General features: G+C 35.5%; 1 protein-coding gene across 4 annotated transcripts; it reads right to left on the reverse strand.

Moving 5' to 3' along the window:
- Positions 1–29,129: 29,129 nt before the first annotated feature.
- Positions 29,130–110,767, reverse strand: GLRA3 (glycine receptor alpha 3). Of its 4 annotated transcripts, none has more exons than XM_039700282.1 (10): positions 110,597–110,767; positions 89,719–89,846; positions 84,381–84,448; positions 69,499–69,722; positions 66,516–66,598; positions 55,932–56,069; positions 44,487–44,701; positions 42,784–42,930; positions 38,194–38,313; positions 29,130–34,444 (listed from the first exon to the last, which is right to left on the reverse strand). In XM_039700282.1, exons 1-10 carry the CDS (start codon positions 110,713–110,715, stop codon positions 34,172–34,174), a joined length of 1,515 nt encoding a protein of 504 aa, XP_039556216.1. In that variant the 5' UTR covers positions 110,716–110,767; the 3' UTR covers positions 29,130–34,171. The 4 variants fall into 4 exon arrangements, with proteins under 4 accessions (XP_039556216.1, XP_039556219.1, XP_039556218.1 ...); XM_039700283.1 differs by having other exon boundaries at positions 34,172–34,441; XM_039700285.1 differs by lacking the exon at positions 38,194–38,313 and having other exon boundaries at positions 29,130–34,441.
- Between the last annotated feature and the right edge of the window lie 33,412 nt (positions 110,768–144,179).

Raw genomic sequence — 144,179 nt, forward strand, 5'->3', positions numbered from 1 at the left:
TGTCAGATTAGTACACAAGATATATAAAATACTTTTTGGTTTCTCAGTAATCTTAGTATGAGTAATTTTTCAGTTTAGAGTAGGGTAGGTTAGATCAGTGGTGATATTTAGACAAAAAAAGCAAACCCAGAAGCCTAAGAGGTCACCATCAGGTAGATTACCTGCTGCTAGAACTTCTCTGAGACTGTGTGAAATGGCTCCCACATCGCCAGCCCGACCATGGGATGTTGTGAGAACAATGAGGAATGGGACTAACACTAACAGGAAAAAAAAAAAAAAAAAAAAAAAAAAGAAGAAAAGGAATTGCATTCAAGGCAGGAGGCACTTTTTGTAATTTACTTGTTGCTTCTATATGCTTTTGGAGAGTATCCAACCCTGTTGATGCGGCTTGCCTGGTGAAGGGCTGTGTTTGTATATTATCTGCCAGGGGCCTTCACCCCTTTACAGCGCCTCTGACACTGGGGCTAAATGTGAGGAAGGCTCTCCAGCTCATCATGATTCCCCTCTTTGGGAGTATTTCGCCCCTGCCTGTGTGTCCAGAATGTGTCAATGTCTGTGGATCCCACAGGCCCCTGTCCCACCAGGTGACGTGGGGAGAGGTGGCTTCAAGTGGCCCACGGCAGGGCCTCGGGAGCCACCTTGGGCCAGTGCATGTCACAGGCCCAGCCTGAACAATTGTCACAGCCACTGTGAACATTTGTGGGTTTGGGATTTGAGCTGCCTCCCTGACACCAGGCCCTTCCCAATGCCCGGCTGACTGTTCCAGTTCTGATGGATGCTGGGGGAGATCCTAAGGCTCTCACTTGACATGCAGAAATTTAGTCTGAAGGAGGAAAGGCTATGTGATCTTCATGTGCACAAGAAGAGAATGTTATTTTACTGAGTAAATATTTGCACATCCATGCCTCTAAAGTTCTGATCTCTGAAAAGAAGTGCTCAGATAACCCACACATTCAGGTAACTTCTGCAAGGTGAAAGGAGAGGTAGGTACTGACAGCAGTGTGTCTGTGGTCACAGGGAGAGCAAGCCATGGAAAGGAGGGAGGTTGAAGTGGAAGGGGAAAATGAGATGAAAACATGGGCCAGTGGATTCCAGGCAGGAAAAGCAGCAGGCTGTTGCGGGCCAAAGGCAACAGGAAAAATGCTCTGCTCTAACATTTTATGTATTATATTAAGACTTATGTTTAATCCACATAGCTGCTGAACTGCACCGAATTTTAGTGGGTAATCTGGAAGTTATAGATGGACAAATACGATAACAGTGTGTAATCTACTTGTCCTTGTGCCCAATAACAGGAACCTGGAAAAACCTTTGTTGTTGTGAAAACTGTGTCCCTCCCTCAGATGCCTTAGGCACTTTCAAACTTAGTGTAAGGGTTTTCCTATTTCTCCAATATTTCCTGTTAGACTATTTGTTGTCTTTGCTCCTATGTTCTGGTACCAAAAGTTCGTAGAGAGCCCTACTCAGGTGGCATACCCAGCTAATACCCATACTAATTTGCTGGGAACACACCCATTCACTGATAAAATTACCCATGTTTGCCCCATCTTCACCTCCCCCCCCAGAAACAAATATTGTCAAGGTAAGGAATATTTCTTTCTTTTGTAGCCACACCCAGCATACTGTAACTATGACTCAGTCTTGTGTTCATCCCATGTGGCAAAACTATCAGCCTCCTTTTGCAAGGATTGGAATAAATAATCATATTTTTCCAGCTGAAAGCATAACAACTATACATATTTCCTTCCACAGTAAAACTATATAAAAATAATTTGGTGAATATCCTACTCTTAAAAATTTCTGACTGTGGCTAAAATGTGAAGCCAAACTCTACTCTTACTCACACCATTTAAATCTGGAACATATACATTGACTTCACATGTCCATTGACTTCAATAAAAAGATTACAGATTTTTGTTTCTTTAGGCAGAACTTGGTTTGAGTCCTTATGGATGAAAATTTTTCACAGGATTACAACTTTTAAAATTGATGTGATTCCATTGACTTCAATAAAAAGATTACAGATTTTTGTTTCTTTAGGCAGAACTTGGTTTGAGTCCTTATGGATGAAAATTTTTCACAGGATTACAACTTTTAAAATTGATGTGATTCCATTGACTTCAATAAAAAGATTACAGATTTTTGTTTCTTTAGGCAGAACTTGGTTTGAGTCCTTATGGATGAAAATTTTTCACAGGATTACAACTTTTAAAATTGATGTGATATCATAAATCCTGAAGCAAAATTTTTGCTTTTATTTTAAACTTTCCTACAATAACTATTACATATGCCAAAAGTACTATGAGACTATCGGGGCATATAGAGCTTCATTGCCTCTTTTATCTCCAAATCTCAAATAACTTTGAAATAATTCTCATTTATAAATTAGAAAACTATGACAGGTCACGGCTTCTTGTGTCTCAGGAACAAAACCAAGGGATCTTCTTAATATACAGTTAGTATACAAACAATTCCTCTTCTAAAGAAATCTTCTAAATATCAGATCTTGTAAACATTTAGACGTGTGCTTAAACATGTCTAGGTAAGCGGCTTCAATTCAATGGAACTTAGTCATATGAGTACTTGTAAATTGAAGTTCTTTGAGAATATATATATATATATAGATATACAAAGTCATTATTTGCATTAATTTTATCTGAAACCCCTTGTCATGAGGGTATGCTGATCTGTAACTAATTTAGCCTTATGCATAATAATGATGATAATGAAGAAAATACAGGAGCATGCTCTAAACATCTACAGAATATGCAACGAGGCATAAACTGGTATGAGGTTAAAACATGGAGATGAACATGCAGGGAAATGTTTTGATATATGATATGAGGACAGAAAAGGTGTCAAAAAGAGAATAAAAAGCTATGAATGGTAATACAATTGCCTAGGTTAATTGATATAAATAACTTTTCTTGGAATTTGCAGTTATTCATTGTTAGATAAGATTGAATTTCCTGTACTCTTGATACATCAGAATTTACTAGATGGTGGAGTGGTCATGATTCTCCCAAGAAAGGTGACAGAAGCACCATTGAAGAAGATATCCCTTGATCCTGGTTTATAATTTCTTTTTAATACAGGTTATGGAATTGACACCGACTAAATACAAACCAAATGAACACACATCACTACTTTTCCTGGATATATTTTTTGAAACCTCAGTAAAGCCAATGTGGTTTGAGAGTTTTACTTCAAAGTAGAGACCTTCAATTCACTTCAGTTGTTAAAAAAATATATATATTTATGTCTCGTGTTGTGATTTATTGAATTTGGGTCAATGAAGAAGAACTTTAGATGCACAAATAGTATGCCCTTATTCCTTATGAATAATATGTGGAAATGGAAAGGAAATAAAACAATATGTAGGACAATAAAATAATGGGGATATTAATTATTTTAAATAGTTAACCTCAAATATATATGCATGTTTAAATAAATATATAGCCAAACTATTCTTCTAACTTGTTTTTTATTTAGATAGTGTGTGTATTTGTCTTTCAGTATGTTTATTTAACATTGGTATCTCCCATTAGTCTGTTAAACACAAATATTCTAGGATCTCTGTTAATTCTTTAAAGTAACGGTAGAGTCTCTTGCTTTAAAATAGAACTGGTTTTTTTCGTCTAAGACAGCTGTGGCAGCACGAAAAAATGAAAATACAGCATAAATATTAGCATTCCATTTTGTCTCTTAACTTACTGACAGAAAATCATATGAATGTTTATGTTAGGAACACTATCACATCCCATTTAAGATCCATATTTTTTCTGTAGAGAATATATTTTAATGAAAATTCTAGCTAGTGTTACAATTTTGTCTGAGATGGAAAAATTAAACCTATTTCAGATCAGTGGGCTCAAGTAAAATATAATACTGCATTAAGCACACAAATCACATTTTTTCTTTCAATGTTAGATAAAAAGGTGTTCTTTTGGCATGCAAAATTTCCAGATTTCAATAAGACCAAGGAAGCAGCTTGTTTCCTGAAATGGAAAACAGTGCTTATACCTCTTCTTTTCTGCCCTTTTCTTAAAGAAAGAAAAAATGTTAAAGAAATAAATCACAACTATCTTCTTTCTCCCTATTATGAGATCAATTACAAAGCAGCTATGTCACATTTGTGTGTGCAGAAAATAAACCCCAAACCATTGCAAACTAGAATATACAGCAAAGAGATCATATAGGACCATTATGCTTATCTTATTTACACCACTGTCAGAAGCAATTGTGAAGGGAGGACACAACTAATTTATCAATTTTCTGATCCTAAGTGGCGGTTCATGCATAGGAACTATTCTTCACTGTAATGTCACTTTACATATTAGCCTTAGATGAGCATTGCTGTGGATTGCTTTTGATTTACACCTCCTGCCGTTCCAGCTGTCATGACTTCCTCCTTAGTCTGTCCTCTGGATTTTGTAATTCACCTTCACGGGATTCATCATCACATTAGTTTCTATATTTCACATTGGTTTCTATACTTTCTGATATCTCTTTCTAACTGTCGCAGCACCAGACATGCAGTGTGACCAAGACCACAACTTTTCAGACTCTGTGACATAATGAGATTTTGGTTGACAGTGGCTTGTGTTGATATGTCAGTCTCACAGATTTGGAGCCTCACATAAGAGACTCTTGCTAATAAAATTTTCGGATAATTATTTGTGACTAATTTGAAAAGATAGTATCACAATACACTCCCTCTGCCATTACCCATTAAAAATACCTCAGACAAGTAATGTCCTCATCATTAGGCCTGAGGCAAACTTTTGATAATCTGCTGATAATACCAGTGTAGGTTAGAGATTGCTAACACTTAACGCATCTGAGCTCAGTCTTTATCACCAGCTCAGTCTGGCTGTGAATACCTGCCTAAGATTGTCATGCAGGTCTTTGTATTGTGTGGTCTAAGCCATTTGACTGCTTCTTTTAGCACAGTACCTTCTTGGTACCTTTGAATGTTCTGCTGCAAATTTACTGAGATCTTGCGAATCACAGCAGTGTATGTTACATAGGAAAAGTCATTCTTCATATCCTACTTGCGAATAGATTTTCAGAAAAACAATGAATAGTTTTCAGTTATGCAATCCTCTCCAAAAACATCTCCATTGTGTATCCATCTCAAGAAGCATTGGATTTTCTCATCTGACCAGTTTTTGTGGAATTACTATTATGATTTTAGCACTCTGTACAGTACTCCATTAGATGTGACTCATCATAATGTAACAACAAAACACCACTGCATCTCATCTGTTCAATTTTCTGCTGTCAAAGCTTTGTGTGATGTAGTTCCTACTGGCAAATATGGCAGCCAGGTTTCCCTTCTCAGTTTCAATAAAATTTCATTCTGCTTCAGTCAGAGTTCACTTTACTTGTACTGTAGAAATTTCCAAGCTATCTTTGCATGCTGAAATGATCTTTGGGTTAGAGTGGTTGGTCTGGAAAGGTATAGAGTGCCTGAAAAGCAATGTGATGTTTGGACAGTCAAACAATAGGAGAGTTAAAGCTGTGAATTTATGTCCATTTGTTGGACAGCAAGGACTCACATACTAGAACACTCTATCTAGTTGCTCTAGAGCTTCATCATGTTTCTCTGGCCACTGCCAAGTTATCCTGTTGTCTCAGCAAATAGACTTCCCCTGGGTACCCTCTGTGGTTACTCTAATTATCTGCAGAATCTTTTGCACAGCTTCCTGTGCTATAAAATTTTCATTTTTTCTTCTGATGAAGTCTTCATCTTTGCTGTCATCTGTCTAAATTCCTTTTGTATTTACCATCCTCTTCACTTGAATTAAATTAATATTTTCTACTTGGATCTTTGCCTTCCCTTTCATCTGTTTCTGATCATGTTCCACCTTGATTGACATTGTAATTATCATGTCCCAGTCATTACGTGGATGTCTGTAATAACTCCATATGTTTCACTGTTGCTTTGTTGAAACAATTTCCTCATTGCCCTTGTTCCAAAAGCTAGATGTTATCTATCTTGTAGCTGCCTTAGGAGTTCCACAGTCTAGAGGATTCCTCCTTTAAACAGACTTGCCAATATTGGTCCTTTTTGTGCGTCAAGTACAGTAAATATGTTTTCATCAAGTAGTCTATGCTAAACATCTGTTCATGAACAAATGGAATAATGCTTAGCAAAGACCTGTTAAACTGTCTGGGATTAAGATAAATGATGACTTTTTAGCTGTGACAAAATTATAAACCTTTTTTATTGTGCTTATTTCAGCATTGTGGTTTATGAGATACTTGGGTACAATTTTGAATCTCTCTCATGCAAAGAGTGATGATAGTGACTGACTGATATATGATAATGATAATAGTGACTGACTAATATATCTACTCTGCTGGCATATTTGCACACCTACAAGGGCTTGACAAGTACAATCTGGGTTTGTTTGCTCGTGTGTGTGCGTGCTGGATGCCTTAAAATTCAACAAGTGTTTTAAGATAATATGATTTCTCTGTCATAACAGACAAAGAGCTGAAGACTTGACCTTAAATAGTGTTCAAGTGACTCAGTTTGGAACTGCCATGCCTTACAGGTGTAGCACCAAAGTAGGTGGTATTTATTACTGCCAGGCATCTAATTCAAAAGTTGAACTGAGGAAAACTTAACTTCAGGCCAAGTATCATTCTTGATTATCAAAATGTGGAAAACACATCTGCTGCACATAACCAACTACTTTTCCTGCTCAGCATTAATCTGTTTTGGGTTTATGCAGGGTGAATTCCATGCATACATTTTAAGTATTACCATAAACTAAACTTAATTCTAGTCTGCACATGGAATCATAACAATTCAATTTTACAAATTTTGCAACGTGTTACTCTGAAGGCTGAACAAAATTGTGCTTGGGTGCTCTAGCACACATACATTGTTCCACTGAACAAGGTACTGTCCCTCTTATTCTGGCTATATCTGCCTTAGCTGCTAGCAAGCTGTTGAGGACATCCATGCAATGCATTTGCAGTGGTAGAGATTGCTTCAGGTTAGCTCTCAACTTGCATGAAGTGAATGTCTGTTATCAGCTGAAGTGTTATGTGGAAGACAGGTCCTGCACTGTAAAACAGTCTCACCCAAAAGTGTATCAATTCATGCACTCTGATTCTGCCCTGCGTGCCAACCAGTATGTAGTGATTGGAGGCAACTAAGAGACTTCCTTCATGAGGCCGCTTTTGGTCTGAAATAAAAAGCTACTTTAGAGGTAACTGCTGACTCTAAAATATTGTAAAATTCTCTAGGATTCTTTGAAATGACAGAATTGTACAGATGGGACAAGATTTCTATTTCTGTGCCCATGTCTTGAAAGATACTGTCTTTTCTAAAGTCTCCTATTCTTTTATCCTGCTCCACCCTGACTACATATCTTTTGGTATTTCCAAATGCATAATACGTAATTTCTTGCCTCTCACCTCAGCTATATTACAAAATTCTTAGTGCTTTTTTTTGTATATGTAAAAATTGATAGTCTGTAAGTACTTTGAAGACTTTATCAGAATCAAAGCATATTCATAACCATTACACACAATGAAAAGCTATTATAAGCTTTGAGAATCCTTGCTTCTATGAATATTAAAGCAAAGCTTTTAAATCACTTAGTACTATATTGTTTCCTGGAGCCTTGAGGTGATTGAGGTCCAAACATCTCTGAAAAATTGCCAAGAAGAAGTTAGACTGGGAATCACTGACAGTTTGTCTAGTGTGCTTTATTAATATTGCTTTTAAGTTTGTTCATATTTTGTTTTGTCTTGTTTCTTTATTTTTTGCCATCTATCTATCTATCTTTTGAGGAGTGGTCCAAACATCTCTACTTCTCTGAAAAATTGCCAAGAAGAAGTTAGACTGGGAATCACTGACAGTTTGTCTAGTGTGCTTTATTAATATTGCTTTTAAGTTTGTTCATATTTTGTTTTGTCTTGTTTCTTTATTTTTTGCCATCTATCTATCTATCTATCTATCTATCTATCTATCTAGTTTATGATAAAATAACCTCTTATTGCTTTAACCCAAACGGTGTCACTTCTAATACAAGGTTCCCTTGCTGTTGGCTACTCAAGAATTCGGAATGAGCCCAAAGGATGTTGAAAAATTCTCTTGCCTAACACCATGCTTTAGTTCTCCAGACTAAGTATCTGTATGAGAGCTGTTTCCAACTTCTAACAGAATCTTAGCTACTAGGAATGAGTCATTGTAATTCATCAGCACTACAGTACAACATTTTGTGATAGCTTAGGAGTTGGGGGTGCACCTATACCCCTATATTTCATGTAGTTGTAAAAGAACCAGATAGCCTGTCCACAAAAGAGCACAGGATATTTATTGAAAAAGATGTAGCACTTCATCCATTTAGATAGCTTCATGCTGTTTATCAGATGACTCAAGTAAGAAAAATACTTAAACATTTCATTATCTAAGGGATCACAATATTAATGTGGATTAAATTAATTGAGGGTAGAAACATGGGTAACTGCAATCCTTTGGGAAGATTCAGTATAGCTTTACTAAAGGGAAGTCCTGCATTGTAAACCTCTTGAAGATTTTTAAAAGGTTCAACAGACATGTGGCTAAAGGTAATCTGACTGCTAGTTTGCCTCTCCAAAGACTTGTTAGGTATTTGTCCAAAGACTTTTAAGGGGACTAAATTATCATGGAATTAGAGAGAAGATCCCTTTGATAAAACTCTGGTTAACAAAGATAACAAAAATAGAATTTATGTGTTTTCATTACAAGAGAGAGAGGTTACCACAGTAATTCCACTGCATTCCACAGCACCTTGGATAAGAATCTTTACTTATCAACATATTTCTAAATTATTAGAAAATTATATTCTTAGTGGGTCAAACAGTTTTCAGATAGTAATATTAATTAGAACATTTAAAGACAGCTAAAGGATCTTAGAAATCCATGTGACTGTGTAATGAAGAGGCAACTAACATTCTTTTTAGATATATACAACAAGATGAGAGAGACCTGGCAATCTGCAGCTTTGCTCCTCATAAGTGAACTGGTGCTATGATAAATAGCTCTGTCAAAACACTGACTTAACATTCAGCAGTGGACAAAAAGGAATGTTAAGAATTGCTACAAAAGGAAGCAAGAGCAAATGCCAAATAAATGTTTATGCCACTTTGTAAATACACGCTTCATGTTCTCCTAGAATTCTGTGATTTTTCCTTATCTCACTTCAGCAGAATATAGGCCTAGAGCAGAAATCAAAAAAGTTCAAGAAACAACAAGGATGATCAAAGACATAAAACAGATTCAGAATGAATAATGATTAAAGTGAATGATATTCAACTGAGAGATTACTCGATAGTACTGGATTACTCTTCAGAATCAAAACTATTTGGAGGTAGTTGTGTAGAAGCTAGAGTGACTTCTTCACTGTCTTTTACAGGACAGAAACTGAGAGTTAATGAATAGAACTGTAGTTTAAAAGAGAAAGAGATGGTTGATCATGCAGTGGTATTGTACATATTTTGAACATTTTTGCTAAATAATATTTTATATTAAAAAATAAAAACATGCTCGAGCCAACAACTGGAAAGACACTTAGAAATGTGATGCAAGTTCTTGGGATTAAATAGATAAACTACATGAGGTTCAAGAAATTTGCTAAACTGAAAATAACTGAGACCAGGGAAGTATTAGAGAAAATATAATCTGTGCTTGCCCTGCACTAACTTTTTCCTAGTTACTTCCTTCGTCTTTTAGAATACTGGATACTAATAGGATACTGGATACTTTTAGGATACTGGGATACTAATTTTACTCAGAGCCCATGGTCTCATAGTTTTCTGTGCTTCAGTTCTGGTTCATTATTTATTTACATTTTCTATTTTCTACTTTTTTATATTTATTCTTGTATATTAAATCAGTCTCTGCATTAGTAAATTTCAGTAATCACTTCATCGAAACGGATTCATTTGCACTGGTATTCCTAAAAAATTTGTCCAAATTTGGTTCTCTGTTAAATACAAGCAGGCTGCCAGCCTCTGCAATAAACATATTCAAAGAATAAAACTGTCAAACAAAGATATTAATGTGATTAATGAGGAGCATGAATAAGAACATGTATGTATTTACTGGAAATTACTGGATGAGCTTTGCCGTTTAACCAAGTTAATTAAGTTTGTATTAACTCAATGTAATAATTATTGTATATGAATTTTTATGTGTAGTTGTTTCTTCTAGGTTTATACTGACTTTGCTTGCTCTGTTCAGGAGTCATGGTAGAGGATAAAGTGCAGTTATTTTAAACTTTTACTCAGAATGTACCTAGAGACATTATTTCAGAAAAAAAATATCTGCAAATGAGACAGGAATAAGCTTGGTTCCATGTAGATTCTCTTGGAAGGGAAAAGTGAACTTCCTAATATTTAATAAACAGTAACAATTTCAGAGTACTACCAAGCAAGTGTCAGGCTTCACACTCATACCAACTGCATGCAACCAACCTTCCAAAGCCAACAATTATAAAAACCTCACTCTGTCTTTGATTATTAAGTAAGCCTTTACCTCAGGCTAATTACTACAAGCAAAGTGCATGCAGTGACAAGGAACCTCAGCTTTTCTACCAGATAAATAAATATGAAACAAAAAGAGATGCCCAAAGGCATACTGCTAACCCAATCTATTTTACCTAAAAGCAAAACTGAAGAATCTTGCCTCCACTAAGCTTTTAATTCAGCATAGGTCTGCAACTGGATGTAAAAATGAAGCAAAGCAAAACAACAATAAAAAACAACTCCTCTCAAATTACCATTTTTTAAAGCAATAAAACAGGTAATTATCTCCACTAAAAAACCCCAAAGCATAACAAACAGGATTCTAGGAACATTACATGTGTATGTTTCATTTGGAAAATCAGGCAAATCACCAGAACTCTGGATTGGATTTTTAAAAGAATGTTAACCTTATGATTGCTTGCCAAGAAAAAAACAGTATTTTGTTTAAAACCTTCTGCATGGTTCAGTCTAATTAGCAAATTTTGCCAAGAAGGTTCTTGACATGGGACCAGTATATGTCCCAACCCATAGTCAACTCCACTCCTCCCTGTGGTCCTTATGAGTTATTTTGCATCCCAATAGTTCAAGAAACTTCCTTCTTTTGTAACACCACGATGATAAAGATCGCCAGACTATTCTCAGTGTATTCATTAGACTTTGTTTTCAGATGAGTCGTAATTTAGATCTCAAGTAAACAGATGAATTCTCACACGTCTTGTTTTCTCCAAAAAAAATCAGTACTCAGTTTAGCTAGCACATGATAAATAAGATTACTAGTATGAGGTAAAGTCCTTATGAAGATAAATCTGTTCAGAATTTCAACATGAGATTGAGATGAACCTTTGCTGCAGCACAGTCTGCTGTGGTGAATTACTACTCTATGAAAGCCACACATTGCCTGTCTTCATTAGGAATTTATTAGGCACTTGTTACCTTAGGTGACAACACACTTAGTTTCCTACTGAAGACACATTTCCAGAAGAATGGCTTCCATGCTTGGAAGAGATTTTGCTAGCTGCAGGCAGGTAAGTAAGTAAACAGGCAGACACAGGCACACAGAGCTTACAGTCATTTGGACTACTTGTCTGCTTCTAATTAAGCAACAGTTAAATGTTTTGTGGCTCATAGCCTAAATTTTGGAATTTGAGGCCCTTCCCATTCCCCCATTGGTTTGAGAGAGCCTGCTGTCAAGACCTTTGAAGACAGTCTTATGCAGACTTTTAAACTTATTGCTTAGAGAACTCTATAGGGTAAGGTTTTGTTAAATGTTTTTCTTTTCAGCAAGTTCCTTATTTTTGTTTGTTTCAGTGTTTTCTTCCCTTTTTTCTGTGCATTTGTTTACTTGAGAATACATTCATGTTGAGGTAGGAAGGTTGTGGATCCTAAAGAACGAATACTGATGATGCTATATGGATAAATAACAGCTAAGATTGATAAGAAAACTGATAGTAACAAATATCTAAACAAATCTAGTGGACTCCTACTTGTTTTCAAGAAAGTTGATGGAAAATAAATTTGGCAATTTCCAAATGCTGTAGCTAGAGCATGCCATAATTAATTTCATATTTTTTTTCTGATGTATGTCAGATAATGATTCATTTTGCAATAACTCTTTAATACAATGCATGACTTCTCTCTGTTTTTGTTATGGGTGACTGAAAACAAAACAATGTAGAAAAACACTGTCTCTCTGTGCCAGTTATGGCTACAAGAAGGCAGGGGATGCAGGAATGGACTGATGATGTAGAAAGGTTTTTTTGCATTTAGAGCAGAGAGTCTTACAGAAACTCTTCTTTCAAGTGAACCTTTTGTATGTCAGTCATATACTGGTAATTTGCCCATAACACCACATATGTTTCCAATCTCCTAGTAATATGGAGTAAAATTCTTGACTTCTTGCTAAATAATTATCTTCTGCAGGCTTGTAGGAGTAAGAAATATTTCAAGTAGCGAATATACAAGGTATTGTTTACATACATTATATAAGCACACATATATGAACATATATGTACCTAGGTGTATGTAAACAATACAATTCAAAATAATCAGGTGATATTTGGCCATAACACATGCTCCTACCTATTTTCACCTAAGTGATCTACCTACTGGGCCTAGTGGAACACAAATGACACACTTGTGAGTGAAAGATCCAACACCAATTATCAGAGACAGAGTTTTGCTGTGAGACCTGTGCACCTGGACTTCTCAGGAAAATGATGACTACATCCAAGATCAGAGTTCTGTAAATTCATCTGATACTGTATTTGGCTCAAAGATTGTATTGTCCTACATACCTCTCTTTAAGCAAGACACAGTTAGTTATGCATATCAGTAATTCATCAATTTCATTTATGTTTTAACTGGAGCACACTGTGAATTGAAACACATGGTCACTATCACTATGTGACTCTTCAGGGAAGGCTTCTCTCCTCATTTTTTTTTTTTCCAGGGGAAACAAAATTATCAACAAACATTTTAATATCCTCTTTTCCAAGGCAGTAACTCGACATCTTTATAAGTCAACTGAAAACACTCTTAGCAGGTTTGCTGAGTACAAATTTAACATGTAACAGTGAACTTCTTGTTTTCATAATGTCCGCAAGAACATGTACACAACTGAGAAGTCTAAATTTAGGAGATCTCTTTAGGCTTAAAAGATGTTTATTTTAACTGAGCAGAAGATCATAAGAAACAAGTCTATTTTGTAGAATAGATTGTACAACATTTTCCTCCTCTATCACGTCATCAGGTGAATTTTCAGTGACAGAATTCTCCATCCTCTTTTTCCTAAACTGTGTGAAATGAGCTATTGACAGGTAGAAAACCCCTTCAGTGGCACCAAAACCTGTCTTTTATGTATTTTTGAGTTAACAGGATCAAGTGAGAGACAGTAATACATCAACATTCTCATAACAAGCTGACATTCAAAAGAGTGGATGAAACTGGTGAGATAATGATAAAATAGAAGGAAACCATTCAGTATAAATGATCTCACTCTGGTTTGTATTTTATTATTCTTAAACACAAAACTACCATCTTCCTGGTAGTTTTCCTACCAACCCTTCTCTGAAGACATAAAGTCAAATTCTTTTACTAACTCCATGTACTATATATTGCCTTAAAAAATGCTCTTCAAGGCAACTCATTCAGACTTTTTCAGGGAAAAATGAGAAGCAAGCAAAACAAAAAAGGGAGACCACAAATAAATGAAATCTTTCTCCATTTTCAAGGAAAAATTTGGAATTAGTCAACAAGAATAGCTTATTTTAGGTTTCAAAAACCTCCACATTGAGAAGACATTTAGCCATAAGTTGGGTGTCCAATTTTTCTCACCTTTCACAGCAGTCCCCTTTCTAATACTATTGTTTCTGAAGAGCCATTGCCATGATTGTGAAAAAGCAAAGTTTAAAGTTTTGTGTCATACAAAAATCTGGCTTTCTAAAACTGTGCAGGTACTTTCATTCAGCCTTTTTTTGTGAAGTGAATTTCATCATTCTCTTTTTGTCATAAAGCACTACAAAACATCTCCTATCATACAGACATGAAAAGGGATGGTGTTTGTGGAACAAATTCCCATTTGAGTGTTGCAGTTTGAGGAAGCTGTGTCAGGTGAAGGGTGGAACTAAAGATACCAGAAGAGAAAGAAGAGCACATGTCAGTGGGTTTAATTATAGTGACAGAGAAGCTCATGTCCATAACTTGATTTTGGGCTTTGTGTAGCGTGAGATAAAGCTTTCAGAAGTTGCATGGTGACATAAAACTTACCACTGACACCATGGGAAAGAGGAAGCAAAAGAAAGTATTCTGACTAGGCATCATAATTTCTACACAGAAATTAGTTTCCAGATTTTCCATTAAATCTCTAAGGGTTAAAAAATCATATATTTGTAGTTTAGAGTAGATCCAACAAAGAAAATAAAAGAGAATATTTATCACTTTCAATTGGATGATGGAAGAATTTCAGTCCAGATGTTATATACTCTATAAAAGCAGATGTATATCTGTGATTTTGATTATTTTTCAGACAGTGTTTCTTAAGACCAACTAATATGTTTTGACTCCATCCAGTCTGACTCATAACAAAGCACAACAATATTTCCTCAGTACAACTGCAGCACTTGTGCCTCTCATACAATTCCCTTCACAATGGGGAACCTTTCAACAAAAAATAACTAAGGAATTGAGAGAGAGTTTAAGGGAAATGGAAAGGTATGATACCCATAAATATTTGATTGCATTCAGTTTTCTGCTGAGGCACAAACCCATAGCTTTATGTGTAATCAGTGGGTCAGGTGATAACCAGTCATTTTACCGTTTCAGAAAATGAAAGCATTTCTTGCAGTGACAAAGAACTCTTACAAATGCAAGAAGTACAAAGGTACTAAAAAGGAACACAGAAGAAAGAAACCATTGGAATTGCTTTTGCATAATGTCATTCAGAGCTATATATACATAGTACGTTGTAGGATTTGTTCTATCAGTTAGATAGAAAAAAATGCACATAAATCAGCACAACCTTACCATGTTTTATTGAAAAGCAATGATATTCAAATGCACAGAAAGTGGATGCTGATTCTTTGGGAGAAAGAAAGGTGTCCCAACTGCCTAGGTTGTTCCTGAGTTTTTCTGTTGAGAGTGGTTGAGAGCATGCTGCACTGCTTCTGCTAATACCACTGAGCATAAAAAAAGATGGATGAAGGCAGTAAAATAAAAACATTAACTTCATCCCATTTTTCTTTGGTTAACATTACATCTCTAAAGAACTTGAGGACAGAACATGATGCTGCTATTGGCTTAGTATTAAGTAGTTTGGTGATTTTTTTTTTTCCATTTAAATTTTAAAAATAATTTCTTGTGTTACTTATTCATAATTTTTGTATTCATATATAGAAAAAAATCCTTTTTTTTCCACCTAAAGAGGAAGTGTAAAAATACAAATGGAGCTGTTAGATAACGTGGTGATCAGTATTGTAGAAAGACACTGTATTTGTAAATAAATAAGATACAATTAAAAATGGCAGAATTTAGTATAGAAAAACTTCAGCTTTTTTAGTGATAATTTCCAGATTCTGCCTTGCAGTAGTAGCTATTGAGCAGCTCAGGTTTAACTAGCTGTGTGTGCTGAGATAGCAGGCCACAGATCTTTTTCCTGTGTCTCATAGGGACTTAAGGCATAGCTCCACATCACAAAAAAAGTAAGCTGGCTGGAAATGTTCCCAGCTGGAAGTGTATTATGATATTTTGCCAGAGACCATAGTTCCATCAGCTCTGTAGCTGAACTACTCATGTTTTAGTTCCTGGGATCATTTCAGTCACAGTGGACCAGTCAATGTCCAGTTGCTCAAACTAATCCATCTCAATTTGAGGACTGCTTATGACTTCAGTAACTGAGCCTAACAGACCACTAGCCTGAGAAGGGCCTTGGGTAGGACCTTTGCCAGCTTGTTCAAGAAATACTACAATTTCTTTTGCTCCTTTAGAAATATCCAAGAAACCCTTCAGCACTATGGAGGAAAAAATGTTGCTTCTTTAGATAGTTTGGGTCGCTATTCTGGATAATATTCTAATCACCAATGCCACAGGCATTTTTGGCTATAAATGTTAATAATGAGTTTTTAAACATGAAATATACATACAGTGCACTCATAAATACATGCAAATTTTTACCCATGCAGAAGTAATTTAAAGATTAATGCTAAATGTAAATCGTATTTTTTGGTATAATCCTTGAAAAATTAGGTCTCCTACCTGTTCCTCAATGTTTTGTTAGATTGACTGTCTAAAACACATTTGTGGAAATGGCATTATTGCTATTGAGAAATAGGTTTTTTTCATCCCTTTTGTGAATGCAGTTTCACACGACTCAATCAATTGAAGAATATTTTATACTAAAAAGCATAGCCTTGTCTCCCATGATCCTGACTTAGAGCACCCAGAACTGACTCTCCATACCCTGTTTTTATTGATGAAACAGAAATAGTGAGCTTAGTGACCTGAATTAGGTTTCTGAAGGGCAGCCACAGAGCTGGTATAAGGCAGAGGGCAGGGCTGTGTATCTGGGCACCAGGGAGGAGGCTGGAAGGGATGACATCACCTCTTTCACTGTCACTGGATTGCTGGACTGCCTTAATATTTATCACACCTTCTTGAAGGCTGCACTCAGTACAGTGAGTGAGTTAGTAACAATTTCAGTAATTCCATCAACACTGTGGCTGAACTAACAATAGTAAAAATAGGCCCCTCTTGGCTTTCTTCTGACTAATTGTAAGCCCATGATAGAGCAGGAATTGAACAATCCTCCAAAGCTGGTGCCCAAATGAGTCACTCTTAAATTATACACTGTTTTTTCAGGGTATACTAAGGTACACTCGATCCTAAATAGTTCCTGGAAAAATATGTTTGTTCTTGCTTTGTCGTTGTGTTTATCTAAAATAAAAATATTGTATAACAATTTAATGTCAATAAAAACACTGACTCAGGGCTATACACCCAAAGTACATAGTTTGCTTTTCAGTGGCAAAAGGTTATGATATTTAATTCCTAGCCAACCTTTCACATATCTTTATTTACTCTTCACATGCATACAGTCAGATCAAATACTGCCATGGATGAAAACACACTGCCAGGGGTGAAGGGCATTATACAATAACATGTAGTTTCTACACACTGCAAATTTTATCTGCATACATAAGTATGTGTATGCATGTGCACAAGTACATATTCACACAGTAATGGAAACAGTGGTCTAGAAGGAAATTAATCAAAAAGAAATCCCATTCTGTTGTAGGAAAGCACATTATGCTCCTTCAAAATTCTCTATTTGAAGGCTTTTGCTCCTACTGATTCCACTAGAAATGGATTCTAAATACTGAAAGCTCTACAGGTTAGGACTCTTTCTTCTGTAAGAAGAATGTCTAAAATACTAATGATCTCTTTTGTCCCTGACATCCTTTTTTTTAGCTTAAAAGAGTTCTTTTTTTGTTCTTGGTTTTTATCTCTCATCAGGATTAGAAGGATAAGTTCACTTTCTGAAAATCAGTCCTATATGCTTGCTGCTTCTATTACCAGGTTAAAAAAATTAAAGCTCATGTGAAAGACAAATTTCATATTTTTTTTTTTTGTAATCTAAGTAGTCCTCCTCTGGATCTGCCTTAGGTGTTTGAACATATTCTTTCAGAACTGTTCAAAGACTATTGAAAGGGATGTTTTCCTGGTAGAAGTGTATCTGATTATGCTTCCTATGATTCCTTTTACTTTTTTCTCTCCTGCAATGCATAACAGTTTAGTGCTATTCTGTAGTCATTCTAAATCCTTTTTTCTGCGCATTTCGAGCAGACCAGATTCTTGATTACTGAATAATTTGAAGACTTTCTCTTTGATACTGTTGCATGAAAGTTGGCTCCTCCTTTCTTCTCTAGGATACAAGGTCATTGAGAAGTTTACAGAAACTGTTTTACGCATTTCCAAACAGCTGTGTTTGGAAGTTGTGAAACTGAATTTCAAGTCACACTTGAAATTGGAGAGTTGCAGTTGTTGCTGTGATGGATCACGTGAGCTGTTAATGCTGATCTGGCATTGTATCATGTGCCTCTAAACAGTCACAGGATTGACCAAGCAGCAGCTATTAAATGTAAATTAATCAACTGGATCTACTTCTTGGAAGGAGTTTTTGTGACCAGGAAAAATATGTGCCTATGACTTCATAATGGCTCTGGTGTGACAGGAGTCCAGAACCACCCAGGGAATTTCCATGTTCAAATTGTATTCTATTGAAGTTTCATACTTATGTGGAAATATTATCCAGTTATCCCTTTTTCTCTTTTCATTGTCTCCTTTCATTTATCGCTTAAAAAAAAAAAAAAAGGCAAAGGGAGTCACTGTAAAGTTACAATTAGTTTTCAGATAGCTATTCTGTTTCCTTAACTGTGGTCGCAACCAGCCCTTCTTCTCTATTAACTTGTATTTTTGTAGTAACTTACCCCATTACAGGCATGGAAAAGAGCAAAGTCAAGGTTATAGAACCTCTTGGATGAGCTGTAAGGAAGAACAAAAATGCCAGGATCCTAGGGAAAACAAGCAAACAAATAAACAAACCAAGCAGAAAAAAGGGACAGTAATTCTTCCTACCATGCTATGTAATGAATTCTGACTTCATTCCTGTTTCAACAGAACCCATTTGTCTGCATCACAGATATAGCACCACTGAAATAGCATTCTGTCACTTATTTTAATACATTTAGTAAACCATGACAGCCATTAAGTATGAGCCATAAGAAAAGCCTTATTAGAAAAATAAATTAAGATGAAGAAATAAAAAACTCTTTGAAATATTGAAATTCTCAGTGTCTTATTACTCCTTGCTACTTACTCTGCTTCCCAGGGGGCAGCACATAAGCTCATGTTCCCTTTCTCACTAAGAAATCAGAGATGACTGATATGGAAGAGGGAAGCAAAAGGACAGTTCACCATCCCCAATTAATGGTTATTGTCTTTTCTTTAGAAAGTGCTTAAGAGGACATATATATCACAGTGGATCTGAGACACCTGATATCAAATCAGTTTACAGTTTGCATCAAAAAGCTTACTTTTGATAAAGGAAATACTTCACTGCCTTCCCTCTCAATTTTAAAATTAGTGTCTTCTTCTGTATATGTTTTGCACAGATAATAACTGTATGAGACAAAATGTACTAAGAATTAGGTCTCTTTTCTTGTTTCTTTAATAATTTAGGAAAAATCTTAGCATTGGGTTGCTAATGTTTTTTCAGATGTTTGAAATTACATCAATGAAAGCATTTGGATTTGCTGACATTTCTGGATTTTGGAAGGGTATCTAGGTCTTTTTTCCCCCATGTGCTCTCTGAAATAACTGGCAGTCCCATTTAATAATTCTTGACATGCTGAACAGTTTGGCATGTTCAGGGAAAAATTAAAAATAATTATTGATTCTGAACACATTGTCCTTAGCAACGGGAAGGAGGGAATAGAGATGTGGGTGTATTCTTGGAAATACTGGAAACCCAAATGTAAGAATATTAAATTGTTTTGCTGCATTTTATTGCAATTTAGAACATTGCAATTATATAAAAACTCAAAAATTGAATTACATACTCTAGGTGGGAAAGAACTTTAAAAACAGTTTTCCATAGAGGTACTACAGATTTCTGAATTCACCTTCTTCAAAACCTTTTCTTCTCACTACATCCAGATGTCCTTCTGTAAATGACACTGTGATGACCTAAATGTGTCAATGATTTAATCAGCAAATTCAGATTTTTCTTTTCTCTATCTAAAAGGTTTATCATGCAACCAACACACTTTGAGGAATTACACATAAGATGTTGTTTTTAATATTTATCACAAAAATTTTCCATTTAATAGCAGAAACTCCCCCTCTTTAGGTGCCATCTGTATGCTGAAAACATTCTAATAGCTCTCTAACACTGACAGACTCCTCCATAAGAAATTGGTTTGTGCTTGTGAGCATATATGTATGAAAAGGGAAGGATGGAAAATCTGTTTTTATTTTCTGAAAACAAGAAATGGCATGAAATGAATATTTGCTCAAAATGTCATGCTTTCTTCCTTAAAAGAACTCTTATTACAGCGTGTGAATAATATGTATCTTGGCTGTGACAGAGAAACTTTGTTATAATTGAGTGATGGGGACAGCTCTACCGACACAGTCTTAAAACCCTTGAAGACTTTTGAAGCTGGGGAAGGAATTTTAAAAGGAAGGTTCACAAGAAGTGAGGAAAATACTTTGCTCAAATAAGTGAAGTAGGAAGCTTACTAGTATTTTTGCACAAAAGAAAATCTATGGATTAGTGTGGCTCAGCATGAATCAGTAGAGGCATGCAGCTGTGAAAAGGAAAACGTATAAATGGAACTCTATAACCGAGACATGCAAAGTAATCCCTCTCCTCTGCACCTCACTAGTGAGGTTTTCATTAGAATACTTTGTTCAGTTCTGTTTTTCCCTCTCCAAAACATGCGGAGGGTTGGCTGAAATCACATAGGAGAGAGAAGCAAAAATTATTTCAACTCTGGAAACCATGATCTACGAGGAAAGAATAAGTGATTTTGATTTTGTTTTTCTTGAAAAACAAAAGGGAAAAAGAAAGGGATGTGGTGTGGAGAAGGAATGTAATAAAAAAGCCATTAGCAAAGAGGAAGGGAGTAATGCTTTCCCTGTTTGTTGTAGATAAAATGGAAATAATCTAAATTGCAAAATAGGAGTTATATAAGATATTTAGAAAAAAACAGATTTAAGAGTAAGAATAATGAGCTGCTGAGAAGCTGGGAAGTTCTTTTAAAACAGGTTTACCAAGTGTTTGTCCACACATATGTATCTGATTCTCCATTAACTCAGAAATCTCTTACTTCTATGATTTTGGTTCACTCACAACACACATTTTAGGTACACTGAACATATAAATTTGCATCACATAATTGTATTAAACCTTTTTTCCTTAGCCAAAACATTTTATTATGGACTATTTCAAGTGCATCCCTCGGCCTGTGGGATGGATTCATGTTGGAGAAGTTGATGGAGAACTGTCTCCCATGGGAGGGATCCCACATAGCATAAGATGAAGAGTTTGAGGAGTCTTCTTCTTGTGGAAGAAGGAATGGCAGAGACAATATGAGATGAGTTGATTGCAACCCCCATTCCCCATCCTTCTCTGCCACTGAGGGACAGGAGGTAGAGAAAATCAGAGTGAAGTTGAGCCTGGGAAGAAAGGAGGAGTAGCGGTGGTGGGGGGGTGTTTTCAAGATTTGGGTTTGTTTCTCACTACTGTGGTTTGATTGGTAATAAGTTCAGTTTATTTCTCCAAGTTAACTCTGAGAGTTGCCTGTTACAGTAACAGTTGGGTGATCTCTCTGTCCTTATATTGAACCATGAACCTATCCTTATATTTCCTCTCCCCAGTCCAGCTGAGGAGAAAAGTGCCAGAGTGGCATTGGTGGGCATCTGGCATTCAGAATGGGTCAGCCCACTACAAAATATATGTTATAATTTTGAGTTTTACTCAATGTATTTCATTTATCACCTACTTATGTTTCAAATAAAATTGTTGATTTCACAAAGATGAATTTTACTTTGATTAAAAATATACAAACATTGGGCTGACTTTAAAAAAATTTTTATTTGTGCAGTTATAGGAAAACCAACTATTTAGACAGATCTGTTACATAAGTAATTTTTATTATCTAAAATATCAAAGGATGATTCCTCTGCAGGTACAATATTGGTAAAATCTGTTTCATCACCTGTGCAAATGTGTTTCATTACCTGTGCATCACCCTGTTTCTGGTGACCAAAGGGAAGCTCTTACCACTACAGAAATTCCAAGGAGGCAGTTTATATGTTGGGTCTTCAAGCAGTGTCAAAAATATCTCTGTTCAATGGTATATCTGTTTGGAGGGCACATGCAGAGTCTGAAGTCCACTTCCTTCTACAAACGATTTGCTCTGTTTTAATAAGATTACTGTCTGGGGAAAGACAAGTGTTTTTATTGTTTAATGGATTTAAAAGTTGATATAGAAAATTTCAATTTGTGTTTTCTAGTGGGAAAGGAAAAAAAGCATGATCCATTTGGGATAGCTATGAATATTCTCTAAAATTTGAAATTAAAAGGAAAAAAAAAAAGCAATCTGCTAAATCTGAACTCAAATATGTTGTTTAGCAATAGGTGATTTAAGTGTTTCTTTCCTTTTTCTGACCTCTGCTGACTATTTACTGTTTAGATATAAACAGCACAAACAAAAATATTTACTTTGTTTCCATAGGTTTTTATTCCTACAATTAAAAAAAAACCACTAAAAAAAAACCAAAACAAAAAAACAAACAAAAAAACCCCAAAAAAAACCCCAACAACAACAACAAAAAAATGGATTGGAGGCTAAAATAAGTGCCATAAAGTGGTATTATGAAAATAATTTTTTGTAGTGTTTCTGGATGCTGTATGGTTATTATGTTACCATCTCTGACAATATTTTCCATGTTTATTTTACTAGTTAAAATATTACAGTATAATTGAAAACAGCCAGTCTTGAGATCTGTAGAATTATTTTGGCTTAAGGCAGAGCTAGATTTGATGGCAGTAGAATTAAGAGAGGCATGATGGCAAGCATATTTTACAGATGTTCAAGTTTGGTTCAGATGCACAAGTTCAATTTAGATTCTGCTGCACTTTATTTTTATGGAGAGAATAAATAGCTCATTAACTTGCAGGCACACAACAATTAAGCACTGTAAAGGACTCACAGTTTGCTTAACTCCCTGAGTTTGGAACATCTGTTTAGGGTTTGAAGGAAACGGAAGTTTTTCAGAGAGATTATGTCAAAGATGATGATTCAATTTCCTTTGAAAAAAACCAATAATTAAAATTCCAGCTACAGTGAGATATATAACCACTGCCTTTTGTAAGCAGGTAGACCATCCTGATCCAATTTCTCAGATATTTTTGCATTTGCTTCAGACCACAAAACAGAGCTATTCGTAACTTCCCAAACAGACTTAACAGCAACTTCTAGTTCAAAATAGATTCACAGAAACTCCAGACACTAACATTTTGTCAAGGATATTAAGCTCAGAAAATTGCAACCGCAGAATTAACTGAGTTTCCCACTGATTTAAACTATTGACTATGCAATTTGAATTACGTTTTCAATGGAGACTTTTATCAGGCAGCATGGATGGGTATGCATAATTTGTAACATTCTCACAGAGGTGATATTTTTTTTCCCCCCGGATAGAGAGCTCAGAGTGGTCTGGTAGCCTGCTAGATACTATGTAAAAATTTTGTCTTGGGTAGTTTTGTACATGCTCCAAGAGGCATGCTGGTTGTGTTGCTCTGGTGGTTACAAGTAAAATATTCTCCTTTAATTTGAAAAGGTTTAGTAACCTTACAAAATTCACAGATCGGCTAATGCTGACTGTATCCTGAAATTACCCTATAGACATCTCATAAGTATTAGAGAGTGGGATATGGTTGGATGAGAGCTAGTACAGGCTCAGGAGAGATTATGAGGGTAGACAGGAAAAGAGAGTGTGTAGGGTTTTCTGTGTATTTACAGCAATTATCATGCAGTCCCTTTGGACATCTCAAAAGAATTGTGCCCCCCAGGTGAAATCAAGGAAGGAATAAAAAAAATATAAGTTATGATATGATTTAGACATAGGATTGATGCTTTGAAAATGCATAGTGAAAAAGATAATTGTAGAAGACTTAAGACATATTGGATTTGCTAATTCTGGAAAACTTTTCCAAAATTAGGTAGTAAATGAAGATGAGAGGTGAGGAAGGGATCTAAATAACTAAATTTTCTAGTAACACTTACACCAAGAGAATGCTTGGGGTTTTCAGGTTAATTTGAGTCCATACTTTCCCTTGCAGGGAGTGCCAGAGTAGGAACACAAGCATGAGTATCATAAGTAAGAATAAAGTATTAGAGGTTTAATAATCTGAAAGACAATGTAACTGTTCTACAAGTGGAATAGCTGTGTGTAATGTTGATGCCAGTCACAGGGCAGAAATAATCAGCAGGTGAGCAGGGATAACAAACCTGCTGATTATTTACCAGTTTAATACACTTGCCCTGTGTCACAGGGTGGTGTTGGAATGTACTGCCTTTCAAATGACAGCAGCGTTCTGGAGGTGTCATTAAGAAATAAAAGAATTAACTCAGGGGTGAAATCAGTATGTAAGGACCTCTTGGAAAAGGGCCTACTTATGTAAAGACTTTGCCTGAGCACAGAACTACTGCCCTCAACCAGTAGTAAATTCTCCCTGTTCCCTCATCCAGCAGCTGTTTTGATACTACTTCAGAATTATTCAGAAATTTGTTCGGTCTCCTATATTTGCAATAACAAAATTCAAGGGGTTTTTTGTACTTATAAACCTAAATTAAATCTGAGGCTACTGGAAAGGGGACAGATTATTTTTGAAAGTGCTTTTACTTTCTCAAAACTGTGTGTAGTATAAAATTGTTTTTGTATTATGTCTATAATATAGACTATATACTATAGACTATAGACTACTATATACTATAGACTGTACTATATTGTCTATAGTATACAATTCAAAAGTTTCCTACTGAAGTGAGATATGCCCTTTGTGACTTATTTTTCCTGACCTTCTTTTATTGTCAATGAAGTTAAATACAAAGTGTAAAGTATTTCAGTTGAATGATCATTGAGGAGAGCCTGCAAAGCCTATGGGGAAAAGAAACAACCTCAATAGTCATTGATTTTAAGTCATAAATACTTATGTGAACCTTAAACATACAATTATTTCATTAATTTTGGAGAGATATTTTATTGACTACTACTAAATTCAAAATTAGTAATGTTCATACTGGTCCTGTTTAATTAGCTTGTAAATAATGAAAGAAACTGTATGTTGTACTTCCTTGAGAAATGAAAGACAAACAATAAAAGGATGTTTGTGGTACAGTATACTATCTATTCTAGTCTGCAACTATTCTGTGGTATCTATCTATAATAATATTCCCAGTATCGTTTCAGATCAAAGTTCAGGGTGTTCTTACTGCTATTTCCATATTTGTTCAGTGAATGTGTAAAGGTGTGAAGTCTGCTAGGAAAGCAAGAAGGTGGTGATACAACAAGGTGTTACAAGACAACCTGAGTTACAGATTTACATCGTTAATGTTGCTGAAGTGTATGGGCTCACCTCACCTTAGCTATGACATAATATGAAGTTATCTATTCCTCAATGAAACATATATATATAATAAAATCATAGAATAATTTAGATTGGAAGGGATTTTAAAGATCATCTCATTCCAACCCCTCTCCCATGGGCAGGGACAATTTCCAGTAGACCAGATAGCCCAGAGCTCCATCCAACCTGTTCTTGAACACTTCCATGGGTGGGGCATCCACAGCTTCTTTGTGAAACCTGTTCCAGTGTCTCACCACCTTCACAGGGAAGAATTACTTCCTAATATCTCATCTAGGCCTGCTGTCTTTTATTTTCTGGTTTCTATCCACTCTCCCTTGACCTATGTAAAAAGTTTTTATGCCCTTGCAAAAAGTCTCTATCTTTCTGGAAGTTTCCCTTCAGCTACTGGAAAGCCTCAAATAAGTTACCCTGAAACTTTCTTATACTTCCTTCTCTGTGTTTATGATGGCATGACAACACATGTGTTGGAATAAATGGAAGGTCTGTTTTGCATATCTAATAAGTGATGCATTTGTACTTGTAGCTACACCTGTACTCTGAAGGCATTATTACTGTGAGGAATCTACTCCAAAGACCTTCAATGTTTAATTTTGTTTCTAAGACAGCACCACTTCAAAATATTTCCAGCACTTTCAAAATGAATTATGATTTGTAGAATGACTAACAATTATATTTTATAAATTTGTTTCTTAATAATGACTGTCAGGGGCATCTAATAAGTGATGAATTTGTACTTGTAGCTATGCCTGTACTCTGAAGGCATTATTACTGTGAGGAATCTACTCCAAAGACCTTCAATGTTTAATTTTCTTTCTAAGACAGCACTTCAAAATATTTCCAGCACTTTCAAAATGAATTATGATTTGTAGAATGACTAACAATTATATTTTATAAATTTGTTTCTTAATAATAACTGTCAGGGGGTGCAATGTCTTCCGGAAGGATGCATTTTGCTAAGTATTTGTCCTTGAACAAAAAGTGTTCCTGAAACGCGCCGCAATCTGTATGAGGGGGCTCCATCTTGTGGTGTATTTTATACTGTCCTGAGAAACGAGCGTGTCTTTGCTACAGTAAACCAAGAAATGGGTTTACTGTGGTGTATTTGATACTGTCCTGAGAAACAAACGTTCCTTTGCTACAGTAAACCAAGAAATGGGTGGGGAGGGACACCTGCTTCGTGTGGAACTAATGAAGTGTAGTTGAGGTTTGTAAAAATGTCCAATAACCTCCTACTTTAAATATGTTAAGTCTAGCTCAAGTAAATTGTGGACTTATTCTGATCCCTACATGAAGTTTACTTTCACTTCATACAGAACCACAGAATGGGTCAGGTTGGAAAAGACTACAGTGGCTCATCTGGTCCAATCCCTCTGCTTATACAGGGTCACCCTAAAGTACGTAGCGCAGGATTGTGTCCGGACAGTTCTTGAATATGTCCGGGAGCGAGACTCCACAGTCTCTCTGGATAATCTGTTAGTGTGCACACATTTCCAAAACATTTCCACACAGCAAAGTTCTTCCTCATACTCAGGTGAAAAACCAACACTTTTAAAAACAACTGTTTAATATCTTCCATACCTACTGAACATGCCTAGTGAGAATAACCAAACACATCTGAAGTAACACCGCGAAGTTTTCAAAGCACGCCAGTGTGTTATTTGGCTTGTTAAGAGAGGAAATAAGACATAAGTGAGTTTGAGGCTGAACTCAATACCTCAGTAGAGGTTTTAAATGCAGATTACTTAAATGGGGACTAATACTACAAGAAAAATATTTTCAGCCTTGTGAGGGAAAGTGCAAAGTCCTGCCCCTGGGGAGCAACAACCCCATGGTTGACCATGAACCAGAAACGTGCCCTTATCACAAGGACCTCTAATGCCAGGCTTGGCTGCCCTAACAGTGTTGCCAGCACCTTGAGGAAGGTGATTGCTCCCTTCTGCTCAGCATTGGTGGAGCCACATCTGCACTACAGTGTCCAGTTTGGGGGGATTTCATCAACTCGTGTAAAAACTTGTGTGCAGTATATAAAGATGATGGAGTCAGGTTCTTTTAAACAGTGCTCAGTGGCAAGATCAGAGGCAATTAGCACAAACCAATGCACAGAATGTTCCCTTTGAATATCAGGAAACACTTTTCACTCTGAGGGGGACTGAGCACTGGCACAGGTTGCCTGCAGAGGCTGCGGAGTCGTCATTGTTGGAGATATTCAAATGCTCTCTGAACATGGCCCTGGAAAACTGGCCGTAAGTGGCCCCTTTTGAGCAGGGGTTTGCACAAGACGACTTCCAGAGGCCCCTTACACCTCAGCCAATCTGTGACTTTGTAACTCTGTGAAATAAATGTTTAAATATTTCAGTTTTGTTAATGAGAAAATATTATATATAAAATATATACTTATGTACTAAATTTTTGGAAATATTAATAAATTGTTGAGAAAGTATGATTCATTTCCAAAAGGAAAATTGCTCTGTAATTCTAGGTCTGTGACTTTCAAGGATTATTGTCTTGGGTTTTAAATTCACAAGCTTGTGTCTTATCCAGAAAAAAAAGTATAGTCTCAGATCTGATAATGTATAGATAAGACAAAATAAAATCCACTGTATGGATTATGTGAAATTAAATATTTTAAAAATATTTAAAAATATCTAGGTATTTCTAAAATTAATAGGTTGCTATATATGCAATAATGAAAAGAGGATATTTGAAATGTCTTTCAAGAAAATTGTGTTGAAAGGGCCACATAGTTTATGCCATAAATCACATGTTGATCTCTTTAAGATCTGTTAGTTCTTTTTCCTATGAATCTCAGGTCACACTGCCTGGCTATTACTTTCTTTTTTAATTGCTTCTTGCACACCTGGTATGGTGCATTTGCAGTTTTCATGCTCTGGGAACTGCACACCTCATCATGAAAACATTTGCTACTGCAGTAGTTTCATGACATTGTTGCTTGTGAATATATCTGAACGAGGGCAGAGGTACCAGCTGTGCTTTGCTTTAGGGAAGACAAGATAGTATAGATATGCTGGAGAAACAGCTGTCACAAATAACAAAGATCTGAGAGTTCTGCAGGTTCTGTGGAGGCTCACTCAAGATTTCTGCTAAGGCTTCTCTGGTGTTCTTGTTTCATTTGAACAATGACTGTTCCTCTGAGAAATTTCCATTTTATAAAGCTCCAAGCTACATGTTTGCTGTACTGAATTACTTGCAGTTGATAATGGAAATACTTCATTTGTGAGTATGTCAAAGTTGCTGATTTGTGTCCCATTGGCATGATAAGCAAATTGAGAGGTGGGAACTGATGTCGCCTTTTGTCATGTGTGGGCAGGGAGTGACAAACAGCTGAGTTGTCTCCTAAAGACAGGGCTGTTACTGACTGTGCTCTTTATAAAAGCATTAACACTGCTGTAACCAGATTAGAAGAACTCAGACTGTTCTCAAATGACTTATTATCTGCCAACTTCAAGTTTTCTATCAAGGAGTACCTAGGAGGTGCTCAGAGACCTATAAAATTTTCATAAGGCTATTTTGCTGCAAGTGAAACTCTTTGCCTTTTTGATAATAAGTTCAGCAGGACTATTTTGGAGTGGCTGTACTTATTTCAATAGGCATTTGTCAAGATAACATTACCTGAGTTTTCAGAACAAGGGTTTCAGAGCTAGAGCCCATATAACAATCAAAGGCACTCTACTCAAAGGCATTCCTTCTCTCTCTTGCTTTCACTCCTGAAGTACTTGATGGTAGTGCATGGTAACTACTGCTGTGGATTTAATCCTTTTTTCCGATGGTGCTGTTTATTCTTCTTTTGACTTTAAATTCATTTAAATTAAAAAATATAATAAAAATTACTTCACAGTTTCTGAAAAAAGATAAGTTTATTTTCTTTTTTGAACAAAATATCTACAATGACATCGGTGACACCATAAATTTCACATTTTTAACACTTCTGACTGCAGAGAATGTCAGTTTAAGTGCAATATGATACTGTAATACAATAAAAAGGAATCTAATAAAGTCCATGCACAACACATTTATAGATTTTTACCAAAAAAGGAAGTACTTTGCGATGAAATTGCTGTCAGAGAGAACTCACAGGAGAATATTTTGAAAACTCACAGACAAGTTATTAATACACTATCATATAAATTTTTATTTTTTTCTCACTGTAGCCTTTAAAAAGCCAGGATCACTAACACAGAAAATACCATATATTATGTTAAACCTTTATGTCAAAAGCTTATGGCACAATTTCTTTTTATACAGCTCACAATTCCACATTCATGGAACATCAGTAGCTACTTGAGTCCATTTCATCTGTTAATATCACTCTGACGCACACTAAAATACAAACATAAGAAATGTTTCTTGCATATTTCACAAAGATGAAAGTGAAGAAGTGCAGTAATATTCGAGAATGTCAAGAAGACAGGATGAGCCAACACTTTTTTTGGCATTAATGTACTGCTTCTAGCAATCTAACCTGCTTCCACATGCCTTCCAAACTGATAGTACTTCAGTAATTACTGTAGGTTATTGTTGCCTGAAGACACCTTTTCTGTAACTACTCCAAAACAGAACACTCGTTTTACTACTAACAAGTAGTCTGGTTTGAGATTTATGTTTTTCTTCTTAGTTGTCTCAAAAATGAAAAAAGCTGTGAAATCTGATATTGTACTCATCTAACTAACCACATGATTGGGCAGTAAGATGTGGATAAAGTTATTTTACTACCTCACAGGGGTACTGTATGTATTACTAGCTCATTTAGCAGTTTCACATTTTAAGGCCAAATTCTATTCTGTTGCATTAGATTAACTTCTATGAGCTCAAATGAGAGCAGAAGCTGCACAAGAAGTGTATCTTTTGCAACCAATCATGTCAGCTTGGGCTGGGAATGGTATAAATAAATTAATTTCCTTCTACTATAAAATTATTGCTGAAAATAATACTTTTTCTTTTTCTAAGGTTAAGGAAGACTTTTTATCTTTCCCTACTGTTAAAAAATATAAGGTTTTGTACAGTTTATTATATTCTATCTTTATCTACATTATCAGTCTACAGTTCTGTAAGGGATTATACACAAAGTGGAAGCAATATCTCACTCCTTAAATGTAAAGTGCACATTTAATCACCTAAATATTTCTGTCTAGTGAGTAAACAGAATCATCTCTCACACATCACAAAAGATTCTTTATAAAGCAGGTTTTGGAATAAGCAATAAGAAAAGGAATCCAAAGAAACCTAATTTATGATTGAGCTAAAAAAATAATTAAATCTTAAGTAAATGCTCTATTCCTCCTGAATTACACTAACCTGTTAAACAATACTACTTGCTGTCAAAAGTCTTTGAAAGTGAAACGTACTTTATTTTGGTCTTAAAATAGCTGAGTTCTAAGTAGTACAGTATTAGTATGCCTTATTCCCTTACATCTTCACATAGTTTATGAGCATTATAGAGAAAAAAAGCCATCCCTCTAACCATGCAAGCCTATTGTGTTGATATTTGAATCTACTTTTAAAAATAAAATGCATTTTGCTGTTTGGAATTTAAGTAGTTAGGCACAGTGATAGTTGAATATTTCTACTGCACCTCTATGGGGCTTTTCTTCTCCTCTCTCAAGGTACTGGAGTCTTTTGCCTTGTGAGGGGATGTGGCCACATCTCTCTTTAGTGCAGAATGAAAAGACAATCATGTAAGAGGTTCCAGGCTCTGCTTTGGGCTTTCTCCCTCCCTGTGGCCCCTCTTCTCCTATGCACAACCCAGACTTTTCATCCTCTATCTTTCTGTTTTGCTTCTCTTTCTATCAAGAAAGAGGATGGTGTGGAAGTCAATCTGCACAGGTAGAAATTACTGTCACAAAACAATACAAACTTTGCAGCAGATGACATAAATTGTTTTCCCCTGTAGTTACTGCTTCCACCTGTGCAAGTGCACCTACGGAGACACAGCAGGATTGGGAAAAATACTAAGGGTGCTTAGTATTAGGATCCCTTTTTTCCCTTTATGTTGACTGTGTCAGCTCCTCAATATCTCTGTTACTGGGGTATTTCTCCAGATCCTACAGTGTCTCTGTTCTCATTGTGTTACAGTGTCCTTCAAGTGCCAGTAATTAATTTTTGAGGCATAGGGCTGGTCCACAAAAACATGACCTGTGAAGTACATTGTCTGCACCTATGTTGGATGATGACTTGGGACAAAGCTGCATTATCCTGTCACACAGGGATTGTGCTTATGAGAAGGCTTCTTGTGTGGCTTTGCCAAGGACTTGTCCTCTGCAGAGCCCAGGTCCAGTGATAGTGAAGTGAGGTAGCTATTACTTCTGCCTAATGAATGGGGCCTTTTCTAGATGTAGGAGGAAGCCTGCTAGGTACCATTTGCCTCAAGCATTATCTCCGTGATGAGTGTTTTTCTGCATTTCCACTGTCTCTTTGATGGGAGTGCAACAAAAATACTGCAGTCTGGTAAGTACTGCAGAGCACCTTTCAATCCTTGCATCTTAACTTCATTTCCTGCTGCTTCATTATACAGTTGCAAAAATATAATCTCTTACAGTAATCTTAGCTGATGTCAGTAGTTGTTGATTCCAGCTTTGCACAGAGGGCTGGCATGCCTGCTGGCTGTTTTGGACTATTCCCGTTGTCAGTGGTGAATAGCAGGCATTTGTGCCTTGAAATTTCTTATAATCTTAAATGACATTTCTCTTTCTCTACCACCTGACTTTATACAAAGTAATTCAGGAATAATTGAAATGAAGCTTAAAGTTATTATTTCTTTTGAAAAACATGTTAGTGGACTACAGAGGTTTATGTTACCTTGGTAAATGTTATGGTTCCTTTAAATGTCCACAAAACCATCAGATCCAGAGAGATCTTGGTTCCATTGTATCAAAATAGAACCACATGCCAAATGTTATGTGCATTTGAAAACAACCCCTAAACAAAATAAAGTTATTTTGCTGATAACAGAAACATGTTAACAACCTTTCCATACAATATAACTAACCCTAACTTTGAGAGAGGTGAATATCAGCCATAAATTCATGATACCTCCTCAGACCTTCATAAGGGAATGAGATTTTTTTGGAATATGCACATAGAGAAGAGATAAAATAGCAGACAAAATATCAGGAAAAAAAAACCAAAAAAACCCAAAAAAACCCCAAACCAAAACAAAAAACCAAACAAAGAGAAACAAACAAAAAATAATGAATTGAATTAATTTTAGATTATAAATGAAGCTAAACTATAAAAGAATAATAGTTTTAAAATAAAGGTGGATTATACATGTTTTTCTGAATTTCACAATTTAAGAAAATGTGAGATGTACTATTATAGAATCTCTCTAAGTAATCCTGGGAGGAAAACAATAACAAACCAAACCAAAGCCGAGGTTGCTATGTTACAAGCCCCAGCACAGAGTTACATTGCTTCTGTTACTTCATATGCACCATGCCTTTGGCAGTGCACCAGATGTTTGCCTCCAGCTGATCCTGCTTTTGTATACACATTCTGATCATCAACAAAGCACACATTTTAAACATGTCCAAAATAAAAATATTTTGCAATGAGAAGCAGCCTCACTAACTGGACTTAAGAGTATCTAATAACTAAATGCTATATTTCCACATCATAGCATGATTTTTTTGCCAATAGATTGACAAAAGTAAATACTCTTGTCAGGACACCGTGCCATAAATATGTTCTATGGTGTTACAATTCAAAGAAGCAGCTAATATGGCTTATTCAAACCTAACAGGGAAGATCTAAGAGTTTTAATATTTGTTCTCCTATTTTTAATGTGAAATCCAGTAAAGTAAAAGACCATCCAGGTATTTTTCTTTTGTTTCAGAAGAGCTGCGTGTTTTTCCAAAGTTGTGACACGCTTCTTAACCAGTATCTAAATCATATTAACAAACTTCAAGGAATGAGTCAGACATTTTGACATATTCATAAATTAAAGTTCCTGGAATTATGTAATATATAGGAAATGAATGTGCATAAACATAACTGTATTCATCCCCCAAATGCTTCAGCAAAGGAGTTGACTCTGCTTTCTGTTTTGGTCCAAAATCTCTTTGCATTGAATCAAAATGAAGCATTGCACAATTTTGATGTAATTTGTCTATTTCACAAGCTGAGTTTTATGAATTGAGAAAAAAAACCCCTTAAAATATAAAAAGGGATTGAATAATATGCTTCAATTATCAAAGTAAAGGTAAATAAAAGGAAAAAAATCCTTTGCAGGAATCAATGCTTTACAAATTTTAGTATATTTCTCATGTGAAAGGTAGACTGTTAGGTTGTATACCTTGTGCTGGGATTATTTCAACATACATCTTCCAAGGCAACAGTAATATGAAGTACATTGAATAAATTAAATGACTTTAAAATGTTAAGTATGTTCACTGTAAAACCAACAGTACTGTCCTAAGACTAGGTCAAGTCCTTTAAGCTGTTTTCTCCAATCAGTAATTTGTCATTACATTGTAAAATTAAAAGAAAACTTAGAAGCACTAATATATTCTGTAATACTGTGGGATTCACCTAGGGTGCTCTGCAAACATTTTCAAAATTAAAAATACACCAGAATTAAAAAAAAATTAAGGACCATCAAAGAGTACTGTACAATTTGACCACTATGTAACATTATGTATAAATACTTGGCAGTAAAGCTTCAGTAGATAGTGATTTTCAATGAAAAAGTTGTTAATATTTAGTTTGACAAGGAAAGTTTGCAATAGCAGATGTATCTTCTCTGGCTTTCATTCTTCCATCCCACTGTAGCTGGTCACTTGCAGGCCATGCAGGATCCTTTTTCTCCCCCTCATTGTTTTTAACTCTTCCAATCACTCCTCTGGTGTGCATGTCTAACAAAAGGTCTCCTGTTGAGTGTGGCAGCCAGATCTTTATGTACTGCAAGCCTGAATCTTGTTACTGGTGAATGTCCTCATGCCTGATGATTTTGTAGATTACCCAATAAAAAATATTGAAAATCAGAAAGGCTAATGGGAAACAAGCTCTGGATATTGTGTCTATCTTCTTGGCCCGGTCAATGAATACCTTTCTCATCTCATCAGGGCTTTTTGGTACAGGTTGAACAGGATTATTTGCCCCCTTTTGTGTTATTCCATCTTTTGCTTGCACACATGGACCCACTCCATATGCTGTAATGCTAAACTGACTGTCACGTGTATCATCATCCTGCTGGAAAAAAAAAGAAGAAAAGAAAGAGAAAGAGCAAGAAATTTTTTTTGTTTTTGTTTTTGTTTTGTTTTGTTTTGTTTTTAGTTATTGTTTACAGAAATCTCACCTGCTGCTAAATACCAGTTGCACCATTACTTCATTGATTTCTTGAATCCACACCTTATGTTAATTGTTGGAATTTCATCCCTATCAGTCTACCAAAAATATTGCTGGATTGTTAACAAGCACAGGATTTTTCTGTTTGTTTATAGATTCTGTAATTTAATTAGAGAAATGAGAAAGCCTAGCAAACTAGTGGTAATTGGGCACAAAACTTCTGATTTGGTTTAAGTTTCCCCATTTACAGTAAATATGTGCAATCTTCAAAAGGACAAATTTCACACTGCTCTTTCAGAAACAGCTATTAAGTCTGTCCATTGCATTACAACCCAGGATCCTGGCCTCTAGACATGTTCCTCATAAAATCACTAATGATATGCACGTTCATTATATTAGTGAGAATTCTGCCTATTTGGCCACTGTATATTTAATTAATCTTATCTATATGACTAATTTCTGCTGTTCCCTATGAATGCATCAGGTAAAGATGGGGAAAAAAATGTTAGTTTAAAATAAAGGAAATGGAAGCCAAAGGCCAGATTTTTCTTCTGACTGCTTTGTTCTGACTGATTCTTTTGTCAGTTCAGGGGAAAACTGGCAAAGACAGTCAGGATTAGGGAACTATAAAAGAAAGTGATTCTTAATCACACAGCACAGAAACGGTAGATGTTTTGAAGATACACATATTTTCATAGCATAAAATTTAAAAATATAGCTTGTGTCTAGAGACATCTTTGTTACTTCTTACCTAGGTATCCTCAACTAATAAAAAGGGCACGCATGCAGACAAATAAATGATACATAATCTGTGAAGTCAGGGCTAGATTTGGTTCTGAAATGCAGTCCAGTGTACTCCTTCTTTACGTGGACTACTCAAGAGTAATTATGTGATTTTGATGGCATTCACCATTTTTCAATGCTAATTTTAAATTCAGGAATGTCAATTTGTCATGTGTAATTTAGCCTAGTTGCTTTAGGATTTTACACTTTTATTAAATATAGAAATTATTACATTAATTCTTAAATAAGTAGTTTGAAAAAATATTTTTATAAATATTATAAAAACAGCTGAGCAGCTGTAAACTGTAGGAGAACTTCTTCTGTAGGAGAATTTTTGATTTTTTAAAGCTCTTCCTAGCTGAAATTAAAATAAGTCTAAAAACTTTTTATTTGCCAAAACAAGTCAAATAATTACTATTTCAATTCAATAGTTAGAAGCATTTTTTGTTTTATTTTAACTTCTTGCTTTATAAAAATGTAATTTCTCAATGAGCACAAATTAAATCCAAAGTTGCAAATTTTTTATTTTGAAAATGTCTGACATTTTGAAAATCTGAAAATATTTTTCAATGAAGAATTAATTTTAAAGATTTAAAACTTTCATCAAATAATTGCTAATTACTTTGTTTAAAAAAATCCAAGTTTTATTATCAATATTAATTGAATATATTAGCTACAAAAGAATGCAGATAAATTACTACATTTCAAGGGAAATATTTGGCCATCAGCATGACAATCCAGCTGAGCTGTAGATATCAACCTACTGAAATACTTCTTCATATATGTAAACTGAATAAATAGCAAGACTGATAAAATTCACCGAAACTACTATATCTAAAATCTGTATTAGAATTTGCCTTTAAAAAATAAAAATAAAGAAAAATTATCATGAAAGAAAAGGAGGAGGAAAAATAACTGACTGACTTTACTATGGAAATGAAAAACAGAAATACAAAATGATAGGAACATTATTTGATGACGTGATGAAACAGAGATTTATTTACTCCAATAGTGTTCCTCTGCTGTCAGCTAAGAATGGAAAATAACATCTTTAATGTAGTTGTATTCTAGAATAGTGGTAGTCTTGTGTTGCAGTTGAGAGAAATATTAAGTTAGAAATGCATGTAATGTGAGAATTTTGTGTAAACTTGCCATTTAAACACCTTCATATGTACATTTCAGGATTTTGTCTTGTTATGCTATGTTGGAATACAGAAAATAATGCTTATGACTGCACAGGCTGAGTAAGATAATAAAATTATTCTTTTGAGTAGCAGATTTCAGCTGTGCATATTTTCAGGATTGGGCACTATAAATTAAGATTTTACTGTCTTTGTTTCAGGTTTATCTGAATGGAATGATCCCCTACAATGTTTTAAAGGCCAGGTCTCTCACCATTTTTGTGCTTGCTGACCTCCTGTATTTCATCTGCAAACAGACTCGTTGGAAATGCTCTCAGTAGTTGAACTGATGTGAAGCTCCTTGTAGGAGCCCAGCATTCCTGCCCAGTGTCTGTCGGATGGTGTCTCCACAAGGACAGGCAGCATGGCTGGAGCCAGCCAAGTCACACCCAAGTGCTAGGGCTGGTGGATATGCAGGAAAGGACGTTCTGGAGAATGCCAAGAGCCGCCAGAATTCCTTTCAGGGGCAGCAGCTTGAATATTCAAAATGGGGTTCTGCAAGTTTCCCAGCAGATTCATAATGCAGAAAGATCACTAGGTTGGCTTCAGATTCATATCTGAGGGTGCTTGTGCACAGCAGGAAAGATGCGGTTGCTGTTGTTATCAATACCAGCTTTGAGTGCCTTTTTGAAGGCATTTATGTTAGTGACATCCCTTTTTATTTTTTTTTACTATTGATTGATTTGGCTAAAATCCTTCTTTTTGACTAGAAATATGTCTTAGGATGCACATGTCTGAGTCTACAGATGTAGAAATCATCTGAAGGACAATACCCTGCATGAGCCAGTTGAGAGCCTTTACGGTGAATCTTCCTGAAAAAGTTATGCATATTGGCTGAATGAATATAATTATTTTTTAAGAGATAAGGAAACTTTTGTTCCTTTTGTGACCTTTTTAATGTATTACCAGTCAAAAAAATACTACAGATATTTGATAAAATTTTAAAAATCTTATTAGTAATGAACTTTAGTAAGACTTTGATTTGAATGCATTTTTCACCCATTCAGCTTTAGAATTAACTACTTTAAAGTTGTTCTGCATGCAGTTACATTTAAATACTTTATAATTTCTATTAAAATTAATGTAATTAAGAATTGGAAAAAATTTAGATAAGGAGTTTTTTTTGGAAAATTAGAATTCTTTAGTGGTCTGAAGGAAATAATTTCAATTCATTTGCTTCTGTATCAATGTTTTTCTACAAAATACTTAGCTATAAATGAATAAAAAACTGTGAGTTTTGTGGTTTTATATGACCATGATGTTTCCAGATAGTTTGCTTAGTAATACATTTCTCTTGAGAAATAACATGTACAAGGGCTGAAAATAACTTCATAGCTGTTTGATTGTAAGGTATTATACCTCAAAAACTATTTGAAGCCTTGACTTTAGTAATTTGAACACTCTCTTTTTCATTGCTCAGTTTTGAGAAGGAAAGTGGTATTGAGCTGTTTTGCACTACAAACTGCAGAATTTTAGTATTATGTTTTAATCCAGATTTAAACAGATCAAAATGGATTATGAAATTAACAGGACATTACCTTTACTAACATTTCACGTCATCACATATAGGTAGCAATGAAGGTATATGAAGTTCACATGGGAAGATGTTATTGTAGACAAAAGGACAGGGCCTCTGTTAATGGTTGGATAGCACATTATGACAAATGGGACATCTTCTCAATAGTTTACCCTTAAATTTGTACTGTAGATTTGAGGCAAAGTCCCGTCTATACGTCCTGCACATCTCAAGCCATTGCTATGCTGCAATGATTCACTGATTTCATTTCCATCAAGAACTCCCTCAAAATACTTTCATCAAAATGGGTGGTTGACCAAAAAGAAAACAAAAGAAAAAAGGTGTGATTACCATTAAAGACAATCTAGTTTGCATGTCTATTTTCTTCTCTAAAGATATGGTGATCTTTAGATTTTGAAAATAGAACTAATAGACTGAATATTCCCAAGACCTAAATATATTAACAGCTAACCTAAAATCAAATTGTTATTATTCAGTATATGTACACAGTTAATATTTTTCCCATAGAAGGTAAATGCAACTAAGGAAAAACAATGATCATAGGTGTGTTTCGGTATCCCTGTATGACTTCTTTTTCTGCTTTTTTTTTTTTTTGTCTTTTAGGAAGGAAATGAATATTCATTCTGTAGGAATGGTAACATAATATAGTATCCCTGTATGACTTCTTTTTCTGCCTTTTTTTTTTTGTCTTTTAGGAAGGAAATTAATAATTAATATTCATTCTGAAGGAATGGTAACATAATATTTCTGAATACTTCTTTTCACTGGACGGGTTTCTTTTTTGTCAGAGAACTGGGGCTCATATACTAAGTATCAAACAAAGTCTCAAACTGGGAACCAAAATTCCCGTTCTCAGGATTGGTTATGCCATTTGTTTAATTATAAAGAGATTAGACCCTTAAAAAAAAATCTCCTATTCCTATTGTGATGATTTTTGGAAAAAAATCATTGAGTAGGTTGCACATTATGTTGAAACAACAGCTTTCATTTGTAAATTAATTTTTAACACAATCCCAGACACTTGAAAAATTTTTGCTAGATCTGTACAAACTGGGTTAGGCCTCTGAAAAGAAATTTGCCTTTAAGTAATTTGGAATCACTGAGTGAAGTCCATACTTACAATCATAAAAATGGTGTCCAGAGTGTGCAGTGGTACCTAAGAATTGCCTTTGATGCTGTTGTTGCTGTCTGGGAAGGGAGGCCTCAAATGAACCAGATGGTGTGTAAAAAAGGCAGTGACTGTAAGTGGAAAAAGCATAAGGAAAATGGCAAGGATAGATGAACTCTAGATGCCAAAATGTCTTGTTGCAGTTCTGTACAGAACTGTAATTTGTATAGTAAAAGAATTTACTGCAGGGGTCTTATCCGAGTTCAAACATATGCTTCTTAATAGAGAGATTCAGTTCCTCTGTGTTTTCAGAAGAACATAACCATAGTTTAAATTCAATTAAAAAATATTCTAAACCATGAAAACCTGAAAATTTGTTTGAAGATATGTTTAGAAATAAAATTTAATTCAATGATTCGAACAAAGTATCTGAAAAATACAGGAAACTCAGTAAGTATGACATTTAGCCAGAAATAATCAGCTTTGTATTAGATGGAAAGCCAATGTCCCTGCAGGGTGTTTCTCTGGAAAAAGACCCAGAAGATATGGAAGATCACAGTAATGATATGGGTCAATAACATGATGTTGTTTAAAAGGCAAATATTAAACTGGTTTGGATAAACAACTGCATCACTTGGTCCTTTGTTACTGTATAGGCTTCATGTTGCTCATGTTGCAAACATAGTTTTGAGGAATTGTATGGACTTATGAGGAGAATTTCCAGGGAAGGCGAATGAGGAAAAAAAAAGCAAAACCAAAACCCCAAAACCCAATGCAAACCAAAACCAAAAATTGTATGCACTAGGAATATTTATAGAACCGCTTCACTCACAGCACCAACTACCAGCTCAACCTCTCCTCATGGACTTATGAGGAGAATTTCCAGGGAAGGTGAATGAGGAAAAAAAAAGCAAAACCAAAACCCCAAAACCCAATGCAAACCAAAACCAAAAATTGTATGCACTAGGAATATTTATAGAAAAGACTGAATGGAAATGTTCAAATGGTGACATGAAGGAATGAAGAAGTCTGGTGTCTGTGTCCTTTCTAGACAAGCTATGACAAGCTAAAAAAACACATTAGTAGAAAAAAAACCTTTTTAAACAACTGGAATGGATTTCAGGGGACCTTGTGGAATTTTTTTGGCTGGGATGAATTAGGTATGAATGATATTTAGTTAAGTCAGGAAAATGGATCCACTTACCTCCGAAAGACACTGAAATTCAACCATAGGACTATTGCTTTGGTAACTCGGTAAAAGTAAATATTTTTTGCAACAAGCATATCTTTCTAATTACAAAGAAAATAGACTTTGGAAATTCTTCATCTGCCCTACACATACCTGAAATGAAACATTTCCAAACTGATCTATTTTTTGTACTTTTACTACATGTCAAATCACTAGAAGTTTTACTGTACCCTTGTAGATAAAATGCCAGTGGCAAAAAAATCTGTATTCAACACTTAGCATTCACCTGGTAGAAAAATCTGATCTTTGTACAATGATTCAAGAAGGTAAGCATACAGAAGGAAAAAGTCTAATAAGTTATCCTATCTGCTTTATTTCTCTAATGGTTTTGGATGTAAATACTGAATAGAATGTTGTTTTTCTCTTTGCCAAGGATGAAGATTTAATGTTCAAGGAAGCCCCTAATGTTTATTTTAAATTCAGCCTTTTTACATAATATCTTTTCACCTCTTGACTTTATGCCAAATGAACATTGCTTAATACATGGTAGTTTTCAAAGTCAATACAATCCAATCCCTGAGAGCCAGTGGCTGTTTGACCTAGTCCAAAGGAATAACAAGCATACAAAACTTTATAAGCTTGAGCTCTAGTAATTTTGAAAAAGACAAAGAAGAAGGAAAACAAAATTACTTTGAGTTATGATCCTACGGCCTACATTTCATGTTATAAATTGTAGTGAATAAATAATAACATTTGTGGTGATGAAGCCAAGTTATTAACTGCAGTTTTTAATCTGTAAGACTTGTGTATTGTTCATATAACAGAGGGTTTGAGATGTGATCCAAATTTCTTTTTAAGAGATAAAATCTCCATGATGTAATATTCCTTCCTCCATTCTGAGGAAGGAAGATACTAACTGTCAGTTCCTAATCCTGTGGTCATAATAATTGATCTGCATTTAAGAGTGATATCACTTAAGTTGAAACTGGTAAATTTGCTTGAGATCCAGAAGAAACAATAATACATGACAATAAAGATGAATGGACTAAAACTACAGTGATATATCACTTACCACAGCTGTTTGATACACAATTCACTTGTTGTGATTTACCTACCCCCTGTTCAGTAATTCCTATCTGCCCCATCCCATTCTTCCCATTCCAAACCTTAGGACAGCTTTCAGAGAGCCACCATATTCCAAGAACAAACACCTTGTAACAAAAGTACTATTTTTTCTGCTACTGTCAGCAGGAAGAAAGAACATTTTGCACAGGGTCAAACGTTGAACACAGGTACTTGCAGTCTGAATCACCCTCTAGTCTATGGTACATGAGTTTCTCTGTGCAGCTGAAGACGTCTGGGACTTACCACACAGGGACAGACAAATGTATGAAAATGCCATTTTCACCTGACTGTCTGGCCTGCCTTTTAACACTGAGTTTTACTAACAGAGATGGCTTAGGCAGGCTTTACAGTAGTGCAGATCTTCTAAGTAAGAGGAAACTTGTAAAATATCTTCTCTGGCTGATGTAAGCAGCAGACTAAGTCTTCAGCAATGAAAGATGGTTGAACTGAATCATGTTGCTATGGTCAGACTTTCATCCTCTAGTAATATTCTAGGCAGTGACTGATAATGACAGGTTTTGCATAACATCGGTGGGGGACGGGGTAATTATTTAATAAGTAGGCTGGAGAAATACTTACACTTTGTAAAATCTGAAGTAGGAATTACATATTGTAAGAAATATTCCTTATTGCTTGGTTTAACTACAGATTTCAGAATTCGAACTTGTTACCTTAGCTGTTTGGCTTTGCACACGGGTAGTGAGTTATTTTACTTGTAGTCTGTATAGCGCCACCTCTAATATAAATATAAATAACCATTATTATAATTCTTATTCTTACCAATAATATGAACATCTAAAACAAAATTACCAAACAGAAGAAAAAAACCCCAAACTTACCAGTCTTTTAAAGTAAAATGTTTGTTCTTCTACCAATAATGTTATTTGAATAAGTACTTTGTATATTAAAAATATTTGCATGAAACACAGCCGTTAAGGCTTTGAATTGAGTATTAGAATGAAATTGGGAAACAACATTTGTTGAATCTCACAGTAGTAAAACTGCTGCAAATACCAGTAACATTCATTCACGGAAGTATAATATAACTCTTCCAACAGAGTGAAATTCATGCTTGTGCAGATGGCTCCCACATGGCCCATGCCTCATTTAAATCCCTCTTAATCCCTCTTTCGAGAATTCAAGTTGGATTTATGCAATTCATAGTCCTTGTAGTGACCCTCTGCCTAAAGTGAATTTTATGCTGTGCTGCCATTTTATTTCTATTGCCACTTCAAGCTGCATTGTGTTGACCAAATTAACTCTGCATCCTGGCACAGTTCAGTCAGACCCTTTAAAAGCTGAGAACACCGTTACTTTTACCTTGCTCTTCTTCCTCTTGCGTCTGAATCGCAGGAGTTCTTTATGCTGCCTGGACACAAAGTTTACAGCTGCATACTCCAGAAGCGCAGAAAACACAAAGAGCAGACACACTGCCATCCAGATGTCAATGGCTTTGACGTATGACACCTATGAGAGGAGACAGGAGAGGCCTGAGTGCGTTAAAATGTTCCACAGATGTGAAGTTTAGTACTTCATGGCAGGAGGAAGTGCATTAATATCTCCATATCCCAACAATGCTTTTATCAAAAAAACTGTGCATGAAAGTTAGACAATAATAAGAAGAATTCAATCTATAAATGTAGAGCTTTTGTTAAAAAATGTATTCTTTTACAAAATGTGCTTAAATCATTAACAGTTCCTTATAGTGTATTACATCACAAATGAAATAATCCTCAAAAAAAACCAAATGCTCTTCCTTCATTTGTCCCACTGAGATCTGTGAATGACACTAAGGAAGCGAAAAATAGCTTGTAGTGGGACCAGCTGTAATTCCTGTATTAAAGTGGATGTGGCTGAAAGTTCCCAGTATAAAAATTAGGTAGAAGAAAGGAAAAAGGTGAAGGAGATAGGTCTGATGGGTTCATTCTCTGCTAATATAGGCACAGGAAATCAAATGTATAGTTTCAAATTAGTCCTGTGGTTTAGTTACAGTGAAAGTACTAAAAATCAGATATAGGTCAAAGCTGATTGCAATCCTGCATTGCCAAGACCAGATGCAGGACAAGATCTGAACCTACTCTGTCTTTGCAGAGTTACAAGAGCTTTTTTATATAAGCAAACATAGCTAACATCAGGCCTCAAAATAACCTGCAGCTCTCTGTTAACCTCTTACATTGTTGATTTTTTTTTAGTTTTTAGAGCATTCAGTTTTATCTGTTGATGCTAACTTCAGATACATTCAGTTCCATTAATTTGGGACACAAAGCATGCTCAAATCTGTTAGGGCTATCCGTTTTACTTAAAAAATAAGTAAATTAGATAAAAATATAATGTTAAAACTAATAAAGAATTGAAATTTGTTTATTTTATTGTATACATTTTATTTCTATTAGCTGCAATAGCACATGAAGATGGTCAAGGAATAAGCCTTAAAATGAAATGGAAAATATTTAAAGCAATTACAACTAAGAAAATAGAAATAGTTTATCATAGAAATAAACTTTAAGTGATTTACATTGTGTTTAGAATAATTTTGTGCAATTGTTTGGAGCTGTTAAGCTTCACATTTTTCTGTATCTTAATGTAAATGTGCTTGTAACTAGCGAGCTAATTCATAATTTAGGGAGTTTTGAGAAAGGAATACAATTGAGAATCTATGGTAAGAATCTATGGCCTTTAGAATTTCAGTCATATCTGCTAGCATGTCACCAGATACTGGGATATGAAAAAGGGTGAGCCTGTCAATTGTTAAGCAGGGTTTATATAAAACTGAATAACATTGTTTTCATTATTTGTTAAGGTTTATGGAATTAACTAGATGTGTGGCTGGCTATATAGCAGAGACAGGGGAGAAATATAATATATTTGATTGGAGAATCAAAAATCCCCTAAATATTTCAAAATTATTTTTTTGGTTCAGGAAATGATTGGATGCTAATAATTAAAACACATAAGGTTGACTGAAAGTGTTTGCCACATAGCATTATGATTAATATAGTACAAGCAAAGGGAATTTAGCCTACCTTTGGAAGAGATGCTCGTGAACCTGAGCTTTGTGTTGTCATGGTCAGCACAGTTGTTATGCCTAAAGCCACTCTGGCTGGAGCTGCATCCATATTGATCCAAAACGACACCCAGGAGAGAATCACAATCAAGAGGCTGGGTATGTACATCTGGATGAGATAGTAACCCATCTGCCTCTCCAGGTGGAATCGGACTTCAATACACGTAAACTTTCCTTTTTACAACAAAAAAAGAAATATTCAAGAGAAATAGAATGCTTTTACAGTCAACATCTAGTGCACACTCTTAAAGAATGTATGCTATGTCAAATATATTTGTTCACTAGAAAAAGATTTATGTTTTGAATCTCCACAGTGACTTGTAATAAAGACAGTCCCCATTATAACAGGAGTATCTACTGGAAAGAAAAGGGGCAGAATATATAAAAAATTAAGATTTTGATGATGTCTGAAATTCTTATTTTCTTATAAAAAACCCCCATGATTCATTTTAGCAATAGGAAATTTCCACTGTGAGATCACACTGTTTTTGTGACTTGTGATTTGGAAATATTTCTGTGTACAAAGAAAAGGCTTGTTTCCCCATTGTATAATATCTCCTTTATATTTGGTTCAATTTTAAACTTAATTTTATTTTTATTAAAAACTGGGACATTGTAGTGATATGTATAGTCATTAGGTTATCAATAGGAGAATCTGCTAAATCTCTCCCTGTGTCCCCATTCAAATGGTTTCAGCTCATAAGAGAAATTATCAAGTTTCAAACACTGACCGAAGACTAGAAAGACCAGAGATTAGGTGACTTTAGGAAGGAGATTAAATGACCTAGTTTTATCCAGGTACTAAACATTAAGCAACTTCTACTGAGTTATTCAAACCAGAAGAAAAAAATCCATTGGTAGCTCATAAAAATTTCATAAACCCATATTTTTAGATTAGCCAGATTGTTGTGGGGTTGGGGTTTTTTTCTACCCTGTAAGGTGCAGATTATTTCACAGATCTTGACGCAGCCTCATTAGATTTTTTAATTCTACCCAATGGCCATATCAGTCACATAGGGATGGTGCTGAAGGCAATGATGTTACTGCAAGTGGTGTATACATAAAACAGTTTTTCACAGCAACAAATACACATAAGTGAGTTTTCTTCCTTATTTGGTTGAAAACTTTTCCTAATTCTAAATTTAACAAGGAAGGCTATATCGTTATATATTTCTTAAGTGGTATGAAGCTCTTTGATTATATGTTCCACTCATTTTTGATAGATATTCTCCTAATCAATTTTTAGTTGCCACTTTATACAATTTTTTCCATATTAATAGAGATTTGATAGTAATCAGATTTAAAAAATTATGTAATGGATTTATAAGCTTATTCTATACTAATATATTGTGTTTTATCCTGTGACAATAGTATTACGCATACAGAAATGAACTTCAGATAAAGTAAAAAAATTATTTTTTATTCTAGGGATATTAAGTACTTCTGAACTTCATTATTTTCATAACAGTTGTTTTTAACAGGCTACTATTTTCTCTATGATGCCATAATGATTGTAATTTTATGACAATTTTATTCGGCTGAGGCACAAAAATATTAGAAAGACATTTGTTATGTTTAATTTTAAGGTTACATTCTGTACCTCAGGAGTTTTATATCTGCAAGCTCAGTTATTAGTTCCATTCCTAATTGCCAGTGTTTTCTGAATCCCATCTACACTCCTGAAATTTGTGTCCCAGATCCTGGCTGAACCATCTGCTACCACAGTTTCAAGACTGATTTCTGCCCCATCAGTCACAGGATGAAATCCTGGTTTGAAAAAGTGAATGGGATTTTGGTGTTTAGTTGAGGAAAGGCTGGGATATTCCCCTATGTTTCTGTTCCATGGTCTTCAAAAGGACACCTATGCAATCTAGTGTTTCACTTAGCAGTTCAGTACACCCCACATAACCAGAAGTTCTGCACTGACTGGCCTTTGTTGGAATAATATTCTTACTTCAAACTGGTTCTTACCCTGAGGATTTCTTTTTTGTGACCCTCATACTGTTAATTCAGCAGCCTTGGACAGCAGCAGTCTCTGTCTCATACAGAACAGTAAATTGTGGTGGTAAGGAGTGACAGAAATGCATCAGCAAACCAATCTAGGTCTAAGCAAAGCCATTTTATTTGGCATCATATCAGTAAGAATTGCTCAGCATGCAACATTTTCTTCTTATAGGGTCCTATATTCTCCTTTCAAATCAAATTAGGAAGAAAAACTAAGGAGCATCAGACTGCATAATATATGCATATGCATATATGGAATGCCAATAAACATTATATATTGTATGTTGTTTTTTTTTCCATCCAGAGAAATGTGGGATGAGAGATCTGAGTTTCTTGCCTGAGGACTCCAGTGGACTTGAACTATTACAGACCACAAAGGACGAAATTCTGTGGTCCTAAACAGTGAACAGTAAATAATATAGTAGCTCTGATATGGATTATTTTATGTGGTTGCAAATTTGACAGATCTAATTGAACTAAGGAGGAAGACAAGAATAGTTGTAAGTAAGTGAATCCTAAAAATATTAAAGAGATTCTAAATGAAAGGAGTGCAAATGGAATATATTGTAATCACAGGGAAGGAGAGAAAAAAATGGGGATAATGAAGAGGTGAGAACTAGGACTGAATGATGTGTCAGAGGAATTATACAAAAGCATTTTTGCTTGGTTTAGTATTTTTGTAAATATCATTGGCCAAGGGGAAAAAACCCACAAACCTCAAAACCTATAATACCAAGACCAAACAAAAAATTGAAAAAAAAAAAAATGGAATCTTTCTCAAAGTAGAAAAATCCTCTTGCTTAGCTCCACAACGTGTGACCTAGAGGCCTGCTTTTGTCTTAGACACAGAAAGTTTATGGACTAGCCAGGCATACTTCCAGTGCTTCCCAGTCAAGCCTACTCTGTTCCTCTTTTCCAGTACAGCATTGAAAAATCAATATATAGCATCTCCTCAGGAAGACTGGTGTTACCCAGCTGTGCCTCTCTGTTGCTCCACCACCGAGTGTTGGAGAAAGGCTGCAGATGGCAGTCAGTCTCAGCTCTGCAGTTGCAGCAGTTGCTGGTCTAAGTGTGAAAGAGTTGATGTTAGTTTTTGCCCTTCTTGACTGAAATCAGAACCACCTGCATAAACTTGGCTAATGAAGCTGAGTGGAAAAAGAAAACACTTCCTCTAGCAGATGTGAGCTCCAACCAGCAGCGGCTGTGCTGTTTTTTCCCACCTGAGGCAGCATCCAGCTGAGGGCCTCCTTTCTCTTCCTGTATTCCATTTCAAACTCAAAGCCAGGTTAGCTGTGGTTTGATCTATTTGACTGGATGCTTGAATGGATCAGAAGAGAGATACCCATAAAGTCATCTCAGCTGGGGAATGAGATAGACAAGCATCTAAGAGCATTGCTCTAATAATTCATTTGCAGTACATGAAAGGTAAGATCCAGTTCATTTTGACATGCACTGTGAATGTCCCAGAGAGTGCTTAGCAAGAGGACAAGAATCCCTTCTGGTATTGTGGCTTTGCTGAGGCTGAGCAACAAATTAAGACCTGATGGTAGTTTCAGATTAAAGCTAAATATAAGTGTGCACACAATCCATAAAATGGATTTTTGTAAAGCAAATGAAAAAAAAAAAACTATGCAGGGTGTCTCAAAATAAATATGTTTTCTTGAATTGAGGTTACATTTTTTGTGTTTGTAAGTCTAGCCTAACCAGGAACTTAAGTGCACAAAAGACCCCAAAAATGGTGACTTGATGAGCATTGTACCAATGCATATGAAGTGAATACACTGGTGTATATGTATGTGGTGGTGCATTTATATATCTTATCCATATTTGATAACAACAATATTAGAGCTGCTGAACTGGCAAGATTTCCACACAATGTCCATGCTGAAACCATAAGTGTAGTGAAAAAATAAAATTGTAGTCAGTCTATATGATTTTTCTTTTCCCCAGAAAGCATAAATTGCTTTTCTTTGGAGTCAGTATCTAGATCACACACTATTGTTGGTGTTTTTTCCATGGCCAACCCAAGAAGAGCATTTTTCTACTTCAGGTCATTTTCATACTACACAGCATCCTCTGACTGTGGCATATGCTGTTTAAAAGACACATGCAGTGTCATAGGCAAATAGATTCCTTAGCCCCAAAATGTCATCTGGTCATCTGTTTCATAAGAGATTCAAGCAATGTGTGCAATAGCATTTCTCTTAATCTCTCCTAGTTTCTAAAGCTGACATGCAGGTGGGCTAATATAGTCTCAAGATGTCCATGGTCCACTTTAGGTTCTTCTTTCTTTCAAAGCGAATGCTGTGTAATGTGGTGTATTTTGAATGAGTGATCAAACAGGGTTGACTGGTTGAAATAATGTTTTTCAACACTGTAGTGATTTTCTGATGGTTCAAGTATGCAGGCAGAAGTATGCTTGTGTCATTAAAAGGTGCTTTCAGTAGTGTGGGATGTGCAAGAAAAAGCGAGCATAAGTTGTACATTCAAGCTATAAAGAGTCCTCTTTTATAGTTTCATCTGTCTCAAACTGCCCCAGAGGTAAGAGTTGGTAGGAGTTAAAAGTACTTGTCTCCTTTTAGCAGCCCTTAAGGTGTCTTTTGGGGAAAGATTTTCTTGCTGTACCCCTACAATGTCATAAACATGTTACAATTCCCAGGAAGGCTGAGTAGCTGTTTCTGAAGCTGTATAGAAAGTTTTAACAAGGGAGAATTACTTCAGGATTCTGAGTCAAGGAAATGGTGTGCCTGAGAAATAATTAAGAAAGGAGTAAAAATTTTTAAACTACTATGAAATTAAAAATTAATAGCATAATAAAATATGAAATTAGGAAGTAAAAACAGATGAGAAAAGAACTAAGCGTGCAGAGTTCAACCGTTAATCCATGCAGAATGGAGAGTTATCTGCTGAGGATTCTTATACTACTTTAGATAGTAGTAAATGCTAGTCTGACCTTGTAAGTCATTGAAAATGCTAATAAATTATTTACTGTGAACTATCTTATGGATATAAAGAGGACTGTGGCTGAAAGACTATACAGCTTAATGAAATTACATTAATCTATTTACTTAAAATAAGAAACTTATGCTTGGTGAATAGAGATTATTTAATGCTTAGCAAAATTCAAGAGAGTTAGGCAAATCTGAATAAATCTTTTCAGTGCTCTGCAGAGTATGTGTCCTGGATCTGGGAAGTAAATATTTCATATTCTGATTCCAACACATCTGTCAGTATGGATGTAGACTACACAATTCTGATTTTACCAGTGACTGATAGCCAACAAGCAGCCAGTCTAGCAACCAAACATTGCTAGCTGTGGAGATTTGCTAACAGAATCCTGGGGCAATTGAACTGTGATGATCTTCTGTCCTGGTGCTGTTCCTGTGCAGCAACACTTCATTTTTCCTCTTGAAAAAACAACTAGATACTAAGGCTTAGCATGAAATTAGAGAAAAAAACCCTGAGAGACAGCAGGAAAGGAGAAAGGGAGAGTGAGACTACTTCAGTGGCTAGGATATGCTCAACCTAAATGGCTGGCTTAGACTTACATCTCTTAATACAATAGAGAGCTTCTCCCACTTGTCTGTCTTCTGGAAAGCCATTTCTTAAGCACCTCAGTTCCTGTACTCCCTATATTCTGACAGAGATCCTAAATTCAAAATGAGCTTGAAAATTGCATTAGACTTCCTCTGCCTTCCAGTGATAAAATTTTTTAAGCAAAAAATAAAATTCATAAATTATGTGTATGCAAAGCTCATTATTTCAAGAATTTTTACCTATAAAACTGATTGCATATAAGTAAACCTAGCTGAAATAATTTTCATACCTTTCTAAGTAGAAGTCAGGATAATAAAAAAGCACTTGGTAAGTGCAGTCTCTAGAAACTTTCCAATTTGCACTTTAATATAAATAGCAATTTGAGTGTATTTTGCTTATAAAAGCTGCTTATAAAAGTACTAATGTTTTCCTAATAATAAAATAGATAAAAATCATATCTATCTTCATACGACCTGAAAAGAAATTATGATTTTCCAGTGTCTAACACATAGTACTAGACAAATTTTCATTTACATGGCACTTGTCTGTGTATTTAAAGCCAAGGTTCACTATACCACTCTAGGAATATACTGCCATTCAGTTTTTCTTTCAAGTCCCAGTCTGTGGATATCAGCAGTATATTGGGGGAAATCAGTGCTGAGGCTGTCACCTGTCTTTGACTATATAGATTCCTAGACAGGAAAGAAGTGTCTTTACATAGCTTTCTTTGGAAAAAAATACTGAGGCAGTGGTAAACTTGACATTGGTGTAAGACTGATAATGACTGCAGTAAAAGACATTTGAAAATAAATGTGGAAAAGAGAAACTATTTCTTTTTCATCTTGATAAATTTCCATTTGTTGTTCTCATGTCCCTCAGAAAGGAGAATGAGCAGGACCTTCATAGGCTGGAGAAGCCAGCACAACATCAAGGCAAAGAGAAATGCACAGATGGGTGATGAGGATGGAGTAACCCCCTGCCCTGGTACAGGCTGGGAGTGGACTGGGGAGGCAGCAGGTCTCCCAGGCTTGGGAGCCTGAGAGATATCAAGCTGAACAGAAACCTTGTGATGTGAAAGACTTGTCATGTGCTGCACTGTATTAGCCAGAACAGAAAGGGGAGAAGTATAAACTAAAGAGACATGTAGATGTAATGTTTCCACTTCCAGGACAGATTATGAATTTTTATTCAATGAATCTTTAAAGTAGAATGCTCAAATTTTGATCAGTGCATGGTTGACAATTGTCGCCTCTTTGCCCTTGAGAAAAATGCCTTGTTGGAATCAGACAGTGCCATTTTGTGTGCCTAGGGATGGTCACATCCTCAGCCTGCCATAGGCTCTGTTTTCCAAAGTGTTTATAATTTCTGCTTTTTCAGTGAAGGATTGAGCAGCTTCAGAGATTTTACACCCACAGACTATCTCCTGGGTAAAAAGTACAAACCTCCTTTTTAGAGAAATGTTCCATGAAAATAAACCTGAGGGAGTCAAAACATCATGTCTTAAAAAGCACTCCTACAGTCTCAAAAAGAGTGGTTTAGGTGTTTGTCAAGACAAGCAAGGGTTTGAGCTGTTAGAGTAAGACATTGAAGTTATGTCTCCTTTAATCACTGTCATCAAGCTGGCAGCAAAATGGCTGAATATAAGGCACTAGAGTGTTTGTTAAGACAAGCAAGGGTTTGAGTTGTTGTCAGAGTAAGACATTGAAGTTATGTCTCCTTTAATCACTGTCATCAAGCTGGCAGCAAAATGGCTGAATATAAGGCACTAGGTCGAAGGTTGAAAGTGAGACTTAGAAGGGCCACAATCTACGGCTATTAAGAAACTTTTTTGAGGATGGGGAAACAAATGGGCTCATGAGAAAAAATTGTGTTTGGGATGTGCATATTAGGAAGTCAGATGTCAGCAATTATCAGAAAAGGTTACACAAAGAATATATCAGTTCTGGTGGTGAGTGCAGCAATCATAGCTCTGCTGTTTCCAGGACCACTACATCCAATTCCTTGATGCAAAAAGGAATGTAGTTCCTTTTTGCATCAAAGCAAAAAGCCAGTTCTGAGCAGCATCACTCAAGTGTGGGTGTAAAGCATTATCCATGATGCAGGAGTAAAGCCAAGACTCATTTGATGCGATGAGCATTATTAGACCTAAGCCAGTTCTGAGCAGCATCACTCAAGTGTGGGTGTAAAGCATTATCCATGATGCAGGAGTAAAGCCAAGACTCATTTATGCCTGTTAGCCAATGCCATTATGTATCAATTCATGCTACTGTATATAGGGCTTTTTGCATCTGCGCTTGAAATAAAATTTAGGTGTTGCATAACAGCCCAGGGAAGTATTAATGTCACATAGGAATGTGGCAAAGCAAGACCATCCTTGTAATGTAAATGGTTCATGTGTGATTTTTCTGGTTGTTATGATTATACTTCACTTTCCAAATTGGTCACTGTGGATATGCCTGTGGATGCAAAAAATGAAAATTATCAGAAATGTCGCTGTGTCACTTCAGAACACAAGACTTGATGAGCCATTTTGCTGTACTGTTGCTGCAACTGTTATGCCTCTACATTTAGACATATGTTTAGTTTATTTTTTCAGCTCTGGTTATAGCGAACCATTTTCAATTGGGCATGAAACACTGATGGGACAAGCACTGATGAGTTTCCACATACTGTCCTGAAGCTTCATGCTAATTTACTTCACAGGGATAATTTCAGGATTTTTTTCTGCTTTACAGGATGTCTCAGAAGACCTTTCCTACTAAATTTAATTTGAAAACTCTCCTTTGGTCACTTACTACATACCAGCTGCAGTTGCTTAGCATTATTTTAAGAATTCGTCTTACCTAATCTGTCATAGGCCAGAGAAACAGACTTCACATCAAGTTTTAGAAAATGCTTTTTGTAAATTTTGGTTCTTGTGGAGTATCCTAAAGGCATATCTGCCTGTAGTATCTCATTGCAGAAGCCTTAAGAAAGCACATTACTGATCATGTATCCAAGTGACAAAATGAAAATATTTGTTGTTGCCTTTAATATGTTTATGGGGTTTTAGCCTATAAATGATAGTTAATAATATTGGTTGTAACAAAGAAATCAAATTAATTTTTACTCTCCTAGAAACCAATCCCCCCTAATCTGATTAAATTTGCTTCATACTGAAGATTTGAATAAAAAAATAACACTTTGGACAAAGTACTGTTATTTCAAAGAGGGTACTCTCACAATAAATGTAGTCCTTCTTGGGTAAAACCATCTTTTCTTTCTGATTTGCCCTGACAAAGTTCTGTACCTGTAATTTTGGTGCTGTAACTCAGAGCAGGCCACTCAGCTGCTTCCTCTGGTGAGGACATACCTTTCCACCTGCTGCTCAGCATCAGCATCATATTTTTTCCCCCTGCCCATCACAGGCAGGTCCCACAGCTGTGCAATTGCTTTATGTTTTGCTGACATATTTTGACATTCCCATCCTCTAACTGCACCCAGGCTTCTTAGGTTTCCGTGTTATCAAATGCCTTGATATTTTGTGGACAAGTTAAATGGTCCATTTATTTTCTCAGTACAGGTATGAGCTTCATCTTTCCAGGGCTGTGGGTTGCACTCACATCTTAGAGCATGTTTGGCCATGGAAATGCAGTTTGGCCAAAGCAATACAGAATACAACAGGCTGCTGCCTGGCCACACTCTCCTCTAGACTTATTGCAGTAAACCCCCCCTCTCACCTAAATGTGACAGTATTGCAGACACAACCACACTTGTGGCCACACCTTGAGAACCATGAGGCCTCACACGCAGTTGATAACATCTGTTGCTTCTGCTTCTCCGTTCAGCTTAGGGCCACAGTGGAAAAACAGTATCTATAAGTTGACCCCATGTAATCTAATATAATGTGCGTAGGCATAGCATATTTTCCAATTTTTCCTTAGGTAAAAATTGATACCAAGTTAAATAGGCTTGAAACATAGGTTGTGAAGAAAAATGTAATGCCTTCAAAATATTAAAAAAATGAAGTTTTAGTCAAAATCACAAGGTTTAAACTCAGATGGTTATAATGTAAGTTCTCAGACAAATGAGTAAGTGTACAACTGAACTTTGGATGGAGAGTTTGGAAACCACTAGATATTCAGAGATTTCGAACCAGGTTTTCCTTCACTATGAGGTTAAGCATCACAGTAATGTCTTAATTTCTCACAGATTTTTGATGCATCATGCAAATGAACTTTAGAAAAAAAGAAGAATACTCTATACCATGATTTCTCATTAGTTAATATCATATACAGGGTAGAGAATGCAATTACAGACGCCCATTAAAATGGCACAAAAGCAGGAGAATCCTAAAAAGAAAGGCTAAGTTGCTTGTATATCTCAAAGGAGACTAGAAAATAATGAAAATAAAATTTCTTATTTGTCATAAGGATTATGGTAGAAAGGAAAAAAGGTATAGTAGAAATTTGTATCTTGTCATTAATAAAGAAATGTCTGAGTGAAAAAATTACTCTGTATAGGATATATATCACAAATATTAGAAGGTTTTTAAGGATTATGCAGATACTAGTATTTGTACAATAAAAGTGCATATTCAGTATTTCCAATTTATTTTAGAGAACACTTCAAAATATCTCTATCAGTATCTTCCTCGTCTAAATGGAAATTGAGAGAACCTTCCTTTCTCTTAGGGCAGCACTGCAGTTGTGATAAAACTCAGTGCTGGAAAGCACTCCTCCTTAATTTTGATTGTAGCAGGACATTCCTTATAAACACCACTTACTCAATTTTTCTCTCCCTGACATTTCAGCAGAATCCAAATGAATCATTCTAATCTTAAATTTTAAGACATGTTTAATCATACTGGAGAGCAAAAAATAAAAGATATATGGATCAGAATGGAAGAGTTTTAGCTTCTTTTTTTCTCCAGAGAAAATATAAACTGTGCATTCTTAGGCTTTGCTTTTCAGGATTATTGTGCTTGTGATTGTTCAGTTATTAGAATAGTTTTTCACCATTGAAAATAAAAACATAATAACTATATTATTTATGTTAATCCCCTCCTTTTTCAAATAATTCTAGAGATGAGATAAATATTTCAGTTCAACAGAGGCCTCAATTCAGTATCATAGAATTAGAGAATTATAGAATGGTTTGAGTTGAGAGACCCTAAAGATCACCTAGCTCCAACCCCCCTGCCACGGGCATGGACACTTTTTACTAGACCAGATTGCTCAGAGCCCCATCCAACCTGGCCTTGAACACTTTCAGGGATGGGGCAGCCACAACTTCTCTGGGCACCCTGTTCCAGTGCCTCACCATCCTTACAATAAAGAATTTCTTCCTGATATCAGCACCTACTCTCTTTCAGTTTGAACCCATTCACCCTTGTCCTGTCACTGCATGATCATGTCTGGTTTGTACACCTGGCCATTGCACACCAAGAATCCTTTCAGCTCATTCACATTGCCCCCTTGCTGTGTGGACTAGGGCAGGGATAACTTGGCTTGGCAGCCCTGTGTCCCTTTTTCCTGACGCAATGATTAGTGCACTGCATGTAGTCCTTTGGATTTCAGTAGTTCTTCAGATCCCACATTGTAAATGTGATCACGGCACCTACTGAAAAAGTAAAGCCCCTGACTGAACAGTTTCTGAATTACTTCAGCTCTATTTTCTTAAGGTGCCTAAAATTAAATTTTGTTCAGTCTTCAGGTAGTTTTAGTTTGTTTGCCAGTTATTAAAATTGCATTACCTTGCACAAAGCACCTGCATGTTTAACCCTCTTCTGAATTCAGTGAGAACATTGAAAATATACCCCAACTGCAACATTTATTTTAACAATAAATGTTAAATATCTTTTCAGTTGTAATCACTTTCCTACCTGTGTTGTAATGCTTGGTGCAGTAACATAAATCCTTTTCTTCTTTCAGCAGAAACTGTGGCAGAGTGAGACCTTCTGCTACTTGAACTGCTCCCTTTTCTTGCCACTCAAAAATGAGATCATTCATTGTGTATCCAACTAAAACAAAGACAAAGCCCAAATAAACTCTAAGTCTGCTGCAAACTTTGGAAAGCAGTAACATATCAAATTGCAATATTTTAAGTAAATGTTATACAAAGGAAGTAGTACAGGGGGTCTGCTTGTACCTGTTAATCACAAATTTTTTTCTACCATTCTATACCACACTGACTTGGAAGAGGCAAAACAGTTGTCTTAATCTTTATAATTAGATGGTCTATTAATGGATTCAACAAAAGCACTTAAATAAGCTAAACATCCAAATCTCATTTGTGCTTGGGACCATGCTTTTCTCCTCAACTCATGAAGGATAAAATAGGCCCTTTACACTTAGATCTCTTCCTCCTTTTACTTGAGGTGAAATGTGGATTGTCAAAGTTATCGCTAAACATCCAAATCTCTTTGGTGCTTGGTGCACCATCCTTTTCTCCTCAACCCATGAAGGATAAAATAGGCCCTTTACACTCAGATCTCTTCCTCCTTTTACTTGAGGTGAAATGTGGATTGTCAAAGTTATGCTTATGGATTTATGTCAGTTTGAATGGTTAAGTGCAAATAGTTTAAAGAAAACAATCAATTCAAAATTCTGCAGTAGTATTAGTTGAATTGAAAAAGCTGCTTTTCTCTCAAACTGGAACAAGACATGGGAAAGCAATCTTCTCATATTAACTGACTGTAGCATACAATGATATTAATAAGCACTCTGCTTTAATATTCAGACTCCTGCACTTAGCCATACCTCATGCATGTGTATAAGATTAGCTATAACAGTAAAAGACATACTAATCAAGGCCCAGACTTTGCAACAGACAGGTGCTTTTTCCTTCTATTTCCCTCTCTCAGATAAATATTTGCATTGGATATCATTGGGGAAAATATCCCTATTTCTTCTGAATATGTGATCTGTTGTTAACTTTCCCAGGCATTTCATTCTAATTTTCTTTCTAAATAAATTTTATCTGGTTATTACAACTGGTAAAAAAAGTCTTCATATTTTCATTCAAGTTTAAGCCACATATACTAGAAGAACTAGAAGGTAAAACGAGAATTTTTTCATCTGATTTATATCGCTTTCAGCTTCATTGCAATATTTCCTTTCTGCTTTAGTCCAATACTAACAAGCTGTAGAAAATAACCTGTTGAGAACCAGAAATTCTTTTAACCTTTCAGTAACAAATTACTGTTTAAAGTATATTGTTCAGAACCTTCAAAGAGTAACTGTGCCTTTCTGCTTGAGTCCAATACTAACAAGCTGTTGAAAATAACCTGTTGAGAACTGGTTTTTAACATTTCAGTAACAAATTACTGTTTAAAGTATATTGTTCAGAACCTTCAAAGAGTAACTGTCTGCATAAAATTACTGACATTTTGAGTTCAGCAAAAAATTATCCTTTTTGCTGTATGGGCATATATTTTACTCCATTATATTCAGTGACTTTGTTAATCTTTTAATACACCTATAAATGGCATTCAGTGACCTGATCTGCTGACCTGAAAACTGAAATAAATTTCCCATTTTCTGATCTATGTTGAATGAAACTAAGAGCTAAGAATTATTTTTTATAAAACGTTTATTAATGAAAAAATATTTTCAGCATACTGTCTGCACAAAATTACTGACATTTCGAGGTTCAGCAAAAAATTAAACTTTTTGCTGTATGGGCATATATTTTACTCCATTATATTCAGTGAATTTGTTAATCTTTTAATACACCTATAAATGGCATTCAGTGACCTGATCTGCTGACCTGAAAACTGAAATAAATTTCCCATTTTCTGATCTATGTTGAATGAAACTAAGAGCTAAGAATTATTTTTTATAAAATGTTTATTAATGAAAAAATATTTTCAGCACTTTTCCTTCTAAGATCTTGGTGTTTCTATTGGGGAGAACCTTTGTACAGGGTATTCACAGGAACTCAGGCTGACTGTTGATTTACTTGGCACTTTTTTTGAGTCTGGATAAATATGATAAAAATGAGACCACCATATCCTTTTAAATAAGCCATTAAGATCAGGCATTGCTCAAGCCACTTCAAGTATATATCAAGAAAACATTTTCTTTTCTTATTGGTTGCATGATATTCCATAAGCACAGTTAAAATTCACTATTAAATGCCATAAACTGAAAAATTAGAAGTATCTATCTTAGCAAACTTTGCATGAATTCAGGCAAAAAGCCGTTGTGTGTAAAGGAGATTACCACTTGAAGCATGTAGATTACGGCCAGAAGTGATATTCCCTGAGTAAAACTCATTGAACTGGCAAGAAACAACTGCTGTGTCAAAATGTATTTCACTAAATCAGGTTCATTCATCTCTAATGCATGCTTTTAGTTTTGATTTTCTACCTGCCCACTAATTCTTCTATAACGCAGTATAGTACAAATAATAGCAGCATATTCAAAATGATGCTGTAGTAATTAGTTTTTGTCATGTTTACAATTTAAATGCCCAAACATAGTGTTAGCATTCAAAACTGTAACTTCAGTTTTGTAGCTCAAAGTTACAGTCATAAATTAAAAGTACTTTCAAATATAGAGAACTTAATGGAGATGTGAGTTTCTGTTATACCAAACAAATTTAAAATAGTATAATGCTTCCACTAGGATGTTAAATTAAATCAGCTTGAATGAAATCAAAAGAAGATGTATTTTTTCAATTAATTTTATGAAGAGGACCTGCTGAATAGCACACTGCCTAACACTCAGAATGTTTGTGGTACTGTGTGCATTGCCCATAAGGGGAAAAAGACATTTTTATAGGAATCACTCTTTAAAACAATCGGTGGTTACCATACTGTAGTATTTATACTACTACAGTTCAGGTACGCGGTGTTATATATGAAATGTTATATATAATGGCACACTAATTTTGGGACCTCTGCTGATTAATTGTAATAACTGTTCCTGTCCTGTTCTAGAAATACTAAACCTGAAGTCCAACTGAGCTTTTGATTCTTGCTACCTGATTAATAAATGTGCATTATCTTTAAAACATTAAAAAAAAAATGTCATTTAGTAACATAAATTTAACTAAAAGTCTAAATGCCTGTTGCTGATACTGGTCTGCTTTTGAAGATTAGAAATACACAGTGTCTATTTTCCAAATGGTCTATGAGATAAAAAATCTGAGAAGTTGTGTTCCATTACGTGGTTATCAATGTGCAAATGGAGCAGTAAAGTGTGTCTTGAAATGTGAAGGCTTTATTCTGAATGGATATATGGCTACCTGTACAAACTTGTATGTGTCAGTTATATTGTTAGACATATTATGTAACTTGTAGGAACTGCACTGGAATATGTAGCTGTTATAAAGAACAAGAGATTTCTCTTTAGGGCCTATAAGGGATTAACTGCAACCCAGCATGATATTTAGCCTCTCATTAAAGCAGAAACTTTTCTTTTTTGACTATGAGTTGGTGTTGGTGACTATTACAAATTGCTACCAGATATTTTTATTACCAGTGGCTGGGAAGTACAATGTTATGTAGGGAATTCCTAGTGGGTAAATGTTATTGTTGAAAAAAGGACAGTCAGTCACTAGCCTAGGTAGTATATGAAGGTGCAGCTTGCTGGTGCAAAAAGTGAAACTTTAATTCTACATGAATAGCTGAAAGCAATGGAGGCTGTAATCTAGCATGGACTTCAGGACCAGCCCAACCTAAACTAAATCAAGTGGACTAGTAAAGGCAGTAGGGTTTGGGTTTGCAGGGCATGAAATAATGAAGGCTGAGAAAGGAAGTTGTTAAATAGTGTTTTAAGGGACAAACACCAGCTTCTGTGGCTAAAGAAGAGGACAGTTAGCAATGTATTTTGTTTTTTCTGACCACGGTGCAGTACTCTCTCTTACATAATTCTATAAAGGTGTTACTAATGATACAAAATCTAAATGGTATCATCATGGAACTATAAAGAAAGGCTAGAAAAAACAACCTTTTTACATTTGAACAGTGGTGCTCAGGAGTTATAGGGCTGGTTAGGTTACATTAATACTCTCTCTATTAACCCAAAGTCTGAGGTCTTGCACGTTTAAAATGCAAAAGCAGGCAGAAAATTGTTGGTAATTATATGAAAAAGACATCATCCCAGGAGGAGAACGTTTCCAGGGGGAGTATTTCTCAATAACTGTGTGAATGCATGGCACTGTAGCCCCTGTGCACTGTAGTTCTCTTAAAGAGACAAGTAATTTTCAGGAGCCTGAAGTCATTCCAGGTAATTAGCTAATGAAGCATATAATGGCAGAATGAGAGCTCTGCCTCAGATTAATACGACAAACTAGGGAACATTTATAATTTACTAGAAGGGAAGAAGTCCAGAAACAATTGGGAAACTTGGGTTTGGTCTGCAGAAATACTATTTTAGAAAATGATGTTTTCTGAAACAGTTGGTGGTAAGTGTGACAAAATGAAAGTAAAACTCTGTCACAGTAACAGAGGGAGAAGGTGGAAAAGATAAGGCCTTGATAAAAAGTAGTTCTCAGGACTTGTGTCTGGAATAGTTGATTAAATTGTAGTGACATTTTATTTAGTTGATGTAATCTATAAAAACATACAAACATAGTAACTTTAGCCTTTAGACACCACTGAGAATTTTTTAACTAGAGTGAAATTTTTCAGCATTTTCAATTACAGGTTCCAGGAAAAATTTCATGAAAAAACAATGTGATCCTGCTGAAATATTTCTAAGTATCAAGGGCATCTACAGTTTCTTGAAAGAAAAACCAAACTTTTCCCTTGGTTTGACTCATTTTTCCCAGAAAAAAATATATTTTCAAAAACGGTGTTGACAAGTTGTTTTAAACACTCATATGAGGTTCCTGAAAGAAAGAATTAGACTGTGTATACGGTTTTTTGCACTACCATTAAAAATGAATATCAACTTTTCATTCATCCAATTTTGAAAGTATGGGACTAAAGCCTTCCTTAAATAAATAGAGTCCCATTCAACCCACATCAGTCCACATTACTCTATAGAACTTACTAGAACCAAGATGTATATATCAATTGCATGCTAAAAGTAGGAAGATTTTATTTTAGCTAATTAGTATCAGTGGTAGGCATTAAAAGCCCATTATCTTATAGAAAAGACAGTGAACACCCAACAATTTTGTCTTGAAGAGTTGTTGAAGTGTCTAACATCTCTTCTACTGCTTCTCCAAGGACTACACCCTTACAGGAACTTGTTATTCAAGGCAATCAGCTCCCCTGTACCTTTAGAGACTCTGCACCTTTCAACTGTCATTGTCTTGACAATTCCAACATAATTCCTTTATCACATCTGCTGACATGGTTTTATTTGCTTTGTCCATCCACCTTTAGCAAATATTTTCAAGCCATGAGCAAACTTGTGATCCAGCTGAATATCAATATATACAGTAAATTTTTTACTAATTCTTTTTCCTTACAGGAAGGCTATGCTTCCCTTGTGTCATTTAAAAATACCTACAGGTATATTAAAACCCAACTCTTTTCCTCATGCTCAATGAACAGACACATGCTCAGCATGAAACAACTGAGCAGAGTATTTTTTTTTTTTTGTAAAATAGTTTAGTATAACTACAGCACTTATTTTTAATCCTAGTGATCTATCTAAATTCCATTCTCATTTCTTTAATTTTTATTAAGGTACAGGTCCAAACCCACCAATTCTTTAGGTCTGCAATTGATGCAAGAACTACAGTCATGTTGACTAGGGTTATTCCAATACTCTTCTGTTGGGCATCCCAACAGTTTGCCTCCAGGACAAGCTGCCTGCACATTTCTGTTCCTAAGAGCATGACAGACATTTGAATTGTGCCTTAAATTCCCAGCAACATAGCAGGGGGCAGATATGACAGAGCTAAGGAGTCTGGCTTTGGCTTGAGGTTAGAACAAATTCTTCTACATTATGCACTAAATATATTAGCTTCAGAAATGAGCCGTGATTCATTTCAAGGCTAAATTTTTGTTGGAGCTCCAAGAAGGCAGGATTTTATTCAATGTACTTCTGAGCTGCTTTGCAAAATGTCTGCCCCTTGCATTGCCCTCTAAGTCATTCTGAAGGAATCTCTCCCTGGGGAGTTATAGGTTTATTCTTCTTAGCCCGAATTTTGGAAAAGAATAACATTTCAGCTCAGCACTCTAGCACATCTCTCAAACCTCCTATTCTTGCTGAAGCCTATAGGTGTTCAGTTATCACTTTTATTCTAGTTTCTGTCTGTCAGCAGCAGCTGTACAGTTCCTACTGCCCTTTCATCCTGCATTGGTCAGGAGCTGACGACTACAAGTATGCTGATCTTTGTAGCTGTGTGTCATGTCTCACTTCAGATAGACACAATAGTCTGAGTCACCCATCTGCAGAATAAAAACCTGAGCATGGCCTGAGCAGCTGGTAATTTTTGTGCTGCTGAAATGGAAAGGAGAGAAGCAGTATGATTCTACACCTTCTGGCACAGACAGGCATTGACCTAGCGTGTCCATAATTTCTGTCATTCAGGTAGAGACCTGAGAATTCCCTGGCAGATGAGAAATGGACTCCAGTTATTTTATCTTTCCTATGTTGTCTTTGTGCTGTTGTGGGAAAAGGAAAAATGTGCACTTACTTTTCTGTAATGCATTAACTTTTACTGCTGCAGCCTGCATACCCATCTTTCCACTTGCACAATCTCCAAATTAGAGACTGGGGGGGAAAGAAATTGTGCAAATAATCATGCAGTAGAGAGGGAATTTTCTTTAGCAATCCAGAAGACAGGAGCATGATTGCTTAGAAAGACTAAAAAGCCTCCATAAATCAAAAGAGGGAAAAAACAGAGCCACTGTTTAATTTAAAAATCAACATCAAATTAAAATTATGATGTAAAAAGTGTTTTATACATTACCTATGCTGCTTTTCATAGTATTTTTTCTTTTGTAACTTAGTACTTTCAATATTTGAAAATTCAGGGATATTAAATGTCACATAAAGTTATAATTGTAATTTATGAATAAAGGAATGCTGTGAGGTAAAAGAGAAACTTAAAAAGGAAAGACAACAAACTCTAGCATATGAAAGAAAAATGTTTCTTTCCAGGGAGATAGGCCACAGAAATAAATACGTATCTAGTTGACATTTCTTTGTATCTTATTCAAGCAGAATAAAACTAAAATTACCCACATGCCTATAGGCTTCCCTGGTGTAAGGCACAGAACTGTAGAAGGGATTATTTCATATGTGCATTTTCATTTGTTCCCTTTCTAAGATGAAAAAGCAGCTATTCTAGCTGCTGAGAAATCATTTGGTAAAATAAATCCTTTAAAAATAGAAGACATTTCTACAGAAATATTTTTCAGACACTTCATGATCTAATGAAGTACTTTTACCAGGGGCAAATCCAGCTGCTCAGGCTGACCTTGGAGAAAACATTACATGAGCCAGCTAAAAATAAAGATATCATTTGGGAATAAAAACTATACATGATTTTTTTTCTCTTAGAATTTTCTATGATGGAGAAACAGTATCAATACTGAAGGAAAGTATCCAGTTCTAAATGAAATTACTACTTAAAGAGAGCCAAAACCCGTGATCTGTCCAACTGTCAGTCTTTGCAACCCAGTGGTAAGATAAGTAAAAAAAAATATAAATGAGTGATTTATTCTAATTTTCTTAGTGACACATTCTGGAACAAGGCTTGCAAGATCAGACACAGTTTACAGAAACTGTGAGACAAATGGGCCTTGCAAATTCATAATGTACAACCTCCTACACAACTTGGAAAAAATAGCAATGATCACCACTTCAAAAAGAAACATCTGGAAGCACGGTTACTGCTGTTTTGTTCCTGCAGACACTTTGGTTTCTTATAACATGGTGGTCAGATCATTCACTCAGGACATGAGAGGACTGTGTTTTCTGTTTTGAACCCAAATGTCTTCCACTTCCCCAGACAAGGCATTAACCACTGGGGTTATTGCTTTGATCCCTCTGTTTACTTTGTCTCACTGTGCACCAAAAAATGCAAGGCAGACAGCCAGAGCAGAGTATGACACTGTGGCCTAGAAATTAGAGATGCTTGGATGGAATCAGGCTCTCAGGGTTATGTCAGTTCTTACCTCGGGAGATTTGATGTGAAGCCTGGGAAAATGCCAAGTGCACCCATCCTCCTTTTTTCTTCTATAATTTTAAATAGAACTAGATGCCTTTTCTTAGCCAGAGAGTCTGGAATTTGAAGGTTGTTGCTCATCCTTTCCTAAGTTTTGAAAATTTGTAAAACTCTGATATAAACTACAGGTTTTTTCCCCTGGTTACTCTTCTTCCTGGCATGTAGATATTTTTTTGTAACACTTCTAAGTTATTTCCTTTCCTGTCCTTCTTGTACAGAGAAACTGGCTATGGACAGGTGAATTCCTGCTCTCAAAGGTCTAGCATCTTACAGCTTAGGTCACTGTACATATCTGTTTTGGATCTGTCCCGAGATAATCTCAGGGAACTGCTGCCTTGTTTTTGCAAACCTAACTGGTTATTCTGCTATCAGACATGTAAGCATATCCAGAGCTCCCACATGCTGCAAAATTTTCTGCCTCAGGCCATCATCTTTTTCCACAGTCTGTTTTTTGATGTCTGAAGTTACAGGTAAAATAGAATTAGACAAGGCAATATGGGAAAAGCTTTATTACTTGCAGCTTCCTTATGAAATAAAGTTTGATCTTTCTCTGTGAATAAAGAATTTGAAGCACTCATGTCTATTTTCTTCAGCTCTTCTTTTGTGAGAACCTCTCTTTACCATGTGAATATGCAGCTGAATACTCCCACTGAACTCAATGATTAAAAACAAGACTTCAGTGAAAAAATATTCTGCTGGAAAACACAGTAGAACATCTATAGTGCTATTCAACTAATAAATGCTGGTTCCCTTTGGTGTAGTTTGTGGGAACTATGGGCTCCTGCAAGGTTTCTCTCAAGCAAACCAGACGCCTGTTTGCTCAAGAATGCTCAGTTGTTGTCTGACCTGTCCTCACAACAGCTGAAAGAGAGGAAAACGTACCTCAGTTTTATGAAGCTGTTAAAGCAAAAGCTTCATAATTTTTCAAAGCATTTTTTAATGATACATTTTGCTTGCTCAGTCAAACACTATGATACTTCCTCTTTGAAGCATAATGGTATTTAGTGAGTGTACCTGCCATCTGCATGTACTCTGATGCAACTGCCTCCTGTTAACCTTTTGTTCAGTCACATTAATTATACAGGTTATCAGTAGGATTGTCTGCTCACGTTGACTGTGGAGTTTTCTCAAACCCTGGATACATAATATTGTCCTAAATTCCTTGACATTTGCAGCAAATAATGATCTCTCCATTTTAGTCAAGAAAATTTCTGCTGTCAGATTCAGCTGTTGCCCTCATATTGAAAGGCTGCTTCATAATGTTACCATCTGTCCATTGTAATAAAAGATAGATCTGGCTTTTATGCTCACCCTGCAATAGTCTATAAATAGCATGCCATACAACAAACAGTTCTGATATACTGACTGATAGATAATTACCTCCCCTTCCCCTAGGTGCTGCTTTGTTCCAGTAAAAGAAAAAAAAAACCTCCAAAAACTGTTAATAAAATTATGTTTGTTGTGTTTCTGATCTATGATATATTTCAAATAATCCAGTGTGTTTTTCTATATGCACAATTTTTTTATTTTTGAAATATTTTACTTGTTGGCCCTAAAACTGTAAATCTAGATCTTTTAGATGAATACTTCTTAATCTGGCTTGCCCCTGTAATTTATTTTGACAAACTTCGGATTGCTGGAAGCTTTCAAAGAATACCTTACTTTATTTTATTTTATTTTTGTTCTTTGCAGCAACAGGAGGATTTTTCTGCTGCAGCTCTCTTTCAAATTCCCCTCAATTTAAGGGAAATAGCAATCCCCAAATACTTCATATCATGATGAAAATGAGAATATAATGCAACAGACAGAATAGCTGATTTCTCCTTTTGTGAGGGTGTTTGTGCCTTGAAATGGCATAGCTGCTTTACACTTTCCATCCTCTTTTAAATGACAAGATATAAACGTAAATGATAAGTAAAGTATATGATATGTTAGAATATAATTTTATTTCACATAAAGTCCCATTAATCACTTCTTTAAGTTATTCTTATGTTTCCTTTATGCTCTCCATATTATTTTCCTCCTGCATGTGTGAACACAGAAAGACTTATGGTGAAAATATGCAGAAATTTTGTATAAACTGTATAAACTGTCACTGAATTTAATGGTAACTTCAGATTTACACAAAACTCTTGATTTTCAGTTCAAATAGGTATGAAAGAACCTCTTCCTCTTAAAATCATGTATATTTCACAGATTCTATTGATAAAATAGAAGATACATTTTGAAAATTTGTTCTTGTATCACTACAAGGGGTTTTCCTACCTCCTGCATAGCTGTTGTAATCTCTGCAAAAGTATGTATAGGATAATATATTATGCAAACTTACAGCTTTCCAGCTGCATTATACATGTTTGCACGTCCATTGGAAAATTTTTGAGATCCATGGGACAGGAAAGTATTAAAGTCAATCTGAAAGAACACAAAAAAACCATTAAAAACATACCCCCCAAAAAAGCCATAGAACTGTGCAGAAAGAATGCATGAATACAATTCAAGCAATTAGAAACAGAATACAGGTTTAAGTAGAAAGGTCTCAAAAAAGGTCTCTATTAGCTGAACCCATCTAACTCAGCCTAGTATGACAGCATGGAAAAAAAATTTACAGACTTTCAGAAAACTATATTTTTCAGTAGGGCTGCCTAACTTAATCAGAAGTCTAAAGGACTGCAGCAACAGTGTGCCTTTTTGTACTGCAACAGATTTATTGCACTGTTCCAGTATTTCAAACCCTTGGCATAAAACTTATCCAAATTTGCAAGATTTTCATAATATATATGTCGGCAGTCATGGTGGAAAAGTAGTTTTATGTTACTATCCTAAAAGTTGACATTGCTTAAAATGTCAACACAAAGGCTTAAAGAAACATTTTATGGTATTGATGGTAAATGAAAATATGGCTGCAATTTTGAACTGTAGCTGTGCATCAGTGTTAGTCCTAATGCTTCCTGTAAAATTCTTTGCAAATTACAGGCCAAGAGGTAATTTTAAATTTTAAATTAAAAAAATTATTTTTTTATTTGTTATAATAATTTATAAATTGTTTACAATAATTTATCTTTCAAGTAGAACTTCTCTGAGAAACCAGAAAGAAGAATTTATAAGAGATAAAGGCACATGTTTTCCCTCCCTAGATATCTGTTCATGATTCAGGGCCATGACTCTACCTTCATTAATCAGTTCAGTTGTTCAGTTGATAGAATGTCCTACAAAAACCTGAGGACACACAGTTCAATTGCTTATACATAAGGCTCATCTAGCATGGCAGTGCTCTAAACCCCCTCTCTTGAACCCACTCTCCTGTTTTTGGCATGGGGGCTAAAGGGAGGTGGATGGTAGCTGGCACGTATGTATATTTATTTTACTCTTTTTTTGTTTGGTTGGGGTTTTTTGTTTTATTGGTGGCCAAACCTCCTTGATTCATTGTTGCAATAATTTCTGTTTAGCCAAACAATGATAGAGCTGTATGGGAAGAGTCTGAGAAGGGAAGTCAGACCCATCCCTTATTCCCATGCTATTACAAATAGTTCCAAAGGCAAATTCTGGCTAGTAGGCTGCTAACATAGCAAGTTATTTCAGAGGCACCTGGGCTTTACTTTGAGCTTCAGTAAACATTTTAGTATTTTATATTAAGTATTCATTGAGCTGGGAACTGTTACCTTCCATTATTTTCTTGTCCATATGAGGGATGAGGAGAAATTAGGGAATGAAAGAAAGAAGCAAATTTAGAAACTTTTTTTTTTCCCCCTTTTAATATCAGCACAATAGCAATTAGCATATCTCCCCTTATCAGAAGGTTAATTCACTCAACTAAACTAAACTAAAATCAATGATATGATTTTAAATCTGTTTTAGAAACTGTAATAGTTCTTAATTAAATCAAGTCAACATAAACTTGCTGGCTTCATAAGAAACAGAGAAATTATCTGGTTTCTCCTTTCAGTACAGTTGATGTTGGCCTTTATAATTTAATATGATACTACTTCTCACATTTGGTGTTTTTCAGCCCATTTCATGTGGCCATGAACTTGGTCTGAGCTGTATTGAAGTTGCAATCCAAACTGGTTTCAGCTGAGTGGTGGGGTACTGTGTGCTGTGTGCATTTGGAAGGAGTAGGGCAAGGCAGGGGGATATTTGAATAGACTGGAACAACAGCCAGTGCCCCTTGGAGCAACTCAGACAGTCTGCAGATTATTGATTTAGATCTATTTCTACTTGAATCCAGAGAAGGAACCTTTTAGTCTACTTTGAATCTGTTTCTAGTGACAGAATACATGTTGTGACACTGAAGATTGATAATGTTCCCAGAGTGGCAGACTAACCTCCTTTTGGATATGAAATCCTCATAAGAATTTTAACCCAACCTTCTCCTTGTGTAAGATTGGAGAAGTGTTGCCCAATGGCACAGGAAGGAGGGAAGGAAGAAGAAGGAAGGAGACTCTTGCCACTGACACATCCATGCAAGTCATAAAGTTTTCTTTTTCTTCAGAACACAAAGTGTTTAGAGACTCCTGATGTCTCTTCAAAGACTCTAATTATACATTAATTCAGTGTCATAAAAGCATGCAAAGCAAAACACTGAATGAACAATAGCATATTTATTTTGAAAAGAGTAACATTTTGCACAAGTGAGTCACTGCTTCAATACCAAATCTAGTGGGGCATTAGCATACTTATATCTAATGTTTCTCATTAGATTGGGTTTTTTGAAGACAGTGGTAAAATGTCTACTGATGTCTGTATTAAAAGGAAAATGATGGGAAGAGAAGTGGGATAATTAGATTTTGTCAATACTTATGATTACTGCTTTCAGCTTCTTAAAACCTTTTCAAAAATTTACTTTCCAGTTTTCTCTCCATCTTCAGAGATGAGTAAATGACTACTCTTTAAATGTCATACTTCCTCAAACAGGCCATGTTTTCATGTTGAAGTGCAACTGCAATATCCAGAAAGGGGGAAAAGAAGTAAAATTGGATTGTCATGACATTGGAGGCCACAGACTGTGAAACTGGTATATAGGCCAACTCGGATTGTAATACTGCAGGATTGTTTGGTCTGTGCAATGTCCCAGTCCCTCTAAGCTCAGTACCTGTACTTTAAAATGGGAAATAATTTTTTCTTATTACTTTTACTGTGTGCATGCCTAATGAGTGATCATTTTCTATTTTAATATAAACAATGAATGCTGACAACATTCTGCATTCAAAACTCACACATAATAGTTCTGCATGATTAGCAATTGAATATATGTTTTAGAAAATCCTAATTATACTTTTGAGCTTCTATCTGAAAAAAAACCATTAGAGACTTACCTGATGGAATAAAGTACATTTCCATTTTTGAAAATCCGCAACAACTTATTATCTGTTGTAACTTCATGAAAGTTGGCACCTTTTTCATTAGCAAAGAACAAATCAGGTTTCCAAATGGAATCCAGCATGGATGGATCTAAATCTAAAGAGTCATCTGGATATTCACTGTATGCAAGGCGTGGATCATTCCAATTCTGACGGAGAAAGATGTTCACTCGGTAATCCTGAATAAAAGAGAAAACAAGCAAAGCTTTATCAAGCATAGGGATTTAGCTTTTATTTCATTTCTTAGCCATGTAATCCCCCATCCATCTGTGGATGACAAAAGAATTACTTAGCTGAATGCCAGAATGATACCTATTTATATTAGTGGGGACACAATGGATAAGAATAAAGATGCATTTCAGGGCAATCGAAAAAAATCCTAAGTTAAGGAAATCCAACCTCCATGTACAGTTCATATAATTCCATATAACTCTACCCTATCTATCTACCTACTCAATCAGAATTTTGTCTTGAATTTGAAATGAGAAGCATAAAAATAGTTTCATGGTGTTACCTTTTTCTGCTCAAACCCTGGCAGGGGTATCCCCACTTCCCTCTCTCTCTGTCAGTGAGAATCTGTCCCACTGTAAGGGAAATTCAATTAATTTTTTTTTCCTCTCTCTCTCTAATCCTTACTTGTTTTAGACCCACCACAAAGGCTTTCTGTGCCTCAGTTCCCTATGAAACATTGTGTGAGCAGTAACTTGCCATACAGCAGTCTGAGGAGGGCACATGTTCCTCCTCTCTTCAAATAGGGTAGAGACCCTATAAATATTTATGATAAATTAGATTAGCTACGAGTGCAGTCACCTGAATTTCTACAGAAAGTCCTGTCTAAATCAAGAGGGCTTTTATAGAAAAGATGAGTGAGTTCTTCAAACTTCTGGAAGTCATTTTTCACATACATTCTCCCAGGAATGTATTTATGCCTCCACTTTCTTACAACTTTACCACTCTGAAAATACTTGGTTTTAAATAAAGGTGAAAAATGGCTTCTCATTACATTGCATTTAGAACTGAGACTGAACATAAGGGCATAGGAACTACACTTTTATTGGTCATAATAAGATTTTCCTCATTATTTTAACTGCATTAATGAAAAAGATCAAAATAAAATAGAGAAAAAGATAGGTTAGCTGCAGGGGGAAAACGGAAACTAGTCATCAGACCTTACGTGATACTTCTAAATATAACAGAAGTAAAAATCAATCACTTTTTTATGGTCAAAAAAAGAGTATAAAAATTAATTTTAACAAGAAAACTTCCTGAGTCAGAATGGGAAATTAAGTCTACAGGGTTGAGAAATAAAATGTAGCCAAAACCTATGGATACTAGTTTTTATAAGTTAGACTAACTAGTTAAAACCCCATTGGTGTAGAAATTGTCTGTTTAAAATCCAGCATTTTATTGATATTTCTCTTAGGAGACTTGGAGCTTGCAGCCATGTAGTGGGAAGAATCATACCAACAGACATAATATAGGACAACAGGAACCTCAATATGCAACATTTATTAATGAGAAACTGTTTTTCATATCTTCAGCATCCAGCTGTTTTGGTCAATTTAATTATTCAACTTGACTGAGTAAGTAAGGGTAGCCAAATATGCTAAAAACATGCTTAATATGCTTAACATTGCCAATACTTGCCAATATTTGCAAATCATATAGAGAAAGTCCCAGTAAAGAATTTTAAGTTCACATAACTTTAAAATTATTTAGCACAAAGAAAGTAAGTAGAAAACTACCTCTGAAAAATGAAATTAATTCAGAGTAGTGTTTCCAGCAGAGGCAAAAAGCTCTTTGACCAAATGGAAGCATACAACATTAAATGTGCTGGAATTGTTAATCAGCTGTTCTATTTAAAGAAATAAACTGTCAATTAATTTGTTAAAAACACACACACAAACACATCCAAACCCCTTTCAGGAAAGGACTAAAAGACATTTTCTTTTTTGTCATGGGGAGGGACAGCCTCAAAAGTCATAAAAACTTCTCATGAGGACCTGTTGTTATTTTTTTATAATTAGTACCATGATGTGATAAAATCAGAACCAGGATTTGTACTTTACAGATATAGAAACAAGCCTGTATTTTCTGTGTTTCCAAAGTAAGACAAAATTCTTAGACAAGCTTGTGCCTCAGTGCTCACAGAGCTATATTTTTGGTGTCTTCTAATAAGAGGGAATAATAACCCTTGAAATATCCTTATTTCTTTGCATGACATCCCAAATATCATGTAATATCAGTTTCCATTCCAGATTGCAGTATAAAATGGAAAGGACAGGAGGAAGAAGGATGTGGGAGCAGTGATGGCTCCACCGCCTTTCCCAGCATGGGCTGTCCTTGCACTGAAGGAAACAGCTCCAAACCTGGGGCACTGGGGTGGGACCACTGCAGCTCTCAGGACTTTGTATTTCAGCCCAACCCAAGCTTTATATTTTACATTATATAACCTCAGGTATGTCTACTTGCTTTACTTATCTCAGTAGAATATGAAGACTTTATGGACAGGATTAGTTGTAGAGTAAAGGTCTTCTCACATGTGTGAGACGTGTGAGAAAAAAGCTCTTTGACCAAATGGAAGCATGCAACATTAAATGTGCTGGATTAGTTGTAGAGTAAAGGTCTTCTCACATGTGTGAGACGTGTGAGACAGAACAGGTGAAAAATGCACAGCAGGAATGCCAAATGGAAAAAGGAAAACGGATAATGACAAACAATGTAATCCTTTCAAAATTATATTAAGTTATTCTGTATGTCAGTATGAGTAAACTTTATTGGTTTAAATTGTTTCCAGCTTTTAAGATGAAAAAAGTCCTGGTTAAACTTCTCACTGAAGAAACTGGAGAAATTTTTCATCACTATCTCCCTTGAAAACTCTGCCATTGGCACTCATTATTCACTTTAAAAAATCCTAATCTATCAAAAGGAAAGAGATGTATTTGACTGTTACTTTATGAAGGACAAGTATTCATCATCTTTATAATATTTTATAATTACACATTATGAGCACAAGGCCTAACCTTTTATGAAGGACAAGTATTCATCATCTCAGTTTATAATTACACATTATGAGCACAAGGCCTAACCACTTTAAACAAGTAGGGTTGTTTGATGCAAACACGGACACCAGAATCAAACAGCCTGAATTGATTTGTTATCCTACAAGAGGCTCTGTTATTCTCATGTGCTATTTGCCTGGAAGAATGACTCCTAATTCAAATAACTATGACAGAAAAGTCCCTTGAGGAGAGGAAGAAATAATTATTTCAGTTGTGGTGACTTTCACAGTCTCATCTGTAACCTCAAGGCTGCAATTTTCTGAACAGCTGCTGTACCCTGGTTCTACAGAACGAGAGTGAGACATGGGTCTGCACTTGCTTCACCATACTTCAAAACCTTAGCACAAGGTGAACCTTCTTAGAGGGTTAGGGTACTGCTCACCTGCTCATAAGGCTCATTCAAATAAAAATTGGTGAACAGGTTTGTTATCAATAGCAATATTGGATTTTAGTTTCTGTGCTCACATATAATCATCAGAAGTCAAAGGTAGTTAATATCTAGGATGCTTATTCTTAAAAAGATTAATTATAGTCCTGACATACTGTATAATAATGTTTGTCATAGCTCCTACTACTGCATGCCCTAGAATATTTATTAATTAAAGATTCAATATACTACTCCCATATTTGATGGAAGCTGTGTGTTCCCAAGTCCTAATTCATTACAATAAAATCACATTTTGAAACTTGTTCAATGTAATTGCTTTTTTAAGCTTTAGCTCAGGGGCTTTTAAAATGTTTGCACTTTCAAGCAGTAGTATAAGGGATTAGATGATAAAGGACATGACAATTACATGAACAAACAACATACACTAAGCCTCTGCCTTAATTTGGTCCTTGCCCTGTTCCCAGTTAACAAAAGATTCCATTTTTTTTTTCTGCAAGCAAATGATGTGTCCCTGAAGAAGTTTTTGCTCTACAGCAGAATGTACTTCTTGCTAAGTGAAAAGTTAAGTTTTTCTGAGATTTTTCATTTCTTCACATGAATTTTTGGTGCTATATATTTCATTTTGTTATTAATGAATTTTATGTTAGCCCTTTGAATATGGCTGGCTTCAATGAGTGACTGAATGGGCTGTTTTATAATTCTTTACTGAAAACATGTATTTGAAATCACCCTCTGTTTCATCTTAGAGAAATATAACTGAATTAGATCAAATACAATTTTGTGAATTCCATATTAAAATTCTCTGATGACTTTCTTGTGTTGGTAGACAAGTATGACATTGTCTAGAATAGGGTAAATAAGGTAAAATAAAAGGTAAAATTAACTAGGTCAAGCCCAGAAGCAGGGCCTGCTAACTCCTACAGTCTAAACACCTGATAAAATGGGCTATGAGAAGGAATATATAACTAACTTAAACAAACCTGATCAGATATGAATTGACCTTAAATTTATTGATGTGCATGAAATGCACCAAGAGGTCTGTTAGGAAAATCATGTTGATTTAGTGGTTTTACAATGATACCATGGCAACGCATAAAATTTTATGTGTATTTGAACTGTACCAGTACTGAGGAGAAAGGGAATGATTTGTTTGTCTACCCGAAGACTTTTCTAGTAGCATTTGAAAAGCCCCAAGTTATTTTGTGTTTTGGCTGCTGGTTCAAAAATATGCATGCCTCTTGCAATCCTGTGCTATGTTTACCTTCGCAGACAACTCAGGGAGTCTTAGGGATTATTAAGGCCAAACTAAATACACTCAGGCAACTAAATAAAACTTCAAGAGACACAAACTCCATTCAGTATCAATTTGCTAACCTGCTCCCTTCATGAAGAAATTAACTTTGTGAACAAGTACATGTGGGTCTAGATGAGTAGTAAATGAGAAAGAAGAAATGTAAATTTTATGGCCTTCCACTAGGTCCATGATGAAAGGAGTAGAAGTAAAGGTAACTTATTGAAAAGTGAATCCTTATTTTAAAAGATCTCAGACACTGTAATTCGTAATACTACAGTAATACCAGAACAGTAGTCACAGGCACACACCTAAAATATTTTCCCTACATTTTGCTAAGCTGGGAAATATTCTTGTTACCATGTAAGGTCAAGGATAAATATTTAGGAATTGAAGTAAAACTATTCAAACTTAATGAAATAATAAACCAGTGTAAAATATCAATATATACAATGAAAAGTCTTGTTATATTTGTATTTAGTATATATTCTATATACATATATGATATACATCAAAAGACATGCAAATTATGTATTTAATATAGTCAGTTTCTGAAACTATAGAGCAGCCACATTCACAAAAATAAGGAAAAATATATTGCAAACAAGGGACCTAATAATGGCTGACTAGAAACATCAAATTTTCAGTATTATATCCCTTCAATCCTACCAGGAGTTAAGTAGCTAAACCCTCATTCAATTTAAATCTTTTAAAAGAAGATAGAGGAACTAAAAAGAAGATTGTGAGAGGTCTGGCATATTGTAGCTTACACTGTTTGTAGATGGAAGTCAGACTAGAAATCTTCTTTAACTAATCCTGTTATGCCAATAAATTGGCTTGCATATGTTCCTATACATTTACGTTTTGAAAATCCATTAACAGAAAAAGAAACCTAGTGACTGAAAGATCAGGCACTGTAAATACTGGTTATTTTTTAAAGCAAGGGAGTAAATTCAGATTCTCCAGGAGTGCTTTTGAAGATTATTGTTTTATCATCAAAAACAGATAAACAAGAAATTATGAATACCTATTTTTTCACACTTACATGTGTTCAATACATTTGTTTATAATTCACCTTCAATATCTTAGTGGTTGTAATAAAGTTTTAGGTTAGCATCTATTCACACTGCCTTGGTTTCCAATGAGAAATGCCTTAAGGAGGTGGATGCCTGTCTGTTTGTTTTGGTTGTTTATTTTTTTTTTGTTTGTTTTGTTTTGTTTGTTTGTTTCTGAGAAATTTAATGGAAAGAAAGATATGGGATTAAATTTGCTCCTAGGCAAAATTAAATTCTAAGCCTAGAGGCTTGCAAGTTGGGATCTTTCTGAACTGTGGAGAAGGCTGCAGCTTGTTTGAGCTGAGGTAAAGTTAATTTACTTCACAGTGGCTGTTACAGAGCTATGTTTTGATTTGTGCTGAGCACAAGGTTGATAATATAGATGTGTTCTGTTTTTGCTGAGCAATTCTTTAACAGAGCCAAAGCACTTTTTTTTGCTTTTCCACCTGCTGTGCTGGTGAAGAGACTGGGGGTGTGTGGGAAATTGGGAAGAGACAGGAGCTGGCATGGCTAACACCCACTGTCTAAGGCAATATACTCAATATGACCATATGGCATCATGCTCAGTAGATACTGGGGGGGAGAAATGGGTAGAGGGGCAAGAAGGAGGAGGGGCATATTTGGAGTGATGGTGTTTGTCTTGGCAAGTAACTGTTATGTGTGATGGAGCCCTGCTTTCCTGGGAATTGCTGAATTTATTACTTGTTTTGCTTTGCTTGTGTGCACAGCTTTTGCTTGCCCTATTAAACTGTCTTTATCTCAGCCCACGAGTCCTCTGACTTTTACCCTTCCAATTAACTCTCTCCCTGATCCCACTTGTGGAGGAATAAGCGAGAGGCTGTGTGGTTCTCGTTTGCTGGCTGGGGTTAAATGATGATGAGGGATTTTTGTTGGCTTTGCAGTGCTTTTCAGTCCTGGATGAAACTGCTGAGAATTTCAGAGCCTCAGCAAGCTGGAGCACTAGAGGCATAGGAGCAGAGAAGCCTGTGAGTTGGGATTACCCGCAATTTGGATAAAGGGAGGAAAGTGCCAATCTGGAGATGTCTGTCTAGAGACACCTGTCTGATGAATCTAAACAGCAGAGTAGCACTTCCTGGGTAAGATGGTTAATTTGATAAAGGGTCAAATGGAAGTGCTTAGGAGTGAGAGGAGACAGAACCCAATTTCTATGCTGAAGGAGATGGCTGCTGCTGCTGAGGCCCACACAGAATGTCTGAGATTCTGAAATTATAAGGGTTATTTTGTGCAAAAAGAAATTAAACTACCTGAGAGATGATGAGGTGCTTTTATTTTTTAAATTGGTATTAGGATCTAAAAGCATTTGGGAGGAGGGAGAAAGAGGTCTAACACTACTGATGTAATGGCAGTAATGACATAGGGAGTAGCACGTCAGTAGAAAATGCATATTATACATTGCTGTGATCATATTGACTTTTAAAGAAAATTAAAGTTGGATTCACAGGGTCATAGTACTTCTTGTTCTGCTAGCTTTTAATGCCCATACTTGATAGCATGCTGTGTATTTTCTATGGAAAAAAAAAAGAATCTGGTATGTAAAAAAAACCCAAACAGATTCTTACAAGCATTTTTGATGAATTGCATAATTTTACTGTTTAATTTTAAAGTATTTGTAAATGGTTTCAATTGTTTTTTAATATATGATTTAAAATACATCTTTGCACTATGGGTATGATGTATAGAAGACTGAGCATACAGCTCTTTCATATTGAGTGATTACTTTGCCTGCTGTCATTAAAAATTCACACCCAGAATGCAGGAAGTACCAAGTATTCGGAATAGAATGAAGACATGGTGGGAGAACTGAGTTTTTAACTGATGCTAAAATGATGCTTTGAAACTTATTCAAATCAAGAATTTCAAGGTCATGTAGAATGTTTGTACTGAGAACTTTTCCAGGGCATATTTACTAGACTCAAGAACAGAAGTTAGGAACAAAGGTGACAATCTGAAAATTCTTTATTTTCTTAATTCAGGTTAATTCAACAACTATTCTGAAGTCCACTGTAGCTTTTTTCCAGCATGTAAACAGAGTTAGTAAATTACAAGTTCATGCAAAACTGAGGGAGACAGGCTATAGTCATACAGTGATGGGGATTTATGGACTTAACTCCCATTAGCATTAATAACAGTTAAGGACAAATCCACATATATTATGATGAGATTAATTTCCCTTGCTTAAATACTTATCATGAAGCAGCTACAGTAAAAATATTTTTAAAACTATTACTTTTGACCTAGTCCTTTGATTTAACTATTTTTGATAATGTTTTTAAGCTGATATCTGTGTTATAGAAATCATCATGAATGTTGCATTATCATAAGCCCAAGGGAGTTAATCTTTCATGATTGCAATAAAATAAGAAACTTCATGAAGAGCATACCTTAACAGAGCTATGTAGTGATCCCACAATCTTATTTTCACAGATACTAACATTTCCTACAGTAGTGACTGAGTAGAACTCAGCTTTCAAATCAGATGTTTTCACATCTTTTTCTGGATAATGCTGTAATTGCTATATCAGAATGTAGATTTTTAGGAACAGCCTACTTGATTACAGCCTTCAAATAGATTGAAAAGACTAATATAATAATGTGGAAGTAAGTAAGAAGATACTGGGAGGGATGAGAGTAATGCCACCTGATTTCATAGAGCAGTGCTGTACAAGTAATGGCTTTCCTTTTAAGTGAAAAAGAGCGACCAGAGGAAGAGGAATCATGTAAACAAACACAGATAAGGAGAAATAAGAGGTGTGAACTGTTTCCCAGCTTTGCTAGAAATTAGATCACTTTAGGTAAACAAAGGATATAAAAAATTAACTAAATGCTAAGTCTCCCTTGGAATGAGAAGATAAAGATTCTGGAAGAACTTTTGATAAGTTTGTAAATAAACCATTTTGATTTTAGGAAGCATTAGAACAGGTGATGAGTACTACTTAAAGCAGCACTGTATGCAGTAGCAAGGGCTTGAGCTGATGATGTAGGAGGTCACTTCAGGTCTTCTGTAGCTAATGATTGCAGTAAGTGCTATGTGGAAGTAGCAAGCTTTGTGTTTATAAACTGAGCTGTTCAACTTTCTGTATTATAAAGTGTTTTGCAAATTATTTATGAATGCTTGTTAAAATGCACCAGAAAGAAGGATACATTTGTATGTCTGGATGAGCTGATTATAACTCCTGTAATGGTAAATATTTATCTATTTTAGATAAACCAGGACAATTACTTCTAGCTTAGAGTAGTAAGGCAACTATAGGTCTGGATTCAGCCTTTTCTTCAAATGAGGCAAAAAATATTTGAAGCTAGGTTTCCATTAATATAAACAAGAATTAAAAAACATGCGACCCAGTGCACAGGCAGCAAGGTTACTACTGCTACCATTTCCCTAGACCTAAGAAACAGTCTCTGACTAATGGGTTATAAAATGTTTTCAGAACATGTTTATACCTGAAGGTGATACAGATGTATACAGGATTTGACATTTCTTCCAGGATGAGGAAGTCAAAGCAGAAGGTATTGTATACATTTGGTAGTAGTGTAGAGAGATTTTCGGGATATATCAGCAAATCAGATACTTAACTCATGTTTCTATGCACAGCTTCAAATTGAACTCATTCCCAACCAGCACCTCTGAAAACACATCCTCAACACCTGTTAGTGATGTGCAATACAACAGATCACCCTTGATCTGCTGTTGCAATGCAATGCCATGTCACACCTTGCAATTTGGTGAGACATCTGGAACACGGTTGTTCTACCTTTGCCTCGTATTTTCTTGTTCCTCTCCACTTTGTTATGCTGTTGTAAAGCCAGCCAGTGTTTTATGTGATATCTTCCACCACAATTTCAAGGGAATTCCAAGATTCCTGTCTAAAAAGTTATCCTAAACTAAAAGTTCCAGAGCAGAAGTGTACATAAAAATGCTTTCCATTTCTGCTTGGAAAACCAATGGGTACAGGAATTCCTTTTTAAATTAAAAAAAAAACAAAACTATTTGCTTGCTAACTTTATCTTGTATGTGTACTGATGTGTTTTTCCAAACAAACTGTGGCTATCCTATAGAGTTTCCTTATAATACGGAATACATCCTGTATCTCAGGATGGTGATATGACATCTCGGCTTAGAATGCAGGTTCAGCAACAGGATTTGCTTGGATTACTCTGGACATATAACAAACTGGACAGCTGTAGACCCACTAGAATTTATTAAACCTCTCTCTGCTCCTGACTCTGTAACCCAGGATCAGGGTGGCAGAGGCCAGTGCATGAAAAATAAAAGATGTTATATAATCTGATGCCCAAACTTGCACAAGAACAATAATTTTTTTCTGTGTCTTGATAAAAGGAAGTTGATTGTCAGAGGGACTTTTTTTTTAAATTCTGAAACTGTAAAGTGGCCATTATTGTGAGGCCTCACTTTCATTCATCTGAGATATAAAGCATAGGGGTTTCTTCCTCACACTTCAGTATTAACACATTGCTATATATACTGGACATATTTTTCAGTGTATTTTCAGTAAAGAAAGGCATCTATTTCCTTGTATTTGAGACATCAGCCTAAATGATTCATTTGAGGAAAAATTCTTGATGAAACTCTTTAGCACTGAGGTTTGTAATGTGTACAAGGGAACACTTCTTCCAAGCAATCTACTGAAAGACAACCTTGAATAGGTACAATAGAACAAAACCAGAAATGTTTACTGAAGAAAGATGAAACTAAAGAAATTAAAGAGCTGTGGCTGATGAAAGGATAGTAATTATGGTGGCTTAAAAATGGGTTGATATTGCTTAAAAACACATTTTATTTGTAAGTGCAAGATAATCTCATTAGTGGGGGAAATACAGAAAGATCTATAATGTGCATCCTATCAACACTGAATTCTTTTCAGACTGAATCAAGAAATACCCCTGAGCAAAAACGCGGTAAGGCCAAATAAGAGACATATGGTTTTCAATTGTTAATTGAGATTAATTAAGAGTGTTAGATTAAAATGAAATTAATTAATTCAGCATTAATTGTCTACACTGTTGTTATTTGCCATCACATCTCTCTGTGAGCGCTCCCTTCAATGCACTTTGAGCACAAGCATGATGCTAAGCATATTAACACACACTGAGTAAAAATTGCTATAAATCTCCATGAAGGTCAGTGTTGTATCTGACCTTTAAAACTCAGAAAACCTTGAGCAAGTTTGTTAGTCACATTTCCTAGGATAAAAACAGACATTTTGGTATGGCCTACCACGTACCCAATAGACTAATTGTTTTGTGTATTCAGTATTCTGACTCTGAACATTTGCACTTGAAAATGTTGGCACTAATATTATTCTGACCTTGTGTGACTGAATAATCTTTTATTTCTTGGTAATTGCCAATAATATATATGACGCTGCTCTTAACGATCACAAAATCTTTTAGCTTTGGGAGATACAGTGTGAATACAAGCTAAGAACAGCTTGAGCTACAAAAACTGTCAAAGGAACTTTTCAGGGTATTGTGATAAAAGCTGAAATTTAAGTTCCACTGCATTAGTAAGTAAAGTATTTGCTTTCCTGTAGGATATAGTTCCCGTATTGCCAATATATATTTAATTTATGTGACCAAGCAATCCAACTGATTTGTCAGATTTTTAATGTTATGTGTGCTTAGGTTTTTACTATTTATCTCAAATGAAAAACTTCAGATGTTAATTTGCACTAAATATGTTATGTTAATTTCATTATAATGAAATAGTAATTTTAGTCTGGGTTTTCGCAATTTTTTTATCTTTTATTCTTCCAGATGTCTAAATTCTTCTGTGTAAAAATACCGGAATAACAGCAACATGTAAAATATGAAACACTGGTCCTAGATTTTCCTTTATATGTGTGAAGCAATAAGAGTTTTTCTTGTCAAGAGGATGTGTGTGAAATTTTTACTTCATGAATATCTTTGTGAATATTGAGACATGCACAGATCTAATGCTACCGTTCAGCTTGATAACAGAAAAATTGATGAGGCTGGATCCTAAGTGGTGCCAATTATAAAAGTTTATTTAAGGGAGCTTTCAATTATGTAGTTTACTTTTTTGCCTGCCTCCTCAGAGCATACATGGCATAAATGAAACTGCTTATATGGTCACTTAAAATCACCTAGGTTCAGCTCAGCTTCCTAGAAACAGGTGGCACTACTCTTTCCCTTGCTGTGAACCATCCGATTTGTATTTTGAGAAAAAGAAATGGAATATTAAATGACTGGAACCCATGGAAGGAAGGAAGGAAGGAAGGAAGGAAGGAAGGAAGGAAGGAAGGAAGGACCAGTTTACAGAGCTGACAAGCTGTAAGCCAAATGGTGCTACTTTTTCGGTCTGTCTGTCTCTCCTGCGCTGTTAGAGCAGGTTGGATGAGCTAAAGGGAATGTGCTTGCCCAAGAGGCACACACTGCCCTTCCCACTGCACACTGCCACACTCCCCGACCTTACTGGGAGCTGTTCAGCCCAGCAGTGTGAAGCTGGCACCGGGCTACTTTGCAAGCTGTGCTGGCTTTTTTAACCCCTTGTTTTTCTGCCTCTTTCCTCTGTTGTGCACAGCCGAGGCAGCAGAGGGAGCTCAAAGATTTTGCACGTCAGCAAGAGGCCCTGGGAGGCCCGGGCAGAGGGCACTGCCAGGGAATTGCAGCCGCTGCGGAGGGCAGGGCTGGATGTGTTCGGACTCCTTTAAAGCTGCCATGCAGCTTTATGTGTCCCACTATCAGCTGGCAGTTTTAAATACAAGGTATCACTGGCCAGGTTTTATTTTGCACTTGTTGCTTACTTAACCGGTTCTGCTTACAGTTTGGAAAAAGAGGTATTTTTCAAGAATTTAAAATCCTTTTTGAGTCCATGAATTTGTTCTAATGAGTTAAGACATAGGTACCTGTATTTTAAGAAATACAGTAAATTCAGTTGATAAAATAGTGAAAATTGAAGACATACTGAACTGCAATGAATTAACTACGGTTAAAAATTCAATTTGCAAAATAATGCAAGATTGTTTTCATTGTCATTTAAAGGTAGAAAGATTTTCATGTTTTTTAGAAGTTCACCATCAGTGTTATGGAGAAGAAAAGCTAATAAACCACACAATTGGAAGTCCTATCTAGACAAAAGAATTTGCTCTTCTGCAAATACAGATTTGAGTCTCTGAGAGAGCATCTGCTACTGACAAAAAGTTGAAGTTTGTTTTGAGCTGTGCCAGTGAATACATTATAAACACAGCACAAGCATCATGAAGGTCAAGGTTGTGCTTAAATATCCAGTTTTTAAATGCATGAAAATAAGAGAATGAAAAACCTTGTGGTTCTGACCAGGTTTGGTATTTTCTGTAACATATTACATTACCTGGAACTATTTGTTACAGACCAGGTCATTGTCTACCTTGACTGTTTCAATTTGTTTTTGAGGTAACACAGAGCAGAACATAGTTTGATTATAAAATAGAATATTATACTAACTTAACTGAGTTGCTCTGAAATGTTTATAATTCTCTGATTTTGGAGAGAAAATCCGCTTGAGACGTGAACTTGGTCATCATCTTCCCAAACTCAGGACAATTTTTGTGTATCAACAACTTCAGTTTTGTATATCTTCTTTATATATCAATTGACTGGCTAGGTCTTTGAACTTTACTGACCTTGTGCTCTGTCTCCTCTTTTGGACCAGATTCACTCATCCAGACATCAGGAAGTAGCTGTGGAACACTATTCTAATCATGTGGGTATTGCTTAATCCTCTGATTGAACCTGAATAAATCTCTCTAGATGCCGTGCCAATCTGTTTGGGATTTGCAATCTGGAAAGGCCCTCAAATGCAAATTAAAGTAATTTTCTGTCTGAAAAAAAATCATCTATCTCTCAGTAACATCTATTACTATGTTCCAAGATAGGTAAAGAACAGGCAGTTGTTAATACCACATGAGGATAGGGAGCATAAATACTTCACTATATGAATTTTTTTTTTTGTTTACCTAACTACAGGTCCTTGGTTATGTTACGGTTTTTTTGTAAGGTTGTTTTTTTTTTGTTTGTTTGTTTTCTTTTTTGCTATTTCAATTCAGTTCTGTCATTCCAAGTACATATCCTGAATCCTGAAATTGTTTGGATTACAGTGTATTTTATATATTTGGATCTTAAAAAGTCCCACACTTATGTCATCTTGGTATTTTAACCCGCTCTGCCCCAAAATTACCATGTAACTGTTTTCAAAGAGGTATTTTTAACTTTCTTCAAACAAATGTGAAACACTTGTAGAGAGAAGGAATGCCGGTATCTTCCCACACTAAGTTTTAGTGATTACATCTGTACTCCAAGTTACTAGCATATGTACTCACCTTTTAGTGAGATTATCCTGGGGGTTCTCATCAATTCAAAGTTCAATATCTAGCTTTTCTACCTTTACAGTCTGACCTCTTCTCCTTATTTTGTTAAAATCTCATCTTTTTGTTACTGTATCATCTGTCTTTCTTTAGTAGACAAATTTTAAGTATATGTACAAAAGCATGCAACCAACTTCTTTTTATTCCAGATTTTATATACCAGTTCAAAGTTTTAGTAATTTCTGTTATTTCAGTGCAATATGGAAGAAGGACTTTTAAAACAAAGTATATATCTCAGTATACACTGTATATGATGAAATAAAAAAAAATATTATTAACAAAGTTGCTTCATGAATTCGCACTTTTGAGGTTTTAGGAAGGTGGAACATTATTGAAACTAATATCTATCTAATAATTATTTCATTGCAACTGTCAAATAAAAGGTAGAAATAATTAAAGAAAACCAAACTTCTAACCTTGGCTTTACTTTTACTTGAATGTGATGGTATAATGATGAAATCTTTTGTTAGGGAAAAAAAAATCAATTGCCAAATTAGGAATTCTCACTTTCCATTCTCATAAGGTGATTTTCTTCTTCGCTGAGTTCCAGGTGAAGAGAAGCCCTAGCTCGCTTTAGAGCTCATGGAACATATTTCATTTGAACTTCAAACATTGACTGAGTTAAAAGTATCTTACCATGGTTGTTTCTGCAATGGATCCAAAGCTGTTTATAAATATGTTGCATGTGACATTAACTGGAGGACCTGCAAAAGAGAAAAAAAACCCCACCAGTCCTGTTCCAGAATTATTGCTTATTGATTGATTATTCAATATAGACCATTATAAACAATATTTACTGACTTTGGAAGAAATAATGCTACATTCACAACTAATTTAATGCACAATTGAATTGAGTGGTTTCTAATAATTTTCTTTTGATTCTTCTCAAAGGTACACTACTTATCTGACCACATTTAGCAATTTAAAAAAAAACACAGAAACAGAGTTTAATATAAACCTACACACATGCTTCTCTACGAAAAATGAAAAAAAACCCCATCCCATTTGTAATATAGAGTAAAAATATTTTATGTGTATTTCAGTGAGAATGCATGTCACTTCTCATAACAATTAGGGGGAAAGCGACTTTCTTCACTCAAGGCAGCACCTACCTTCAATGTTATCTGTCATCACTGGGAAAAGAAATGCATTATTGCTGCTCTTATCTCTACTGCTTACAAGAAAGTAATTTAGATTCTATTCCCACTTCTCCTAAATTCACAAAATGTTTGAGTCCATTTATAACTGAATTCTTTGTTACCATGGGCCCTCAGTCAACTGTTGTTTTGTCTTATCTTGCATTTTGAAGAATCAATAGTGGCACAGCAGTCATTGTGATAACTGAACAAGGAATTGCCTCTTCATGGAAAAGGGTTTAAATTATTTTCCAGAAGTCACTTTAAAAATGTCATTGTGGAAAAGCATGCTGATTTTTCCATTATTCCTTATCAATTTCAGTCTGTGGCCAATAGAAACAAGGTTTTTTCCATCTCCAGTTTTTTTTTTTTTTTGTTACCTTCCTACAACTCAATATTCCTCTATCAATAAACCACTTCAGCATTGGAGAGCCTGGATTCTTTTTGTAGTTGTAAGCAGTCTAACAATGAGAGATCTATATCTGGAAAATGAAGACTGGTCTTATAAACCTTTAAGCAATATCTCTTTTTTAGTATCACTGAAGAAGAAACTCCTTTGCCACTACTGGTGGATTGCAACTAGCAAAATCTAACATGACCAATAAATTTCACATTAAATACTTGAAGAATCAAAATGTCCATTAAAAATTCTCCCAATAGGACAGAACTTGGAACATCCAGCTTTCTTTCCGGACAGCAAAAATTGTTTTGAAATCCTGTACAACCCTTCCAACAAAACACTTCTACACATAATTCAGTCTTTGCAATACACAAGACTACCCATATGGATCAGAATTCTCAGGTAAGGAGGTGGCACTTGCAGTCACTTTGGTAGTTAATTATTTAGAGTTGTTGACTATATCCAGTACTTCTGAGAATTCAGTAAAAGCTTTACATGCTCAAGTCCTGAAAAGAATCAAGGGAAAAAGGAAAAGCAGGGACTATGAATGAAGGCGGCTGTCAGGGAGAAAATGGTACTTCTTGCCTATATTAGTCATGTGTTTGCAAAGCAGCTTTTCTTTCAAACACTTCCATGTTTTAGTACCTGCCATCCTTTCAAATTTGATGTGATGCTATCTTGTTTAACATAGTACTATACTTTAAAATATGTTTGCTTTATCAACATAGTTACTTATTTTAAGAAAAAGCTCCAAATCACTACAGTGCTGATGCCTAATTTCAAATTACAATAAAATAGTTAATAGCTAGTTAAAAGGGCACAAAAGTAGAAGCTAAAAATAGCCTCTAAATGCTTTAGAGTTAACTCAAAGGCACTGTGCTGTGAGTAAAAATGAACTTCCCAGAATATAGTCACAAAGAATCATGAATGAGAAGCAGTAAAAGCTGGAAGTCATATTCCAACACAGGAATTCAGGCAAGTTGAACATAGATTAAAGAGAGGCAGAAAAGAAATAGAGCTAAAACTCACTAGAGACAGAAAAGATAACAATAGTCGCTATCTACAAGACATTAAAAATAGAATCCTGCCAAGATCTGAAAGCTGAAAGAAGATGATTAAGGTATAAAAGTATCCATGGAAGTGAAGAAGGTCAGAGCAGAAAAGCCAAATGAAGCCTTTGTAGCAGCATTTGTCTCCAATTGCTGGCGGTGTCAAATACTAGAGCCATTCTGCTGGAATTTTGTATGAAGACTGTAGAAGACATTTCAGACCACGTGAACAGGAACAAACTGAGCGGCTGAGGTGATATAAATCCAGACATTATAAAAATATTTGCAGAATTCTGGAAATACAACTCACTGTGAGTCAGTTGTCACCTCTGTCAATTTTGTAATCAGTGGAAATGTGTACCATGTTCTGCAAGTATAACTTGAATAAAAAAACCCCCCAGATTTCAGGTATGATGGTGAGGGACATGAACATGAACTTTATCCCTGCAAACCTTATCTCTGCACCATTCAAACCGGTAGAAATAATGAGAACTTTTATAAAAAAGAAATACAGATTAATATTATACATAAATACATTATATTAATTAATATATTTAATATATTAGGGAGAAAGATGTAAAAAAGTCAAAAAAGATAAAAAATTCTATGAAAAGCTGCCACACAAAATCAGCTTAAGTAGAAAACACCAGAAAAGGTATACAGTAGGCAGTAATCTGAAAATACACAAATTTGTAAAGATCAAAACGAGGTAATATTTCATGTCTTAGTATGTCACATGGCAATAAAATCAGTAAAATAATCAGCAAATTGAAAGCAAACAAAGGTATTATTTTTATTATTTCTTATTCTATTTTATTATTTTTTATTTACTCTTTGTCCAGAAAACAAAGGTTTTATTGCCAGAAAATAATGAAAAGCCAAAAATACAAACAACTTCCAGCCGGGATCAGGGCAGCATATGTAACTCATTTTTTTTATTTTTTTTTCAATTAAGTCCTGGCTTTCAAAGCTTCTAAACTAATGATTGCTGAAAAATTTTTGACAATAGCAGGGCAAGTAATACTTTGCATTTTCCTATATAAATGCCCAAATTTTTAATTTAATATTTGAAATTTTTACATTTAGGTTCATAATTGTGTTCAAATTTAAAAGGCAATGAAGTATTTTCCATACTTGCAGGAATGGGTATCATCTGCAATGTGGATACTGAGTAAGAGAAGCACTCTACTATAGGTTTGTAACTCTAGGTATGTAACAGCAAAAAAAAAAAATTGCAACGGGAGTAAAAGCTTTACACTGATTCTCAATTTCCTGATGTATTCCATAGCTGAATAAACACCATGTCTTCTCTATTATATTTTTTGAACAAGAACTCATATGCAGTATTCCATATCCAAAAGCAGACCACAAAGACAAAATATATATTATTGTCTTCTTGACCAAGACTAATTATGAATAAAATCAGTAATTAAAAATCTTGTCTGCATAGGAATCTTACTGGAACAAAAAATGATTTAAAATTGATGTGTGAGTTATCTTATTAGTACTTATCCTCTTTTTTTTAAGCTATCACCAGTTTAAAACCTCAAAAAGGCATTAAGCCCCATCACTTCTTGTATGAGTAATAAAACTAACCAAAAAGTGGCAAAGTCACTTAAGGAGATACTTGTTCTTAGTGGTAGGTCTGAATCATTCTGGGCAGATCTGTTCAAACTGCATAGCTGTCCAGAAGATTTAGAATGTGCACTTTTTGAAAAGCAACAACGTCAAATTAGGTTTTGTCTCTTTAAGTTTCAATAGTTACAAAACAAAGCTCTAAATCCTTTGAATTGTACTTTCAAGAAGTACTGCATTTAATTTCATAATCTCTAAACCATCTGCCTATTCTTCACTGTTGCCCCATCAGAATATTGTGATTGGATGCTGTCCATGACAAACTATAAAATTCAATCCCCAAATCATACAGAGACGTGTTTGAAATTCCAGTGCATGTTTATAATTTCCTGAGAAATATCAGCACCAATAACTTAAAAAGGAGCAAAACATTTCCAGCTGCAGTAAAGCCTGGGTAACAAGTTTATATATACACAACCAACTGTTTATGGTTTGCTGATGAGGAAGTAATCTGACAAATCTCTTACATGGTCCTTATGAATCAGACTGAGCAAATTCTGGTAAAACCAGCACATGGCAGTGGATTTAGAGTCAAAACCATTTAAGTTTCTGGAACTTGGAGATGTCAAAAAATTATAACATTTCTTGTTGAATAAGAATTAAGATGGAAAGGCAGTGACAGATGACTTAGAGGAGAAAGCACTGGCAGCTTGAAGGAAATTTTTTCTAGTAAGCATGGAGTAAAGCCTTATATGAGGCTTATGTGAAATATTAGAGCTAAGAGAATCTCTTGGACTCAAGAAGATAGGCATAGGACAAAGCAACTAAAGCAAAGTAAGAGTAATATAATTTTTAATCACAATAGGTTTGCTCTTTCAAAACTTTATTTATATTCTGGGTAATTTAAAGACTGATACCATGTTTAAAAATTCAGTAACAGAGTTAAATATGGTTCCACTACAACACTGTGGAATGTGTCCTTTTTTCAGAAAGAAGAGTAGTCAAATTTACCCAGATTGCCCAGACTATAATGGATGGCCTTTGTCTCTATGATACTTTGCATATTCATATAAAAATATGCTTTGTGTAATCCTTCATTAAATACTCTAATGTGCCTGAATGTGGATAATATGCTAAGACCCTCAGATGTAGTCATTCCATTTGCAAACAATTTCAGCCTTTGAATCTGCTTTAATTGAATCTCCTTTGTGACAAGTGCATAAAAGACAAAATTCCATGTGTTGAGAATTTACAATTTCATTGGAGAACTGAGAACAGGGAAAAGAACTAAGAGGAAAGACTTTTGTCATTTAAGGAACAAAAGGGGCTCAGGAAGGAGGAATATGATTTGGTGGTAGAATTGGTAACTAAGATAAGCTGTCTTGAGTTTGATGGTCAATGTCATTAACACAGTCTTTAGAACCAGACAGATATGAAGATTTGGCCAATCTTTCACAGAGCTTACTTTCCGTAATGATTCATGCTACGGCAATCCAAGGTGGGAATCTGAATCCATCAGTAAGCATTTCAGGAAAGGAAAGAAACTAACAAATCATATCAGACAACTCAAATCTAAGAACAAGGTATATTTACGAAAGGCCTGCAATTGGGCAGCTGTGAAAGTGGCAGGTGTAGGGCGTATTGCTACTGAAATGAACTGCCACACATGCAAAAGAAAGGCAAAAGAAGGCACCTTTTTATTTTTTTTTTTTAGTGAATGTACCCCTTAGTTTTCATATTTGTTTCCGAAATTTCATTTTTGTGAGCAGTAATACTAACAGACTGAAAATCTGAAAGTTTAGTTATGAAATTACCTTTGAAATTTGGTCTGATCCTCGCATCATAGCCTGACATCCTGCCCATTAGCTTATCCAGGAAATCAGATGGCGACATTGGCATGCTACGAGATCTTGCACTGTCTGTTTCCTTTGTGGCTACCAAGCTAACAGCAAGGAAAAACAAACAAACAAAAATTTGTTAGAAGTTTTGTTAGCAAAACTTTGAGTTTATTTAATCACAGTTCATTTTTGTAGGAACAGGAAATCAGGAAAGCTAAGACAGTCTTTCAAGCTAGTTAATGCTTCAAAAATAGTAGAAGTAAAGAAAATGAAACAGAAAGTTCTCTCTATATCTCTCATTTAATGCATAAATTTTATTCTGCTCTTCTGCACAGGTATAGGTTACTTCCTCAGAACTTCTGAAGATTAATAACACTTTCAGTAAGCACTAATCAATATCATTATCACAGAGTTAAATAATGTGATAATCTACAGAAGTAGCTGTGAATGTGGAATGTCATATTTTGGAGTCTATTCTGAGATTGATCTATTTTAACTGGGAGTGCTGTGAGAGATACCTGGATCAGAAAAAAAAAAAGTACTGAGGACTTGATTAGAGTAGTACTACTATCCCCAATCTTTCTTTTGTGTTGATAGGTAACCATAATAAAACACATCAGTCTCTTGGAAGATGATATTTAACATTGTCTTAGTTTCATTTTCTGTTAAAACAGAAGTGACTGTTACAGTGAGTAAAACAAAACAAAAACAAACAACCAAAATCCTAATGACCTATTCAAAAAACTATTTTAGGGCAAACTTTTCTACTTAGAGCCACATGGCAAGCTGTAGCCATCTCCTACAGCTTCCTCTTTATATGCATGCAAAACTCTCACTGACATTCTAAAGTGTGTTCTGCATGTGCTAAGAGAGCAGAGTAGTGGCCCTGTGATCAGCCTTGGCACCCAAACAAAAAGTCTTTGTTTTGTGGAACAGCTCTTACTTGAGTGCTGTCTAACACACTTGCAAAATAAAACAGTCAGAAAATACATAAATTTTGGGTAATATAATGATACACAGTGCAATTGAAACCATTTATGGCTCTTGGAGTCTCAAAAAAGATAAAGTGCTTTGCGTGTTTGTGCTGAATTCAAGTAAAAAAACCTTTACAGAAGGACTTAAATCTCTTTTACTTACCCAATTCATTGTCTCCATATCAATTCACTCTTTTAGAACTACTTAAGCATATTTTTGTTTAGATGTAAACACAGGGAATAATGTAAAGCCTTTAGGAATTTTCTGACTCATACAAAACCCATGCTAAATTTTGCTTCTTAACAATGGATGGAATATCAAAATTCAAAAATTCCATAGAGGTATATATGTATGCAGTGGCCATGTGGAGTGCAGACTGAGAATGTAATTTCTTTCTTTCCAAGACCCTTTTACTCTGTAAGTTAAAAGTTACAGTTTTATAGAAATTTCCATTTAGGTCTGCTAAAATTTTTGTCTTCAATTTTGAAATTTGGATTTATTATCTTAAATAAAAAAAGAGTTCATATTAGTCCTTGAGGGTTACAAATTTGGGCATACACAGAATATGAACATAGAAGCCTCTAGAATGCTATGATTTGCTCATATTTTAATTAAAATGTAAATGAAGTCTTTTATTTGTAATATTAAATCAGAAAGTTAATTTTAAGTTTATTCACTTAGCAAGTGTTTATTCTATGTGTAACTTGATTTGTATATTCGTAAATTGTTCATAAATTGTTAAATTGTTGGATATTTCTAAATTGTTTTGAATATTTTGGTATCTCTCACAGTACAAAATGTTTCTTTACTCTCTTTCAATAGCTAACCTAGTTCTTTTATTTCTTCCCGTAGCTTCAGAATGTATTTCCATTTCTGAGAAAGTATTCAACATTTTCTTTTTATAGTTCAGTTTGAAATTATCCTATTGCCATAATTTTCATTATCATTCTGAATAGATCTGATTCATCACATTATTAAAACTTATAATGATTACTGTTTCTGTAAAACATCACTAATGTCTATAAAGCAAATGAAATACAAGACTCAGGTTACCCTTTGCTGGGTATTATCTACTTGGAAGGCAGGAGAAGCAAGTTACTGTGTGTATACACTTAGTATATACACTTAAACACTTAGATTTCTTTCTAGTAGTCTTCTGTAAGGAATTTATATTTCTATTCTTTAGGTATATGACATATCTATACTATGGGATAGACAATCTTATATTTTTATTATTAATATACATAAATTATCCAGAACTCAAGTATAGAAAGGCCCATTGTTTGCTTGAATATCAATTGTTGGAAAGGAATAATTTGTTTCTTTGCTCTTTTTTTACTTAATTGCTTTTTTTTTGTAAATCTTTCTTTGTTGTACTTGTAGCTCTTGCTTTGCCATGGAATAAAGTAATTTGAAATTAGGGTAACTAATGGTAACTGAAAAAAATAATAATTGCTGTGACTATGGATTTTCTCAAAGTGACATTTACCTATTCATATGACGGCATCATTAATATTTGCTTTCATTAGTCAATTGTAAGTCTCAGAGTATCTTGAATAATTTCATGCCTGCTTATCAAAAGAATATATTCAGCATAATTAATATCTTTTGTATAAACAAGTTTTATCTCAAAAGTCAGTTGTAATTTGTAACTAAATATTTCTTCAAGGAATGTTTTCCCTTTCACTAATCTTGGGGTGTAATGAGAAAAAGCTGTTTGAGTTCTGCAAAGTTCTGCCCCTTTGATTTGACTTTTATTGAAAATATGTATTTCAAGAATAGTCTTGGACAAATAAAACTTTCATCAGTCAAAGCTGACATGTGGAATACTCTTCCAGTTAAAAAGGAGCTAGACCAAATATTGTGGTAAAACCTGAGTAAAGCACTGGATTTTAGGAAGTGATTTTCTGTTTCCAGATTAATATAAAAATGTACTATGCATGGTAAGGGCTCTTCAGTTTTATTGTACCCTGCCTCTGAAAGCTAGGCCTCTGGCTGAGGGGTTAGAGGAGGGTATAGTCCTTCCATGAACTAAGAATTGAGCTCCTTTTAGTGTTAATAATGCACATAGCTTCATCCTCGATACACAACTATTGCATAAGTCCAGGAATGGCTTTGCGTGCCTCCAGAGGGAATTCATTCTGACCTGTCACAGTTCTTTAAAGAATTTGTGCATGCATTTTCTAACAGGCAGAATTATAGTAGTCTAATATCAGCAAGAATTTTAATATCAACAAGGTACAATGAATTTGTGTTGAACATAAAGTCATTATGTGACTTTAAATTACTGAGAAAGAAAGCTGTACACTTTTTCAGAGGTACAAGCTTCCATTGCTATAGTCTTTTGTTGGAGAGAGATTATAAGCTGACTGTCTTTTGGTCTGTTCATATTTTATGAGGAAAAGTTACCAACAAGAATGCCCTCCCTGGCAGTGATTCTGAGTTGTTCCTGTGAGCTATTGGCAAATATTACTTATATCAGTTATAAGGATTTTCCAGTTTCAGACATAGAACAGTACATGACTTCAATTTCCTGGATGTATCCTGAACATCTTTAAAATGTAAATTAAGCCTTCAAAAACAATTGAAAAGAATTTTCATAACTGAAGTTGTGGACAAGAATCAAGAAAAAAATTGAAAATGTCACAAGATACATTCAAAAATGATTTGTGATCAGACAAGTTTACACCATCAAAACTTAGGGTAAGAATTTTTATTTCAAATAAGCTGTCATACAACACCAGACAAGATAAGAAAATTAGAATCACAAGGACTATAGTTACTCCTGTCTCTGGTCTATTCTGTCCATTAACCTTTTTTATTTTTTCACCTAAAATCTGAGAACAGATGAGCTTTGCATCAATGCCTTGAAGCCTGTCAAGTTGAAATTTCAATCACTGAGATAGAAAACTCTCCTAAATAACAGGTACTTTACCTACAAAAAGTCATGTTTGAATCAGAAACTGTTACATCAAGCTGAAGATATTTCAAGTGGGATATAAATGTTAGAGAGTAAGAAGTAGTCTGACACAGACAAGATGCAGCTTCTCTAGATCAACTACTACATCCTAAATTTGAGAAAGTAAGCTATTTGTAAGAATGGTGTTCAGCAATGCCATCTATAATCTGGAAAGAAAATGCAAAGCAGTTGATGGTTTAAAACGAAGAAATGCAAAAAGAATTGACAGAGACATAATGTCTGATGGTGTGAAGAAAACAACCTCTTTCTCAGAGTCATCTCATTTAAGTAGGAGAGTTTAAATCAATTAAAGAAAGGATATTAAGAGGCATGAACTGTGAACGTGGGCGAGTTGGAGAAAGCAGTGAAGAAGGACTTAGAATTCCTCAAATAACTCAGCACTGTAGTGGTGAAGATCTCAGTGCACTACTGTGTTGTCCAGTGGTGCAGAAAGATTGAAAGAGTAGAAGCATGAAGGTCACTTATTATTTTATACGATATTAATGAGACCAGTTCTGGGATGTTGAATCAAATTCCATGTCTGAGTTTTAAAAGGACATTAAAGCATTTGGAAAGGTACTGAACAAAGCCACTAAACCATGACCTGAGAGTTAGGGAAATTTGCTTCAAGTAAGAGACTTTAGGAGCTTAATCTTCTTAGTTTATCAAAAAAGAAAAATGGAAAAAATAGCTTGCTTGAAGTTATAAATATCTCAAGGCAGCAGAAAATGCTGGACATTTACCTAAAGAATAAAGGCAGAAGAAAAACCAATGAGAGTTGGACAAATTCAAATAGGAATTTGGACACACAATTTAATAACTTATCAGAAGATCAGAATGTACCAACTAAGGCAATACAGCTTTCTGGAAGAAAGAATTTAATAAAATATAAGGTATTGTTCTTCATATATGGCTAGCTTGGTGAACAGGAATGAGTTCTGATATATAGAAAAGCAGGCTAAATTCAAATTAAACATTACAAATCTCATGCAGAAATCTTCAGACTGTCAAAAGGCGCTTGATTGATTTGAGGAGCTTAAGGAAGGAAAGCAATGGGCATACATCCAGGTGTGAAATGATGTCTTCTCAGGGTCCTTCTACACAGGGGTTGGGTTGCAGGCTTGCAGTTACTGTAATGAGGTTTGAAAGTTACAGCTGTAATGTTGGCTTATCTTGCTCAATTCCTTTCACAGCTGGATATTTGACTTACTAAGCAGTTGTATGAGCATCAGCTCCTTGCACAGTAGGAACTTGAGCTCCGGAATGGAAAGCGTACTTGAGCTGCCCATAAACTAGAAGAAGCTTAAAGAATCAGAGGTTGACCACAACTAGGAAAAAGAGAGGCAAATATTCTGTCTATGACACACACCTGCAAAGAATAAAGAATTGTAAGCTTAATTATAACATTGCCAAGAAAAAAAATGGATGTGAAGTTGCCAGGAATAAATTTAGATCAAAATTAAAAGACTTTCAACCACTGAAACACTTCACTTATGGAATAGCTTAACACTTTGAGCAGAGATAGATAGTCCTATGTGTTTCAAGGTGGATCTAGGCCTCAGGTTGCTGTAACATGTATGACTGTGATTGCAGGTGGGGGGATTCAGCTATTTTTTAATCCTCTGCTGAGAATATGTTTACATTATTATTGATTCTTTTATGTTTTTAAAATATTTGCTGCTACAGAAGTCTGAAACAAAATATTGTTAACACAGCTATGCAGCCAGAGCATCAAAATCTACAGAATTTAAATGGGGGGTCTCATCTATCAGCTGGCAATTTAGCTGCCAAGATAAAGCATGGGTCATCAATCTGTGCTCCTGGAATGTCTATTTAAAGTAGGAATGTTTGTGAGAGAACATCTTTCTCTTCTCTTCCTCCAAAATAAAATTATTGGAAAAAACTCTTCGAAGGGCATGTACAATCCCCACAAATGTTTCCTTCTCTAAAACATTTAAGGCTGAAAAAGTCAGATTGCTTTCTCATGTCTTTTTTTTTTTCTGAAGAGCTACTGCGTTCTACCTGCAAGTTGCGTCTATCTATCCTAACCTTCTGCACATTTTTACCAAAGCACAAATGAGGAAAAGAAACTTTACATATGAATGTGCTTTATACAAACTATATTTTAAAAAGCATATTTTCAAATGTAATTTCAGGCCTACTACATTTGAGACTTATAATTTTTGTACTGTAGAAAGTGCTGTTTTTTGCTGATTTCCCTCATTTAAACATTCATCTTCAATGTGGGTTATTAAAAAAATGTTTTCAGTGTGTGGTTTCAGCCTTGAAAAATTTATATTTGTTTGAAAATATTGAAGAAATACAGTAATGGACTACCACCAGCATTTCTATAAAAAAGATTGTATCACTCCAGAAGGGCTTAATAAGAACAGTATAGACAAAAGAGAAGAAAGAAATTACATCTTACACCATTTGCTGAGTCTTCGTGTTTTGTTGCTGGTACAGGGAGGTTACAGAGATGAAGAAAGAATATGGTGTGCTGTAATTATACCTTCCACTGGAAGCTTCATAGAGAGATGTTTCCATGTCCAGTTTAGGACAATCCACTCATTTATCCAAATTAACCTGTGTGTAGTCTCCAGATTCTCACAGACTTGCCTTTGAACACAATTGATACAAATTATCTTTGAATTATATGCTAAGTTCATTTTCTGCCTTCCATACATAAACTACTGATGCACGCTTTCTTGAAAATTTTACATCAACACCAGTCCTTGGGGATCCTTTTCATCTGATCATAAGCTACTAATTTTGTCTAAAACACGCTCCATTTTAGTCATTTACAGAGATAGAATGTTTGCATTTCATTTTACAATGTGTGCTACAGTGCCACTACACACATTGTGATGGTCCAGTAGACCTTTCATTTCATTATTTAACTTATTCTCTGAGACAGCAAGTGTGGCCAAACCCCTGGAGCAATTGGATGTTGTGTTTGTGGTCCATTCTCTCCAGCTGATGTTTGAATGTTTTTAATGCACTTCATATGAAAATGCTTCCCAGAGAAATTCAAAGAAATTAATTACACCCTTAGAAGGAAAGCAAAAACTGCAGCCAATGTGTATTTAATTGCATCTCACATACATTGCTACACAAAAGCATTTCAGTAAATTAGTCTAGTGGTACTTATTCATTGGTTCACCAGCAATAGTTAGGTGAATTAATCTCATGACTAGTCTCCTTGATTCTATAGCTGTAAGCTATGATGATAGAATTCTTCAGCTTTTAAAACAAAAAATATTCAGTGTAACCATGTAATTAAAGAGGTGTGCTAGAAAGGAAATCCTCTAATTGGTGGTGTAGGAGTATCTGACAGTGTCTTGCATTTTGAAAACTTTAGCAATAAGATTTTGTGATATGAAGAAAGCATTCAAAGCCTCTTCTGAGCAATACAAACTTTCATCAAATACATTTGGTAGAATTAATGGGGAAAGCAAACTTTTAATTTGATGAGGTCAGAAGCATTTTTGTAATGGTACAAAAAATGGCTTTTTTCTAATGATAATTTCTCTAACTATCTGATCTACTAATTTAGTAGGTAAAGGACTAACGAGATCAGAGTTTATAGTAAGCAGAATTTGCACGCATTAGTCGTACCTAAAAGTCGTACACCTAAAAGATGTACCTAAACCTTAACAAAAATATCTTTTTGAGGGTACAATGTTGCAGCATGTGACAGCTTAAAATGAAAAACAAGAAATATAACAAAACAAAGAAATGAAAAAAGAAATAAAACAAGAAATATAGAAGAATGATTACTGAAGGCCTCAAACCTAATTTATTTGATTTTTGGGGATAAGGCTAAGGTTTTTCCAAATTTTTGCACAGCTATCACTGAAATGCATTTGTTCAGTTAAGTGGCATGACATAGATATTCTTTTGAGGTGTGATATGTTTAAACTGACTAACTGAGATAGCTGTGTCAGAAAAGAGATACAAGTCACTGTGTTTTACTGCAACAAAGAATTTTAAATTTTGAAACCTTGAACATTAGGAAATATTGTGGAGTGGGAGTTCAGAAGACAGGATAAAAATTTTTTTAGCAATTATTTTTTAAATTTCAATAAAATTTAAACCCAACCTCTTTACTGAAAATTAAAATGCTTCATAGAAAATAAAAGACAAAAAGACTTTTCTGATTGGAGGCTCTTCATCAGAAATATTTATTTATGAAAATCCAGGGCCATTCTGGAAAGCCAGGAGCTATGTCAGGAGGTCACAGCTGCGTGGATCCAGTACTGAAAGTGACATATTAAATAATCTATCACTGCTGCTCCATTCTAGCTCACACAGAGATACTTTCTTCTGAGAAACAAAACAAAATACAAAATTCATCTCCATCTCTGAATTATCCTTGGAAGACAAGCTCTTTTCATTATCTGTATTGTGAACTCAGGGTATCTGAACTCCTAGTTTAGATGCCTGAATTAGCGAACGTTACCTTCTACCATTCAAGGTTAATTCAAGGAGATAATTTTCTTCCAACTCCTTTGTATTCCGTTATGAAAATAACTCTATTTGAATAATGATTTATTGGTGAATAAATTAATTTCATTCTGAGGAACAAAAAAAGTTTCCTATGGTGAAAAATAGTGGAACAGGGTGGCATATAATAAAGCCAAAGACAGTAAATGACAGAGAAAGAATTAAGTTTGCAATGTGTTAACAAAGACTGAGATTGCAAGTGCATTTCTTTGTATTTCTGCTAAAACTTACAATAATGTGTTTCTTGCTAATTAAAGATGCAATCTCTTTTACTTGTTGTAGGTCATAAAATTGACAGCTCCTTGTGCAAAGAAAATGCAGATTTTCATATCCTGCAATGTTTTAGATAATAATAATTTTATCAGAACAAACACAGAATTCTTAACTCATGTTTGCCAGAGTGTCATATCAACTAAGAGAAGCAGAAACATTGTATCACCAACACTTTAAAAAGGTATTTTTCTAAGAAAAACCCTCAAGAAAATTGGAAATATTTTGTGTAAAATTTAGCTTTTCTACTGATTTTTCTCAGCTGCGGAGATTAGTAGAGTTGCATCAAGACATTTTCAGCCAAGTAGCAATACTTATGTGCAACAAAGAAAACCCCTTTCCATTTTAAGTTCACTAAATATTTATTCTTTATTATTTTATGGCTGTAAATGAAAGCTACATTAAATATACAGGGGATTGCATTTCAATGCAACTATTAGAAAAATATTTTCTTTTAGATTTGAATATTTTTTCTGATTCAGCTACAGAATTCACATTAAATTTTAGCACTTCTGTAGCTTAGGCAATGGTTATAAGCATTTTTTCATATTTCTGATACCTGATGCCTTTAAGGTGACATTTTTTTTTTTGCATTTATTGATACTGTTGAGAATTCCTCCAGTTCTACAGTCTTCCTCTAGTCATGTTTGTCATGGAAGTAAAATAGCTTGGTAAAGTAAACACATGTTTAACATATGCTAACATAAAGTGCATAAATTATGGACTATAGTTTCAAAAACTTTGTATTGCTGTGGAACATTTCAGCTTATAACAGAGAGAAAAAAACAGAAAAATGTGATTTGAAGTCTTCTGATAAGTCACTCTGTCATGATCACCATTGTAATATATTATAGTCTAGATAATGTTAAATTTATATCAATTTTTTTTGTTTGTGACTTGGTACATACATATAAGCACAATGTTTTGCACCTTCCTTAGGGAAAAAATCCCTTAGGGTAAAAGAAGAAAACTAATTTGTCAGCATTCTTCATAATCCTATGGGCAAGGCTTTCTATCTTCATTAAAATATGCATTAAGCAAATTGCAGGTTGTCTCTGTAATTTTGCCTGGTTGTATATAACAAGTTTATTGTTGCCAGTTTCAGCAATGCAACATATGATTTAATTTTTTTTTATGAATTAGGTCTGTTCTGATTATTTTTCATTGTTTTCCCAGAAGCACCTATTTAATATTCTTTTAGCCTGCTGTATAGACTATTTTTATAAATGATCTAAACTCAGGTCTTAGTTTCTTGCCATTTTTAATTTATTCAGCCTACTTTTGGGGAAAGAAAAAGCTAACTCAAAGAGGAGCAGAGTATATTTCAAATATTCAAATTCTGACAAATATCTCACTCTTCCAAAGACCTAATAAATGAGTTTAGGTTTTGACAAATTTAATTTTTAGCTAAAAATAGTTAGATCTTCTTCAAATTGAATCAACTTTGTTTTGGTTTTGTTTGGGGTTTTTTTTGACAGATTGTACTTGGCTAAAAGGCATGGAATATTTTTAAAAATATTACAGAATCTGTAAGGCACTTATTTATAGTAGTCTGAACTTGCATTATTCTCTTACTATAAAGAGTAATTTGTGTATTCACTAAAGAATGCGGAAAAGTTATTGATGGATAGATTGCAAAATGACCAACTAAAATAATTTCTTGAATATTCTATGTTATTATACCAGATATTCTATAAAAACTGTCAGGGTTGAATAATCACATTTATTGTTGTGGTTAATGCATGATTCCCCTAACGAAGTGACCTTGCACAGGACCTGACTGGTGTCTTTCACCACCATAATGGATGGTAATGCAGTTGATGACAAAACTGAAAGGCAAATTAATGCAAATGAGACTTTTGACTGTAAACTGCTGTTTCTCAAGGCAATTCTTCCTAGATCTAGGAAGAACCTGTGAATTCCACAAACAAAATTCTACTGAGTGTAGCTTCTTTGTTGATTCTGTATTTAGAATATATTTCAAAATGTCCTTGAAATTGTGAAGATGGTTATCACTGAGTTTCTGAATTCTAATGGATTTTTTACTATTATAGGAGTGCCCCATCAGCTTTGCATTTATTAGGTTGCTGTACTCTCAACAGTATAAACAGAAACAGTGTTCACTGAAGTGTACATCTGTAGAAGAGAAATCTTTCTTGTAATCATAATTAATGGCCAATTAGAATGTCATGTGTATTCTGTTCCTTTTTTATCTTGTTTTGCTTTAAAAATCTACTTTCATGGGTTGTAAACCCTAAACAAAACTGGAAATGGGTTCTTTTCTGTACTTCTTTTTAATTTTTAGTATGCATAAAAATTTTCTCAGAAAATCTTCCATTAGAATAAAATGATTGAGGTTTATCAAAACTAGATACAAAATTGATTTTGAATTAAAACTCCAGATTTGTGAAGGCTGAACCACAATTCAATGAAACAGTATTCTGTTTGCCTTAGGGAAGCTCTGCTTGTATCAGTCCTGTATCTTGAGTGGGCATGTGCGATGGCTGTTTAGATTTGACTTTTTTTCTGAAATAAGTTTGATAAAAGTTCTATTAGAAAAAAGCTGAATATAGCCTGAAAAATCACTATATAAAGTATTTTTCCCCAAAATGCTTCTTATGAAATTGTTTATTCTGACTAGCCAGCTAATTATAGTGTAGATCTGTGCTATTACTAATAATTTAGAGTTTTCAAATAAGACAAAATATTTCTAGTAGAAAAAATACTGTTTTTATGAAATGGAGTTTTAAGGAAACATATGTTTCAATGTAGTTTTATGACACGCTGACAAGTTTGGGTGGAATATTATTCAGTGTCCTTTCTATTTTGTCAGTAACAGTCAGTTTTCCAATGTCAATGGAAACTGAAGTTGGAGACTCAGGTTCTAATTTTCAAAGACTGAACATCTTTTCCAGAATTAGGAGATTTTTCCTGCTTTCTGCAACTTCTTTTAATGCACTGAAAAGTGAGAATATATTTTCTGAGCTGTGGAATTTTTTGTGAGACAGGAATTGTGATGTTTAACCAACCGTGTTAATTTACATGAGATATGTGGATTAAGTAATTTTTTTCTTTCTATTAATTCTATCCAGGATCAACACTGCAATAAATCTGTATAAGACTTTCTTTAACAAGAACAGAGTTGAGCTTCAGGGTGATGATGAGAGTGACAGAATTCATGCTACATAATGACAGAACCCAGTATTCCTAATGCATGCACTGAAGCATATTCCTTACGGAATAAGTCAGAGAAAATAATGTGAAGGTTAAAAAAACCCAGAGCTGCTAGCCTTTCGTGCTTCCTTTAAATTATCCTGGTCCACTACACGCATTCTCCTTCACACACAGAAAATGGTGTTTAAACTTCCCCTCAGATACATTTTTAGTCTTTGCTTTTCTAGTCTTCATTATGGCAGCATCCCCTTAAATTTTCATCCCAGTATTAGGAACTTCGTGTGAAGAACTCCAAATAAACTGAGGGAAGGAAGGGTCATGACCTGAGCTGATCCCCCACTGCCCTCACAAATCCTCCACCAGATGAGTGAGGGGTATGGGCAGAACACCCTCTCCCCTTCCCTGGATCATCATGAAAGCATAGAGGACAGTGCCCCCTTCCTCAACAGTGTTGAAGGCTTTATTATTTGCAAGACCTGTTTTCTCCTGAAGGAGTCACTCCTGTTGAAAAGGAGGCAAAAGAGCATTCTGTTAACCATTATTTAGGAAATCTGAACAAGTGCCTTTGTGCTCACATTTTGATCACAGAAGAAAATTTGAGCACGTTGGGATACAAAGATATGTGTAGAGAAACAACAGAAATAGGTAAAGAGAGAGGGATATCCTGAGAGCTCATTTGCAGAGTATTAGAATTTGGGTATAAGTTTTGAAGATAAAAGGTAAAATTTTTAGACATATATGGAGAAACTTCCAAATAGTATTCTTGTTTCCAGTTCCCCACTGTATTGTACTTTTTGTAATCACAGATTACTGTCTCAAGTGGGGACATTTCATATTCATTTTGTGGGGTAAAAACTTGCAGTACTATGTTCAAAACAATTGACTATCAATTTTTAGTGCACAAGAACTGAAACAACAAGATCTTTTATACTACTTTAACTCTTGCAAATTAAGAGCTTAAGCAAACTCTGATAAATCTGCTCCTAAAACAAACAAAAGAAAGGGAAGAAACTATCCATAAAGAGTTCTTCTAGCAGAATAAAGCACTACGAAATAAATTCATTATGGATTTTAATAAAAAGTTTTTTAGGGGATGTATTCCAGACATCATGCTGAAATCTACCCACTTTGAATTTAGTTCTAATACTGCTGAGTCAGAAGTAATGGATCTGACCCAACAGCCTCAGGGAAAACATCCTACAGATGCACATCCCTTCACAGAAGTTCTATGTGTGTGCTTAGGCACAGAATGGACATTTATCCTAGAACACAGGCACAACTTCATTGTGTGAAGTCATATTGATTTCATGGTGTTGATTTTGTTTTTGCCAGCAATTTACCACTTTGTGACATTTATTTTATCTAATAGGTCACTCTTAGTCAGCATATATATTGCTCACAAACCTGGAAGTTTAGTTGGTCCCTGAAGACGTCTTAGTCTACCTAGCCTAGAGAATGGACTCTCCTGTGCATTACTGAATATTTACTGAACTAATAAAGGACAGTGCAGTTTTGAACCCTTTATGAAACTACAAGACTTAGCAGGAAAAAAACTTAAGATCCTTTCAGAAAATGAGTCCTTCTCTATGCCAGAACATTATAAACCAACTTTTCACAAAACTGTCCCTAAGGTCAGTCCCAAAAGAGTCCCTAAGTGCAGTCTCCCACTAAAATGTAAAGTCATAATCTTAGAAAAGCAAAGAAAAGAAAAGAAACCTATGAGAACCATGCTGGTATAACTGTATTAGCCAGGTATTTCTGTTGAGTGGTTACTCGGGAAATTAAAATTAATTAAAGTGTTGGTAAAAATCACACAAAATTGTTAACAGCCAACTTTGGTGAAAGTCATCTGTGAAATTGCATGTTCTGGTACTTGTGGATCCTCAGAGATGCTAGGATTACATTAAGTTCATATTTTGCCTTTCAAAATTCAGAAAGGTAGAATGGATTTGGAATGTTTTTTATAAGGAAGTGGAAATAAACTCTAGACATAGTGGAGTCTTAATGTAAACTGTACATAGTATATGAAGTCTTGAGCAATGCTGTGATGGGTGGCATAAGCCAATACTTTTTTTAGATTAAATATGTTTATATATCTATCTTATATGAAATTGGGAATGCAAAAAAGAGAAAAGTACTAAGTAGGTGATGTAGTTGTAACTACAGCTTGAATTTTATTAGAGGAAGAAAATGAGTTTGCTTTTTTAAATTTCATAGATGTTTTAATTTTGCTTATGATACTTTTCTTAAATTAGTTTTAACTCTAAGCATCCCATGCAGGTTAATAGCAATTAACTCAACCTAACTAACAGTTTAGGAAACTGTACTACTCCTGTGTTCTACTCTATTGTTTCACCAGAAGAGCCTTGGGATAACCTGCTGCCTTGCTTTTTCCTCTAACCATTGATTTGTATTAGTCAGTAACCCCACTGCTTGTGCAGCTCCACTATTTCAACAACCCCATCAGTAACCATGATCATGTCAGACCAGAGTGCTCTCGAAATTTTCTACCTTTTCTGTGGTCTCAAACTGTTTCCCTTGGAAACTGCATTTTGCTAATGTTTCATGTCACCAGAAAGAAATTTCAGTAATAACCATATTGAAGAGGACTGACCTTCCTAAGGGAAGTTCCTACCTAGAAATAGCCCTGACTCTCCCTGCTGTCCCCACACATTTTGTACATCAGTGGTAAGCCCAGGGAAGTAAGAGGGTGGTGTGTGGTATGGAAAAAATTGCATAAAAATTTGGAGTGTGGAGTCATTGTCCCTGCAGATGTTTAATAAAAAACTGAATGTGGAACTTTGTGCCATGATGTAGTTGACATGGGGGTGGTCATTCAAAGGTTGGACTTGATGATCTTATAGATCTTTTCCAACCTAATTGATTCTGTAATTCTGTTCATTATGTGGACAGTCCAGTTAAGTGTAGATTGGGTGCTATTACCCTTTTTGCTGTTGTATTCTATAACGTGTATTGGAGCAATTCGTTAGTCATGTGACTGGAAATGTAATAATGAAATGCATTCTATTATATTTGTATAAATGTATAACATCTATTTTTTTCTCATTCTTTCTTTTTATTGTCACTACTTACACTTCCAATACCACACCATCTGAAGGCATCAACCAGAAAGGATAATATTGCCTCAGAAGTCATAAAAAATAATGGATTATGCTAGAAAAAAAGTATACCCTTTTTTCTTGACTTTACAATGCAAACTATTCTGCTTTCTGATGCTCTTCTCGTTCTTCTGTTTTGGTCCTGCATTCTTCTCAAACATAGCTTTTTACTGTGCTTTTTCCTGCTCTCTGACATGTTCCCTTTTTGCTGGTAGTTGATATCCTCAAAATGGTGCCTTTTACTTGACCTATTCATGATGCCTATATACCAGGGAAAGTGATATCTTCTATTTCCTATCTCCCCTCACTAATTCTTTCACTAAACATCATGAAGTTTAGTAGGAAAAGCAGTAAAGAGGACAAGGACCAACACCACACAAAAGGGCTCTTCATCATGCATTACTTGAGAAAAGCTGATTTGCAGGAATAATTCCCTATAGGTATTATTACATAATACTCAGTAAGGTCATTTGAAGTCTGTATTCTGAATCTGTTAAAATAAGAAGCTCTAATCTTGTAAAAATTTTCATTTTCTCTGATTGTCATGATTCCTAGGATGTCTGGACAAAACTAATATTATAGAGGAGCTATTACATTTATCATCATACAGAAGCACAGCACTTATCTCACAATATTACTTGCTTTCAGTTGTTGTTACCATCAGCTGGCTGGGAATAAATTAAAAGAAGTTGAAAAGTAAGAAAATATCACTAGCACTGTAAGAATTGAAAGATTAATGGTTTTAATTGAAATTTCTGTGTTATTTAATTTTCTTAAAGGTTATAGTACTATAAACACAAAAATATATACATAATATATAAATATATAATCTTTTCCTTAAATTATAAAGATAATAATGACTTAGAAAAATCATGAGGATTTTATAGAAATAAAGAAAGGATAGCTAAAGCACAAATCAAATTTATACTGAAGAAACTCCTATTTAGTACAAAAGGATTTCAGTGTCTTCAGTGGTATAGTTGAAATACAAGAGCAATTGATAGAGCTGAAATACAAGAGAATTTGAATTACATATTCAAATAAGGGGTCACAAAACCCCTTTTTTGTCACTTTTGTCTGAGATTTGGAAAATACAATGCTTCCCTAAAGGTACTGATGATCTCCTCCTAGACTTTTGGGAGGACCCTTCATCACGGGAGTTTGGCTGACTGGGCTCAGTGTGAGCTCTGGTAACTCAGCTTTGAAGCAGAGCTGTTTGTTTTGTAGAACCCTCAGCAGAGGTTCACCTCTCTACTCTGAGGACTTGTTTTTGTTTCTGTTAACCGTGTTTGTATTTCCTTTTTTTTCACCCTCAGAAGTGCTGGGGAGATTCTTGTGGTCTCTGCACGAGCTAGTGTGCAAGCATACTTTCACCCAGTGTTGTACCTTCATCATTTTGATCGTGAGCCTGACCTGCTGACCTGACCCTTTGGCTTTGACCTTGGGCATACCTCTTCATTACCACCTTTGTCCATCAATTTGAACTTTTGAACTGTTCTTCCCCTGCACGAGTGCTGTGGGACTGCAAACTTTTATGGCAGAATCCTCTTCCTTCCTGCCTTGCTGTAAGTCTGAGGTCCCAGCTCGCCTACCCTTCCTTTGCTACTCCCTGAGATGTGCTAACTGCTTTTCATGGGACCTCAGTCTGCCACCTGATTTATTCCACAGAAACTATCTTTCAAATTAAGTCTGGGCTGCTGAGGAAAGGTATTATGCTTCAGTGCTGTCATCTTGCTTTAGTAGATTTACACACTTTAATTCACATCTTGATTTGGACACTTTTATTTCTTGAGTATCATTGTAGGTCTAATTATTAACATATTAATGAGCTACTGAAGCTTCATTAGAACACCTGAAAATCTTTATTTTCAAAGATGTTTGTGATGCTATGTCAGAATTAATATTTTTTAGCTGTTGTATTTTTTCTCTTTCATTAGTTGAGTGAACTTATACTGGCCTAAGGGATAATGACTTCTGCATCTTATACCTATTCACTAGAAATCAATTTGCAATGAAATGCAGGAACAATTTCAAAATCAGTTAACCTTAAACTCAGATATGCCCCAAAGTTAGGTTGCATGGACATTTTTCCCACAAAAATCTGGTTTTTAAAAGCAGATGTGTCTGAGATAGTGTTTCCTTCAATGTAAGTCCAATGGAGTAGTGAAAAGAGCAAGGAAAGAGGCAATAATCTAATTGAAGCATGATTCTTGGTCTATGCTAATATGAATAAATAAATACCACATAAAGAGAATCTATTTTGCATTTCCATAGTGCAGCCTACCTTTACATCCTGTTCTTTCCCCACACACAGGTCTACATACAAAATAGATACAGCATAGTTCTAATAGATCAGTGCTGGTGTCTGTGAAAGTTTCTGAGCTGTTATATGAAACTGTTTTTGACTCACAGATATGATCTTCACAATTATTCTACAAATATGATCTTGATTTCATCACGATCTTTGGATTTCAGGCAAATCCAGAGGATTTTTTGTTAACACTATTACTTTACTGAAAATTCAGGAGAATACCTAGTCTTAGACAGTATTTTAACTTCAAACTATATCTCAGATTTTTTTTCTTTCTCTGGTAGTAAATTACAGGTATTTTAAGGCCACATTATTTTCCCTAGATTTTACCTCATTTTTGCAGTTTTACCCTCTTAGTATCACGCTCAGGCTCAGACTGGCAGCAATATTAATAAGTAATATTTTTTTTTATTTTGGGTCTGATAATAGATTTTCTCTCTATTGCAAATATATTGCATAAACCAGGGTTTTATGTACTTTAACCATTGTTTTTAATGTTTAAAATCTATTAATGCATTATCAATATGTGTGTTAATCTATGACATAACAGTACAAACATGCACAATATTATGAAAAACTAGGGATAATCAGAGAATCATTAAGGCTGGAAAAGACCTCAAGATCACGAAGTACAACCTTTGACTGAACACCACTTTCTCAACTTAACCACAGCCCTAAGTGCCATGTCTCCTCATATCTTGAACACCTACAGGGATAGTGATTCCACAGCCCCCCAGGGCAGCCCATTGTAATGCTTGACCACCCTTTCCATTAACAAATTCTTTTTGATATCCAATGTGAATCTTCCCTGGCACAGCTTGAGGCCATTTCCTCTTGTCCTTCACTTGTTGCTTGGGAGAACAGGCTAATCCCCACCTGGCTACACCCTCTTTTCAGGGAGTTATGGAGACCAGTAAAGTCCCCCCAAGCCTCCTTTTCTCCAGATTAAACAACCCCAGCTCTCTCAGCTGCTTCTCACAAGACTTGCTCTCTAGACCCTTTCCCAGCCTCACTGATCTTCTTATTTTTTGTACATCTTTCAGAGATCAAATAATTAAATCCTATAATGACCAATCTACATCTTGTTTCAGTCATTGCAATTTGAAGGATTTTTGATGTGTAATGAAAAATGAGTTATTAAAAAAGAAAAATCAGGTGAAGCTTCTTCTTGTTAAACATGCATCTCGAGACTTTGCTCATTAAAATAGCCAGTCTAAATTTACACTGAAAACCATATTTTTTCCTACCTTCACAGGCATATAATTTAAACATTAATTTTGAATAGCCTCGGGGCTGTTGGACAAATAATGAAGGCTTTTCTCGTTAGTTTCATTCAGTTTTCTCACACAGGCTTTAGTTTCTTAATGAAGAGCTGAAAAGTTTCAAAGTTGCACAATGTAAGAGAAGATAACATCATTTGTTCCACAATGTGTGAGCAAATAAACCACTTTGTTCCTAGATATCTATAGCACATCCATCTTCTCATCAAGTATTATACAGGTGCTAAGGCAGGAGTCTGTGTCTAACAGAGAGTGGAAGCAGCATCCTACTAATCCCTGTTTCTTTTGCTCAAATAGAAATCACTTCACAAGGCTTAAGATGGAAAAGAAATAGAATTAATGGCTCTAGGAAAGTTGAGAATTTTACAGGTTTTCATATTTTAAATATTTTCCACTTTTTTCCCATTTTTAAAGCATGGAGAAGATTCCTATGTGTTTTGAACTGGCTCAGATTACTCATGTATCATTTCTAGACCTAAAGTCATCAGCAGTCTCTATCTTGAGATTGATATGGAAGATAAACATGGATTCTGAGCAGATTTCTGAACTCTTTCTCCAACCATGTAGTCCATGTGCACAGTAACCATGTTCATTATCATAAAGTGACTGTTTATGAGCAAAAGGTAATTGCAGTACCACAATTATCTGGATGTTGAAGAGAGTAGTTTGAATTTATGCTACATAAGATATCTGCATATGTTTGGAAAAAATTCAGTATTCGTACAGATTTATGTGGTGCAAAATACGTGTATGACTTTCATAACTGACTTTATAGCTTTTTTCCCCCTTGGAGTAAATGCTTTTACAGCGTTAAAATAAAGGATGAACAATTCAGCAGTAGGATGGCATTTGCATGGAATAATATACAGAGGAGAAATAAGTTCCATAAGTACATTGAAACAGAATAGTAATTGCACAGTACTGCTTGTATTGCCTACACGAAACAAGTGTTTGGTTACCTCCACTGAACATTAAATACTCACTGCAAAATTTGAAGTGCAATATACATGCATTGACTCTTTCCTCACAGTGTCAATCTCATACCATGTGACCAAGTTCCTTAAAATCTCTTCTTTTGGCAGAATTACAATAAAATCAGGTTATAAAATGTTTATGTTACATACGTTGATACAAAACATGTCATTAAATTAACTTCAAAATGGAAAGATTTGCTATAAACCTGTGAGCACTTGTGAAATGTGCCATCACTGTGGGGCAATATATGCTGCTGGTTTAACTTCATGGTTATAAATCCCTTACATGTATAATTCCCAATCTCTCCTTTTAAATTTAAGTTTCGGTTTTTGTCTGTCAAATAACAATGTGATTCTTAAAATAGTCTGGCACTGTCATGTTATATGCCATAGTTTATTTATTGTGATACAGAGCTAGAATATTTGTTGATAAGAAGCAGGGGTAACTGCATTATCAGTGAATATATGACACGGAAGTCTCTTTCTTTACATGTGTGATTTTTCTTTTAAAGTTTTCCCTCATGGAGCACCCCGGTTCATTTTAGCCTGGTATCATCACACTTCCAGAGCTAGGTGTTAAAAGAATGCTTACATTGATATAATAACACCACTTTAACTAGAAAGAGCGTGCTGGGCTGAGAAAGCCATATGAACCTCAGTCTTCTACTCAGGTCATAATTCATGGATATGTTGCCATCTTTCATAATACAAATCCGAGACTGTCGGTAGTAGAGCAAACGCTTTCCCTCTTAAGGGAACTTCTGTAGACCATATCCTCTTGAAACACTCAGCTAGTGTTTCTCTACTTCTGCACAAGACTTCTGACCTGACACAATCTGTGATTTTCCTTTTGCTGAAAAGAACTGACAGTAATAAAGAAGTCTATATATTCCCAACTCAGATCATCTTCTGTAACTTTTACATATAGACACTTTGCACCTTAAGAATTTTCAATATCATTGATGTTACAATTCCTGCTAAAAGCAGTGATAAAATTCACAGATCTTACAGGGAAAACTCTATCTGCAAGCAAGTGAAAGAAGTACACAGCCTGCTTATAAAATGCAGAATGGGATTCGGGACAGCGCAGTGTTATGAAGCCGTTCAGGAGGCGTGGAGCCCACGCATTTAATTTCTGTGCCCACAGCCTGGCTGCCGAAGGTAGCCGGGCGTTCGCGGTGAGGAAAGGCGGTGACCGCGGCCGCTGTCCGCGCCCGTCCCAGGCACTTCAGCTGCCGACACCCGGGACCGGAGACGCCTCTAGTCCGCCAAAGAAAGCAACTCACCTGAGCAGTATCGCAGCTTCCCACAGATAAAACCCCGAGACAGCCGCGCGGAGGTACCTAATCCGGGCCATGCTGCTCGGAGAGGCGGCGGAGCCCGGGAGCGGCGCTCTCGGAGGCATCGGAGGGGCTCCGCGGCGCGGCTCGGGCGGGCAGCACCCAGCACCCTGGAGAGCTCCGGCGGCTCCTCGCCCGCCCCGCCCCCGGAGAGCGCAGGGCGCGGGGCGGGACCGGGCGCGGCGGCGGCGAGGAGCGCCCTGGAGGGGCTGCCCCGGGCGCGGGGGATGCTCCGCCGGGGCTGGCTGCGCTCAGAATGGCCCCTGACCCAGAGCCTTCCCTGCCGCCGGGACGGGGGCGGCGGAGTCCATGCCTACATGGGGCTGAGACCGTCAGAGAAGTCTGGTGAACTCACTGAACCTCGGGTCACGGAAAAGACTGGGCAAAGAGGGCCGCTTCAGCTTTGCCTGTAGGTCTGGTGGAAGGCTTTTTCTTAGGAAATGAGCACAGGGGGATGAGAATACATCTCTGTGCTTCAGTCTCTTTTGAAATACAGTGCTGATTGACACAGAAAAAGTATTATATTCTGTTCTATTTGCCTTTTTCAGTAAAAAAAGAAATCATCTAGAGCCATAGGGTGGACTAATAGGGAAACCCAAAGAGTCTGAAAGTTTGACCGGGAAGGAGAGTGGAAGGGATTATGGAAAGGAACAAGGGAAAGAACATCTTAAGAGAGAAACCAGAAAGTTATTCATGAGAACACGGGGGACAGAACAATCTTACAAGTACAGGTGGCTGTAGGAAAGTGACATGATTACATTTATTGTCAGAGAAACCAAACATTTCAGGCAAACCAGGTGCTGATTTTCTTAGCAAGGGTAAGGTTTCATGAGTTGATATTGAGAAATATTATTTGAGAAATTCTTGTGGGAATCTGTAGGGTTTGTGAACAAAGTAAAATGAAGGATTTGTCATGAAGAGCTACACCTGGAGAAGAGAAGAAAGTGAAAATATCTATGGGATTGTAAAGTAGGGGTGCTCTGTGAACCTAAAACACAATGGCCTTTGAGCAGCTGTATCATGCCAGGGAGAGCTAGTGGAAAGAGAAATCTGGGAGGACCAGTTCAGGATAGAGCTCTGCATTTGTGAACAGCATCTGACTGGGCCTATCTCCCTCTCCTGGACCACCTCAGTATCATCTGCCTGCTTTTTTTCCCTGTAGCCACTAAACAGGAAACTAACAGTTAGATGGCAGCTCCAATACTTGTGCAGCTCCAACAGCTGCACAGGATTATCTCATGTCGGACTCTTATTAAAACTATTAAAAAACCATAGAAAACTTGAGTGCCAAAGACACAAGCAGATGTGGAAAAAGGCAAAGGTTCAGTAAGATAAGGCACATGAAGCAAAGAAAAAGTAACCGAAATTTAAGTGAAGTGTAATAAACTCATTACAGAAAAAGGAAGATGGAAAGAGAGAGAGAGCAATAAAGAAAAACTTTTAACATAGAAAAACAAAAAAACAATTAAAAGGTCGTCAAGTAGAGAAGATGCAGGAAAGAAATAAGAAACAGGGATTTTATGCATTTCTTATATCCAAAGATAGGTGTGAGTTAGAAATAAGGTATTTCATTAGAAACCTTGAAAGTAATCACATGTTCCAGGTACACTGTCTTTTCTTTTTTTAATTTCAAAAAATACCCCACATGTGACTTTCACCACAGTTCTTATTTTACATTTTTCATTTTCACAATGTTGCTATTCTTTTTTTTAGCTCGTCTTCAAGGTTGTTGCAGGATGGTATCACTAAATATTAATGCCTACCACACATTTTAGAGCTAGTTGGGATTTCTTTGTTGGTAGCTATTAAGTGTATGGCAAAGAATGCACCAGAACATCACTAACAAATTTTCCACCATTCCCTGAACTTTTTTCATTAGTAGTGGTTACATAACAAAGGGATGCTCTAAGTTTTTAGGTCCACTTTGCAAAAAGTTGATAATTTTGTTTTTTTTTTTTTCCTCTGTAGCCCCAAATGCCAACAATGATCATGAAAGAAACTTGTTAAAACCTTCAACTGAAAGCACAATAGCAAACAAACTAACAAATCCCTCTATTTGCTCAGGGACAGTCTGTCAATTCTGCAGGTGCTCTGAAGAATCAGTGGAGTACTATTGTTCTGTATTTAGAAGAGTTGATTCCTATCTTTCCTCTTTAAAATGAGTATGCAGTGAGGCTCCTTCTCCAGGAGCTATTTATCTTTGTGCATTATGTACTTCAACAGTGAATTGGCCTAAATTAATTTATTTGCACTGAGAAAAATGCATTTTTTTTAAGGTGCTATTAGTTGAAATGACCATCACAAACTCTCCATGTCTCCAATAGAAACAGTTCTATTAATTATAAATGCAGGTTATATTTTAGATATGCAGAGTTCAAGCTTCTCAAAATCCTTGTGGGAAATAGATATGCTTGCTTGTGCTTTAGGTAGCCAGTTTACTGTTGCAATATTTTATTCTGCTAAATGAGACTGTTTTCAAACTTTTGAAAGTTTTCTGCTGGTAGTGTTGAATATTAAAATATTTTCTTCTGAGGGAATGAAAAAAACACACCTTGATATATAAAAGGTTCCAATTCAACAAAATACTACTGTTGACTTTAAACTTTGATAAAATATTTCCTAATTGTTTTAATTCACTATATTGTTTTAATTACCACCTTTTTAGTCTTTCCTTATCATTACTGGTAGACTTACCTGCTTATTATATAAAGCTAAACTAATGGCTATGTCCCATCTTTAGAAGATCTTTATCATATCTTTTGATACTTCTGGCAGTTACAGTAGCTTGAAAGATGAGATTTGTTTGAACAGCTATTGTAAAACCAGATTCCAGAAGCCAGAGCTTCTGTCTCAAATATTAATGTTGTTTATTGATATAAAATATCAAATAATATTGCTCATAATTCAAAACATGGTAGCTGGTGTGTGCCACATGCATACAAAACTGAGCTACCTGATTTATTTTCAGTAGTAGAGGTGAATTGAAGTACATTCTTTACAAATGGAAAACATCAGCATGTTGAAAAAAAAAGTTTTCATCAAAATATTCTAAAGTCAATCTCTAATTCTCCTTATGACCAGCAGGCTGCATAGCTACTACATCCCTGGTACAACCATGATTTAGGTATATATGAAAGTAAATCACTTGTATTTATGAGCTTGAGAAGTGTTCACCAGGAGTAGCCTGTGAGGCAAAAATGGTTTAAGGTTACTGGAAGAAGATAGTCCTAATGAGAATCATAACAATTTTTTTTTTTTTTTTTGTTCCAAAAATGGGGATACTTGAAAAACCTTGTATATTGGACAACAAGAAATAGGATAGGTCAATATTATAGACTACCTCAGTTTATTAACACAAAATTTATACAACTGAATGCAAGACAATGTAGCTACTTCAAGTTATTCACACAGAGGAAACAAAGTGCATATATGGGTAGAAGGATCATAGTTGTAGCCATGAGAATTTATTATTATCATTTTCGTATGCCCAATCATAAACACATTATGGTTCAGTATGTTTAATCATCCTGTAAAAAGGCTGATAGCAAATTTCAAAACAAAGTTCATATATGGGTAGAAGGATTACTTAAAATGCTTTTTGGTGTGATAACATTATTATGGAATATTAAGACAAACTAAGCATAGTTGTAGCCATGAGAATTTATTATTATCATTTTCGTATGCCCAATCATAAACACATTATGGTTCAGTATGTTTAATCATCCTGTAAAAAGGCTGATAGCAAATTTCAAAGGTTTCTGAAAAGAACTGCAAGAATGTTACAGCTTGGAATACTTTTCTAAATGTAAGATTAAACTTCATCTTGTAAAAAACGGAAAGGTCTTTAGACATCTGCATGAAGTAAAAGAAACTGAAGTCAAGATAAAGATTTTAAAATTTGAAATAGTTAGAGGTAGTAAATTGGCAAGACTGGAACCTGATAAATGACGAATTCAGAACAGAAGAAGAGTAATCTTACTTTGAAGCAATTAAATTATTAAAATACCTAAAAAGGGAATACAACTGATCACCTTTAAAGTGTTTAAATCTTGGTCAGTTGTATGTTTTGGGTTTGGTCCAGAAGCCATTGGGTAAAATCTGATGACCCTTGAGATTCAGCTCAAGTCAGCCATGACTCCAGTATTAACACATGTGAATCTATAAACCCCAAATGTTTTATAATGATATATTCAGCTACAGAGTTAGAGTTATTTACTTTCTTATAAGGATGACTTCCAAACTGACAGCTGAAAACCCCACGTATCATAATGGTAAGGAATAAAGACCTCATGTATGAAGTCCTTACCACACTTGCATTGCCAGTTTGTACATTCTAGCATTTAAAGAGGGTGTTGTGATGGGACATGACATCACTGTACTTTTAGATACTGGTTTTACTGAGACATGTTTGATTATGTTAATTAGTCTGGCTTTCTCAGTACACAGGATTCCCCAGGATGTAATTCATTCAAGTGTGAAACGCCAGAGACTTTGACCTATTACTAAACACAAAACTACAAATAGAATATATGTTTTTCAATAAACACAGTCCTAAAATAGAAAGGCTGTTTTTAAAATATGAGAGTAATTTCACTAAAAAGAAAATATTAGTTGTTTGATATACCACAACAAGCAAGAAAAGGCTTAGAAATGTATTTCAGTCTCTAAAAACAAAGAGGAGCCTATATGAAATCATTTGCGAGACGGTTTTCTCTAAAAAAATGAAATGTGTGTGTTCACCACGAGGCTGAAACATAGCATTCTAAAAATGTATTACCTCAAAAGCAAGACTTAGGATAACTAAAATAAATAGGCTTTTTGGCCATTGCATTTAATTTTTGGGATGCATACAAATTAGTTTCTAATTCATGGTTGACTAAACTTTCAGGCTTTTAGTAAACTGTGAAACACCAGATTGCATGTATTTTTCTTCATATACTTTTTTCTTCTCAAACACATCCTACCTTTAACCTTAATTCTCATAAGTCAGATGGAGTTCCTGAGTTCCAGTGACATCAGTTTTATCCATCATGATCTTTAGGTCTGTGCTAATCTATGTAAGACATCAGTATTTGGAGAGGTGTGTTATGGTAGTAACAGAAATTAAAATACAGATAAGTGGTCTATATTTTACTTTTAGTGTAAGATCCCAGTCAATGTTAAGAGTTATTTCAATGTAATATGTAAATTTTATTTCAGAGTAATAATATGTCCCATGAAAATACTCCCCATCCTGTAAATAACAGCTATATACATAAAAATATCACCAAGTTGTCTGATATCAAAATATAAAATTATTGTTAAATATTAGTCAGTTACAAAAAGTTACAAAAAGTGTCTGTATGTATTCACTTTTTAGGAAGACAACTAAGAAAGGATATAAATGCAGTATAAGTTTGTAATCCAAAAGTAGTCATCATTGAAAAGAAATTCTGAGGTGTACCTGATTGTTGTCTGTGGTGTCTTAACTGCCTTGGAGCAAGACATGGTCTTCTGTTTATGTGCTTATAATTTCTGTTAGAAATTAAGAAACAATGGGAACTTAGTATTTTCTCTCTATTTTATAAAAAAAGATATCAGAACAGTCTATAAAGTGGGTAGAGATGCCTATGAACCATTGTGTGCACAGTTCAATAAAAAGCAGAAAGATTTCCAAGTTAATTTCATACTTTGTGTGAAACTCTCCATTAATTAATTAAGGGTTCAATCCATTTAACTCTGCTTAGCTCAGAGCAAGTGAGCTCTTCTGCTGGAGTCAGCTGCCCTGTGAGTGTTTTGCTGGCTCAAGCCTCAAGGGAGATCATTCCTGCTAGTTAGTCAGTGCTCCTTTTTTTTTTTTTTATTTAATTACTCCATGTAATCATATTAGAACAATTCTTAAATATCCAGAGCCTGCCATTTTCCCAGTGTGAAACTTTCAGTTTCTTCTGTTTGTTTGAGTGTTTATTTTAAATTCACCCATGGGATAGTTTTGCATGAAAAAAAAATAACAGAGAAGCATATTGTACCTGTGCAAATTAACTCCCATGGATTTTGATGCTAGAAATATGATTGCTTGCATGTCTAAAACATGGTAGGGGTTGAGACTATTTCTTAATATAGTTGAAAAACTGGGTCTTGTGGTGAGAAGACTTATAGTAAGGACATCTCAATCCTTTATATTTTAGGCTGTGTTGTTTTTTGTGCTTAAAGAAAGGGATTTAGATAGACATTTTTGAAATCTGTTTGGGCTGGGCTACCTTTGTTTCTACTGAAGTATTATAAATTGAAATGTAAAAATCCCCCACCAAAACCCCAAACTGAACTACTTTCTAAAAGCACTTCCCAGTGGCCATGAAGAGATGCAGGAAAGTCATAGTCACAGCAGGTGTACGTAAAAAGAGAAGAATTAAAGCTGGACACTCAGATTTTCTTGTCCTGCCCTACTTTACAGCATTTTCCTTGAGAGTATTCAGATTTTGCAGTATGTCCTGGGAGTAATAAACACAAATATGAATTTAGGGAGAGAGTAAATACTAAAGACATAAACCAGTGGAAAATCTCCCAGTGATTGTTCTCTCCCTCTTGCTGTGGTTTGTGCTCAGCTCCTTTCTACTGACTGTACAGAATATATCATAAGGATAAAGAAAGGACATAAATCTTATAAGGATAACATGAGCCATGTAAACATTCAATAACCTTTGGATTCCTGTATGACATAAATAGGTTGCAGAAGATCCTTTTTTCCAGGAGATCTGAAATATGATTCCAAAATGTAAGATCTGGGCAAGCTTAATTTGGTAGCTGGTTGTTTCTTTATAAGCATTGTTACTCAAAATGGATTCTCAGAGTTGTGAATGAAAACCAAACTATTTTTTCCCACTTTTTCCTTAGTAGCTTTTCTTAAACCATTTTTACATCAAATGACCTATTATTTCAGCTAATTAATTTACTGTAAAATGTATTATTTTTGTGATAATCAATTACATTACATTGGTTTTACATTCATTCCTTTTTATATGGAATGAATGCTTGATAACATATTTTGATTTGTTTGTAAGGGCTTGGATGACTGGATCATTTGCATTGAGGTGTAATAATGCTTACTGTTAGGGAACAGGCAGAGATGTTTATTGGACTTCCCATGTTGCTATTATTTTGCTTGTTTCAATTCTATTAATTCTTTGTTTGGTTCAATTCTATTAATTCTCAAATCAGTTTGCCTCCTAACATAAACTTTTACTCTCTTGTTCCTTATTTCATGTTTGCAGTATCTGTCACACTTTTGAAAAGGATCATGTTAAATTATTTGATTTTTTCCTCTGAAACAAACTGATAGTCTTTGATTTTGTTCTTATCTAATGCTTCCTACTAATACATCTCTAGCTAGTGCTGTTCACCACTGAAACACAGATGTGAGAGGAAGCACATATGAGAAGGGCTTGTAACATGACTATTAGCTGGTATATAGCATTTCCTAAGTCAGTATTGGGTTTGTGCCTATATTTTGGAATTATTTCTAGGACCTGTTTGGCATTGTCCTTCTTTCTGACTTTGCTCTAAATGAAAACTATTTTGATAACTCTAGTTGTAAGACAAGCGCAAAAACTGTTCCACGCAGACTCATAATGTCCTCTGAAATTCGACTGTACAACTAAAGCTGTGCACTGTGTAGAGATGTGCTCTAATTTTTTTTGCCTAACAGTAGCTTGGCAGTGGGAGAAAATGGTTTCAATAATTGACCACTGGTGTTTTTTTGAAGGTGTCTCAACTCACTATCCAGCTTTTATTTGCGTGTGGTAAACTGCTTTATATGGGGAGGGGTCTAGGAAGGCTGTGAGAGACGTAATTCTAAACAATCACTCCTGTTTTGTTGGTTCACTTAATGCAACTATTTGGCATCCTTTTAATGAGGTTTTTTCTTAGCCTCATTCTTCTGGAAAGGAGGAAGAGACGAGTTGAACATGTATTCATATCTTAAAGGGATATAGTTTGAAAATATCATGTAAGTCTTGAAAGCATAAACTTTCAGTAATGATAAAGCTGTGCCAGGCACTTTACACTCAGAGAGTTCTTCAATATTAGAAAATGGTAATCAACAAAATTAATCAAATCTTCAAGGTGCCCTGTTTAACTGAAGTTTTAGGACTAGCCTGTCTGCCTTTTGAGTCTCACTTCTCTAGCAATGGCACGTACAGCTTTCAGGGCTGTTCTTCAGCATGCGTGCTTTAAAGAGAAATGCATATAGGACATAGTTTTGAGAATATTATACACTAGATTGCACTAGATAGTGTGGCCAGCAGGATCAGGGCAGTGATTGTCCCCCTGCACATGGCACTGGTGAGGCCACAGCTTGAATCTTGTGTTCACTTCTGGGCCTCTCACTACTAGAAAGATGTGGAGGTGATCTCCACAACAGGACAGCAAAGCTGGGGAAGGTTTGCACAAGAGCACAAGTCTGAAGACTGGCTGCAAGAGATGGACGTATTTAGTCTGGGGAAAAGGAGATTCAGTGGGAGCTTCTCTCTCTCTCTCTCTAACTATCCCACCAGTGGCAAGGTGGAGATGAGCCACTTCACCCAAGTAACAAGTGATAGAACAAGAGGAAATGGCTTCAAATTGTGTTAGGGGAGTTTTAGCTTGGATATTGGGGAAAAGTTCTTCTCTGAAAGAGTTGTCAAGCATTGGAACAGGATACTCAGGGAAGTGGTGGAGACACCATCCCTGCAGGTATTTAAAAGCTGTGCAGATGTGAAGTTGTGTGCTTGGGGATGTGGTTCAGTGATGGTCAGTACTGGCAGATTCTTAAAGGTGATGATCTAAATGATGCTATTAAATAGAGTTTCAACTTGGTTGAGCATGTACTTATAATAACTTATACAAAATGTGTATTTTAAGTCAAATTTGGTATGCAAGTGATCATTTACATATACATATTGAATTCAAAATCCTCTTATCTACTGACAAAAACTATATAGCTGGATATGATTGAAAGTCAACAGCTGTGTTTGTAGAGCTGTGATGATGATTGTCCTGACCTGATCTGTGACTCCAGTATCTGTGGCAGTCTGTCTGCAAGTATCCATATCCCATAACTCATCTTTGGTTTCATCAGATATAAACTTCATTGTAATCCTTTAAGAGGAAGGGCAGAGGAAAGCTATTGTACTAGTGCATTTAGCACATTACTGTTGAGTCCTGCAGTGAACAGCTTGCATGTTTCTTTTTTTTTTTTAAGGTGGATTTTTTTAAAACACAGAATATGTTAGTGTCACAGTGAAGCAGTTATTTCAGTAATAGCTCTCTATCAGATATTGACTGCAAAGTAGCACTTATTAAATACATGTTGTTTCTTCCTTTACCATGCGACTTCATACATATTCTTTGTGGTAGGAGTTTTAGCTGTTATGGGTTAGGCTGTTAACAAACAATGTTAACAATTGGAACTAAAGGAACTATTAATGTTCCTTTTTGCTTTTTATTTGTCGCAAAAAATCTCAGATTTAAATGTTAACTGCCGCTTCTGTAACTTCTGCATGCTGGAATATAAAGTGTTAGGGAAACTGCTTTTCCTCTCCAAATGTGCTGCAATGAAAGGGTTTTGCCTCAAAGCTACTCATTGAGTTTCCAGTGTATTCTTCATTTTTATGAAATAAAGGTTACTCTATATCTAGTAAATTTTGTTTTAAAATCTCTGTTCAATGCACAGTATTTCCTACATGTGTGTGCTGATCATCCACATGCTGCATCTCGCCTTTAAACCATCTATAATGAACTGAATCTCAAACTGACTTGTAACATTATTTAAGTGAATAATAAAAGTCTGAAACAGCTAGCTTGTTTTTATTTCATCTTGGTTTCGTCAGCTTTCTGGTCCATCATGACAATTATTTTGTTCCTGGATGATCCAGTTACAGAAATTCTGAACTCTGCACTCCTAGATGCTTCAGCAGTGGGAGGTTAGAGTGATGGCCAGACACTTAAATGAGGCTGGAGTGACTATCCTGCCCTGGTTATTGTCAGGCTGTAGGTGGGGGACAGATGTGACAGACAGCTTGTACTACTTAGCTGTAGATAGTGTTTTGCTTCTTTTCTGTTTTATTAACTATTACATGGCTTGAATCAGGTGTGTATTTGTGACTTGTGTGCACATGCATAAATACCGCATATGCTTAAATATGGCAAAGCATTAGGTTTTGTCTTAAATATGGTTTAAAAGAAATATTAAAGCCTCATATATAATTAATGTTTGGCAATTTTTATACCTTAATTTCAAATTTTTTTTATTATCTCTGTTATATTATCATTGAGTGGTGATAATATTAAATCTTTTAAGTGCCTTCTTTGACATAAATACAACATAACAACAAACTGATATAACCAGAAACTGAAAGACTCTGCGGAAGTATAAAGTGATAATGAATAATAAAACCAATCTATTTATGAATATATATGTTTCACACATTAAATGTAACATCCTTGTTACATCCTGTATTCTTGGTTCAATAAAAGATGAATTTTACTTCAGGTGTAGCTATGAAGTTGATATGGAACTTAAGGCTTTATTTTATTTATTAATGAAGAAAACATATTAATTAAGTTAAAGAATTTCAGAAAAGAGCAGGTACTGCATGCAAAATTTAAAGAAGTGCATTTCTTTCCTCACTTGTGGTAAAATCATTAAGCAATATAAAATTTCAACAGAATTGAGATTTTTATTTAAAGGCTTTACTTAAACAAATGTTTTCTTAATGTGAAGAAAGACATTGCCCTTGTACAGGTTTTGCATTAGTAGAGAAAACTATTTTGGGGACTTAATGAAAGCACTTGAAGAAGATAGCTGTTGGGAAATGGAAGAGGTGCTATACTCAGAGACTCCCACTCAGATCATGCATGTGTTGTGCACTCAGAAATTCTCTGCTTTGCCCTTAAGTGGGTGCTTGCAAACCAGAGGCACATGAAGGACCCTGTGGTCCTGCCCCATGGAGAAGAAGATGTGTCCTGGTCTGTAAGCAAACATGGGTTTGTTCTTTCTGAGTCATATTTCAGAGGATGCTTTTACAAAGCACAGTTACAATAGTGGGACTCCATAGGCTACATTTCACTACAGCTTTAATGATTTAGCTAATGGATTGAAAGCTAGCAGTTTCTGAGAATTTCTAATTTTGGTAAATTTCAGAATGACGATATCCTTGATATGCTTTGAGACATGAATATAAGGGGATCAAAGGACTGGAAATCTGTAGCTTTACATGCTCACGTTGCAGTACGTGTAGTGTCAAAAACCCTAGTTAAAAAACCTTCCTAGGAAAAAATCCTTTCTCCACCTACAAAACAATACCAGTGGAGTTCTGTGATTTTTGGCAGGATGGCAAGTTCCCATGCATTTCACAGCTTTGGCCTTATTGAAGACTGGAAATCACATAGAATATTCTGTGTTGGAAGGGTCCCATTAGGATCAATTCCCACTCCTGGCTCTGCACAGGACACCTCAAGAGTCACACCATCCTGACTGCCAGGGCACTGCTGAATCAGGTTTAAATTTCTGTCAACCAAGATGCCCAAGTCCCTTTCCATGGCACTGCTTTCCAGCCTTTCATTCTGCTGTCCATCTGTACATCCAGGACTGCCCATCCCAGGTGCACATCCCCTTGTTAAACATGATTGGTGACTGCTCAGCCCTCTAATTTGTTGAGGCCCCTCTGCAGGGCCTCTCCACCTCCAAGAGAGTTGACAACTCCTCCCAGTTTAGTATCATCAGCAAACTTGCTTAGTGTTCCTTTGAGTCATTAATGAAGGAGAGTTTTTGCTGAGTTAAGAAGCTTCTTTAGTGAAAAATATCTTGGTTCTGCTTGTATGTTAACTTGCAATCAAACTTTGAGTATCAAGTTTCTTCATTCTGAATAGTGATTCTTGTATATTTTTGCACTTTAGTTTTTTCTTGAGGAGAGGCAGAACTTGAAGCAAGTCTAATTCAGTCACATAGGTAGACAAGAAAATTCAGATTCAACTAAAGCAATAAAACTGTGGTGAAAGTGGCATGTACTCATAGTATGTTTTTAATACTGAAGTTTCAGTTTGAACCCTGAACAGTTCCAGAGATACTGGAAGAATTAATAAGGTCAATTTGTCATCGCTGTTTCTATTGTATATAAATGATATTTTTCATTCTTATTTCTCAGTAAGCGTGCTTCTTGCTGGAATTGTCATCAAACTATGTTTTGGATTTTTTTAAAGAAATGGTCCTGTATGTGAGCTAAGGAGATGAGACACAGAAGAAAAATATTCCAGTTATACTGAGTGTGAGATTTTGGAACAGATGAAGCCCTGGTGGATCAAATTCAAATTCATTCATATTTCCTGATAGAGAGCTGTGGTCTATATGCAGAAATGATGTAGAAGAGTGATTCATACTTTCAAACTGGAGACATAAATGTGCAGAACTCAAATAGTCTCTGGCTGATGAGTAATGCTATAGTGGATTTTTGTGACCTCTTCCTTGGAAGAAAGGAAGTTGGATTAAAAACTGCAATACAAATGTAAATAGCCTTGCATTACAAATGCAGTGTGTCAGTTCAGCAATTAGGATATCTAACAATATGAGGCCTATTACCAAGGGAGCAGGAATGCAGTAATGGCAAAAAGCAAATTAAGCTGCTGTGCATTTTCTGGGCCTCAGTAGGGTTAGGATGCAGTCTTCAGGAGTAGAGAGAGAAACTGATGCTGTCAACAGTTCTGTTCTTGTCTCTGTGGCAGTGCCACTGCTTCATGCTTTTAAGAATACAGAAGTATGTTTTTAATTCTCTGGCAAACTGAAGAGCCTCCAAATGCTTTGGAGATTGTAATGTTGTCTCACTTTAAGAATGTGCATGGTTTATGAATATCTGTTCCATAGTATTGTTATTTCTATTTTCTTTCCAAACTCTAAAATATGAGTAAAAATTCTTTCTTATCTGCTTCTCAGCATAGCTGAATGTAGATGTGAGATTCATCCAGCTTATTGAGTATCACCCTGGTAATGGAGGCAAAGAAGAAATCCCATGTCTGAGACATTACTAATATATAGGACTTTCAAGCAGACGTGATCTGCTGGAAATATTACTAATTGTTTCATTAGCATCAAGATACTTCTGTCAGAGGAAAGTTCAAAATATTTTTTCTGTGTAAAAATGTCTTCACAAAAAGCTTTTAATAAAGGTGGAAGGGTTGAAGTTTTTATAACATCCTTGTCAGCAGATAAGGCAACATATCAAAACATATTGAGGAAAAAGATGACTGCTACCTCCACTTAGTTTGAATGGGATTCAACAGCAGTAGTAACAGACAAATTTTGGCATGGTTCAGAAGCTCTGTTTGCACTAAAAATCCAAGCTATGTCCTGCATTCAAGAAAAAGTGGTAATACAAAATCTGCATGAAGCAAATCCAAGTTGATTCATATTGATTCTTGAAAGCATCTAAATTCTTTATTTTCTCAGGCAATAGTAATTGTTTACTTGTTTCACAATCTGTTTCAGTATTTCACAAAGATTAGTAGTGAATGGAGTGAACCCTGAAGTCAGTGAAAAATAAGATAGAACATTGTGTTTCAAATATCTGAGCAGTGTTTATCAAGAGTCCAGATTTCAACTATGTGGTTTATTTTTCTTTCAATATTAAAATGAGACAGACTATTTTTATTATAATGATGTAGTCCGTGCAGCATGAGGACAAAAGGTTTAGAAATGTATTTAGACTTATCTTGGCAGCTATGTTTTATGGTGATGTTTCTTTTTAATAGTTGTATTTAAAACTGAGATTAAGGAGTATGCTATGAAAAAAAAGCTTCAATATAACCAGCATGATCCTTCTTTCACAGTGCTCTTTCTTAAAGGTAGTATATTATGGACTATTACTTCAGAAAAATGTTTTTTCATTATTATGAATGCCTGGATACCAGTGGGAATCATTTTGAACAAGTGAAGGCCATTAGGTGAAACAAATGTAAAATGGAAAAACTGTTGAGTTGCCAGAGCTAATAACAAAGCTATTTCATGCATATTGGCAGTAGTGAGACATAATATCCTTTATCGTAAGTTGCACATATAAATTAATTTCTGAAGTTAAATACAGTGCAGGCATCTTGCAAAGCCAGTGGGCAGGAAACACCTGGGCAACCATGAGATGTTTGAAGCCTGGCATTACAGGGAACCAGAATTTCTTTCCAGCTACAAGAAAGGCAAAATTCAGTTCTTTGAAACATTTTATCCAAAAATGAGTAATGTGCAAGGAACTTGTCTCAATAGACATTAGAATGCAGTGAGGAAGATTGCTTAGTGTACCCCACTTTTCCCCTTTCAGCATAGCATTCAGAAAAAATTTTAAGACACAACTATTTTGTGTAAATGTGTTACAAAATGTGATTAAAAAAACAAATCTATTTTTTATTGGATGAAAGCAAATGGGAGGAGTTTCAGAATGCTACAAATGTCTCATAAAATGCTAGGATACTGGGGGCAGCCTCCTCAGGGATGTAATCATCACCTGTCCTCATAACTGAAGATTTTCAGGATGTAATTGGACATTGCTAAATAATCTCATCCAGGCTTCCTTTCCCATGGAAGGCTGGACCAGATGATCTATCGAGGTCCCTTCCAACCCAGGCTGTTTTTATTCCTATGGAATAGACAGCTTTTACAAGATTTGTGTTGAACTGGGTCTCAGGCTGACCATTTTCAGGTGCAGATACTTGTCTGAGGATTCTGAAAGGTGTGTGTTTACTGCTAGGGGGAGGGAATTTTTCTTTGTCTAAAGATAATAATTTTGAAATATGACTCCTTTTTTCACTGACAGCTTGTCAAAGTCAACAGTAATTAATGACCAGTAGTGATTGATATGCCTTATCTGAGATAATTTGCTTTCCAGATAGTGAAAAACAACAAACTACTCATTGTGAGTTGGATCTATTTGTTTATGGAAAAGCTTGTACTATTACCCTTAACTGAGTAGCTCGAAGACAGGGCCATTCTGCCACGATAATGTTGTCTAGACCTTGCCAGTAATAAAAATAACTGAGATTGTAACAAACTTTTTGTGATTTGAAGTGCCTACAGATAAAGCCTGAAAGTGGCATAAAAAACAGCCTGTGAAATTAAGAAAACACTTAAACATGGACTTAGTTTAGCCTTCAATACCAGATTTTCCCCCAGATATTTTTCCAGATATCTTTCATCAAACTCTGAAGGACTCTAAATAGACACATAACAATTATCACTGCATTTGCCAAGGTGAACTGACCAGGAGAATATCTTGATTTTTCTATAGTTTTTCCTCATCTAAAATGATAGTCTCCAGTGGAAACCAGGAGCTGAATATGTAATGACTTCTTTTCAGCTTCCTGTTTTAAGGGGTGGATGTATATATATGTATATTTCTGTTAAACACGAAGATAGTACCACCTAGTCTGTTGAAGAAACATAACTATTTGTAATTGTTTCTAATTAAATGTTCTGAAAGAAGAGATATGTCTGGGCTTTACATAAATGTAGGCCAGGTCCCTTCTTAGCTCTACTTAGCATCCAGTTAAACAACAGAAAAAAGTCTAATGGAAAAGTGAGAAGCAACTGAAAGCTGCTGAATGTGCTGTATTTAATCTAGGAAAACTGTTTTTTAATGAACTAAGTTCTTGTCTTTGCTGATACTCTCTCACTGCTGAAATTTGTCAACATAATAAAAAATCCACCAGATTCACATAATGGTCTTACCTGGAGGAAACAATGTTGCAATATTTCATGGCTTATAAGATCTTATGAAGAGAGTTCCCGGTTACATTGGATTTTTAGTGGAGGAATTGAGGGATGGAAATGCAAGCAACACTGAATGCCCTCACTTTTTTTTTCATGGATACTATAAATGAGTTTTAATACATTATTTCACCAAGGCCTTATAAAATCTTCTTCACAACCTGTAAAAATTCATGTGTACCGACTCCTTGTGTGCTCAGGAGCATGTGCATGTTGGAGATTGTGTTTATCTGTTGTTATTGCTAATTCTAACAGATCTGACATATGGTGTTGCCTAACTGCCAATTTCCAAGTAGTATGTAACAGGGAAAGCTGTTAATGTGCTATAAATTTGTAAAATCCTTTTAAAAAGATAGGGTGTTAAATGACTTCGATGTGTTTAGCAGGATGCCTGGTCAAGGGTGTTGGCTGAGCAGCATCTAAGATGTATGAGTAAAAACAGAAGCATTAACAGCTTAACATTTGTAGCATTAACATCTGGATAAGGTCACAGCTTATCACTGACAGACAAATGGCGTCAGTCTTAACAAATCACCAAGAGTGGCATATCTTCAGCTGGTGCAGGTGATTCTGCAGTTCCCAGCCCTGAGACTCTAAGAGTCACAAAGCAAAATCTCATCTGGATATCTGAAATCTCTGCCTTCCTGCTTCCAGAATAGGAGAACTGCTCTGCAGACTTAGCAAGACACAGCTAATTCCCCAGGCTGTGAAGCTTATTGAAAATAAGTTACTGGGATTCAGCATTATTTAATTTAATTGTAACAATAAACTGTACTTTAAAATATTGGTCTGATTTGTAGCAGTGTCCTTTGGTTTCCTGTGTTTATGCTTCCCATAATAAGAAATTTCCTTGCACTTTTTAATATAATACACAAAAGTAGGTTTTAATTTGGCTGGACAGGCCAGATAGAAACTGGCTGACAACTGCTTCAAGAATTAATACCATCATGTTGGTCACAGAGTTCAGAGAATCATAGAATGGTTTGGGTTGAAAAGGACCCTAAAGATCACCTAGGTCCAGCTGACTTGCCCACAGGCAGGAGCACTGCTACACATCTAGAAATAAATGCCTTTTAGGTGCTCCTTTGCAGAACAGGTGCTGAAAGGAACACAGATCCACATAGGTGGGTTGCATAGAAAAACATTTCTGTGGATTGCATAGAAAAATATTTTATTGGAGGTACTACTTGCCCAATAACAACTTTTATTAGAACTAAGAGAAGTAAGGATGTTTTGTTTCTCCAATGCTCTTTCCTTAACATGGGTCTGCTTTACAGTGTATTTTAGAAGAATTGCCTTTATAGCATATCTGAGCAATAAAACAAAGGAGGAAAAGCTGTGTCTCCAAAATGTAAACTGCCTCAATTTTAATTTCAATTAAAAAAAAAGAGTTTGATGTGCAATATATCATTTTAAAATTTTTAAAGCTTATCTGGTGTTTTCATGTACTTAATGTAATCCACTTTTACGTGATGAGATAACTGCTGAAAATATCAGACTGCTTTTAAACCCTATTTTTGCCCCCTCCCAAAGCAAATAAAAATAAATGGCAAAAACAGATATATCAAAAATAAAAAATAATAAAAAATTGATATCAAACAATACTAAGGACTGAAATGTATACTTAGAAGACTGTCCAAAGAGAACTGTATCCAAGAGATAATTGGAATGTATTATTCCCGAAAATACCAAGAGAATGATTTCTTTAAATTCATTATGGTTTCTGTTGAAATGAACAGATTTCCTAATAGACATATTTAGCAAAAAGTTGCTTGCTAACCTTTAAACTTTATTCTATGCCCTCAGATTCTTTTTCTTTTTAATTTTCTTTTTTCTCTTAAAGAATCCTTCAGGAAAACTGGGTATGTATATAGAATAACTAAGATATACATGCAGATTTTTTCTTTAGATTTATAATTTTTTAATATGCACTGCATATTTTGTTGTATTCATATTTTAAATTGTCTTGCACATTCAGTAAAGTGACATGAATCTTAAATGTGTGATACTAATATTCTATAATAATAAGCTCTAATGACTCTTGTAGTTGCAAGCAACATTCTCTGCCTTCTTGTGTTACCTTGTGTTTTAAAAGTGAAGAATATATGGTTTTTCCAGGTGTCATTCCAATGCCAATATGGTTTCCCCAGTGCTTGACCAGATCTTGCAGATCTAAGCATAGTAACTTTGATTTTAGGGCAAAATTATTGAGTTGATGACCACACTTATGCATTAGAAAAGTGTGTGACTCTGTGGTATCAAAACCTCAGCTGTGAATGCATGACATCCTATGGAAGTGGACAGACTCTTGACTATTATGATTGTGCTTGATGACTGTAAAGATCTTTTCTAATCTAAAAAATTCTAAGATTGTATGTGATAAGGTTGTTGGGGCAGATACATTTGTAGAATTTTCTTTTGACTCTCTATTCTGGTTGAAGTTCATTTGAGGTGAACTTTCTATGTGATAGGGTTGTTGGGGCAGATACAAATTTGTAGAATTTTCTTTTGACTCTCTATTCTGGTTGAAGTTCATTTGAGGTGAACTTTGGCTTTGTTGATGTTTGTAGCTTCATGGCTAGGAGAATGCTGTTGGAGGCAAAGCTTAAACAAAAAAAGAGGGAATATAGTGATTGCTTTCATTCACAGGAGGTGTGAAATACAGCCACAACCATTTTGAGTTTACTCTGCAAGTGTTATGAAGTATCTCAACAGTATTGCACTTCATACTGATCTGGGAACAATTCAGTTAAGAAAGATGAATGTGAATTTTCTTTCTTCGAATGATTGCTTCTATTCTATTCATAGTAAAACAAATACTAAAAAGGAGCATGGCAGAATATCTGTGAAAGCTTCTGTCTGAGAAACATTTGAGGATGGATGATTTGAATTTGTTTAATTTTTCAGTACACAATCAGGTTCTCTGTGTGGCAATAAAGTGACGTCTGCCAGGCTCTGCAGGTTTTGGGTATAATTCACTGCATGGGTCCAGCTGACTCGGTGAACACAGCATTGGATATGCACCATAGGAGCATGTCAGCCCCCTTGTGTGTGTGCCCATGTATTCAACTCTGAGCTATGTTGCTTCCTTAGGGTTGGTATAAGCATGGAGTTGTAGGAAATATAAATATGCTTGATCCATTTAGCTACAAGAGTTGGTGAATCCTTAAATTAGTGCCAATTTTAACATTTTTTCTTTAGGTTTTGGACCATGATTTGTTATAGTACTACCTAAATAGCACCAAATGTGAGGAGTTGGACTTGATGATGTTTATGGGTCCCTCCCAACTTGAGATAGTCTATAAATTTATGAACAGAAGATGTAACTTCTGATCAGGCAATGAGCAGTATCAAATTTGCAAATTTATAATTCTAGTCTTCTATGAAAAGCAAGAGATAAAACAAAGGTCTGTATTTTCAAATTTAGCAGAGTTCTGAAAGAAAGTCTCTCTGATACAATAGCTGTTTGGGTTTTTTTTTAATTTTATTTTTATTTAAGCATAAATGGGATAGCTTCTCTAGTGTTTGTGAGACCTTAAGAAAATATTAAATACTTGAATATTCCTCTACTGCTTTGTTTTGTGCTTTGTTGTTGCTTATTTTTCTTTAGTCTCTTTAATGTGCTGGCATTTTCCCTACAACCTTCTGTCTACCCTACAGCACTTCTAGCAGCAGATCTGTTTTCATAAATCACTTTGAGAGAAGCCAACACTCATAAAGAAAATATATGTTGATTTTTGCACAGTCCTGACATCTAACGGAAATTTAAAATAAAGGCCACAATAAAATTCCACTGCAATTCATACCCTGCTTGGTTTGTGTTCTGTGGATATGCAGTTTTTCCTTTAAATTAGAATATTGTTCTGATCTTAATGGGGTTTTTGTTTGTGAAATAAGATGGTAATGAAATGAAACACAACTAGGTTCCAGTCCTGAGATCCGTTCTTGCTTTTTCATAAAGGCAAAGCTTTCACTGATGTCAATGACAGTTTTGCCTGAATCAGAATTGCAGGATTGGGCTGATAGTGTCTGACTTAATGAATTTCAAAGAGGAAATTTCATTCCATGACCAGACAGATCATTTTGGAGTGTCTTTCACAGCCAGTGAAAATGCATCTTGTGACTATGTTTTTGTTTTCCTTTTGTTTTCAGGCTTTAAAGCTTTTTTCTTTTTCCCTGAGAGATGCTAGTCTAACAAATAAGCAGAGTCTTTTACTCGAAGAAATAGCAATGAGATTAATGGAAGAGCATTTTAGAATCTTACTATAGAAAGATGCATGGATTTATTTATTTTTTTTTTATTATTTTGATCTTTTTGGTAGCTGGACTGAAAAAGGTTTTGTTGCAACATTCTTTTCTTTTTCTGTAGAAGTTTGCTTTGCTGCTTGGCAACTGAAAGGCTTATTCAATTAAAAAAGACAAACTCCCACACACATTTGAGTCATCTTAAGATTGGTTAACAATTACAGATATTTAACAAGGAGTAGGATCAGAGAAAAGAAGAAGGAGTTTGAGTCCATAGTAAACAAGGCAAGAAGTGTGTATGGAAGAAGGGGTTGGTGCTTGGTTTTTTCTTTCCCATTTGCTTTGACAACAGAACCTGCTACCTGTTCAGCCTAATATGCACTACCTTGCAACTGATAGCATTTTTGGAGTAATAAATGCAACCAGTTCTAACCGAAAGCAAGGCCTGCAGGGATTGATAAAGGGAAATCACTTATTTTTAGTGTATCTGCTATGTAGAACTTACAATTCTGTGTATGGTTTAGGGATTTGTTTGTTTGGGTTTTTTAAACCACAGACAGTCTTTGTGTACAAAGCTCTCTACCAAGCTTTGCAAGTGACCTTAAGCTGAGGTTGCCTGTTATTGAATAGAGGTAACTCAGCCACAGGCAGGTTCATAGATGATGCTTCCCACTAGTATGCAATCTATTGCTGATTCTAGATTTCAGCTGCAATGACCAGCACTCCCTCTTGGCCACACACAGAATTTTGTGAACGGCACAATGGAAAACAGATTTTTAGTCTTTATTTGAACAGGTGTAAAAACTAATTTTTTTCTCCCTCTCACACAGTTGCGTAACAAATGAATATTTTAAATGGTACTGGATCAGAACTATGGTGTCTTGCCTTTGTAAATATTTATGAGAAAACATGCTTTAATAGTAGTTCCTCAGAAGGATGTTGTGAGGGTGTTTAAGTTGCTCTGTTTTACAAACGATGTAAAGGGAGAAGTTTATAGCAAACCTACTGAATTGAATTCTGTATTGTCAGACTTCTTTTCTCACGTTTTCCCTGCTATTTGACACTTGTGACAAAAAGGCAGGGCACTAAGGAGCTGAAACTACATTTTCAAAAATGTTAAGAAATAGGTAGTATAGGAGAATTGGATCAGGATTGTGTAAAATATGCCTCAGGATAGTCTGGTCTGTATTAAGGAAAATAGCCTAAATATATGCAAGTTTTAACTATAGGATGGATCTTTTTTTCCCTGTGGGAGTGAGTGTAGTAGTGTTGCTTCCTGCTCCTCTTTGCTGTGAAGGGGAATTATCTTTGATATATTGCCATAACTTTAGCAATGCTTTTCTCTGTTGTACTGCAGTACAGGAAGAGGAACACGAGATGTCCTTCTCCTCAGCATGGCCTACTTTATGGCTAAGTGGTGGTAATGTGTCCCTTTGGTCTGGAAAGGGGAACAGGGAGACAATAGTACCCACACTATCTAGGCATTACAGCAAACTTTGGGAAGACTTGCGCTTCTTTATAAAGACACATTTGTCTTGAATACTGACCTAACTATTTAAAAACAAAAAGTAAAACTAAAAAATCCTAAACCAACAACAAATCTCAGGAAAAAAGGAATAACAGCAATCCATAGAGCTAGATGAGCTGTCTCACCTCATGGCCTCCTTTTATCTCTTTTGATACTGTATCAAGGAGGTAAATAATAAAATACAGCAGACTGGAGCAACGGTAACACTCTTTTCTGCAGCAAGATAAGGAATGTAATCATTATTGGGGATTATATGTAGTCAGGGGCCATGTGCTTCAGATAAGAGTAATCAAGTAGTAGGGCATACAACTGAAACCAATTAATTTCATGTTTTAGATGACAGAGCCAATGAGAGATGCCCAGAGATTGTTGAAGCTACACAGGTCATTATTACCTGGAATAAGAATTCCAGGCACTTCATTCAGAAAGCCGGCTTCACTGGTGCTATCACATGCAGCATGGGGAATAAAGAGGAGAAATGAAATGTGCCCATGTCTGCAAGGCTAAAACTTTATTTATTGTATTTGCAGGACCCCCAGAGGGAGGGAGGGAGTGAGGCTTCTCAGCTTCCCAGGAGAAAATTCTGGGTGAAAGGATTTTTCAGAAAATATAAATGTGACACCTTATTGGCATCACTGAAACCCTGTGGAATGGTTCCTATGACTGGAGTGCTGAAATGAAAGGATACAGGATCTTTAGGAAGGAGAGGCAGAAGCAGGCCCAAGAGATCTGCATGATACTCCAGGATTGTATCCTCCAGGCTCAAGAAAAATGCAATCCCTACAAAGGGTAAATCTGTGGAGAATACCAGGAGGCCTGCATGGATGATAAGGAGATCCTGCACAAATTTAAACACAAACAGGTACCTTAGGGTGTGAAACCAGTGGAAGGTAGCCTAGGAGGAACACACAGAAATTGTCCAAACAGCCAGGGATCTTGTTAGCAAAGCTAAAGTACTGACAGAAGTAAATCTGGCCAAGGACATCCAAAGTACCAAAAAACTTCTTTAGGTACACAACCAATAAAAGAAATACTAGGGAAAATAAAAATTGTCTCAGGAAGGACACAGAAGTTCTGATGATCAGGACATGGAGGAGGCCAAGGAGGTGAATTAGTTTTTTGCCTTGGTCTCCACCAGCAGGTGTTCAACCCCAGCTGCAGGAGGTGAAAGCAGGGATTGGGGGAATGAAGCACTGCTCACTGAGACCATCTAAGGAACCTGTGGGTGCATGTGTCCATGGGACCAGATGGAATACATCCATAAGTTCTAGGATGAATCTAGGAGTACTGGCAGCGTAAGCCGCTTAAGCATTATCCATTGTATTTGAGAAGTCATGGCAGTCTGGTAAAGTTCTCACTGACTGGAAAAGGCAAAACACAAATCTCATTTTTAGAAAGAGGAATAGGAAAGACCCAGCAAAATACAGGTCTCACCTCAGTGTTTGGCAAGATCATGAGGTAGATCCTTCTAGAAATTATGCTAGGGCATGTCAGAAATAAGGGGGTGATTGGTGAGAACCAACAAGGCTTCTCTAAGAGCAGATCACTCCTGATAAATTTGGTGGCTTTCTATCATGGAATTATAGCAGTGGTGGGTAAGGGAAGGGCAACAAATGTCATCACTCTGAACTTGTGCAAAGCATTTGACACTGTCCCATCCTTGTCTCTAAACTCGGGAGACATGGATTTGATGGACAGATCATTCAGTGGATAAGGAATCAGCTGTAGGGTTATACTCAGACTTGTGGTCAACTGCTCAAAGTCCAAGCGAAAAGCAGTGACAAGTGGCATTCTTCAGGGATACTGTGTGAGTTGACACAGACAGGCAGCCAGAACAACCCCAAAGCCACAGCCAAAATGGCAAGAGTAAATTTATTTCATTACCTCACTACCCAGAGGATCCCAGAGCAACACCCAGGCAGAGGCACACGAGCAGGAGCAGAGGCCCTGTCAGGCTCAGTCCATCCCAGCCCACGCCAGGGCTGCCGTCTGCACCCATTTATTGAGGGTCCACACACACCTGGTTTATCACTATGCTGTGATCTCCCTGTGCTTTTTATGAGCTCTGAGCTTTGGTCCCTCTCCCAAGACAGGGAGCTCAAACATATCTGTGAGAGTGCCTCCAAGTCTCTGCAAGCACCTGTGTTATCTCCAGACAGAGATTCCACTTCTCAAAACACACAGATCATAACAGGCAGCAGGCATAATATATGGTTTATACATGAGGTTTCCCACACATATTCTCCAGGCCTCAACATTCCCAGCTGCGAGGTCACTTGAGTGAATCTACCATCCTCCTCTCCACTCTTCCAGTTTTAACCCTTTCCTCACAGCAGATGGGCGCCGTTTAACATCTTGGTGACATGGTCAGTGGGACTGAGTGCACCCTCAGCACATTTGCTGATGACACACAGCTCTGTGGTGCCATCAGCATGTTGGAAGAAAGGGATGGCACCCAGAGGGACCTACACAGGCTTGGGAGGTGGGTCTGTGTGGAGCTCATGCAGTTCAACAAGGCCAAGTGCAAGATCCTGCATCTGGGCCAGGGCAATCCCCAGCACAAGTACAGGCTGGGCAGAGAATGGATCAAGACTAGTCCAGGGAAGAAAGACTTGGGAGGAGGATATGTTTTTTTAATGAAATATTCAATAATACTAGGCAATGTATTCTAATCTGGCCTTCATAGCCCAGAAGGCCAACCACATCCTGGGTGTCACAACAAAGAGTCATATTCAGGGAAGGTGATTCTCCCCCTCTGTTATTTTGGGCATCTGAATTTAGTAATTTGTCATAAAATACTGTGATTGTGACTACGGTTGTCTGTGTGTACGAAGAGAAATATGCAAAACCCACTTTTTTCTCGTAGGCACATTAAACATAAGAGGCTGATATTAAGTGAACTAACATTCCAGGCCTCCAATGTCAGTGGAATTTGTGTTGGTTTAGCTGGAGGAAATAGTCCAATAAACTCACTTTGTCAGGGACTATTAATATTTTCCTGGTTTAATTCAGGCATAAAGCTCTGACGTAGTGTATTTGTGAGTGTATCCTAGTACCAGCTACAAGATTATGGTTCAAGTCCCCTTTGTATAAGGAATGACTGGGGAGGAGGGGAGGTAAGGGATCTGGGAATGCAATTTTAAGAAAAATTCAGTGATGGAAAATATACCTGTAAGAGTAATGTGATTCCAGAACACCCAGAGTTTTCAGAAATCCATGAGTTCTACACGATCTGTGTTCAGTCTGGTGGAGCTCAAATATAATGCATGTTCTGCTCCTTGTTTGAAAACTGAACCCCCTCTGTGGTGGCAGCAGTGAAATATTTCATGCCATTAGTGGTTTTGCCTTGCAACACTTATTTCTAGGTAGCTGAAATAGTTTGTATTTCTACTATTAAACGTTTCCAAGCTCTTGAGAATTGTTAAGGGCCCATTGACAAATACCTTACCAACTCAAATATGTAAAGTACTTACCGAATTGTTAAGTTTTTATGCAGCTTTTTGTTTGAATTATGTTTTTATTACTCTGTAAGAATTCTCTGGAAAATCCTTTTATATTGAATTTGGTATTCAGTTAATGTTTCTCAGCAAATATTCACCATATTCTGAGTGTTTTTTATTGGACTAATTTTTCTTTGCATGTCAATTTGCACACACATATGTAGTCTTTGATAGCTTTATTTGTCAATGTTTGTGGGTATTTGTACTGCTGGTAGGTATGAACTAGTAAGTTGCTTACCAAAACCAGTTTTGTTTTTCATAAGAGAAGTTACAAAATCAACAATTGGGTAATTAAAAAAAAATATCCAGCTAAGGATTTTAGTATCTAACTTTGCTGCTGGAGTTCACACACACAAAAAAGTAGACAGTGTTAATTTTTGAATAAAAAACCAGTTTATATACTTTGATAATAGTCTAGACAGAGATAAAATTTAAATTATCCTACAAGCCTATTACTGTTTTTGGATATTTATATGCTATGTTGGTATCCAACAGAGTTACAGCAGCAAGTTGACCTACTAGGGACACAACATGGAACATTCTTGGACTTTATTTGAAACACTGATTTTTAGAATCTTTCAATCTTTCAATCAATCAATCTGTTTCTACAAATAAACATCCAGGCTGTTATAAATGGTACAAGTGCCTTTGGATTTGTGAGGAGCTTAGTGGTTGTGTGGTAGTGAATATTCTTCTACAGTTTGTTCCTCTGTTGATGACAATTCTTGCCTCAAACAAAAGTGCTAGAAATAATTGGAAGGAGTACAATGACAAGGGTAAACTCTTTCTTTTCTTCTCCCCCTTTTATGTTGCTGTAGGAAAGTCAACTTCATTTTCACTATCTTTTTATGGCCTTGAGTTGTCTTGCTAAAATATAAAAATTTTCTTTAGAGGAAGCTTTGAAATAGGAGAAAGCTGCATGTACTGATTTCCTTAAACTGCTCATCCTGGCAGAGTTCCACATAGATTCTATTCTATTTGTGTTTTTGTATAAATGTGAAGTTAGTATACTGAGTACTTCTCTGTCATCTTCTTTTCCAGAAAAGATAACCCTAGTTAAATATAGTTCTGCTAGATAGTGGTTTGCCAAGACAAATTTCCAAAAGTAAATCCAGGCATTACAAAATAAATGTACCAGTACTGCTGAATGAAATAGAAATATTTCCACTTTCATAGTAATTTAAATAAACACTTTGGGAAACAGTGAATTTTTTGTCAATCAAAGGAGGATGGGCTATTGTGGCCAAGTAATTTGGAATCTGGTGGGATTGGTGGGATTATGCAGAAAGGAGCATACATAGGTATATGCAATCACACACTTTTTTTTTAGACAAAAACCTCCACAACAACTGAATAGATGAGAACAATATCTTAGTGTAAATTAGGTGTTTGTTCATATCACTAACTTGACAGAGAATTCTGTCAGCTGTACAATGAAATGCTTGTTGCCAAGACACCAGTAATCAACTTCCACTTAGAATAAAATACCTTTAATTTAAACAAATAAAAATTAAAAAAAAAGATAATTTAAACACTTGCTTTTTTAAATCATGTTAAATTTAAATAGAGATTTTACTTGTGACTTCATGGGTTTGTGAGGTGATAATGTGTGCTGTCCCCATGGGCTCAAGATTTAGACAAGGATGGCATTACAGCTGAGTCAATGAGATGTCCCAAAGAGAGCCAAAGCATAGGACGCTGTGGACACAGACAGGAAGTGAATCACGAAATGAGCCTGCAGATAGAAAAGTGTATAGAACATTTAAACTTTCATGGTGTTTTAACATTATGAATGGAACTAAAAAGAGATTAAAAGAGAATAATATCAATTTTGTAACCTGGATATAAGATCTATTATTTTGAATTAAACTGAATGTATTTCTAAACAAATTAAAAGGGAAGTTATAGGATATTTATTCCTGAAAACAAAGTTTGCTCTGCCTGTGGACGTGTATAGGCAACTTTATTCATGCTGAAAATCTTCAGGCTGTCATTGCCTGCAGCAGTGATCATGCAAGACTAACTCTTGTGGCTACCATCTTCAGTGTTAGTAAGGTTGAGAGAACTTCGTCTTGCCAACTGCAATCTGACCTTTTGATGAGCACTTTTAGTTTTCTTTGTTTGTCCTGGGTGTTTTGTTTGGGTTTCTTCTACCAAGTAAATGGTATTTATTGCAATGCAATGGTGGGTTTTGAACTGTGTCAGGAAAGTAAAATAAAGAAATACAATTAATCGCATATTTTTTCCTATTAAATGTTAATAGAGCATTCAAAGTACTTATTATTAAGTGTTTATCTCAACAGGACCTTCAGGTATACTATTTAAGAACTGAAAATACTATAAAAACACTTTGAAGATTTTTTTTTCCCTCACTGCTACGTGGTTTCAGGGTAACAGTTAACTCCTTGTGGGAACAAGTATCTGCTAGGAAACCTCATCATGCATTGCCAATTGCTGGCCCTGAAACTATTCAAAAATAAGAAAGATATGCCTTACATTAAAGGGGAGAGCTATGACTTTATTTGTATTTAGTTTTATCCATATTTGTCAAAATAACCTAAAGTGGCTAATAGCAGCCCAATGAACTTCTGTGATATGGATCGCTAAGTGTAATATGCATGCCAGTCTGACATTGTCATTGTGACTTGATCTGTTACAAGGCTAGGCAAAATCTTTTAATAAGAGATAAACTTCTACTAAATCATTTATGTTTTCCACAAAGAAAGCCCAGAAGATTCTTTTTTCCCCCTACTCTTATACTTCAGGATACTACATGTGCCTCTAAACTACACTTCCTGAAGAGGAATTCTCAAGCTTGATCTTGCTCCTGACAAAGTTTTAGTATGATTACATTTTAAGACAGATACATTGCACCAAGATATTTCTGGGTTCAAGGCCTGAATATAAACATTATGTAGGCAGTTCTACTACAGCACTGTAAGGTTCTGTGCTGAGCAGCATTGTCCTGCAAGTAATTATGATTTTAAACTTCTGTTTCCAAAAAGCATTTTTGTGCAGAATTTTTGAAGTGTTTTGTGTGCAAGGAAGAATCAAACATTCTGGCCATTAGTTTGGCTTATATTTACTTTTATTGAATTTCATGTATCATCTAATATATTTTGGAATAAATGCTGTATTAAGTGAATTTTTACTTAGCCAGTTTTGGTCCTGTGCCCTGGATGTTGCAGTGCAGAACTATACAAGATGCTGGAAATTACTGATTGCTTTTTTTTTTTTAGTTTTCAGTTTGCTTTTTTTTTTTTTAGTTTTCTGCTTTCAGTAGAGTCCACTAGTCTAAAAGCTAGACTCAACAATAAATATATGCATGGATCAGACACATTTATTTTTATAAGTAGTCATGGTTTACCCACATCTTAATAGGTGATGTTAAATTTGTTAACATTTGGTGCTCTCAAATTTCAAAATTTTATTATGAAAAATGATAAAAAATCTACAGCAAAATGAGATTTTAATGCACTTTTATGCTTGCACCATCAATCCTTGCTCAGTCTTCTCAATGTTCATTGAGCATTTGAGAAGTGGTGAAGCATTTGAGAAGCTATCAGTTGGAAGTGCGAGCCTATTAAGGCAGATGACTCATGAGTGGCTTAGTAATAGACAGGACAAAAAATTTCTGCGTACAGACTTTATGAACAGGGAGAAAATAGTCTCCAGGCTAATACTTCTACCAATGTTATTATATAGGAATTATGGCTCATTAAAAATGGCTCAAATTAAACCTTGAAACAAACAAGGAAAACCTCCTTTTCCCCAGGTAGTCAAAGAAAAATTACATTGTTACTTAATGCTGGGTACAATGGTAAGAATTTGTCATAACATGGACTGATAAATATTTAGCTTTCTTTGGTGCTGAGCACTGGAATGTATATGAGAGCAATCAATCACATACTTTGACTTACATACCTGTAAGTATGTAAGTCATAAGTTCACAGTTCTCTCTCCCCTTCCTTAAGAGAGACTTCTTTCTTCCCCCTGCAAGATTCTGACCCTAGTCCTTAAGGAACTGATAAGAAAGGGAGAACACAGCATTTGTAGAAATATTTTTCCAAATTTTTTTCAGTGTCCAGGTAACCTTTTATAAAAACGCATAGGTTCAAATGTATAGAGTTTCACTAATTCGTTATACTCTGCCTTTGTTCTGAGTGATAATAAAATCTTTCACCATTTTCCAGTTAATCTCACCTAGCACTGTAAACACTGATAAATCATTAGCCACTCTTTTTTGTTTACTAGAATTTACAAACTGAAATTTACACATACAGATACACACAAACTGTGTATATTTTCTACTGAGATATAAAAATCTTGAATTTATCTGTGCTTGAAAGATTTTATGCAATCACTTCAGGGTTTTGACTTGCAGTATTACATAAAATGTTACAGCCTTTTGCAAGGCAGTTGCAGCCTCTGTCATATTTTATTGCTACTTGTGCTACAATAATTCAGAATGATTTAGGTTTATTCACTGTTCTCCTGAGTGATATTAGATGTAATTGAAATTAATATGATACTCTGTATTGTTTGTGAATCCATCACTGGGTTTCAAAATGACAATGTTGAAACTCTTCATAAGCCTTTTCTGTTTTTCACCAAATACAATAATCTTAATTAGAGAGTTTAATATTAAACACCAATGTCTGTGGGGGTTGTGGGAAGATGTCACCTTTCAGTATGTTGGAAGTATAAGAGATGAGATCCAGAAAGGATTTAGGGTCTGAAGTTCCTCTTCAGGTCAAGTTTTGACTTGAAAAATTCACCTGGTGATGTTGGCATATATTGATAAAACTATCCTATGGTTTTCTAAAAATACCCAGAAATACTTCATCTCTGCTGAGATAAGAAGCATGCTGTGGACGTTTTGGAATTTTTGTTTGTTATTTGAGGTTTCTTTGGTTTTTAGTGATAGGAGTTTTCTCCACCTAGGTCTTTGTCCAGTAATTACAAACAACAGGGGATATAAGAAATTGGCTTTAATTCTGCCTTATTCTATTTATTTGTGTCAACATTTATTTGATATCAGTCAGTTAATTTTGAATGAGACAAGTGGAAGCAAGTGTGACAGCAGTAAGGGAAATGTCAAGTTTTCAGGTGCACATGAGGGAACCAGGATTTCTAAATAATTTCTGCCTGTTTACATTCTGGTTGCAGACACAGGTGACATCTGGAACTGGAGTATTACTACTGTAGGATGTGGAGCAATCTTCTGATACTCCTCTCTCTCCCAACCTCCTGACTTACTACTTATTGCATGAAATAAAGTTACTCTGAAAATGATAGATGTTTTGGATATTGGGTGATGAAAGGAGAATACACAAGGAAATTTTTCATGAACTTGCATTGGCAATAGAAAACAAAAAAACCACCAGAACACAAGAATTTGTGTATGGCATATATGATGTGTTTCTAGATATTTAAAAACAAATCTGTGTTGCTGCTCAGGACAGAAAAACATTTTAGAATACAAAGCTACCAACACAGTCTTGTAAAAGTATATTTTTCAAAAGTAAGGTTATAAATATTAAGTAAAGTTCATATTTCTATCATCAGTTTACCTAAAGCATTTGCATCTGCCAGAGACTTGCATTATAAGTGATTGTGTTGGTTGTAAGAGTCTTTCAAGGCAAAACTGAAATTTAACAATGTGATGTGTTATTTGTTATGGAATAATACAGAATACAGTGTGTCAAAAAAAGAATTCAAAACTGGTGTGTTTTCTGTTAAGTGTGACTAACCATGTATGTATTGAGTAATAGTGTTGAAATGGTGAAACCAGAAGGGAATATAAAGCATACATGTACTACCTGAGTTTTATTCTGTTATTTCAGGAGTTAATAAGGAGAAAGAGGAGCTGATAAATACCAACACTTTTCTGTAGCTTAACTGAATTCCCTGGATTTTTGTTATTGCTGTTGTTTTTTCAAATATCTCTATGTGTGTACTTGGAAACTTGATTTGCTTTCCAGTTACTCGAGCTCAGAATGATTTGAACTGAGGGTGAGATCACAAGGTTAGTGTCAGTGTGCACTAGCTAAGATTCTTCTAGAAGACCTTGAATGATCTGACTTCTTAAGATTAATGTTTCCACTCTCCTATTGCTGTGAAGATTTTTTTTTTCTCCAAACCTTCTTTGACAATGATCTTCAGGTTTGTAAATGGAAGAATGTTTTAAATATTTTTTTAACCCTCCATCTTTTACTTTACATGCCTGTGCTGAATGTGATAGCAGAACTGAAGAAATAACTGCATAGACCTCAGAAAGACATTATGAACTTTGCAACTATATATACTGTTTTACTGTTCAAGAAAACAAAATTTTGCTTCCTTCCCCATCTTGGGCTTTTATCTTGCTCACTCTGGGCCTTCAGTTGGCTCACTTCAGCTATGCTATTCTCTGGATGGTCACACTTGTTCTTTGTTTTTCCTTCCCACTAGTTTGAAGCTTCAGCTGTCATAGTCTCTCTCAGTAAAACATGAGACAAAATAGTCTGAAGTATAAGTAAAAGCAAAGTAAATGTTTTAAAGACTTCAGTTATACATGCGATACAATGAAAATCCATGGTCTATATTAAAAAATATATGATCAGAACTCTTTGGCTTTGGGATGTTTTACTTCTAAACCAACCTTTGTTTCATAAATCCTGTCTATACAAATCCTAAATGAAAATTAAAGAATCATTTAAGGGTAAATGATGCTCCCTTCCTAGTCTAATTTATTTTTGTGGTTTTGAAGGCAAAGGAGCTGTAGATTTTGTGCAAGCAGCAGTGCCTTGCCCTATCTGGAACATGCCTAGAGCAAAGATGGCCCAGCATTCCTTGCCTTGCTGTCAGCTAGTCTAGCTGTGAGTATATCTGTGTCTGGGTCTTGTAGTGCAAACCTAAAAGGAAAGTCTTTCTTTCCTTGTCTCTCTGAAATATTTGAGAACATAAATTCTGATGAATTTTGTTGACACAGATATTATTGACAGGTATTATTATGCTACATTTTTTTTGTAACAGTTCCTTAAATCCTATTATGCATTTGTAAATAGATTTTGTTCAATATACTTTCAGAAATTTTGAACATAAAATATATATCCTAGAAAATAGACAAGCATTCTATCACATTATTTTCAAACAGGAAAAAATCCCCATGCTGGTATGACAGTTTACAAAGATGTGAAATTAAAGAATGGCTTTTTGTTTTCTGCAACACTTTGATAATAAGGCACTAGCACCAACATAAATGTAAAGTGTGATCAGATTTTTAAATATATATATATATATACTTATATATATATATAATTATATACTCCATTAAACATCCATCTATCTCATAAAGCTGAACCACTGGCTCTTGTACTCTTAAAGATGAATTTCAATCCAAGCTCACTCAAATATGCAGATTTGTCACAGGTAAATGCAGTCTTTGTCTAGTTGCAACATCAGACAGATGCAGACAGTTCTCTTCCTCCTTTTCTCCTAAATAATTTTTAGGTTGTCTTTATTTCATAACTATTTTTTTCAGTGTCAGTGTTTTAGTTAAAAAAATCTGAAAGAGGATGTTTGAGTATAAAAATTCTTATTGATACCACACTTGCATAAAATGAGAGTTTGCCTAAGGTGTTTCTCTTTCATTGTCAGTAAGAGAATAAATACTTCAAAAACTTTAATGCCTAGTGTAATCGTACATTCTACAAAGTAAATTTGCAATTATTCTTAATTCCTGTAGTATTCAGACATGAATTTTCACGCCACCAAATTGGAGGCAAATATTGTTATAGTGCAAATATTGTGATAGTGAAATATGAGACTGGTTTTGTCCTCTTTTTTCATATTACTTTAGTAGAAGTGCCACACTTCACTGCTAGTTCACATTTCTGCCTTGTCCATTAGTGTCAAAAAATTATATTCTCAGGGGAAAGAGAAGTAATTTACATCCCAGGCTATTTAGCCACAGTCATCTAAATCTAAATCTAAATGAAATCTAAATCTAAATCTAAATCTAAAATGAAAACCTGAATAGATGTGACTTGATTTTTAAATTTTAAAATATTTTTAAAGCAAAAAAATGTAAGAGTGATGTACATATTTCAGAAATCAAAATATTGTCTTGATTTCATGGAAATAAATTATCTCTAATTCTGGAACACTTCCTAATGGGAAAAAGGTGACTTTTTGACTTTTTGGTGGTATTTCTACTATTTAAAATAAATTAGTATTTAAGTTGGAACAACTGCTTTAATGCACTTCAAATGGTTTCAGTTGTCCTTTGTAAGTATTTTAGAAGTGAATTTATATTGCTAGGTAAATTTAAATATTTTATTATGGCCTCTGATAATCTATTTATTTATACCTCAGAATTCATATGGATTTCAACTGACCTGCATTCAAATACATTCTTAAATTAGATCCATGATATATGCAAATAAAAATGACTTGTGCAGGGTGATAACTGTTACCCTAGCCTCCATGTCCAATATCTTAATATTTTTGTTT

This window comes from Passer montanus, unplaced genomic scaffold, assembly GCF_014805655.1.
Source record: "Passer montanus isolate IOZ18808 unplaced genomic scaffold, ASM1480565v1 scaffold14, whole genome shotgun sequence".
Lineage (NCBI taxonomy): Eukaryota > Metazoa > Chordata > Aves > Passeriformes > Passeridae > Passer > Passer montanus.

Bases quoted from the DNA above. Each gene is read 5' to 3' on its own strand.
- GLRA3 (XM_039700282.1), bottom strand. From the start codon at position 110,715: ATGCCTCCGAGAGCGCCGCTCCCGGGCTCCGCCGCCTCTCCGAGCAGC. The intron at 69,723-84,380 runs GTAAGATACTTT...TCTTTTATTCAG, and splicing joins CCATTGCAGAAACAACCATG to GATTACCGAGTGAACATCTT. The intron at 38,314-42,783 runs GTAAAAGTAACG...TTTTGATGAAAG, and splicing joins GCAAGAGGAAGAAGAGCAAG to TATTTTGAGGGAGTTCTTGA.